This window comes from Trachurus japonicus, chromosome 1, assembly GCF_045865225.1.
Source record: "Trachurus japonicus isolate A0001 chromosome 1, Traja_1.0".
NCBI lineage: Eukaryota > Metazoa > Chordata > Actinopteri > Carangiformes > Carangidae > Trachurus > Trachurus japonicus.
The window spans coordinates 25,957,221-26,101,399 of record NC_140907.1 but is presented as its reverse complement, the minus strand read 5'-3'; the positions used below and the strand labels follow the sequence as shown (position 1 = coordinate 26,101,399).

General features: G+C 40.3%; 6 protein-coding genes across 23 annotated transcripts; 5 read left to right on the top strand and 1 right to left on the bottom strand.

Moving 5' to 3' along the window:
- The first annotated feature begins 85,898 nt into the window (after positions 1–85,898).
- Positions 85,899–95,450, top strand: frg1 (FSHD region gene 1). Its single transcript, XM_085782654.1, has 9 exons — positions 85,899–86,052; positions 87,077–87,144; positions 87,548–87,670; positions 90,875–90,932; positions 91,304–91,418; positions 92,644–92,748; positions 92,957–93,048; positions 94,716–94,826; positions 95,284–95,450. Exons 1-9 carry the CDS (start codon positions 85,994–85,996, stop codon positions 95,318–95,320), a joined length of 768 nt encoding a protein of 255 aa, XP_085638780.1. The 5' UTR covers positions 85,899–85,993; the 3' UTR covers positions 95,321–95,450.
- Positions 95,451–96,737: 1,287 nt separating this feature from the next.
- Positions 96,738–102,673, top strand: asah1b (N-acylsphingosine amidohydrolase (acid ceramidase) 1b). Its single transcript, XM_085782639.1, has 14 exons — positions 96,738–96,841; positions 97,023–97,069; positions 98,905–98,995; positions 99,091–99,177; positions 99,269–99,347; positions 99,431–99,505; positions 99,611–99,656; positions 99,758–99,902; positions 100,028–100,082; positions 100,162–100,243; positions 100,712–100,843; positions 101,543–101,666; positions 101,842–101,898; positions 102,005–102,673. The coding sequence occupies exons 1-14, from the start codon at positions 96,773–96,775 to the stop codon at positions 102,092–102,094; spliced, it is 1,179 nt and encodes a 392-aa protein (XP_085638765.1). The 5' UTR covers positions 96,738–96,772; the 3' UTR covers positions 102,095–102,673.
- A 358-nt stretch (positions 102,674–103,031) lies between these two features.
- pcm1 (pericentriolar material 1) lies at positions 103,032–124,038 on the bottom strand. 16 transcript variants are annotated; one of them, XM_085782666.1, is made up of 40 exons: positions 123,830–124,038; positions 122,343–122,457; positions 121,834–122,082; positions 120,623–120,949; positions 118,499–118,669; positions 117,762–117,881; positions 117,341–117,527; positions 116,932–117,041; positions 116,378–116,651; positions 116,144–116,294; positions 115,687–115,902; positions 115,310–115,476; positions 114,399–114,622; positions 114,032–114,174; positions 113,799–113,928; positions 113,434–113,604; positions 113,150–113,331; positions 112,774–112,983; positions 112,411–112,681; positions 112,163–112,308; positions 111,817–112,064; positions 111,190–111,370; positions 110,788–111,098; positions 110,523–110,684; positions 110,208–110,264; positions 109,860–110,032; positions 108,961–109,092; positions 108,172–108,301; positions 107,555–107,722; positions 107,334–107,431; positions 106,817–106,951; positions 106,512–106,715; positions 106,330–106,389; positions 106,090–106,240; positions 105,584–105,732; positions 105,341–105,404; positions 105,039–105,244; positions 104,198–104,290; positions 103,940–104,063; positions 103,032–103,765 (listed from the first exon to the last, which is right to left on the bottom strand). In XM_085782666.1, the coding sequence occupies exons 2-40, from the start codon at positions 122,436–122,438 to the stop codon at positions 103,740–103,742; spliced, it is 6,417 nt and encodes a 2,138-aa protein (XP_085638792.1). In that variant the 5' UTR covers positions 122,439–122,457; positions 123,830–124,038; the 3' UTR covers positions 103,032–103,739. The 16 variants fall into 16 exon arrangements, with proteins under 16 accessions (XP_085638792.1, XP_085638835.1, XP_085638885.1 ...); XM_085782709.1 differs by having other exon boundaries at positions 113,150–113,328; XM_085782759.1 differs by having other exon boundaries at positions 114,399–114,541.
- Positions 124,010–126,941, top strand: sart1 (spliceosome associated factor 1, recruiter of U4/U6.U5 tri-snRNP). The gene is made up of 2 exons (XM_085782823.1): positions 124,010–124,152; positions 124,454–126,941. Exon 2 carries the CDS (start codon positions 124,464–124,466, stop codon positions 126,783–126,785), a length of 2,322 nt encoding a protein of 773 aa, XP_085638949.1. The 5' UTR covers positions 124,010–124,152; positions 124,454–124,463; the 3' UTR covers positions 126,786–126,941.
- A 755-nt stretch (positions 126,942–127,696) lies between these two features.
- On the top strand, positions 127,697–137,655 carry LOC146992015 (oxysterol-binding protein 1-like). Of its 3 annotated transcripts, XM_085782624.1 has the most exons (20): positions 127,697–127,823; positions 128,605–128,758; positions 129,055–129,263; positions 129,366–129,528; positions 129,937–130,048; positions 130,142–130,340; positions 130,524–130,638; positions 130,724–130,787; positions 130,912–131,079; positions 131,180–131,425; positions 131,677–131,797; positions 131,950–132,053; positions 132,181–132,276; positions 132,512–132,696; positions 132,816–133,045; positions 133,194–133,232; positions 133,424–133,471; positions 134,102–134,152; positions 134,265–134,297; positions 134,987–135,364. In XM_085782624.1, exons 1-20 carry the CDS (start codon positions 127,799–127,801, stop codon positions 135,127–135,129), a joined length of 2,505 nt encoding a protein of 834 aa, XP_085638750.1. In that variant the 5' UTR covers positions 127,697–127,798; the 3' UTR covers positions 135,130–135,364. The 3 variants fall into 3 exon arrangements, with proteins under 3 accessions (XP_085638750.1, XP_085638740.1, XP_085638731.1); XM_085782614.1 differs by lacking the exons at positions 133,424–133,471; positions 134,102–134,152; positions 134,265–134,297; positions 134,987–135,364 and adding an exon at positions 133,285–133,311 and having other exon boundaries at positions 133,194–133,252; XM_085782605.1 differs by lacking the exons at positions 133,194–133,232; positions 133,424–133,471; positions 134,102–134,152; positions 134,265–134,297 and having other exon boundaries at positions 134,987–137,655.
- A 1,591-nt stretch (positions 137,656–139,246) lies between these two features.
- On the top strand, positions 139,247–142,946 carry casp3a (caspase 3, apoptosis-related cysteine peptidase a). The gene is made up of 6 exons (XM_085782593.1): positions 139,247–139,384; positions 139,609–139,760; positions 141,749–141,877; positions 141,983–142,158; positions 142,268–142,379; positions 142,475–142,946. The coding sequence occupies exons 1-6, from the start codon at positions 139,338–139,340 to the stop codon at positions 142,702–142,704; spliced, it is 846 nt and encodes a 281-aa protein (XP_085638719.1). The 5' UTR covers positions 139,247–139,337; the 3' UTR covers positions 142,705–142,946.
- Positions 142,947–144,179: the final 1,233 nt, after the last annotated feature.

Below are 144,179 nucleotides of genomic sequence, written 5' to 3'. Positions count from 1 at the left end.
ACCAGTCTTGCAGAGGGCTTCAGCTACTGTATCATTGCATTTATATTTCAAGAAGTTGTCAGAAGCTTCAGGGCAGAGTGGATGCTACACTGACTCGGTATCGGAAAGTGTGATATGGACCCACCAGACCAGAGTTAGGCAGTTAGCGTATAAAGCACCTTTATCATCATGGTGACATAATCGCATAGTTAAGGTTGTGGATCATCAGGTTTAAGGAGACTATAATCAATTAATTCCAGTTTTAGTTTACCCAACCTGTCGGGGTAACAAGGGAAATGGACCCAAATGCAGACACCAAAACAAAATGGGTAACATGAAACAAAAATAATTCATTTGACGCACAGGGAAAAAGAACTTGCAGGGAAAACCAGGCAGGAACACAGACGAACCAACAAAGGACAATGGGAAAACACTGAGGTTATATACACACAAGAGGAAGAAACGAGACACAGGAAGACAAGACAGGGAATTTTTACAATAAAACAGGAAACAAGACACACAGACCATGACTCAACTACTCACAACACCTTACTTTTAATGCAGATAAACACTCTAGCCACCTGACTTCCTCCGGTCATAACCACTACAGCCACTAGAGGTCACCTAAGAGATAAAGTGTAGTAAGCTGTTTGCGTAAATGACCCAAAGTATTCTTACAGGACAGTGTCCCCAGTAGTCATGTGAGACATATCAAAATGTTCTGTAAGTTTAGCTCGTGAAGGAAGAAACTGCATCCTTACCCTCCACTACACCCCTGACCGTGTGTTTATAGAGTGAGCTACAGCTGGGGGGACAATTACTCTGCAGTTCATGTTAGCACATTTCACAATTGGCTCCACATTTCTGTGCTTAAATCATCACTCACACATTGTCTTGATAATTCCCTTCATCGCCAAGAGCATCTGACCTCTGACATTACAGCTCTCATGGCTTAATCATAGGAGACATTAAGCACTTCTGTCTGTTCAGAAGGTTAATATTGCCATTAGGAAGCCATTATTCACCAGCAAGAACCTGAGCTCATACCAGTCTGCACAGAAACACACCAAATCCGTCTCCCCTGCTCTGGGAAGATAATTAGGATGAAAAAGGTTGAGGGTGGGATGTCACTGGTCGAAATTCATCACTGAGCCACATACAAACTGTGGGCTCCATTAACCATGTCAACTGTGAGTCATTCAAGATTGTGTGTTTGTGTTTCATAGAGGGAGAGAAAATGAGTGGCCTGCAGTTTAAGGATGCAGAACGTTCAAGGTACACTGCCTTTTGTTATTGCACTTAATGAGCTAAAGTGCTGGAAATCCCTTAACCATTCAACTAAAAACAGAATAAAAAGACATAAAGAGCTATGTAAGCAGATTTTTATTTGCTGTTGATACATGCAAAATGATGTTATACAGTTAATTAAACAGGTTCAAGTGAATCAAAACAGTAAAGCTTAGGGCTGAAAGAAGCTCCAATTCTTTGTGGAGTTGAGGGGAAATGAGTCAGAAGATAAATCTCTGTGGGTTCTCTCAGTGTGCCGCGTTATCTGACTCATCTTTAATATAGAAATATTGAATAGTGCAGATTTAAATTTTCATTTTCAGCACAACCTTTGGCTTCCAAATGGGCCTGTTCGGGGTTTTGCTATCATGCAGTGCGTAAGAAATCATCATTAAAAAGTGACATTTTTATATTATTGTCATTATAATCTACAACAGATTATCTGCCACATAAACCAGTATGATATGTTTGCTTTAAGTGCACCAAGTCAGCACCAAATATGTAGCTTTACTATTTAAAATAAATAGTCTTCATCTGCAGCAATAATAGCCAGCTTTAATTGAGTTTGCATTATCCAGCAAGGAAAGATGATGTTTTAAAAGAAGACAATACATTACAATTATACCCATATTGCATAGTTCTTTCCAAGAAACCTCCTAGGAAATAATTAGGAATTTACAGATCCATGAAAAAAAAAACTTTACCCTTGATACTTCCCTGAGTGCTGGCAGAATAATAACCTTATAATCCTAATAACTTTTTAATAACACAGGTTTCTTATCTAATGAATTTATGCGGTTTTTATATCAGCAGTATGATATTCAATGGGCTGTAATTGACCTGTGCAGGTGAGACTGACCATCTTCCTTTTCTTCTGATGGTCAGGAGACTTGCTCTGTTTCACACAGGATGAATATTTGAAAACATATCCCATGCAAATTTCCAAGGAGCAGATGTCTCTTGTTAGCGTTTATCTTAGCACATTGTCCTTATAACAAATCCCATCTGAATAGGTACTCAATCTGCTCAACTGCTGGCTCTGGGCTCGTGGCCACACGACTGCTGTATGCATCATTGTCAGTGTTTACACTCCGCTGTCAGCTAACAGCTCGGAAACAGCTGATGTCATACACACTGTGTGAGGTCATTTACAGCATCCCGACACTCACAGGTGTTTTTAGTCATACAACAAATACAAGTCAAGGAAGGAAAAGATAAAAATTTGTCTGGTGCAAATTGCAGATAAAGCTGCAATGTTATTCAGGTTAACGACTATGTTTGAGATGTTTCAAACTCATTGCCGATATTATTCATCTTGCACAAAATCCTAGGTAAATAAGATGATGCAAGGACGATTTATTTTCATACACAGTTCGTTCAAAACAAAATTAGTCAGCCACATGAAATCACACAGACAACAGTGCTTCTTTTGAAGAATGGTAACATTGACTGTCTGAGTTGGACTTTAAAGGATTTTTTATTTCATACTTGCTTTACTCATTGTTTTATTATGATCAAACTGGTATTCAATTTTGGCATCAAACTTTGAGAAAGTCATTCATCTTCTTTTACAGGTACGTGGTAGTCAGATGTAACATTACCTTCTCTGTTTTTAACTTTCAAAAATCAATACTAAAATAGTCTTACATACAAGTGAAGTACACATAGACCATAAGATCACCTTTCTTATGTGGGACTTGAAAGAGGGTAAAATAACAGTTGAAGAAGAAAAAGTTTAGGGTTTCTGGATGACTTGCCTGTATTTGTTACAGGGCAATTTGGCCAAGCAAAGGTCAAAATACAGGATAAAGAATGGGGACATAATCTTCTCTCACAGCTAGTGAACTACTCAATAAGAACGGGTGAGACTCAATTTTTGCCATATATTTTTTTATTAACTAGCTTGAGGGTATTTACAGAAAATCATAATCAATCAAGTTGTTTGACTTTTAGAACTATCAGCATCATTTCAACTACTGCAGTTTCCATGTATAACAACGTGGCAGCAGGACAAACACGTCTTATTGGTCAGGGCAAAACAAAGTAAAAATTGGCAATTTAGTCCTATTTTGTCCAGTCAATGCATAAATTAATGTAAGAATATGAAGTTTTTCTGCAGTGTCTCAAACTGTTAGTCTGACCCGGGTTGCCAGACACCTAATGAGTTAAACTCCACTGACTCCACTGGAAGTAATTTTGATGAATGGTTTCTTCTGTGCTCAGCGTGTGCTAAAACATGACCTCATTTAGAAGGAGGCGTTTTCATCCCCACAGGTTAAACTTCCCCATCTGACAAAATAAAGACACCGTTTAGATTTACTATTACGACTCTCCAGTAGATTCACTTCTGCTGAAACAAATAAAAAAGAGCTCATGTAGCCGCATTGACTGGCTTTATGTGTCACACCTCCAAAATGAGAGGGATAAATCATCAAATCATCTCTAATTTGATGTTAAAATCTCTCTCTCTGTACTGGATTCAACACATGTTTTATTCCTTTATTTGCAGTCGTGTATATTGTTTGTCATCTGGTGTGTTGGGTTATTATATTCACATTGTGCCAGTAAACAAAGGGGGAAATAAACTAAAAGCAGGAGCTGATCATTATAGACACACAGGTGAGTTTCATCCTCAGCTTTGCAATTTCGCACAGCATAGAATTCAATTTCAAGAAATATTAGAGATGGATTTGTTTGAATATGGAAGAAAATATCAATATCAATGGTTTTATCAGCAGTGCATTACATTACTCTGTATACATGCAGTCAGTCAACTTTTCCTCTCATAAACAGTTCATATAGGCTGCTGTACATCATGACGTAATTGGGTGCAATCTAAGGGATGACCACAAATCAAAACCCAGTGTTCTCAATCACACGGGCAGAAAAAAAAAAAGATTAAATATTCTCCATAGATAAAGAAAAACTGGCTGGGTTCAACATGTTTCTCCCTCATAGATCTTGAGCACAACCAGTCTTTGTACTCAGACCTTACACCACGATCCACAGGCTCCATGATGAAATGACTTCTCTGCTTTATGTGATGGTAACAGACAGAACACCACAAACACTGAGTGGCTCCTTCTTCAAAAGTCCACCAGCAACCACTGGAAGCCCTGAGGTGGCTACTCTCGGGAGGCTTTTTGCTGTTGTGGCCGATGTGTGAAGCTCTCCCACTTCAAGAGTAATCATACTGTACACAGTCACTGCATCATCTACCGACATTGCAGTGGTGTATCATTTGATGGTCCTTACTGGTAATGGGCCCTCAAAAATTCTTTTCATGACAGAGAAAAGGGTTAAAACAAACTGCCTTGGTTCACCAAAAACACTAAGTACGGTAATCCAATACTTATGTAAATTAGAGTTCAGATATGATGCGGAAACATGTTAACATTTCCCCATCTGCAGCTGTTTCTGCTGTTATCAGCGTAAAACATTGATTTTGTGTTTTTCTTCCTCTCCTTTCAGCTAGAGGAGTCCCCCAACGTAGCTTGTAATAAATAAATATCAACATATCCTACAAACAAGTGCATGCAGCGCATAAAGACGAGACTTCATAGTTTGCTCCGGGGGGATGGGAGAACTCGCACACTGGCCATGTCTGCTCGTGTCAGCCTTCGAGTGAGAGCTGGTTCCTCCAGTTCCATTACCACCCCGGCGTCTCCATTCTCACTCCCTCTGACAGGCAGGAATGAAAGCTTTGGCACTCCGCGCTGCAGGAGCAAGAAGGGAAAGAGAGTACTGCTCTGTGGTGGTGGGGGAGAGTGACAGCGGGCCGCTCAGAGCCCTGCAGGGGATGTGGAGCTGGGAGTAAGAAGTGTGTGTGTGTGTGTGTGTGTGAAAGGGAGAGAGAGAGAGAGGAAGAGACACTGAGATAGTAGGAGGAATGAGAGAGAATATGCCAGTAGCATTGATGCACCATCTTTACATCTGGGCTGTTATGCCATTGAGTGAATGGAGCAATTGTTGTATTCTTGCTCCTGCATGTTTAGGAATAGTGGTGGAAAATAGTAGAGGAAAGAAAGAAATTATAATATGTTATATATTATAAAAAGTCATTTTGTCACTCTAATTTTTTGTGCGTAATTAGTCAATATACCACTGTTGCTTGAACTTGGATCATGAGCTTCATTTACTGCACAAGCTATGTCTGGTGTCCTACGTGCAGCTTAGTCTATATTGAATTAATCTACACCTCATAATTTATGTAGTGATGCTCAGTGTCACCTCAGGAATTTAAAGTGGCATTTATGTTGCATGGTCTGACAAAAATGGAGAATGTGTAGAAGTGGATGGCTGTCTAGTGTCTCTGACCTCACAACAACCTCACACTCACTCACCTCTACTACCTACGGGCAAACTAAAGTCACCAATGAAGCTACTGTTGATGACTTTGGACTGTCTGAGCTATGCTATGATTGGTCAATGCGTTTTTAAAAGTTAAAATTATATCGCTGACAGCTGGCGCACAGCGTTTTTATTGCATTTTTGCGTTTACATGTGGTCAGAGGTTTTTTTTAAACATGCTGATGTGGATGTGAATTTTTTTTGGAAACGAGAAGAAGAGGGAAAAACTCTGTTTGCAAAAATACTAGGCCTAAGCCTGTGTTGTTGGTGGAGCTGTCACTGTGCGCAGCAACACAAGAAGCTCATCGACTGTTGATTTTGCAAATAAAGAGGTCGGCTCAAGCATTGTCTGTGCTCTCTGCTGGTAGAAACTGTGCCACATACCATCATTTCCACACATAGATACTGTAGGGAGTGAGCTTTTCAAAAACACTGGGCTTCATACAAGAGCATTTCCTTCATGAGGTTTGCATCTGGCCAAACAGCCGTGGTCCTATGGGGGAGAAACTATTGGCAGCTATGAGCGTGTCTTGGCAGCAGCAAGAATAACAACAATGGCATCTTCTAAATAAGTTAGCATGGATGGTACTTCATCATCACTTACATCAGAACTTGAGTATTTCCTCTTTCATTTACTTCAGTGGACGACATGTTATCACTCCAGTCTTGTCTGGCTTTGGTAAAAGTTTGATTTACACATTGACTCTTCTGATAGTGAATCGGATCAAATCCAGTCAGCCCTCTGAGGTGGTTGTGTGTGACAAAACATCACACACATCAAGTTATTTTCCTGGATGAAGGGTAAAAGCAGCTCTTCATGAGGAGAGGCACAAGCATGGCCTCCAACCTGACATTGTGTTCAAAGACCCCCTAGATTTTGAGGAATATTAATATTTGTTAAAACCGTTTTGCTAACATTATCAATTCATTGTCATTGCCAATCAAGCTGTTGCCGCCATCTAAAATGAGACCAAAAGAATAAAGCTTTAAAAAAAAAATTTTTTTAAACACACACACACACATAGATAACTTCCCTCTAACCTCTGGGAACAACAGCAGTGTGACTGCAGTGAATAATCTGAACACATGGTATCTTTGGTGGGTGAATTAGAAACAGACTTCGCTTCACTGGAGGCAAAAATGGATAAAGTCAAGAACACTTTTGCTGATACTGCAATCCTTTGAAACAAAGGAAGAGACGACTAGCCACTACAAGGAACCGCCTTTAACTACATTTAGTACCAATACTGATGAGCTTGAAGCTGGAAATGGATCTGGAAGGAAGTAACCAGAGCCACATCGACAGAGGAATCAGTTCAGTTTTGTGGTCTCGAGTCAGCTTTCATCTGCAGGCTGATGGTTGAAGCTTTGGTGCAGAGGTCTTCCCAGGTCACGTTGCTGGTGGAGTTCGACTAAACTGAGAGCAGAGACAAGGCCTTAACTCCACTGTTAATGAACTATAGTGATGTTTTTCCAACTCTGCACACATATACAGTGAATAGGCTGGAGTTTGTTGAGGAGCCTATCAAGAACAAAGATTTGCAAACAAGATAACTGAGGCTTCCATTGAGTTAAACTTGTAATTGAAGCAATATCGCTTGATTTACAAAACCCTTAAATAATGTTAGTTACTGACCTGGAGGAATAACATTATGTCTGCAAAATATGCAGATTATGAATAAAACAAAGTCGTACTTAAAGCTGTCATTGAGTAATGTGTGAAGCGGTCAAAGGACTGCTCACAGTGAGATATTAGACTGGAGAATATTGCAGCCCACAGTGGGTGACATTACGCTGCATGGTGAAAAAGAAGATGAAACTGAATCTGCATAAAAAGCCCAAGGCGGCGAGAGGAGTGAGAGAATCTTTTTTTACAACCTCTGCTGAAATGTAAAAGTTGCTTTGCCGAAATGTGACAATTAACCAAAAAATCTTACCACAGTTAACTGTCAAACTATGGTTATGATATGATAAAGAGAATATTGATATTTAAGTTAATTTTATTTGTTTTTTTTGTTTGTTTGTTTTGTTTTTTTTTTGGGGGGGGGGGGGTTCCATGGCTCATTGGGAACGATCTCTATCACATGTGAAAGTTCAGAGAAAAGTTTTCAATGTTAGAAAGTGTTTTCTACTACAACAACTGTATTGTGCTGCATAAGAGTGTTCATACTGTACAAGTGGTTCTCGCTTGAGGGTCACTGTTGGTTGCTTACATTGCATTTTGTATTGGTAGAATAATCTCCACTAAAGCATCCTACAGAGGAAGGATTACTTCTTTATATGTCAGTATGTAAACAGAGACAAACAGAAACCCCACACATTCAGTTTCAAAGGCAGTATTTATTATACATCACTGATACTGTATACTTCCATATCTGACCTCTAAACCCCACTGCACTTCAATCTGTGGGCTCACTGCAAATTGAATATAAAAATGCTCCTATAGCAGCCTCTGCATTTCCTTTTGTGGCAAGGTGAAGAGGGCCCGGGCGGAGATTGAACCCACACCTCCCGGGTCAGAGTCATGCGCACTTGCCAGTCACCCAAAGGAACATCCCTTTGGCCAAGTAGCCAGGGCGCATGATCAATTGGAGGCATAGTGACAGGAACCTCAACTGTCATACTTTAAAGGACAATTCTTTAAAGGACAATTCAAATTCAACTCGGGGCTGTATTTTCCTAACATTTTAGGTCTAAATGAAGGAATCTGAAGATTTTCAGTTTAATTGCTCATGTTTTGCGGTAGTTGTGTCTGCCCTCGCGCGAGACCCAACTTGACGTGCTCGGTTTGTTTACGTGCAGTCGGAAGCTCCCGTTTGTGTCATGAACACAGGAATATCAACTCTTGACTTGCTTGCTACGTACTGTAAACACACCGAGCATGTCAACTTGGGTCTCGCGCAAGACATTGAATTAGATCTAGTTTTACAAACATGTCAGCTTGCTTGAAGTAAATAAACTTCTCGGTGCATGTTTGAGTAGCCATCCGACGCTGTCTGTGGAAAGAAAAATTGCGGCTTTGAGGGATGTAAACAGCCTAAGCAGCGGAACTTGCATCCGCTCCCATTCATCGCTGCCGTGGCGATGCGGGGACATGGGGGGTAGCTTAAAGGTTAAAGGACAATTCCGGGCAAATTCAACTCAGGGCGGAGTTGAATTTGCCCGGAATTGTCCTTTAACCTTTAAGCTACCTGTAAGTTGGTCCTCTGAGAAAGAGTTAAACTAAAATCAAAATGATGTCATCACAATGTCCAACATATAAGACAGTGCGTCTCACTTTCTCAATAAGCCGCCTTGATATAGAGAATACCAGGTTTATGAAAGTATTTAATATTTGTACGAATCAGATCATAGTCAATACTTCAACTTTGGGGGGAAAAAAAGAAGATGAAAATAGTAGTGGTATGGGGCCACTTGCTCAGGTAAGTAGCCACTACAGTAAAATGTGGCTTGATACAGGTAGCAGTTTCTATGAAATACTAAAAATATCTTGGGTATGCTCTTGGAAATGTGGAGGTTAGGTATTCAAGATGGTCTTGAAGTAGAAAAGTTGAACTGATAACTAATTTTCTAATTTCTTCTAATAGCTACAAGTTATATCTTTTGACAGTGCCGTGAGCAGAGAGATTTCTCCTGCTATTTCATCTTGTCTGCTGCAGTCATGATGATTCAGTAATAGCACGGCCGTTTAGCAGACTTTACAAAAATGTCATAAAAATATTTTTTGAACGAGGAACAACACAATTTCATCATTTCACCACAGGTTGTCACATTTTGTAATATATTTACCAAAGCTGTTGTTCCCCACTAAAATAAGACCAAAAGAATGAAGGTAAAAAATAAAAAAAAGTTCATAACTTCCTTTTAACCTCTGTGAACAACAGCAGCATGACTGAACTGAATAATCTACCGAACACATGGTATCTTTTGGTGGGTGAATTAAAAACAGACTTCGCTTCACTGGAGGCAAAAATGGATAAAGTCAAGAACACTTTTGCTGATACTGCAACCCTTTGAAACAAAGGAAGAGGCAACTAGCCACTACAAGTAACTGCCTTTAACTACATTGAGTACCAATACGGCCAAACCTGAAGCTGGAAATGGAACTAAAAGGAGGAGGCCACGGCCACATCGATGGAGGAATCGGTTCAGTTTTGTGGAGTCAGTCTTCAGTCAGCTTTCATCTGCAGGCTGATGGTTGAAGAAGCTTTGGTGCAGAGATTGTTCCAGGTCACTTTGCTGGTGGAGTTCAATGAAGGTGAGCCTTGGATTCACATCAGTTTTCCTCCATTGTTAGTGACAAAGATGGAAACAGACACAGTTAGCAAGGAATGACATATAGTATCAAAGAACAAACATCTACAAATAAGATAACTGCAGCTTAATGAAGTTGAACTTTAAAAAAAAAAAAAAAAAAAACCTTAATTAAGTGGAGGAACAGTTTGCATAACAACAAAAAAAGCCATTTAGTAATAATATCTTCAATTCTGCTGCCAACAGGTTGCCAGATGTAGCCTGTTGTTATACAGTATATCCTTTGGATGTTTGCACCACATATTCCTAGCAGCTGCATTTTAAATGTAGGTACTGATGAGGAACATGGAAGTATGAACGAGATGTCTGGTTGTTGAAAGGAAGTCTAATTAACTAGTGAGCAAAGGTAAAGCAAAGGTTAAAGAGTAGATGAAGCCCCCAACAGAGATCACTGCCATCATTTGAAAACATCTAAGAGTCATTCTTCAAGCAGAGTTTATTCCCAGGGTTTGTGTTACAGAACTGCGAGCAGCACCAGTCACCAGAGGAGTAGCATACACATACAATGACTTGTTTTCAGCTCACATCAATCTCACTGTGTTAGAGAAAGGTTATCTGTCCCCTGTTGAGCATTGAGAGTGACGGGTGATAGACTGTACTGTCTGCGAGCCTCTGCTCAGGCCTGGAGATGCCAACATGTGGTCAAGTGCGTCAACCTGTTTCCATCACCGCGATAATCAATGGTGTCAGAGATGTCTTTGGTATCCCCTCTGCTCTCTGCTGGCATACAGTCTCCTTGACAACCATACTGTTATGTGACCGGCAGCAAGACTCGACCGGTGGTTCACATTATCTGCCAGCTGCAGCAACATAGAAGAGGTCATGGCAATACACCTGCGAGCTGCAACCTGGTACTTCTTCAATATGTCGGTCAAGAACACATTATCTCCGGCTCTGAGTCAAAACAGCAGTAATCTGTCAAAGTAATGGCATTCCATAATCACTCAGTTGCTTATGAGTGAACTCCCTCTCCACGTTCATTCACAATGCATTGCCTGTTTTCTGAATCTTGACCGAGCTGACGGCTCAAATTTATCCCTACAACATGTTGATGAATTGTGTTTAACTTCAGAACAGTTGAAATACACCTTGGACACTCCTCTATTGATTTATGATGCTCTGTGCACTCTGAGAGGTTTTTTTTTTGTGATGAAGTGCTATAATTTACCTTTTGTTGTACCCACTTTGCCCAGCCCGCCTCATTTACTCCTACTTTAGTCAGTGAATTTCCTGCTTAGAGTTGAAATGACTTTAAACAAGCCCCAGGGAGTGGATATGTGTCATCCTGTTGCTGAGATTAGTTCATGACCAGAAGTGTGATTGTGATTTTTGATATGTTCTGCCTAGAAATTGGAAAAAAAGTTCATCTAAAACTGTAACTACGTTTACATGCAGTCAATATTCCAGTTTCTGCAACATTCAGAATAACCCGTTTACATGTGTGAGCAAACAGGGTTATTACTGTATACATGATCATTGTAATCCACTGGGATATCCCGATCAAAACAGCAGCATACGGACAACGTCTCTACGCATGGACAACGCAATGCACATCATTTCCGCTTCTTCCTCCTGTATCCAAAAACAACAAAAACGTATCTTTTCACTCACCGTCTTGTAGATCTTTGTGTCTCGGTACTTGGAAGATGTTCATGTCTTTCACCACACCTATGAAGTGATTTGTTTCCTCCTCGCTCCAAAGGTGTGGTGTTATCTTGTGTTTCACCATGTTTACAACAAGTAGTTCCTGTACTCAAAATAGTACTCAAAAACGAATAAAGCATGCACAGAACACAAATTAATGTTCCTTTCGATGGGGATATCCCAATAGACGTATACATGACCAAATATTTCGGTTAGAAAAGGAGTAACCCAGGGGTCATTTTCAGGTTTTTTAATGTCTGTAAATTGAATAGAAATCCATTCTCTTTTTGGAGAATAGAATTGAACAAATATCAAACTCACAGTGTTGTTCAGACAGCAGCTTCTAAGTCAGGCGTCATCCTCTGAGGGCCACGCATGTGATCAAAAACGGCTCCCGCACACTGTCTTAACTTGCATAGTCGTTTTAATGAAAGAACGAGCACAATGTTTCGGTCTCTTGGACCTTCGTCAGGTTATGTTACCATGCATATATAAAAAAAAATGTGTCAATCCATAAAGGTGTTGAGATGTTTTACAGGTTAAGTGAAAATTAGCATCCGTGCAATGTTATGTCAATTAATCCAAGAGATATTTCATTTGACAAACTTGTCAATCTTGTGGTGGCACTACCAAAAAAAAATGAAAATCTCTAAGACTGAGAACCATAAATTACTGTATATATCCGTGCAATGTTTTATGGAAATTCATTCAACAGCTGTATATAGCACAAGTCTGGACAAGAAACAGCAGACAGACCAACCATATACCAATATGACCATCCATGGCTTGCAGCATGGCTAAGAAAAACAACAAAATGTGGCCCCCATTGACCACTACTATGCCAATGTTTTTCTGTTTGTTTTTTTAGCAGCAGGTTTTCCCTTTATATTCCTGACAAAAGTACCAGTACCACCAAGGGACCGAAACTTGACTTAAACATAGTGTAATTGTGCTATTTAGGGCAACAAATGAAAACAGTTTCTGTGAACATTTCCATCTGTTGTCTGTCAAAACATATGGGCTCATTACGAGAGAGAATTCAGTGTTTGGGAAGATTAATATATCATATATTTTAATTAGAGAGCTGACTGAGAATGCCATATGCTCACGGTTTTCTAACATTACAGGGGTGGATCTGGTAATATCCACCTGTGACGCACACGCCCGCATGCTTGAATTGCAAATAAATGCTGTCCTGACCTTTGTGCATTACACATGCTTTTATTTTGTAAAGAAATACTTGTCAATAGTAAATAGAAATCCTGCCATGACTCTTCAAAAAATGATCTAAGAGGATCAAACTGTACTTTCTTTTTTTCACATTTATGACTCCTGTTCTTCAGGGCACATTCCTTTTGAAATGAACTATTCATCCATGCAGAAAGGATTTACCGAATCCACTAGCAAACAACAATTGGACAACATTGTGTGTGGTGACAACATGTGACAGCATTTTATTGAAGCAACTGTAGCTCAGTGAACTTGAAAGATTAAAATAAGGATGATGTACTGTCCTGTCCATAGAGACATGTTGAGTTTGGTGGTGTTCATTTCCAATAAATGCAGAATTAATGTAATTGAATGTGTTGTCAGAAAACAGCAAACAGAAAAAGCTTACAGTAAGCCTGCAACTTTGTTCAAACGACTGAAATGATGATGGAGCATCTAAAGCAATGTCTGTATAGTTGTCTCACCTTCTCATGGGCACACAGCTGAGGTTATGACAGCAAAAATATTGCATTTACTGAAATGAAATAATTGAGTCATAATAGTGTAGTACTTGTAGTAATAGTACTTGACAACACACATGACTAATGGTATTATTGTCCTTGTAAAAGCTATAAGGTTTTGTAAAGGGTTCTGATACAGTCATGATAACAATAATATACATGCTTAATGTTATTCACAGTTTAAGGCTTACACACAAAATCACTTGTTTAAATCTGAGTTAAAATATGTACAGAGGACCTTTGTTGTCACTGAGTTCAGTTTCAGCTTCGGTTTCATACAAGAAAAGAGCAGCAGTGAAGATCTGTTATTGTGTTCACGCGTCCTCTCTGCTAATGTGAACTTCTTCGCTACACGACATCACCCGACTTCTTCCTTTGCTCCCATTATGATCACTGCAGCCGCTAGAGGTCACTTAACAATAAAACATAACTATGGGCCGTAAGAAGCGACTTTTACACAGAAGACCCACAGGGGCCTTTTTTTTTTACAGGACAGTCGAACATTTATTGGCAGCAGGATGGTGTGTGTGTGTGTGTGTGTGTGTGTGTGTGTGTGTGTGTGTGTGTGTGTGTGTGTGTGTGTGTGTGTGGTGGGGGGTGGGGGGGTAAAGCCAGGACAAATAACAGTGGTGATACTCACTGTAATGAAGGAACATGTCACCTCGGGTGATGCTGTAGCTCAGTGATGATGCGTTTTGTTTTGCTTTTTGGACAGCAGCGAGAGATGACACAGAGTATACCTATGATATCAGGTTTTGGCTAAACACTGCATCTATTGTTGGTTTCGCTCTCCTGGAATTTTTGACAAGGAGAAAAGCTGATGTGTGTTGTGTGTATTGTATGTTATTGGTGAGATCATATCGGTATTTCTTCTTCTAGCCATTCAAATTAGATTTGTTTGTCAGCTGATTTACCCCGAAACATCTGTGCTTTTCAAGGACAGACAATGACTCACTCACTTACAATCCATGTGTCCATCATTAGAAAGCTACAGTATGTTAGTTAGAACGAGTCTTCGTTCCTCCATGTGCCAACTTAGAACTGTTACTAAATTTTGCTCAGCTGTGTTTATTTTGTTGATTTTTATTTTATTTTTCCTGTTTGTCTCCAATCTCACTCAGGATTCCTCTCACAAATACTGTTATCAACATTTTTCACGATGACTTCTCTCGGAGAAGGCACAGATAAGGCTTCAATATTCCTCCTGTTCGTTAATCAGACCAGAGCAGCCTCTCCTCCCTCTCATAGCCCACGGAGGAAGAGAGAGGGGGCGTCAGAGGCAATAGCATCTGTAGTTTGCTTTACTGCGGTGTTGCTAATTAGTTAATCCTGATGGCTGCCATTAATCTGCTACTGGCATCATTTACAGTTGGCATGCTGCATTGCTCCAGAGCTGGGCAGTGAATGTGGGCTGCACTGCACATCCTACACTCTAAATGCAAATTTCCCAGAGGGAAGATATGCAGGAGCCACTATAACACTGATCATATTTGTGTGGTGCTTTGGTTTGGCTGTTTGGCCGCGAGGTGTTATCCTATTTTCCCTTTTACGGTCATGCTGTTTTAAGATGTGGTCAGACAGTATTGGGACAGTGACACATTTTTCATTGTTTTGGCTCCCGCACTTTGTTCATATTAAACAGTGACCATTAGTTAAAAGTGCTGACTGCATCCACATAAAATGAACAATGCAGGAATCCCGATGCTTTTTTATGTGCTGCAGAGGAGAGAGAATTGTAGGGAAAGGGAGAGTAAATGAACAAGTTAACACAAACTTAAAGGCATCTCATATTAAATATTCAGTGTCTGGTTGTTTACAGTTAGTGACTTCTGGATGTTTATGACCCCCAGACATCAGCAGATATTTGTGCTTTGTCCCAGTTTCATCCTGTGCATGAACTCATAGTGACTCATAGTAAAATTAGAAGACATGGCTATGTTGCAGGAAAGAGAGGAGTTTATTTACCATCTATCAAACAGTATTCAAATTTCACAAGGAGAAATGTGAATATGTCTATCTATCATTTTGTATCCTGCAGTTTATTTTCACTTTGTGGTTGAAAATCAATTCTTGACCTTTGAAACCACAGAACCTGATTTATCCATGGGCCTCACTGGTGCAACATCCTCTGTGGAAATTGCCACAGAAAACATGGCAGTGCTTTTGCAGATCAATCGGTTATTAATAACAAGAAAAATCAGAAGAAGCTGTTGGGGTGACAAGCTGTAGTTGTAGTTTCTTTACCAAGCCTTGTACCGTCGACATTGTTGTTTGTTCAGAGTCTGCTGCTGACCTTACTTCACCCCTTGACATACTGTAGTAACCCCCTCCGTTCACGTCCTTAATTGCATCTTGCAGACAGTATAGTAATTTTCGAGGAAGCATTCAGAACACACTCTGAAGGAATGTAGATCATGCAGAGTGTCAACAATGTGCACAGCACTCAACATTTCATCACAGTTGTTAGGAATGTAAAGCATTCTCGCATACAACTGAGGAGGGACAGTTTGTGTCAGAGTTTAAGTCATAGTATTGAAGGGTTTTAGACGATAAATCACTTTGTTGAACATCTGGGTTTCAGCAATAAGTTAAATGATGTCCAGTGACTTACATCCAGGCAGACCATCAGGCTGTTTGACTCTTAAACCCCTCTCTGGTTGTCTCACCTTTATATTTTGGATCAATATCCCATTGCATTTTCCTAAAAGTGAAGGTATCACATATAAAATGTGCTACATCTTTCACCTGAAATGGAAACTGTCTGCAGTTTTATCATCTTTGTCATTGTTTCATTACAAATGCATGGAGCCATTGAGTTGAGCCAAAACAGTAAAAAAAAAAAAATATTAGAACAGTGTAAAACTGCCAGACAAAATGTGCTTTGTGGATCTGTCATCCCTCTGCGATATTCTGATGTAATGATAAGACTACAGCAAACAGTTCCTATGAAATATTCCCAAAACATACAGCCAGACTTTGGCTTGGCGTTGACAATACGGTACCAGCTGGTGTAGACACAGTGTCTGTGCGGCGCGGACCTTGTCAGCACTGATGACAGTTAGGGTTGACAAGTTCCCAGAATCTGCCTAAAAGTTTCACAGCATCTGTGACTTCCTCTGTCTGTGGGGAATTTGTCATGGGGGATCGCTGTAGTGGCAGCATTAACAGACAACACTGCCCCTGACCCCCACCCCTTCCCAATGACGCCATAAGCTTCTTTTGATGCAAATATTCACTGAGCACATGAAGAAAATCCATTTTCTCTCAGACAGACCCCATACTGACACTTGGAAAACTAGAGAGACTCACTCTTCCCAGGAGAGGCTCCGTTCAGGAGGGAGAGGAGACAGACATGACCTTCTTCCTCGGCTCTGCTTTGCTGCAGCCTGAGGATCCTGTCAACGTAATCTAGACAAAGACACTGGTAGCTGCAAACCAACTTTATATATTTTTTCGTCACCTCACTGAAGAACATGGGAGGTTCAGTTGAAATTATACTGAAAGCAGATTGTGGTTGCTCCTAAAAAAAAAAAAAAAAACCTTGTAATCCTAAATCCTTCTGAAGACTGATCTGTAAATGGTGACTGCAGCTGTCAGGTTGATGAACTACCTTCAGAAATCACGCTGCAAAGTCTCTGCTGATATTATGGAGCATCTGGGATATGACTCAGACATGAAAATAGAAAGCACTTGTGGGATCTCAGAAGAATAATAGTTGTGACAGCTGTTATTTGTTTTGGCAAAAGTTTTGTGCCTGTATACTCACAACAACAGCTCAGGTGATAAGAAAAAAACTACTTCTACAAAGAGTAAATTTAAAATCTAATTTACAAGATGAACCTTGAAATGACATAGCTAAAAACTTTGTTACTCAGAATTTGATGAGAGCACGCCTAAGTACGAAGCATCTTTCTGTCTATAGATAATGCAATCATGATCTGAAAGACAGCAGCTGTGTTACTTCCCACATTTAAGACAAATTTCAAAGGGATAGTTTGGTCTTTTGAAGTGGGTTTGTATGAGTTAGTCGTGCAATGTCATTTTCCTTCAGTTCAGCCCCTGAACTCCTGTATTCTACACACCAGTGCACCTACTGTATAGAGCGTGCTGTAATATTATGAATATGGTACAGCCACAGGTCAGCTGAGTGAATCAGAAAGTGGCCTAATACATGGTGTTATTATTAAACCATTGCAAAAAATTAGGTTCTAACAGGTTGAGCATCAATGGGGGGTACTGCACATAGATCGGATGTTTTCGTCTGCCACCATTGTTCATCACTGCAGTGTTTCTTGTTCAGGGCCGTTTGGAGGCTGCAGTGAGTCACTATTAAAAGTGGCAAGACAGACTACCGCTAGCTGATTAGCATGCTAATGGATAATTTCACATCATCAGCATCTCTGCCTCAGCCAAGTGTAACCTTTTCATGATGTGTGAATTATAATTATCATTATTGTTGTTGTTGTTGTTATCATTATTATTTGCTTCTATTATTGGCTTTTCTTTTCTAACCCAGAGCAGCCTGGTGAATGATTTGGTTATTTTTTTTACAACCAGCATCACAAGATAAAGAACTACGCAAACTAAACCTGCTCATGCAGCAGTTTGAATGCATGTCGCTCCCGTAAGGCTTTTAAATTCTAGTTAATAAAATGACAGAAGTTCTCCAAGTCTCCTCCTGCTCTGTGCAGATAAGACGGCAATAGCGACACTAATTAATAAATCTGCTCAGTCTATTTAGACCTCTCTAACTAGTAGCCTAATTCCATATTGTTACTGTGGAGATCTGCTGTGGGTAAATTAAACACAATTAGCTTTATTCTTCCTGTGGGAGCTTTTCCACATATAACCTCAGCCATTATGCAAGATGCACAATGTGATTGTGTGGGTGAGAATAAGAGCACCAGACAGAGCAGAATTATTTATTAACTCCTGAGGATGTGCCAGGTGAACATCCCACTGTGGTCCCACTCACACATCCTTCTGATTATAAGTTTATCGAGTTTGTGTGTTGTACCCACAGCGGGACAGCTTAAGCAAGTCTATCTCCGTCAAATCATGATAAACATGAGGCCGCCACCACCAGTCCTCACTGACTTAAAAGGAAAAAGGAGAAAAATCAATGCAATAAATAAACCAATAGGATCATTTTTAAAGAGCAAAGCTAAAGTTGCCTGACAGTCTGTGATCACATGGCAGCAGGGAAGTCCTTCTTTCATTGTTTTTTTTGTTGTTTTTTTTTGCTCAAGGGCAACATGCATAAAACTCTTTCTTTCTTTCTTTCTTTCTTTCTTTCTTTCTTTCTTTCTTTCTTTCTTTCTTTCTTTCTTTCTTTCTTTCTTTCTTTCTTTCTTCACACTACTCATCACACAAAAAACAGATATACAAAGAGCGGCATGTACATTGACATGCTGACCTCACATGTCAGAGCTTCATTTCAGACTACAATATACATATTCATTCATTTGTTTGCATATCCATTATTCTGCCTGTCATATCACTTACTAAATCGGTGAATGAAAATATGAATATCACCAATATCATTGCTGGTGGTGTCCTAGTCATCATCATTATGAAAAATTAGAAATGTAATAACGGGTATAGATTCAAAGATAAAGACATTAACACAGGAAAATAAAAGAATAAATACAAACAAAAGGAATGAAAAAACTGATCACCACACCTGTTTATGAAAAGAAAAAAGGTTATCATTAAATTTTAATATTTATGTACGGTCTCTAAGGTATAAAGAAAATATATACCTTAGTGGGACTGAAGCCAGTAATTAAATTTCTAACTTGTCTGATGAATAATGTAATTCATGCAATACAGTGTATGGCACTCACCAAATAAAAACACATGCATATTGAATTTCACACATACTGTAAATTTTCTTCCTGACACACAATACCCGCAAAATACATATGCCAGAATAAAAGCACAACTTCAGAGGTAATATAGTTCTTTTCTCTGCCATCAGCCTGGATGTCAACAGATGATGAGACGACTTTCTGCCCGGGATGTCTCATCAGCTGTTGAATCCATGCATTGTATCAGTTCTTTCTTGTATGGCCTTTAAAAACAATTTAAAACTTTGGCTAATGTCATCAGTAACGTCAAATGCCTGACAACTGTTTTTGCTGTTGCCTAGTGACAGTGACTCTTTTTTCCAGTGCAGGTTTGGTGTCTGAGTGAATGAACGTTGGTGGCAATGATGCTCGCTCTAATTAAACATATAAGTGGTTATTAAGTTAATTGTAATTGCAACCATGTTTCATTTTGCAGCACTTATATTTATCACTTGCCTTATAGAACAAATGCATTTGACCTTTAGTTTATTAGAAATGTTTGTCATGACAGTTGAGATGTAATACTGTACAGAGAGACTGTGTTTTTTTTTGTAAATGATCTCTGTCATAATTAAAGCAGATATCAGTGGCACGGCCGTTTCGGCTAATGCTGTGTTCAAGGCAGGCTTTTGAAACCGTAAGTTACAGCTTCAAGTCACAACTACGACTTGGTAGCGTTCCAGGTAACCCGTAGCTCGTGTTTTTACCGTCCTGTTGTCTGTGAAAGTTCCCTATAACGGCCACTCGTAACTTCCGACCCGTGAACTCGTACCAGATCGAACTGGTATGACTTCACAGGAAGGAAAAACACAAAGTACGAGTTTCCTTGAACGCACCATGAGTTAGCAGCCCCCGCCCTTGTCAGGCATCAATTGGTCCTCGTGCTACGTCACCACATTCACGCGCATCCCTTGGCTGCACACACAGCCCTTCATGCCGTTCTCTCCCCTCATTGGATAACACTTGTATCCCACAAGGAAAATTTTCTCCTCGGGTTACAGCAGAGCAGAGTGACGGAGAGACTCGTGTTTAGGCTGAAATACTTCATGTAAGTGATTGCTGACGGAAAATAGGACTATTTAGGACTTATATTAACAAAAACATTCCACTGATATCTGCTTTAAGTGTATGGAACTGCATACATACATGTGTTCTGGAAAGCACTGACAAACAGCTCTTTATATTGGGGGTATTTCATTTACTCATTGCCACAAACTACAAACATTTTGAGTTATTATGGTACAATGCAATAAAGAAACAAATTAGGTCTCTAACTTTCCCTATTTCCTTGGTTTTTTTTTTAGATCCAACCATTGTGTAAACTATGTGAAGCTTCAAAACTAATGTTTATTCACACACAAAGAAATTATTTTCTCTTTCTTTTTCTCATGGTAAGTGCTCACAGTTCATAAAAAAAACACTACTGGATGCCCTTGAGCCTCATCAGCAGTACCTTTGATTGCTTCACTGGTCTGAGAACATGAGGATCACACAAATTAAATTCATCCATGTGGTACGACAAAGGCTGACACCATTTCATTTCAGTGGGCCGCTAATGCCACCTTTCAGAACCCGTGCTCCATTTCAGAGCGTCATCGATGCTCAGGGGGACGGAAAGTCACCTCCACCTCAGGTAGTAAGCAACACCTTGAAAATGTAATTAGCCATCAAGACTGAATGGGAAATTACTTGTGAGAACAATGCTGTCAGCTGTGTTGCAGAAGTGGGAATCCTGAAAGTGTGGCACTCATTAATTTCTAATGGCGCAAAAACATTTCTAGAAAAGGCCAAAAGGTAGAAACTGTTTGTTGAAAAATATGACCTACTGTATCCAACAATGTTTCCTAAAGGATTAGTTTATGTACAACAAAAGGGCAACATAAGACCTATTTTTATATCATAGAAGCATTATAGTGTGGGAATTTGACATCAGACCTGTTTTGGATGGATCCCTACATGATCAGGGAACTAAAATCATTTGGTTTAGAAGGAAAGATTGTGGATTCGGTCCCACACCAAATACATTTCCTTTGCTTACAGTTTTGGGCATTACCCAACTTACCTAAGTTATAGTTTATAAAGAAATACAAGAGAAAATCAACTAGCCTGTAGCCCAACACCAACTGCAACATTAAAATGCATAGTTAAAATCACTTTGGACTTTAACACAACTGATCGTGGATTTAAATGTATATTTTACTTCTTTGTCTAAACCTGATCCCTACATTACCCACAATGCAACACAACCACTAACAATTTGGTCACATATTTGTGTGTGTGTGTGTGTGTGTGTGTGTGTGTAGCAGCTGATGTGGACTGAAGCCTCCGGTCTCGGAGCAGGCATCAGAGGTCTAGAAATCTGACCTCTTTCGAACTGGACTCCTCCACATTTTTTTTCTTTTTTTGATGTGACTGACGCTGCATCAATCGATTTATCAGGCGTCACACAGCTCCCTGTGGAGCCACAAAAACCTCTACTCAACTTTTTCCACATATGAAGAAGTACTCCCCGAAACCTGCAAGAGGTGATGTATAAGGTCTGTGAGGTTTCACCTGAGGTCACAGGACTTTTTCCTAAGCAGTTTCATTTTGTATTATTACTAGTATTACTGTACTTCTTCCACCAACAGTTTTATCACTTCAAGAATAAAAAGGTCGTCCAATTTCCATTAAGGAGTAGTTAACCCTCAGTTTCTGGACCTCCACAGTTATCTCCCGAAATTTGAGCTTTATGCATTGGTCTTATGATATGACACGTTGATATTCCATTATGAGTCATGATATAATTTAAGGCCTCCTCTGTTTCCAACTTAATGTCCAGAGCACAGTACTGTATCATTGAAAGACAGTGTGTTATTGTAAAACCTACCTCCAATTCAATCAGAAACAATCTTATCATAGTCAATACCAATACCATGTCTTCTAAATCCAGCCTGTCATCTCCATCACCCACGACTACTTCAAAATGCTCCTTAAAGTTTGCACTCCTGAATGTCAGATCTCTTGTCAATAAGACTTTCATCATTAATGATTTCATAACCTCTCACAGGCTTAATTGCATACTTCTCACCGAAACATGGCTTGATGTAACGGGTAACAAGGAGCTGATTGAAGCATCTCCTCCTAACTTCTCATCTCTGCATTGTTCCAGGGAAAATATGAAAGGTGGTGGTGTGGCTGCTATATTCTCTGATCACTTATCAAGCAAAAATGTCTCCTTTGGTAGCTACTCTACATTTGAGTATTTAGCTTTTGTTTTAAAATCTGCATATCCCTGCCTAATACTCACAGTTTATCGTCCACCAAGGCTTAGAAATTGTTTTGTAGAGGAATTTGCTGAATTACTATCTAAGATCTCTGTTGAATATGACTCTGTCCTTATCTCCGGCGATTTCAACATTCATATTGATAATAGCACAGATAATTTTGCTGAACAGTTTACTGACATGTTATCATCCTTTGACTTAACACAGCATGTAACTGGTCCTACTCACAGTCATGGTCACACTCTTGACCTAGTCATTTCTAAAGGCCTCGATGTAACCTTAAAGTCCATCCTAGATGTTGGGATATCAGACCACTTCTGTATCTTCTTTGATATGTCACTGATCACCAAACGCGAACCTAGATTGAAATTAACTAAAAGGCGCTCGTTTCGTGCAGACACATCCAACAAGTTTATCCTAGGATATACTAACAGGTCACAGTCTGTTGTTAATGTTAACTGTGACCATGACTCGTCATCATTGTCTCTATGTGACAGCTTAGTCAATGATTTTAACCGGTCTGTGACACAAATTTTAGATGATATCGCGCCACTAAAAATAAAGACAATTCTAGGTAGGTTGAAAGCACCATGGAGGAATATGGATAGTGTGAGAGCACTAAAAAGAGCCTGCCGTAAGTCTGAACGTAAGTGGCGCAAAACAAAACTACAAGACGACTATATTAATTACAAAGATCTGCTCAGCACATATAACACAGAAATTAGAAGATCCAGACAGCACTATTTTTCTCAGATTATAACTGAAAATCATAATAATTCCAAGTTTCTGTTTAGTACAGTTGATAAACTGGTCAATCCTCCCAGACCTATACCTCCTGAGTTTCACTCCCCAGAAAAATGCAATGAGTTTGCTGCTCATTTTAATCTCAAAGTTTCCAATATCAGAAACAACATTGTGGCCTCGTGCGCTGGAGCAGCTCACCACTTTGTCGCTCCACAGTGTCATACTGCCGTCACTTTGTCCAACTTCAGCCCTATCCTAAGCCATGAACTTCAAAAAGTGATACAGCAGCTAAGCTCTGCAACTTGTTCTCTTGATGCTATGCCCACCAAGTTTTTCAAAGATGTTTTTAACTGCCTGGTGGATGATGTGCTTGAAATTGTTAATACCTCACTGCTCACTGGACTTTTCCCCACTATTCTCAAACATGCTATTACAGTTTTTCTCAATTGCTAAAACACTAAACCCTGTTGTCTGAACCAAATTCTCAGTTGCCTGAACCCACTGATTGAATCAGTCACTCTTTTGGCAAAACCATCAGCACTTTTCACCTGTTTAGACACATCTTACCGACACATTTTCATTGTGATGCACCTGTGTTGCAAAATGCTGAGCACAGGTGGCAAAAGTCAAACACAAGTAAAGCACAAGTTTCACCGGTTGAACACAACAACTCAAAATTGATAACACTTGTGTCCAATGATGTGAGGGCACATATACTGTAAGCCAGTTCAGGATGAAGTCCTGTGGCCTGACCCAGTACAGAGAAATGATGCTGTGGCTGAGTTGTGCACTTCTCATTTCTATATTTTTGTACTTTATTTTACGTAGGCTTACTGTATACAAGTTCTAAATGCACAAGATTTCTGTTTGTCTTTGTACTGTACAAGTGCTACGTGTAAATGCACAAGATTTCTGTTTTTTGTACTCCTTTTTTTTTTACTATGTACAAGTGCTAAATGCACAGGTTTTTTGTTTTGCAAGAGGAGAAGATGAGAGGCGACAGGGTGAAGAAAGAAAGGATGAGGGAGGGAGGGAGGGAGGGATGAACTGGGCAGAAAAAAAGAAGGAGGGAAAAGGGGATGAAATGGATATGGAGAGGTAAGGAGGAGGGTGAAAGAAAGGGAAGGAGAAAAGTGCTACAGTGTAAATGCACAGGTTTTTTGTTTTGCAACATGCATTTAGCCTACAGTGAACGATAAACATTTATTTCTACAGCTTCATGTGCTGAGCGTTGTGTTTTCTATTTTTCTATGTAGTGTTTAGTGGCTGCTCAGTAGTGTTTTTAATTTTGATTGACTCGGGGCACGATTTGGCAACAAAGTTCAGTTTTGGGCACAGATTGAACTGTTTTGAGGTGAAAGTTTGGTTTTGCAAGAAGAGTCTGAGGTTTTGTGAATGTAGCTTGAAAATTGGGGTTTGTGTTCACAGTTTAGAGAAAATGAGAGAAGCTTTCGAGAAATGTGTCTTAGCAATCGAGAAAAACTGTATTACTCCATTGTTAAAGAAGACCAATCTAGATCCATCTGTTATTGATAATTATAGGCCCATTTCTAATCTTCCATTCCTGGGGAAAATTCTCGAAAAAGCAGTCTATCAGCAATTACATGTACATCTGTCAGAAAATAACCTATTTGACATGTATCAGTCTGGTTTTAGAGTCAACCATAGTACAGAAACGGCCCTTACCCGAGTAGTTAACGATCTTAAAATCAACTCTGACAGCCATAAAGTTTCAGTCCTAGTCCTTCTCGATCTCAGTGCCGCTTTCGACACGGTTGATCATGGTATCCTGCTTCAGCGCCTTGAGCACTGTGTAGGCCTTAAAGGCACTGTTCTAAGCTGGCTTTCCTCCTACCTTACTCATAGATCCTACTCTGTTTCTATTGCTGACTTCAAATCAGACAAAGTTAGCATTTCTTATGGTGTTCCCCAAGGGTCTATTCTTGGCCCACTCCTGTTCAATTTGTATATGCTCCCACTTGGTTACTTAATCCGTAAACTCAACATTTCATATCATTCCTATGCTGACGACACACAACTATACATATCTGTTTCTGCTGACCACCTGAGCCCAGTAAATGATCTCATTCAGTGTATTAAAGATGTTAGACAGTGGATGGCTGAAAACTTCCTACAATTGAACGATGAAAAAACTGAAATTCTTGTAGTAGGTCCGAAGACTCTGAGGCACCATATCTGTTCCTTATTAATTCCATGTCCTGTGAAACCTAGTGAGCATGTAAGAAACCTAGGTGTGATTCTCGATGCTGATCTCAACTTTCATAAGCATGTCTCTTTCATTTCTAAGACTGCTTTCTACCATCTTAGGAACATATCTAAAGTTAGACCCATTTTATCCTTATCTGATTCTGAAAAGTTGGTTCACGCTTTTATTTCAAGTAGGTTAGACTACTGCAACGCACTTTTACCTGGACTAACAAAACAAGCACTTTATAAACTGCAGCTTATCCAGAATGCTGCAGCCAGAGTTTTAACAAGAACCAAAAGATGTGAACACATCACTCCGATTTTAGCATCTCTTCACTGGCTTCCAGTGAAGCAAAGAATTGATTTTAAAATTCTACTTATTGTTTTTAAAGCTCTGAACGGTGCAGCTCCTCCCTACATCTCTGACATGCTCACTGAGTACACACCAGACAGATCCCTGAGATCATCAAGTAAAGGTCTACTCACTATTCCAAGAATACACTCAAACTCAGCTCATGGTGCCTTCAGTCATTATGGTCCTACTCTTTGGAACTCCCTACCTCACGAACTCAGGTCTGCTACAACAGTATCTTCTTTTAAAAGCAGACTAAAAACATTTCTTTTTTCACAAGCTTTTAGTTTTTAATTGTTGTTTTTCTTTAATTTGCAATATTTCCCTCTTTCCTAACAAGTTTCTTAGTTTTTAAATTGTTTTTAATCTGCAACACTTTCTTCTTATTGTTTTCTTATTGTGTTTTTTCTATACGTATTTTACGAGCTGTAATGTTGTTCTATTTTTGTGAAAGCACATTGAGTTTGCGCTTGTCGCATGAAATGTGCTATATAAATAAAATTGTTGTTGTTGTTGTATTTGTATGATACTGGACTGCAGTTCTGTTTTTTTCGCTCCACACGCACTCTATCCTGAGCTTAGTTTTCTCCTCACTGCTTCCACCCTCTGCGTTATCAATGGGACGCAGCTGAAGTAAAGACCACGTCTTCCACATAATTCTGAGGCAATCCCCACTGGCAGCGATAAGCTTAGGGAGCAGATGTAGTTCATGAGCTAACTTTTTTGCATTCACCTCACTGGAGGATGCCTAACAGGATATGTCTTAGCGAAGCTTATCTCCAGTCATTTCTACAGCAGTTATGATGCATGCAGTAAACACTTTTCTCAACACTTTACTTAATGCTTTATCACATGTGAGTGAGCCAAAGCCTGGCTCCTGAGTTTGCATTGCAAATAATCAGAGTTTGAGACGGAAAGTCACCTCCACCTCAGGTAGTAAGCAACACCTTGAAAATGTAATTAGCCATCAAGGCTGAATGTGAAATTGCCCGTGAGAACTCTGCTGTCACATCTTTGAAAAGGTGGAGCCTAAAAAGCTCAATGTTGTTGGTGACAACACAGTTTAATACTAATGTTGCATGAAAACTGCAAATGGCTGAGACCTCGGGAAAGACAGATCATTTCCATTATGATTTGATGGCTCCATTCTGGTATAAGTATCACTGTAGGTGTTGGAGATATAAAGTAATTTATATGAAGTGGTCAAGAAGAGCTATACTGTCACTTAAGTGGCAGAAAGTATACATCAGGGACCATAATGACCATAATGGCAGACTAGGAGCAATTGTACCATATTCATATATTGAATGAAAGGCATTAGACAGTAATTTGTTTTTGTTTATTTGCTTTTTACAAAGTTTTATTCACTTCTCCGTGAGGAGACCATTTGGTGTCCATTTTCCCAGAAGCCTTGTGTAACGAAGTTTCAATGCTCTTTACTGGACAATAAAAATGGACTTAATGTATAATCTAATTGCAGACGAGACTCCGCTGTGGTCATGATCGTACCCATCACAGTGCTTTAGCTTTCAGACTGGTGCATCGGTGTTATGTACCTGTATGTATGTAAACATGATTATTCCTTCCAGTCATTGAGTCATCCTGAGGCTCATGACTATACCCACTGGCCGCCAGGTTTTGTTAAGTTTGAATGGAGTGACTTGCTGCAAAATTTGCTCATATTTTCCAGAACATCTCGTCCAAGGCTCCACCTGTGCTCCATTTCCTTAAGCACTCGCCATCATAAAGAACATGCATTAAGTCGACTGTCCTGTTTAAGAAGTCCATGGCTAAGAGGGTGTTTTTATTATTGGAATTATTCAAATTAGCCCTGAAGATTTTTGTTTTCCACTTGGCACACTGTATTGATTTCATTACTCACTCATCCTTTCAAAGTCAATAAACCTCAAACACTTGTGTACAGTATCACAGTATAATCATATAAATGTGGCTGATGGTGACTTGTTTGGCCTAAATTATTAAATAAGTCTTCTTAATTGAGTTGTAATAAAGGTCAGACTATTTGTTTCATATGAGGGTTTTTTTCATCTGCTCCTTCTGAATTCTGATGTGAGGGAGTTTACTAATTAGCACAACAGATTGTAAAATACAGAGCACATTTTGGCATTTACTGCATAATCATATCATTAGCTCACCTATCTTAGTGGTGTGGCTCTTGGTGCCACAATGTCACTTGGCTTTTTAATTTTACTTTGGTCTATGGCTACATGCCTACAATATTAATGATGCTCCAGTAGGCGTCTGCACAGTGTGTTTTTACCTCTTCTCATTTAATGATTGTGACGATGTGATTTATTCTCGACAGATAAAGTGTATATCTTCTCAAAACTTTATTGACCAATCTCTTTCAAACATATCACTGTGAGAATTAAATCACAATTAACTTTTATAATAGGAATAAAAAGAAGAATGTGTCTTAAAACGCCAACTTTATAGGCAACAGTGCATATATTTAATATATATTTAAAAAATTATACCTGTTTGAGAATTGTTATCAGCATTAGCATTGTGCTCAAGCATGGCTATAGACTCATGATCTTGTTCAACCGTGTTTTTCAAGATACGTTTTTTATTTCATACAGGTTAAAGTTATTATAACCAATTCAGCTGCAGAGTGGTGTGATTCTCACACAGCGCAGAGCAGAGGTATGTTGGCATCAGTGAAAAGCAACATGAAGCAGAGGGAAAAGAGGAAGTGTTGTGTGCAGAATGAGCTACAGGTGTAAATCATTTACAGTATTCTCCTTTCACAAAAGCTGCTATGATTTCACATCCTATGAATCCCCCATGTGTATCTCTCCATCCTGATCCCACTCTGTGTATCATGCCTTGGAGCAATTTTACTTGTAATGAAAGATCAGCACTTGCATTCAAGGAGTAGTCCCTGACAGAGGGGTGTGTATGGTTTCATGCTACCGTATTACCATTTTTATTATTATTTATGTGTGTTTTGTTTTACCCCTCTGTATCCATTATGCATTATTTAATTTTCCTCGGTGTATGAGAGCTGCGTTATGAAGTGGATCCATTGCTGAGCGTGCACCACTTTTGTCCCTGGACATATGATTGAATGCAACATGAGCACTTAAAGGACAATTCCGGTCGAATTCAACACGGGGGTGTATTTTCATATCATTTTAGGTCTAAAAGAATGAATCTGAAGATTTTCAGTTTAATCGCTCCTGTTTTGCGGTAGCTGCGTCTGTCCCTGCATCGCCACGCCAGCAATGAATGGGAGTGGATGTAAGTTCCGCTGTTTAGGCTGTTTACATCCCTCAAAGCCGCAATTTTTTTCCACAGACAGCGTCAGATGGCTACTCAAACATGCACCGAGAAGTTTATTTACTTCAAGCAAGTCGACATGTTTGTAAAAGTCGATCTAATTCAAAGTCTCCCGGAGTCTCGCGCGAGCCCGAAGTTGCAGTGCTGGTGTATTCAGGCGCAGTAGGAGCTACCGCTTGTGTCATAAACACAGTAACATCAACTCTTTACTTGCTTGAAGTGTACATTTTTTTCCACAGACAGCGTCAGGTGGATACTCAAACATGCGCCGAGAAGTTTTTTTTACTTGAAGCAAGTCAAGAGTTGATATTCCTGTGTTTATGACACAACGGTAGCTTTTCCTACTGCTCCTGAACACACCGCGCACGGCAACTGGGTCTCGCGCGAGACTCCGGGAGACTTTGAATTAGATCGACTTTTACAAACATGTCGGCTTGCTTGAAGTAAATAAACTTCTCGGTGCATGTTTGAGTAGCCATCTGACGCTGTCTGTGGAAAAAAATTGCGGCTTTGAGGGCTGGAAACAGCCTAAACAGCGGAACTTACATCCACTCCCATTCATTGCTGCCGTGGCGATGCAGGGACAGACGCAGCTACCGCAAAACAGGAGCGATTAAACTGAAAATCTTCAGATTCATTCTTTTAGACCTAAAATGATATGAAAATACACCCCCGTGTTGAATTCGACCGGAATTGTCCTTTAAAAGCAAGTGGACAACAACGTATACAAGAGAAAGGATGCGAAATTAAAAATGTAACATTCAGGAAGCATGAAATCTGTGCTACCGATGGCTACAGTAGCCTACAATATGTGTGGCTACAGGCAGAGCGCCTGTATGGAAATCACCCACCCCCACAAAGCCACAGACTAATGTAAACGGAGAAGCATGTGCAGAGTTAAAGACTGAAGCAGCCCCAGAGTCTGCACTGAGGTGAAGCCTATTTAAGGAGCAGACAGCCTGACTCCTGCAGGAACCACACAGACAAAATGACAGAGTAACACACAGGAGAAGAGAGAAAGGCTCACACTACAAGAGGAGGAGGAGGAGGAGAGCAGCTGGACAACAGGAATCTCCTACTTGTATCATTTTTGTGAACACCGGTAATTACAGGTGTGTGTGTGTATGTGTGTGTGTGTATGTGTGTGCATGTGTGTGAGTCTGACCTGTGGATGTGTGTATGTGTATGTGTATGTGTATGCGTGTGTGTGTTTGTGTTCTTACCAATCTGTGGTCATCCCCACAGTAGACTGGAGATCCAAAAGGCCTGGCGCTGTGCTAAGACCACACCAGTGACGTGTGGTCAGTGACGGAGCGGACCGGAGTGGGCCCCATGCAGGCATGCGTGGTAATATTAGTGTTGTATGGTGCTGATACTAGTGCATGAGTATTTTCAGTATAGAACCACCACGTTTTAACGTTTAAAAGGATGTAGTTTTGAAAGAAAGCTTTTGTCCCTGACTGCTGCAGGCTGTGGAGGTCAGAGCAGTTTCATTATGCAGTTATATGCACTTAGATTATCAATGGAGGCTGTAGCTGACACTTTAAATCTAAATTGGTGCTCATAAGAAATTGGAGAACCACTTCTACTGAAGGAAATTAGATTAAACAAATTAATCAGTCTTGCAATCAGATGTAGTAAGCCCTCCACTACTCAGGGATCTGTGTCTCCACTTTGAAAGAACACACAGGGCCATGATTTGGCAATGGATGAGACTATTTATAGCTAAATGCCTATAGGCAACTGAATTAATGGGGCGTTATTAATGAACTCATAACAAAGAGGTCAGAACTGAATATATGAATGAAGTTGATCTTCGAAGGACAAAATGATTTGATCACATAGTTTGGCAGAAGAAATGAAGTGTGCACGTCAGAGTTGACGGAGCACCAAAGGGTCAATCTATTTCTGTAGGACTTAAAATTAAAGGGATAGTTCAACATTTTGGCAAATTGGCCCATTGCCATAATCCATAGTCATAGCAGTAGGTTCGTTTCCTTCATTTTATCGGTGCAAGCTATTTTTAGAACGGCGGAGCAGAACTACAAGCTGCTTAGGGCTACGCTACGGAGGCTAGTGGGATTTCTTGGTTTCCCTCATCAAACTCATCAAATACACAATCCAACAACTCCAAAACGCTCTTGTGGACAAGTTGTGACCTGCACATTCACCACGCTATGAGATAATAACGGAACGTTACGAGAGATCACAACTTGTCCACAAGAGCGTTTTGGAGTTGTTGGATTGTGTATTTGATGAGTTTGATGAGGGAAACCAAAATGTTGAACTATCCCTTTACAGTAAGCGCACGAAGCACTGACATCAGATCCTACTGCAAACGGCATGAGGTAAAATATCAGCTCTCTTTTGCAGCTGAGTCCCTTTTTGTTGGGCCCAAAGTGGTTCAGTTGCTTGGACTCGGGGCTCCTTTCAGAGAGGCGACACTCCCCAGGATGTTGCCGAGCAACGGGGGTCAGATGGTGGGATGCTCAGTTGACAACCTCACTCCAGGGTGGACGGAGAACAGCTTTGAGGCTGATGAGGATCTTTTGTGAGCAGACAGGAGTTGGTGGCTACAGGCTACAGCCGTCGTTGACTTCTTGGTCAGGGGAGCTTGTTGAATAAAAAACATTCACTTTCCTTCACTAGACTTGTTGATCAGGGTTTGAAGTCATTTTGTTGGCCAGCAAATCTTTCAAAATAACATTGATTCAAGACTTACCGAAGGGCAAAAGAATACAAAGTAGCTCATTCAGCTTGCTGTTGAGTTAGAAACTGAGATTTGTTCCAGTTGAATATCACCATGTGCACAAAGAAAAAGTTTCCAAGGATACCAGTGTAGATGAAGTATAATGTGAATGGAGAAGAGTAGGTAAAAACTAATTGTAAAAAGAAAGTGGAACTGCAAAAAGGAAGATAGTTATAGTGTACTAAAGTGTTGAAAAAACAAAATGTGAAAACTTCATCTCAGAATACAGTCAATTCAAACATCAATTTGTCTCCTGGAGGATTTCAGGAGAAGGAGGGGTGTCAGCACAACAAGACATTACATTACCGTAAATACAATTTTTGTTCCTTTATTGTGTTTTATTGATTCATTTATTAATTTGTTGTCAGAGCAATAGAAATATTTGGTCCACAGAAGAATTTGTGTTGGTCCATGTGTGTGTGTATGAGACTAGAGGTGGGAGAACTAGAGGGAAGGCTAGAGTGTGTGTCTGTGTGTGTGTGTGTGTGTGTGAGAGAGAGAGAGGGTGGAAAAACTGGGGTGAAGGCTAGAGAGCGTGAGTCACAGTTCACATAGAGTTTAAACCAAAATAAAATGTGTGTGTGTGTGTGTGTGTGTGTGTGTGTGTGTGTGTGTGTGTGTGTGTGTGTGTGTGTGTGTGTGTGTGTGTGTGTGTGTGTGTGTGTGTGTTTGAGAGAGAGACAGAAGGACAATAAGACAATACATTTAGTCAGTGGGGACAGTTTGACTGATGTTATCTTCTTCAGGCACAAGAAGAGTTTATCTGTCCAGCACTGTTCATAAATCTCAAAGAAGCTAAATATTAGAGTAAGACTGTGTCTTTTGACCACTTGTCTGGGCCGATCCAGTCATCCCGGCCTCTGGCTAAACACAATGCTGATGAGAGCAGTGAAACTGAACAAAAACAATTAGGTTGTCGTCCACAACAACTAAACAATGAGCTGAAAAAACAATGCTGTAAGGCTCCACAGAGCTGAGCGGAGCTGCAGAGCGATGGTCCATGGGTTCATCACTATAAATGTCCCTTTTCACAAGTAGTCATGTGATAAATTATTGATTATGGTTGTGAATTAGTGTCCAGGAAATGCATTATGCATGTGCTTTAAACGGCATCCTCATTACCATTTTCTCACATCTGTTTTCATAGCCACATAACATAACTGATGGAAAAGGTTCAGTTTTCTCTGCTGTGATTTAATTTTATTTTACTTTACAGAATTGCATGTTTCACACATGTTTTTTCATACTGTAGCTATATTCAGTCCATAATTGAAACCTGACAGACAAATAGTCATCCCACTGCTGCCTTTGGTTTGTTTTGAGCCGTTGGATTAAAAACATTTACGCTGACAACTCTAACAGTATGTGACAGCTAAAAAGCTTTAAATGGATTTCATTTTGACAAAAGAACAAAAGACCTGTATTATAATATTGCCCATCATAACAGGAATGTAGATTGTTACGGACAACTGGCATGTGAGGGATAAAGCAGTGTTTACATGTCATCTGTCAGACAGAGACACTGCAGATTTAGAGAAAGCACAAATACAGACAGGAGTTCTTCATTTTTCAGGCTTTAATCTTGTGATATCATACCAAAAATAGTTTTTTTTTCTCTCAATTTAAAGGAGAATGTGGGGAAAACAGAGAACAATGAGAATTGTGTTGAATTTAGAAATACTCCGACACTGTATTTGCACTTTTTTGTAAATTAAAACTTGACAACTCTGCTTAGAGAGACCAGAGCTGATAAAAGCAGAGGTGAAACTCCCAGAAGTTGAGTGAGGAAACACTTTATTTATGCCACGTGGATCCAGAGGTGTACTGATGTGTTTACTCTATTTTCACCATGTATCAAATAATCACATGATACAGTTCTGTTAAAAAGAACATCACACAAGAGACAAACATGTACTGTAACTTGAAACCTCAACAGCATCGTATTTGGATGTTTTGTTGTGCTAAGTGTTTTGACAGTGTTGTGAATAACAATAACCTTTTTCCTCTATATCATTTAATTACAAACAATTATATTTGATGTTTCATTAGCACATTTCAAAGTATAGCTTTAATTTTTGAAATTTTAAGTAATAAAGATGAAGCTAGTGAGGGGGAAGTAGTGGTTAATTTGATCTAATTTGTATTTAATTTCATTTTAGTCAATCTAAATTCGTGAAGAATGATCCATTTTAAATGGGATATTGGTGTAAATGTAAATGTAAATGTACTTTATTTATACAGCCCTTTACAACAATCCTTTCGGAGTACCAAAGTGCTTTACATAGTGTAATAATAAAAAGAAAGAAGCAGAAATAAAACAATTTGAAAACAATAAAAACAGTGAGAGCAATAAAATACAGTCAAATAAGTTAAAATAAAATAAAATGAGATAAAAGTGCCATCGTGCTACTGGGTATTAAAAGCCATCCTAAATAAATAGGTGGGGAACATAACAAAATACAGCATCACATACAGCAGTAAAAATATATATATATATATATAAGGAAATAACACCTTTTGGGCCAATGCAGGTGAACCTGTTGCTCAGGTGTGCACCAGATGAGCACACTCACACTGCCAGGAAACTATTTTGTGGTGGAATGTCAGCTCCAGTATTTTCTATGGTTTAGCTGTGGAGCTGACACACCTTGCTGCTGTGAGTGAAGTGAAACCCCTTCAGGCAGCAGTATGAATTCACCATCACCCTGCACAGTGATTCACGGTCTTTTCCCAATGTTGGTGGCTTACACATGACACTGTAACAGTTTGTATTTGAACATTCAGGGCTGAACTCCCACAGGTTGGGAAGATGAACTGTACTGTAAGTAAAGACGGATCTGTGACTTCATCGCCCTCTTCTTCATACCTGATGTGACTACTCAACTGAACTGTCACTCACTTTTGCAAAAATATAACCTTAAAAGGAACTTGGGGCAGGATTTGTGGAAAAAATACACATACATTTGAAGTTTTTTTTTACTGCTAATGGGTGATGAAGCGTTCAAAACCTAAAAGAATGAGCCCACCCACGTATCTCTTCATTGCCTTGAACAGGCTGTGTGTGCTGCATAATGCGTTGCGATTCGTGGTCCGAATTTCCCACGCAGTCACGTTTGTTTGCGTGATTTTTTCCTCCAAATATACCTAAAGTCAGAAATGCTCAATTTTGTTCTTTGATGGCGGTTGACTGTAGTGTATTGTTATTGTGCAGTCTTTTCTGAAGTGGCTACAACTAGATAAGCTAGTGGTCAAAGCAAATGATCTCTCGAGGCACGGTCTTATTTGGTGTGGTGGTGTAAGACCATAGATTAAATTTACGCCGGAATACCCCTTTAAGAAGGAGATTAGCTGTAGAGACCAAAACTGTTGCATTTTAACATGGGAGTCTATGGGGACTGACTCACAGACTCAAGTGATCACTGAAAGAGGTGCAGTAATTGGCACTGCTCTGTTGGTTTGAGCAGAGACATGAAAAAGATGTTGATGATTGTATTTATTGTTGAAGGTTTGACAGTTTTCTTTCTCTTATTACTCTGTGGCCGTCCTGTGCTGTCCACTCTTCTCACTAACAGCAGGTTTTCATTTATTCAGGTTATGAATTAACTGTGTTTGCGCTATAAATTATAGAGCCGATTTTCACCAGTAAGAGAGATGTTGGTGGTTCGTCCACTCTGTTTCTCCTCCCAGTCATTAGTGACACAGTGACCCTTTAGCTGCCGGCCCTCTAACCATTAAAAGCTTCTGCGGTCTCACTCCAGCTTCTCTGTGGATTACTGCGCACGGCAGTGAATTATGCAGGAGCATGAAGCCACTGTGTTTGGCTACGACGAGAGCTCGCACCCCCACCTCTCGGTAAAGTATTATAGATAGCTGTGGAAATGAATGCAGGGACATGGAGCTACACTGAGAAAAGCCATGCTCACAAACACACTTTGAGGCCCCTGTAAGAACTAAGCTCTAATAATTTCTGCATTCATTCCTCTCAGCTGAAATAAAAACCATTTCCTCTCCCTCAGTCTCTACATTAATTTGCATTCTTCCCTTTGAAGACTTTTGCTGCGGCTCATTGTGGCTCCTAATGGAGCTCTGTAATTAAGACAGAGGAATCGGTGTGCCTATTGACACACTTTGTGTTATCTTTGTTGTTCAGATAAGTGCCCAATACAGTGGATCTAAAAAACCCATTTGTTTATTCTCGGTCCTGCCTGTGTTGCACGAAATTGCAGAATCATGCATGGGTCAAACAATCAATTTTTCAGTGTGATATAAGGGCAAGGTGGACAGGTTATTAAAGATAGATATTGAATGAATAAATCTGCACCATGTCTTTATTTTCATCACCAAATAAAAAAAGAGGAGGCACCATAATGAGAGGAGAAAATGGTTTTGTAATTCCTGCAAGGCCTGGGAATCCATCAAATAACTTTTCCCCAGTGAATCAGCCTCTGCCTGAGGTCCCTGTGCTGCTGCTGCTGCTGCTGTTGCTGCTACCAGAACAAAACACCTATTTACCACACACACAGACACACACACACACACACACAAACTCAATAAAGCAGAATCACATCTACATGTCAAAGACCAGACGCTGCAACATGCTATCATACCGAATACAGGCAGTGATTAACGTAAGTCCATCCACAGTGAAACTAACTTTCACTGTCACCTTTGACGACTCTTCCAAACTTTTTTTTATTTTCACTTTAGTCGAGAAAAATGAAGATTGCCACAGTTAATATTACAGCAGGAAATACTTCCTCAACGTTGAATTAAGAAAAAATCCGAGGGATGTTTGCATCACTTAACTCTCAAAGTCTCTGTAATTTTCTCCTGCAATTTACTTTTTCAAACACTTTTTTTTCCCAGCCTAAACACAAATGAGCCAGCTAACTGCTGTGACGCTGCAGGGCACAGGCTGTCAATCATCTGTAGCGGCAAACAGCAGCTGAAATGATGACACTGACTCAGCGACACGCTCAGTGGATTCATATATGGATTATTAGTCTGTCACCAGAGCTGGACCTTCATTTTTTTTGTTATCATTATTTTTTTGGCATGTGTGCAGCTGGTGGGCAGGGGATATGAACATCAGTCATTTGTGTGTGTGTGGGAAGGATCATTTCTCTTACTTCAGCATCAAAAATTAAATAATATAAAGTAATACTTGTTTTCTTTTTTTTCTTTTAGTGAAAATGTAAAATTAGCAAGTAAATTAAAGTATTGCAAAAGTGTTGAGTATAATGTCTTAATGCTGAAGTTTAGTTAGTTTGGCTTTGCTCTGGCCTCTGCTCCTCCTCGGAGCCTGCAGCTGCTCTCTGCTGCGATGTGTCCGGTTAAGACTGATGTTAGTGGGCTGACTGTTCTCCCTGCAGGCACAGAAGCACAGATGTAGCAGCCGTGTTACTCCGAAGCAGGTCCTCCTCTGTTGCCTGCTTAATATTAGACTATGAGGCCGTGGCGTCTCGGGGGTTCGGCACTACTGGAGGAGAGCTGCTGTTTAGTTGAGGATGTAATGGGAATGAGATCAGAGGACGTCTTGACATCTTTATTCTTCTCTGGGTGGAAATGGATGTAGCACATTAAAATTTGATGTCTATGCTGGCATGTTTGCAGAGAGTAAGCAGCAGAGGCTTCGCTTTATGATGCTTTCAGACACTGAGCTCTGCTGCATCTACTGCCCACCGATATTGTTGCTGTTCTGTATTTTCAATGGGGCTGCTGCTGCTGCTGCTGCTGCTGCGGATACTGGATGCATCTGATGATCCTGTGATCCTAACAACAACTTTTCCAGTGTTGATGCCACAGATCATTTGCCAACAGGCACAAAAAGATTTTGAATAACAGGTACAACTTTTTTTGAACATACAGGGTAACATTGTGCTAATACAGTAAAATAGTACTGACCAGTTCCAATTTATAGTAGCCTAAATGTAGGCAGTGTGGGGAAAAAAAGAAGACAGAGAAGAAACAAATTACTATTTTAGAGGAAAGGAGGTCATTGAAAGTATTTTTGTATATATTAGGCAGTATAGGAAAGATGGTGTTAACATCCCTGTTCATATTGTGTACAGTAATTGAGGATGAAAATAGGGAGAGCAAAGGGAAATTGCAGTCATGTAGAGACAAAGGAAGAGACTGCGGTGGGTGGGTGGTGTTGTGGTCAAGACCACCTAACCCCAAGATGGAGTCAAGACCAAGAGCAGACCAAGACCAAGACAAGACCAAGGCTTTGAGGGGGTCAAGAACAAGGGGGTTAGGGTTAGGTTGGATCGATTCAAAATGTAGTTAATTACAAGACAAGACCACAACACTAGTGGATGGGTCTTAAAATACAGGGATGATACAGGAGAGCACTGCTTGCCTAAATCCTAAATTACTAATATATAATATAAGTTCAGTAGTTAACCTAATCCCAATCGAGTCATGATCATTACTGTTCCTTGTAACCTTGACAACCAAGGTCCAGTACACTTGATGCCATAGGGGCGCCATTTCAGGAGACCTACCTGTTACTTCATCAGATTCTGGCAGAGTCAGTAACTACCAAGATGGCGATGGTGGAGAAGGCCGCCCGAAAGTCAAACCAGTTCTTCAGGAACCTTTGGGTGATCACCAAGGCCACATCCATCCTGTTTGACAGTCTATGGCCACATCAGAGATATTTTATATATTTACATATGTCATCTTTTGTGCACATTTGTAATGCTGTTGGTTGAGTTTGTGTGATATAAACAATAAGAAACTTTTCATGCACAAAGTGTAATTTCGAGTCCTTGGAGGTTGAGTTTTAACTTGGTCTGTGGTAAAAAAAAAAAAAAAAAAAAGAAAGAAGAAGACTTTATTGTAAACCTCTCTCCCTTTGTTATAAACTTGTACGTGGTGTCACAGCCTCTGGTCACAGCTCTACATTTTACACTGCTTGGACTCTGGCTGGCTGCCATCTGGTGTGAGCTTTATGACATCCCTTCCTCATCTCAACTACCAAGCAAAGATGATTGCTGTCTCTTCTTTTTTTGGCAAAACTATAAAGTTATAGGGAACAGGAGAAAATACAGCTCCTGGCCCAGTTGTCTCTGACTGACGGTGTGGCTGCTCATTCTGCTCGTGTTGTGTGAAGCAGTGTACTGTATTAAATTATGCCAGGAGAGATTATAATCCAAGTCTCTGTTCACCAGTGAACAACAGCCAGTCAGTGTAAACATGCGTAAGCAGCAGACAGCACAAAGAATTTGGTTGAAATGAGCAGAGAAACTTTGCCAGGGCTAAATCCCCACAGAGTGCAGCAGAAAGAGAAATCCTGCTGCCAAACATTTGTTGTGTCTGTGATCACTTGGACTAACTCCTTGCAGAATGCAGTCCTCTTTTTTTCAAAACAGCTGCTAAAAAAAAAGACTGTGAAAAAAAAGTAGGTCTTTGCCATCATTCCAGGGCTTCATTCAAAGTGGGAGTTGCATTACGCATCCAAAGTGACAGAGGGCTAATGGTGTAAATAGTAGCAGCATTAACCTGTGATTATGCTGCTAATCTTAGCCAACTGAGCACTGCAAGTAAGTTTAAGAAGTTTGTAGACAGACTGCAGCTGAGTATTAGGTTGCGCTTTGAAGACTTGACAAGCTTCATGAAAACATCACTATCAATAATATATGTATGATTTAGCTCCTTCAGGGTACTAGGAAATGTGTGATGAACTTCCTTGGCCAGGTTTCAATATGAGGGATTATGCTGAAACATTAGGCAATTAAATAATTAGTACATTGATTAACCATTTTCATTAATTGAATGATTAATTGTTTTTGTCAGAGATGATTTTCTTTCTTATCTCATCATTATTATTGTAGATTTAAAGAAATACCATTTAAGGATGCGTCCTGATGAATGAGGCAGCTAGTTACCTTAGCACAGCATTGAAACTGGAAACATCTGCCCTACAGTGACATGCTAAGTGCTTGTAGAGAACAAGCAATATAAATACTAAACAGTTAATAATACAATAATTGACAGAGGCTTTGCAGTGCATTTACAATATGTGGTACAGTCCACTGAACTGCCACGGCTCCAGTGGCTTCACACCAACCTTTTTCTCTTCCAGTGAAGAGAAAATCTGAGAGAGCGCCGTTAATGCTCCAAGGGTGAAAGTACTTCTGAGCAAGCTGTTTAGCTGTCATGGACTGGCACACACAGCTGAGCACAAAGAGTGGGCACAGATTAGGGCCTTGGCAGGGCACAACCTATGTCTTGTCAAATTGGCCAAGAGTGCTGATACAGCATACTCCAGTGAGTTCAGTAAGACTGCAACCTTACCCACTCACTCACTGAGGTTTTGGATTTAACACTTTTAACTTCTCATCTTGAGTTGAATAGACTCATTTAAAGGGTTGCTTATTATGTGCTTCAAATGCAAAGGTTATGATCCGATCTACAGTGCAATCTCTAAGTATCTGGAATGACACAAAGAATATAAGGTTAAAGACTGACAGATTTAATATAAAAGACTTCAAATCCAAGTCTTGTACTTGTTCAAAGATTGAAGGCACTGCATGAAAGTGCTTGTGAAACACCCCCCAAAACACTCATAAAGCTGAAAGTCTGCACTTTAACATCATTATTGTTTCAAATCCAATGTGTTGAAGTGAAAGAGTCAAAAAACATGAAAATGTGCAGCTGTCCAAGTGCTCCCAGACTGCACTGTAGGGGTTAATAATGTATGAAATGTAATTCTTACTTTTTTCTCTTGATTTCCTACAATTGCAATATCTGGCTTCAGCGCAGGTGTAGACGTGGACATCTCCTAATGGTTTTTCTTTTTCTCTGTTTGTGGAGCCACTGCGCTAAATTCAACCAATTTTCCCTCAGTAAATAGCATAAGACAGATGGAGTGCTTTCATCCAGTCAGCAAATCATGTTGGGCAAGATTGATGTTCTCTCGCTTTCTTTCTCTGACGCACACACACAGAGGACACACAGTCCCTCTTTCAGCTCTCTCGGATCGTGTTGCATGCATGCGTGTGTGCGTATGTGTGTGTGTGCGCGCTCATGTGGTCAGCAGAAGACACTCACTACACAATGAGAGCTCGCCCACTCCAGTCAGTCCTCGTCCTCCAATCTAATCATCACATCATTTGAACACAAAAACAAATATTGACGATCCAATAAAACGTATTCTGTCACAAACACTGTTATTACATATTGCTATCTATTATCGCAATTGGCACATTTAAAGAAAATAACTCATTGTGGATTGAAAATTGAAATATCAATGCATAATTATATGTCCTAGTAGAATAAAATAGAAATGAAAAAATAAATACCAGATTTCAGATAAAGAAATCCTAAGGTTCATGGTGGGTCAGGGTGGGCGGGGCTTATAAGGCTGAAGGTGGTGACTGTTTTTGTTATGACATCACAAAGTTACAGAAGTTCTGACAGTGGTTTTCAAGGCTAAGTTACTTAACAGAGACTGTGAGTATTTTTCCATAGATTGAGCTCAATACAATAAGAACCTAGACCTGATTTATGGTCAATAAACAACATGGAAATCTCGCTTTACATAATATGGGACCTTCAAAATAAATAAATAAACTACACCGCTGTTGGCTGGCTGGAGGAGCGAATGCTGTCCTCTTCTCTAGTGTCTTTGTTTTAAAATTAGAACAACTGTTTGTTGATTTCCTAAGATCCTGCACTATTCCTTTTCACTATTGTTGCAGGTACTATAAGTAATTGGTGTAAAATCCTTTTTGTTCCATTGTCTTTGGGTGACAGCTTGTCGATGATCCCCCAGGCTTCCTCCTTTTAGCTGCAGGCATCTATGATCCTCCACACTCGTCTTCAACAACACGGGTTTGGCAGTGAATTCTGTTCAGGTCAAAAAATTCTTCCGCTGTCAGCTGTGCACCAGCAGTAGCTACTGTTCTGGTGAATATAAGACAGTACCGGTCCACAGAGACTTTTACACAAAACACTGGAACATCACAAGAAAAAGGCGAAGCCGGAGAAAAAGAGAAACGGTTTTACAGTGTGACAAGAGTCTACATAAAGCATGACTGCCGTTCCTTCCTTTGATCCAAACAGGGCTCAGAATGTGGATTATTAAATAGGAGGATTTGTTGTCAGTTTCAACACAGTGCCTGCCCTGTGAAACCACCAATAATATTAGTGTTGCATTGTCTCCAACAGCTCAATCCAGACAATTAAAGCAGCTTTTTTCTACCCGTGCAGCAGTCTCACGCAATAAAGATTATACGGCATCACCAGATGGCAGAGAACTTATGTTAAACAGGACTCAAGGTCATGGCTTAGGGTAAATATGTGTAAATATTTGCAGTGGTATTATTAATATCAATAAGGATTTACTAGGAAAGTGCAGGTCATATATTCAAAACACAATGACATCAGTCACTTAATGTGATTTCAGACCTACTACAAGTGGAGCGAGTGACCCCCGCAGGTCGTCACAATCCACAGTTCACAGCAGCAACGTCTCGCTGTTTGTTGTTATATCATTAGGAAATCACTAACTTCCCGATGTAAACAAACACAGATGAAAAAGTCACAAGAATTCTACAAGTTCCGATGGAGAAAAAAAAAAAAAGGCTGATTCTTTCCCTGAGGGAGACAATTAGCAGAAGCACAATCCTCCATTTCATCTCGGAAGAATCTCCACTTAATCTCAACAGTCTTTACCACCAGTGCCTCTGCTGTGGTTTAATTCACATTCTGAGCAGTGCAGATCTATTGCTGGCTGGCTTTCTTGTGAAAACTTCAATATGGATCTGGGGGTTTTTTTGACTGACTGACTGACTGACTTTGTACTTTGGAAGGTCGCCTACAGGTTGAGACCGACAGTGTTTAGAGAAGAAAACCCTACTTAACTTAAATCCGTTATTACACCGTCCTATTCTCAAGAAAAAAATCCCTGTGTTAGTTTTAACTTGGGGGCATTTTTAAGTTTGACAGTTAAAACACTAAAGCACTGTGAGAGCAAAATGCAGATTTTTACACTGTTTTCCTAATGTGTCAAGGATAGAAGGAAGGAAAGCTTTCACACGTCGTCCTCACCAACATACGGATGGAAAGCAAAGAGCCTCAGGAGTGCATGGCTTTAAAAGGTACACTCCCCTCCAGTAACTCCAAAAATCCCCAGATTTCCTCCCACTTTACTGTTTATATATTTGAGTTCTGAGCTGCGTTTTGGGGCCGATACAACAAAAACAGAAAGTGTATCAGTACTAGACAAGTGGATTATGAGGTCAGCCTTGATAACCCCCATATAATCCTATGCAGCATCAACACCAACACTTGGATCTACAATTTTAGATGACCCACAGAGGCTGTGCATAGAACTGGGTCTTGATTTAGGCTAATCTTTGGGCAGACGACCCAATACTTCTTTGATCTGAGACTCTGAGGAGAAAGACTGCCAATAGTCAGCGGCAACTCTTGCCAACACAACACGGCATAAACCCCTAAATTTGAAAACAAAGTAGTGTGAAACAGTGCGAATGATACTGGTGTCACGATGGGAAAAGGACCAGCGCTCAATTCCCCCTAGTTTAGAAGAAACAGATAAAGCCAGTGAAAAGGCTTTGTGTCAGGCTCTATTAATCCGTGGCTGCGCTTAAGAGCTAGCTGTTAAATCATCTGTGAGTGTGCAGTAAGGTGGCTTTGTGCTGATGTTGCACCTCCCTCCACAGATGGGAATACAGCACCACAAGTGAAGCAGCAGAAACTCTGCTGATTTTTTATGCTCCAACTTCAGCAGCAGAAGTCTCAGCAGTAATTTCCCCTCTCAGTCTCCTGAATGAAAACAGAGCAGGTACAAGCTCAGTTCTGTTTGAAAGTTGTGCTGTGTAAACATGCAAGCTGCACTTTTCAAGACAGGAAAGACAGAATCCACTTGTCAAGAGTTATAGAAATGGGCTCAACGGGTGAATCTGATGACGTTTTTGAAGGTTCCTAGCCTGACAAGCCAGACTATATCATTAAAATGTATAGTCTGGCAACGACCGGTAGACCTCGGCTCAATCCAGGGAGTGAGATGAAGGCTGTCTTTCAAACTGCGTCTGCACACAATAGGGTAGCGCTACGACTAATCAGAGCAAAGAGCAGGATGACGTAGATTAAAGCAGAAGTAAGCGATCCGGTCGTTTTGGCTAATGCTGCGTTCCAGGTAGGCTTTTGAAACCGTAAGTTACGGCTTCAAGTCACGACTTACGACTTTGTAGCGTTCCAGGCAACCCACTCGTGTTTTTCCAACCTGTTTTACCTGTGAAAGTGCACTATAACGGGCACTCGTAACTTCCGACCCGTGAAGTCGTACCAGATCGAACTGGTACCACTTCACAGGTCGGAAAATCACGAGTTACGGGTTGCCTTGAACGCACCATAACGTCTTGTCAGCCGACGGAGTTAGCAGTCCCCGCCCTCGTCATGGATCTATTGGTCCTCGTCCCTACGTCACCACATTCACGCGCATCCCTTGGCTGCACACAGCCCTTCATGCTGTTCTCTCTCCTCATTGGATAAAACTTGTAGGATACGAGAAAAGTTTTCTCCTCGGCTCAGAGCAGAGCAGAGGGACTGACAGACCCGTGTTTCGGTCCAAACACTCTATGTAAGTGATTGCTGTCGGAAGATATAACTATTTAAGACTTATATTAACACAAAAATATTGCTTACTTCTGCTTTAAACTTTTCCCATATCCCGTCGGCAAAACACCGAATACATCCTTCTTCTAAATGAATGACTTCAGTGCAGTTTCTTGCTAAACTTTTAAAGAAAATGACAAGTTTAATTCTTTCAAAGTTGATGCCAACGCCGACTCAAACAATTCCTTTGCCAAAGCCATCTTGTCATGTTTTTCACCGTCGCAAGTATGTCGTCATCGTGCCAAGCCTGCCCAACGATTCTCTAAACAGATAGAGCGCTGTGGAGCAAATATATTTGCTGCCGCTAGGGTGCGTCTAGATTTCTAGGCAAGAAGGTTCCAACATTTGGTCCAGACTCAAATAGCTCAACAATTGCTGGATGGATTGCCATGGGATTTTTGTACAGACAGTCATGATTCTCTAGTTATGTTTCCTGATGACTAATTCCTTTCATTCCAACACCATGTCTCAATGACTAATTGTTTCTACATACAATTACTGACAATTACACTCCCCACTTACAGGATCCCTGTTTTTATCTGACTAGCACCATCATCAGGTCAAAATCTTCATCAGTTCTGGTTCTGGTTCTTTGGTTCATGACCAAATATCCCATCAGCCTCTGCTGTATATGGTTTATAGCCAGTGCTAAACACATGCTATGCACATGCTAAAAATAGTGGTGGCATGTTCTGCTAACAGTCAACATCACTGTTGTGAAACTTAACACTTGCCAGTGATGATGCAAAATTATCAGTAAATCACTCAATTGATCCCCAAGGGGAAAGTGGTTCACAGTCATTACAGTTACTCCCTCAAGAATGGAAAATAAGGATATGAATGAAAAAACAAATATTAAAATAAAAACATAACATAAATATGTTTTTATACTATGATATACGTATTATACGTATTATGCAGTAGGAAATTAGATGATTTCATTGATGTACAGACAGCAGCTGAACAACAGCTCAGTATTTCACTGGTTGACCTGTTCCTTCATTATGATTAAAAAGTGCACTGTAATTTATTGTGAGTTAATCCTACATGCACCTTCTTAAATACTCATGAGCATGCCAAATGAAATGCAATTTAAATAAATAAATCGGAAATAAATAAACTAACAATAACAGCCTGCAGCTTAAATTAGTAAGGTGGTCCACTGTTTCATTTGAGAAATGTTTGTTTAAAAACAACAGTATTTACAAGTGGTTATTGGTCTTCCATGCAGCTTGATAACAATAATTATATTAACTAGGTGTGGACTTGAAATTCAAATGCATTATATACAGTATGTGTTGTTACTGTGAGTACAAGTTGAATATCTTGTCAGGATTTTGTCTTGACTCCTATTCTGAGTGTCAAAAAGTAAAATGCCTGAGCTGCCCTCACATAAATTACTCCTCTCAGGCTTCTACCTCGTAATGGCTACTGCACAGTGTGATTCTAAAGAGAGGAAAGTGCCTCCAGGCCCAACAAAGATCCTTAATGCAAATATGAAGAGACTTCTATTTGAATTCACACCACCCGTGTCCTTCAGCAGAGATTTCACGTTGCATTCATTTGGAACAAAATTAATGTATTTAAAAATCAATACAAAATTCTCTCAGAGGTGCCTAGTCTGGCCTATGAATCTATAAATATGTAATTTGGAGGGGAAACTGCTCACAAATTAAGACATAAATGAGTTATATTACCCTGCGTGTGCCAAGCTTGAGAAAAGGATCTGTCCATGTTTATCTGTCAGTAAAAAGACAATTCATGTCTCTATTTAAAACCCAGTGAATTGCTATGAATAATTCATGGCTTCAACAATGAAATACTGGACCAAGTGACAATATGCTGATTTTCTGTGGCAGTTATCATCTCACAGGACTTTACAGTAGGCATGGCTGAGCAAATGAAAATATAATTCTATTAAACATAATACATGAATTCATTTCACATAAATAGGCTGTGTGTCACCCTTATCAAAATAAAAGTCAATGCAGACCTGTCATATGCACGTGCACATACAATAGAAAGTGGCTGCACACGAGCGGATAATAGAGTCTCGCACCATGCTCAGCTATCTGTCTTTTTTCTGACATTATGAAGATGCAATGAGGAATATTTTCCCTCAGCAGGGGCCTTGTAAGTAACTACATGAATATGACCTGGGCTCTTTGTATTTGCCCTACACAAACTGCCATAAATAGGGTGGAGGAAATGATAGATGCATCAGTTAGTATGACACAACAGCTCAACAGCACCACAAACTGCAGCTTCCAAAATGCCCGTCATGCTATCGAAAACAGTTTCAACAAAAATTGACCTAACGTCTAATACTGGATCTTTTTTTTCCCTTCCAAAAGCTACCGGGGATGTTCTGCTTCAGTTTCAGCTAAAGATGAAAGACAGCGTAACTCATCCTGGTTATTATCCAGCCACATCCCTGCCTGAGTTGATGAAGTCAGACAACTCAGACACGGCCCGTGTGCTGTTAGCATCCTGGTCTCGGCCCTCTGGGAAAATCTCAGCAGCCAACGGCGGATCACCTCTGCACTCACTCAATACTTATTAAATATTCACAAGATGGTGCGTATTAAATGAAACTAGCATGTCTTACATACCATGAATCAAAGCCTCTGTTGTTGCTGGAGACAATAGAGATGCTACTTGAAGAAAATCTTAATAGTACATGAAAGCATGTGATGTCCGTGAAGTGCCTTCAGGTTACTGCAGGGCATAGACATGCTCCTCATTCATAGTAATGATCAAATGATTGTGTTTAACCATGTACAAACCAATTGCATGTGTCACCCAGCACTCTACAGTTTGATCCGTGAGTTTATCACTCACTCAGAGCTCACAGTTTGTGGCCATGCGCTGCAAAGCAGGGGCTTAGAAAGTGGAAGACATGGCAGCCTGGCAAGGTCAGATTTCATTTAATATACATGCTGCCAGTACTGTGGCCACACTTAGAAATAAGGATGGCACAGCAGAGAGAGGAACTTCAGGCTCGTTTTGATGGTGGGATAAAATAGACCACACTTGTCAGCCAGGCAAGGGTTTTAAATTATGGCCACTGATGCTACAGTCTAAAGCCCCAGTGAACAGAGCAAAAGCTCCATGACGGACTAACTCCATGATATTCAGATATGTTCAGTTTAAGGTTTGGAGTTGTCACACTGATGCCAATGTGATCACACAGCACAATGTGCCAGTACCTTAGACTTGGTTCCAGACCTCTGAGTCACTGCACACATCTCTTTCTCTGCAAGAGATTTACAGATAAAACAATCTTAAAACAGCACATTTTGATGATTCAGCAAAAAACTTTAGAACAGTTATAGTTAAATACTTTTTGCAACAGTCTATGACGTCTTTATCAAATGACTAAAAGTATTTGATCAACTGCTCATTATCTAAGTTTGCTCCCCCACAAAGAAATGGACTGTCTATAGTTATTACGGTAAAAAAAAATATCAATAAAAATCCATAAATAATATCATAAAGGTTATACATTAATGTACATTTGATCAAGTAAAATAAGGGCAAAAAATAAGCAGGGGAGGGATTCCCTCACTGTATGAACAGAATGTGCATCTTTTTCAGTTCTGATTAACCCACTGTTTTAAGTTCAAAGTATCTTAATTGTCCATTAGGGAAACTGATTTGCAGCCAGGATATAGGCTGAATAAACACACTTACAAGGTCACACACACATCACTTAAAGACATTACAGATAGTATGACGTGATGGCGAGAGTAAGTTCACTCACCAAGGTCAAAGTGCAAAAGTCAAATTAGCAGTCTGTGCAAATAATCGCTCCAAATCAGTAAAATACTGTCTCCCATTTAACAACAGTAGCTGCAGGAAGAAAGAAGAAAAACCTGTATCTCTTGGGAACTCTTAACTGACAACTTGAGGGTAACAGTTCAGACTGACTGCAGATGGTGGTCTTGTCACTCCAGAAGGGAGCTTTTCGGACCACCTGCCTGTTGGTCTGTACGCAGGGCTGGACTCCTCCCCAAGATCCTATTGTTTACTTTGATGCGGCTGCTGAGCCTGTTATTGTTGGTGTATGGCCAGATTACCACACCAAGCAACAATGCAACATTAAAATTGATTCAGTAAAACTTATGAAAAGGCCATCATCATACTATCATCATCTCACACCTGTTCACCTACTAAATCTCAGTATAGGACCAAGAGGAGTCTTTGTAAAGCTGGTGGTGATGTCTTTAGTTTTAGACACATTTACTGTAAGTGGAGAGAGGACTCATCACACCAGGATACAAAATCCTACAGCACAGGACCATGATTTTGGCCTACACTGCCTGCCTGTAGCAGCAGAAAGACAAAGTCAGCGAGTAGTCGGAGAACATAATGAAGCATGTAGCAGCTAAAAGGGCCTGAAATTTCCCTCAGGAGTTGGTTGGAAAGAAAAACAGAAGAAAAAGGAGAGTGAATATTGGATTTACACTGATCACATGGCCCCCGAAACTCAACTGCAAAAGTATGGATAGGAAGTTGTTGTTGAACTTCATAAACTGATAAATCAGAGCTGTGCATGTTTGCATCTCGTATTACTGCCTGCAAGAATCCGAAAAGGGAAAAAAAATCAATTGTTACTCAACTTTAAGTGAACTGCACCCATAGGAGCAGAGCGGCTTCTGTGATGCTGAGGTCACAGATACGTCTTTCCATCTCCCAGCTATAATTTGGCACAAAAAAAAAATCACATCTCTCAAAAGTACAAACACACAAACACAAACTTTTAGGCTATAGTGTGCCAAAAGTAAGGTGCACAGTACCAATGATAGAAAGCAAGTTTTACTAGATACCAAAAAATTAACACAAAGTGTGGTAGAGTGTGAGCTCAAGAAACACATAATAAAAACAAAATATATCACTCAATCTGAGGAGCGTGTCTTTGTAATTATACAGCAGACTGACAGTGCTGTCATGGCCTAAAAGGGATGATAATTTTCTAATCATGCACAGTTGAGGAAAAGCACTTTATATCAATGTCACTGGATGGCAAGCAACATTTTCTTGTAAGGAACCTAAAAAAATGTTTGGAAGAATGTGTCATAATTACAATTTAAAGATGTTTTAAAACTCTGAACAATTAAACCAATGTTATTTTCATTTAAGAAGTTTGTGAAAGTGTTGTGCTGATAGTGTGTGGCAGCCGTGCTCATCATGTCCTAATAGTATGGCGGCCTCTCATTCAGCCCTGTGATTGCTCAGATTACTGTGATATGAACACAACCCTGTGGGTCAAACTGAATAAGCAGGAAGTGACATGTCTCACAGGACGAGGTGGACTTCCACAGTTACTGCTCTACAGAGAAAAACAGCAATAACAAACCCAGAGATGAACCTCCGTGATTTAGGAGGAGGAAACAGCGGCCAGTCCCCTATACCGATAATTCAAGTTTAATCTGAGCGCCGCAGACGAGTGAGCTGTGCACCACTGCAGATTTACTCCCAGTAGTCTAATGTTATCAATCCACAGCAAACAAACACACACACACACACACACACACACAAGGCTCTGCAATGGCTATAACTTGAATTACACTGATTGCAAAAGAAGTTATCCTTGATAAGAAAAGAATTGCAACAAAATTGTGTTTACATGCTGGGAGCTGATACAAGGAACTATCTCCTTCTATAAGGAGCACGATACGAATCACATTCAGCCACCAGTGTGCTTGAAAGACATTTTTCCGAGTCCTAGAAACTGGAGAATGGCAGCATTCACACACACACAGAAAAGATGAGGTAATTGTTACCATGGTGACACTGATTAAACTTGCAGACTGAGATACGAGTCCAACCGCATTTAGATAAATATATGACACGATGACAGAGATAACGCAGACAGGCCGCAGACAAGATCGGTTTTTGAAGAAGTTTAGAAGTTTTGTTATCATTTGTGTGGCGCACATGAGCCAGTGTAGTAGTTTTCCTTGATTACAGACGGAAAAGTCTGTCCTCACCAAACAGCTACAGAACTGGCCCACCAACATTTATGTTATCCTGAAAGCAACGCCATGCTCATGTGATTAATGACTTTTCTTTCTACAAAAATAACATGAGCATTGGTTGTTTATTGAAAAGACATACAGTTAGCAAATTAAAGGGAAACCCCTGAATAATACCAGACAAGACCCAGACAAGAAAAGGCAATGAGAACATTATTTAAAGACTTCAAGATTTGAACACCTTCATCGAAACACCAAATAAGGAAATATGTGTTAAAAGACTGAGTTCCCACTTTAATTTGTACATCATTCACAGTGGAAATATCCCAACAATCTTTGGGTATGGGGAAACAAAGTACTTGAATTCAACACCAGAGAGAGCAGGTGACGTCCCACCTACTGACAGTCACCATTGCTTTCTTTTAGCCATGACATCGATGCAGTGTTAAGATATTTTTGTTTGAAAAGGGCAAAAGCACAGAAACCGTCCATCCATCCATCCTTCAATATTTCTCAAAGGTTTGATGAAAAGAATAAAATGTAAACAACATGTACAGGTCTGAATGGTCTAACTGGTTTATAAATAAGCTATAACATAGTTTGACGCAGACTTATTATTTGGCAAGATCGACTTAAAGCTTAGTACTAATGCCTTGCCTTTTTTGAAAGAAAAAATCAGCTCCTGCAATTTGGATATAGTACATCCCCATATTGTGATTTTGATTAGCTATATTTCACATGATCGTGCACCCTACTTGCTTAGTAAAAGTCATTCCTACTGACTGAAGGTTATATAATCCTGTTGAATGTTTTTAACTTATTTCTGTTAACACTCGGTTGTATGTATGTCATGGTGCCCATTTAAGATACAGACCTAAATGAAGAGGTGTTTGCAACAGCCTTTAAATGTCACCATCCTGTCAGAACGCAGACACTAAACCTTCAACCATCATGTCTTAATTGGTAGATGTTTAAACTCTTTAGCGCCGATATTAGTGTGTTTGCCCTTGGGTAATGTCAACTGTTTCGTCAACAGCAGCTGATATACCTTGAGTTATGCCCTGTTGTGCTGATATGTCACATTTGGCAAGATGAATGATCATGGCAATATATTCATCCTCACTGTAGCAATCCATCAGATGTCAGCATTGTCAGGAGAGAAAAGCCGGCTGCATGGGTTGCAGCTCTGCTTCCTCAGCCCTTTGAAGAAAATTTGAAAAAGAAAAAAAAAAGAACAAACAGCATATGGATCACACATCAAGGGGAGTTAGGAGTTAGGTGAGTTTATTCAATATGATGCAAATAAGACGTAAACAACATAAGACAACTGAATAATTTCAACTTCTAGTGAATTTAATCAAGCAGAACTTTAATCTGCTGATCCTCCACAGCGGAGACATGGGAGCCAATTCAATAAACAGAAAACTAAGCTGCTCCTGTCATGACAAGGAATTATCAAACTCATCACACAGTTAATGAGCAGATGTATCATTGCTCATAACCTACACACATGAACATTTGTTTAAATCATGTCTCTTTGTGTCTTCACTGGAAGACTATAAAGGCACAAAATTCAATCAGCCATGTTGTGGAAACTCCATCGAGCCACTTGAGCTTCTGCTGGTACTACTCTGGGCGTTTCGCTTTTATTACTATTTATTCCTGAAAATTGGCTGCAGGCAGTGTAAAGTGGTTGGGAGAGTGCTGAAACAATCACTGAAGGCCATATTTTCTCAGCTTAAAAGAAAAGAGTGGGAGGTAACGCGGCCTTTTACTGGAATCAAACACCAGGCTTCAGAGTGGAGCCGCTGTTCTCAGCCTTTAGTAAGAAGTTGCAGGCAGGCTGAACACGACAGTGGAAGGAAACTCGTGTATGGTGTTTGGAAAATTGTGGAGACATTTGCTTCTAAAAAAAAAAAAAAAGGAACAAGACCTGCGAGCAGGTGTAAACAGGTCAGGGTAAGCCAAGCCACCCACCCCAGTCAATCTTACAGCTGTTGTTTTGCTATTCAAGTCGAAGCTATAGGAGAAACACAGAAAACTGAGTCTGACAGAGCCTTATCAGAGCTGAGAACTAAAGTTGCATGTTAACTGAGCTTATATTGCCAATGATATGCAATCTTTTCCCTTTCAACCGCTGACTACATGAAGTTTTTCCATTATAAGTTATTCATTTTTTGGAGAAATGCAAATCCATTCATTGTCCTTTGAGGTTGAGAAGCATGTTTTGCATTTATAGCGATGGAGTTTTGGTTGCATTGGGCAAACAGTTATTACAATTAGATGAATAACCAGAACAGATAGCAGCTCCAGCTAGGTTTTCTAATATATCAGTCTGAAGAGAGGTTGTTCTTTTCGTACCTTTACATGTTTGGACGGATTCTTCCGTCTTCTTCAGAAGCGTCACTAGGTGTTGGCGTGACGTGTCTAATCAGCTGATGTTACTTAGGCAAATTTGACAGGCCGACCACACCTACTGCTGTCAGCGTCCTCCTTCAGGACGGTGCTCCAGGTGTGTGGCAGCATATATGCCTCTTTGTCCTGGTTCATCATCTGGTGGGCCTGTTTCCTTATTTAATTCGCCTCCATGATCCACCGTCTGATATTTTGTATAAGAAAACCTATTGAAAATTGACAGAGTTCCATTGAACTAGACAGCAGCTCTGTAAGACCTGGTGATTTATTACTAAAATCCTTAAAATTCACGAATTGATCTATTCGTCCTCCATGAAAATCCTGGTGGGAAAACACTTCAGCCCAGCTGGGATTGGGAACCATGCTGTCTTGCATCTGCAGCCTCCTCCGGCTCCTCAGACACCTAAAAAACTTTTAGCGTGAGAAGCAGTTGTGTTGTAATGAGTGTAATAAGTTCAATGAGTGCTCTGAATTTTTCTATTTACGGCAAAATGCTCCAGAGGGCTCTGAATGATACCATTTTCACAGTATTATAACGGCATTATTTCAAGTCACCCACTGTCGATGAATGTTTCAACGAGGAGTTTGTGATAATTGCCATTTCACACATTAAGTCTGAAAAACGTCCTTTTTGTTTGTTTGTGGCACTCATTTATTTCTGAAAGTGATGCACATGTTTGAAAGAGAAATTATCCATTCCATTCACATTACAACACTATCAGCTGCATTTCATTACTGAGTTTAGTCCACTGAGCTCCCCACTGAACATCAGAGACGGATTTCAACAAAAGGCTGATAATTGGAAAATACATTCTGTCTTTCTTTTTTTTAATGGGCAGGGATGAACCTCCATGAATTTGAACTCATGGTATTTAAATAAAATACCTTCTTTTTTCTTCCTTATTATAGGTTGAATGCCTAATAATTAATGTCTAATCTACACACAGGTGCCCAATTCTGTGGGGAAAAAAACAATATAAAGCATCATAGTAAGGGGTTATTGAACAGCCCTAATGGTTTCTCTCTGTGCTGAATTGTGGAGATGTTACTAATGGACAATACTTTGATGCTTCCCATCACTCAGCTCTCTGATTTATCACCATAGACACCCATCATTGTGACTTGTAGCAGATGGTGGCCTTCCCTATAAATCAGACGAGATCAATGCTGCAGTCCATGAACCTATAAAGGGGTATTTCAGAAATTACCATAGAATTTGTCATCATTCATTTTCCTATAAGACTTTTCACTTTTGATACACATTCCCAGGATCTTTACAGGAACAGACTGCAACTCAACACACTGATACAAATGAAACAGTTCAGAAATTTGATCAGAAGTCTGACTGACTAAGAGTGTAACTTGCAAGTGAGCATTTAAGTTGTCATCTTATTGTCCACTTGATTGCATGTCATTTTGCATAATATAACAGCATTGAGATACAAACTCTGATTGTTGTTTGTAAGAATTAGGGCTGTCAATGTTACATGTAAGACAATAACTTTCTGTTATATTGGCCTTTCGCACGAGCGATAGTTAAACCATCTCTTTTATGAACAAATTAAAATCCAATTCTTATTATTAACCATCTATATCTGGATGACAAAGGCCCATTAGACCAGAGGGTTCGGAGCCACTGTTGTAAGTGAGCTCTGTCAGTACCACTGTGCAGCTTAATGCTGGAGTTCGCTTGGGTGTTCCTGAGCTGCAGTCCCTTTAACAGGGGCTTTGCCTTCACTCATCACCTTTAAAGTCACCACTGTTGTTCCAGATCCTTGTTGATGAGTCTTGGAGACACCACGCCACCCTCACTCCAGTCAGTTCTGCCTCATTAAAGACAGTTGTTTCATTAGTGAAGGACCTCGTCCGTGGCTCGTTCAGTTAGTTTTCTCTTCAAATTCTTCCCATAGCTTTTCTTCTTTTCTGATGACTTTGATCAAGTTTTATAGGTCTGAAATTAAGAATCTGGTCTTCTTGTCATTTAAGCATTTATGTCTTTCAATTGTGAATAAAGCCCAATCTGATATCCATGTCTCTTTTCCCAGCTCACATGTTGCTGTTGCGTATAGGTACAAGAGTTTTTGTATAAGAGTGAGAATAAGAATGAAATAAGAATAAGATCTTACCCCACAAAGAGCCCCATGTAGTTCAGGAAATTACATTTAAAACATGAATCAAAAAATCTTCAGATATTTGAATTTAAAAAAGTAACAACACATTCAGTGTAAGATAATAGAGGAAATCTTTAAAGAAAGGAGAGTGAAAAAAACAGTTCAAATGAGAGGAAAAACTCCAGTAAAACCAGGAAAGGTTCCTAGATAAAAGTGGGAGATCTGAAAGAAGTCATCGACTCTGTCAACCTGATTTCCTCAGGCAGATCGCTGCAGAGCCTCGGGGCCTTGACTGCAAACGGCAGCTGTAGTCGCTGTCATAATGGGCCACCAGTCGAGCTTCAGTGCTCCTTGGCACAAATTCTACAAGTCTCTGGAAGTTTAATGGAGGAAAGAACATCACTCATTCCCAAGATATTCACTCATCTGGCAATTTGATGCTGATGGTGGAGAGCACTGTCTAACATGTCACTACAGAGTGACACAGTGGAGGAGGATGTATTGTGACATTTTACTTTAGTAAAACCAGCAAAAGCTCAACATAGAAATACTCTGCAGTGGAAATATATTCTTATTAGCATTACACTTTGATAATTGCACAGATATACATACATAATGGTACATTTACCTTAATACATTTATTATTTTGTTTTTCCTGATGCATTATTATGTTAGCTGCATTGTAAACCTGCCCATCACAATATAACAGACATATTTATGTGTTAAAGCCCTTTACTTATACCTGAACCTCTGGTTGTCACTGTGAAGCTGATTTTACACTGTTGGATATTCTTATCTTTTACTATGGGCCGGATTTACTAAGATCCCAGATAGCGGGCGCTATATTGTTTGCGCCCCCTAAAATATTGCGTGTTTGGTTAGTGCACGCAAAACAGGTGATCTACTAAGAGTAACCCGCTAAATGAAAACACGTGCTAACCGCAATATGTAAATGAGGGTTTTGCGCATGGTAATCGTTTCCACCATGGAGAGTGCGGACAGAGAGCTGGATGGACGAAGGGACAGAATGACATTTGATCCGATGCATACAATGACAGCATGTGTGTTCATCTCTCTCACGCTCTGTTTAGACAAATAAACACAAATCGCTACAGGGCCCAACTCGTCATATAGTGACGAACAGGCAGCAGCTGCAGCTGTGTGTGTGTGTGTGTGTGTGAGTGTGTGTGTGTGTGTGTGTGTGTGTGTGTGTGTGTGTGTGTGTGTGTGTGCCGCCCATGATCGAGTGGATTAATAGAGAGCTCAGGTGGGACACACGGATCTAAACGCTCTGACCACTGACCAGAGGGATCAAAGACGGGTGAAGGCAGCGGTGACGTCTCTCAGTCCGGGACGGAGCTGAGCAGCCAGGTACTGGAGAGGAGAGGAGAGGAGAGGAGAGGAGAGGAGGAGAGAGGAGAGGAGAGGAGAGGAGGAGAGGAAAGGAGAGGAGCGCACTGCAGGACAGACGTGTCCCGTGCTTAACGGCGCGTAAAAGACTTTTAACACGGCTGAAAAACTGTTAGAGAATGACCCAGACGTGAGGAAATGCAGAGATGTAAGATCACGGGGCTCTGACAGGTATCAAACCAATAAACGCATACGTTTTGGCAAAGTTGTATCAGTTAGTACATGGATTTCAGATGGTAAATAAAGACGCAAAAACAGCCACCGCAATCTCTTCCTGGTTTGGTAAATCACATTGCCCTCGCTAAATAAATCGATTACTCCTCCCAGTATTTTGCACGTTCTGGCTGAAACGCCCATATTTACATATTCATCAAGGCAAACACGCTAAATGGATCACACGTGCTATTTTGCCCATTTGAGAGACGCAATCCTCGGTGCGTCCGGTTAGTAGATCAGGTTCCACGTGTGTTCCGCGCGTGCAATCATGTTTGCACACGTTTTAATACACGCAAACCTTTAGTAAATCCGGCCCTTAGTGTAATGTCTAGAAGAAAAAAATCACAGCTGTCAAATAAATGTGTAGTAAAAGCAAACAGTATGTTCCCCAGGAGTGTAGTTCAACATCATTTAAAAGGTAAAGCATCAAGTGGAAATACTCAAGCCAAGATAAGTACCTCAATTTATGGCACATTACTAGAGTAAATGTAAATATATGTTTATTTAGTTTTCACCAGTGCCCATTTATGCTTGAGATCTGGTAACCATGAAGCCCACAGCAAACATTTCACTTTGTTTCACACATTTCAAAAAAGTAACTCCTCTTCTCCTGACAAGAGTCAACTTCCATCAGGGATGAGGAAGTTTAGATCTTGTCCTCTTACAATCTTCCCCCTAAAAAATAAGCCTTTTTAATGCTGTTTTGCATGTTTTTAATTTAGAGACTACATTACAGTAACTCTGGGTCTCTACTGTAAAGTCTTCAGCTGTTTCCTTTAGTTCGTCACCAGCCTTTGTCTGTAAGTTTTTGCAGACAGGTGTGATTTCAAACCATGAGCTGGATTTTTCACATTTCTGCAGCATAATGCCCACATCATACGACCTGTCAGACTTCAGCGCCAGCCGCCAGACAGGACACAGACAGATAAATGAGCACTAAAACCTGTCTGCCACCTACAGAGGATGTCTCAAGCCTTTCTAAAGCACACGGAACAAGGGCAAGGTAAAGATGATCGACAAACTTTTAAGAAACAAAAATCATTCTTGGTGGAAAAAAAAGGCTCAGGAGTGGAGTGTTATATAAGAATATACATGAACTTGGTGGAATGTGGGAAATATATGACAGGGTATTAGTTTAAAACTTCTTAAATCCCATGGCAGGCAGCTCAGTGAGCACTCTATCAGGAGGCTTACTTCACAAAATGTCAGGCTTACTTTCTTCCAAAGTGCAGTTGATCACGTCACAGCTCAGACTGTAAAACAGCAACGTGTCACCGTACTTTGGAGAATAGTTGTTCATGCAAAATGCCTTTTGGAATAATGTGCTTCTTTACTTATTTTGGGGAAAAACGGATACACACAGGTTTTTGACGTGGGTGTAACATGAGACAAGTGAGCACTGGTCATCCAGCAGTGCCAAGTTTACCATCAAAGCAAATAATGAGCTCATGAAGCTGATGAATACAGTTTGATTATAGTCTATGGAAATTCAGAAAGAATGAGGTGGTGTTTATGTTGTGCATTTGCTACTGAAGCAATGAATAATTACACAACTGATGCTCTCACCTTTGGTCTCTGGGAACTCTACTTTTTTTTTTTTCCAGGTTAGCAGATGGTTTCCTCTCAATGTGATGGGTTGTATCGTAAAAGTCACCTCATCCTGACAATAAAGTTGTTTTAGGGAGTTTGTCCTTTTCCAAAGATAGGCTGTACAGATGGTGAATCTCTTTGAAACAGTTTTGGGGTATGTGATATTGAAATGAAACTGACGTGACTTGTTTTCTAAAGATTTTTTTCAGGTAAGTTTTCAATAACCAAATAAACATATATGTTCTGGCATGATTAAATTCAAAGCCTGCTTGGTTAAACTGAAGGCATGCACTGTCAGTAAACACATACTTTAATTTAGGCAAAAAGTCAACTTTGCCTTAGAAACAAGACATACACAGTGAGAAAAGCTCTGCTCTCAATACAGTCATCCAGGACTCTATCCATCCTGACAGCTTAGCCTCTTTTTAAGCTTTCAGTACTCCTTACTTCCTCCTCAGTGAAGGCAGCATTTGATAAATCTGAAAGTATTTTAGAGATCAGTGAATCTTTTCTTCAGTTAAAACGATATAAATGAGGAACGAGTGAAATTCTGCTAAAGGGACCCTTTACTGTGCAAGAGCGTCTTTACAACCGTATTGTGAATCTGCAGTTAATAACTCTGGGTTTGGTAAGGACAATATATTTTGTTCCTGCTCCTTTTTGCAAAAAAAAACTGTCACATTGTGCATGGGTGGCATTTAATACACTGTATGTAACTTCTACTGCTAGGAGTGTGAGGTGAAAAACCTCTCTCCACTTATCTCCTTCATCAAAGAAAAGAAATCTTAGCCCAACGGGTGAATTCAGGTGAAAGTGTTCTTTAATCTCAGTTGTGTGTGCTCTGAAAAACAGTTTACACACAAGTTCTCATGTCAAATGTGCAAAGGGTTCTGACAAGACCTCTTCTCTTATGGCCCTCAGTCAACAACTAAACAGACAGTTACCCAGTGTGCCCTGTTGGACCTTTCACCGGAACATAGTTTGTGCAAACATTTCTCAAAAAAGATGTCGTTTAACATTTCAGCTTCAACAGTTGATGCAACTCACCAAGGACAGCGTCCTCACCAAGTCATCCTGCTTCCTCCTGTGTCAAATTGGTAGCACAAATCTTAAACAACAGGTCAGACAGTGAACTTCACACAAAGGCATAAAACATTCACTTCATCATAATATCAGATTTTCTCTCTCTATCAAAACAAATAACAAAATATGGCAACAAGGGTGTCAGGTAAGGCTTGGAGGCTAAATAAAATATATGCAAAAAGTGTAGTCATTTTTAGGCAAATTTACATAATAAAGCCTTTAGTGCATTGGTTCCCAGCCTTTTTTGGCTCGTGACCCCATTTTGACATCACAAATTTCTGGCAACCCCCGATCACGTGCAGTCATGTGATTGCGGCTGTCAATCAAGATGCGTCAGTTCAGATGTTTTTATAACTGCATTTTATTTTTATTTTTTTTTTAAGTCTATTTTTTTGGCTTTTATGCCTTTATTTGATAGCCATAGTAGAGATTGACAGGAAAGGGGGAGGCAGAGAGAGGGGGAATGACATGCAGGAAAGGTCCGCCCGAAGCGGGACCCGAACCGGGGACGCCTGCGCCGAGGACCGCAGCCTCCACACGGGCCGGCCGCCCCACCCACTGCGCCACGCACCGCCCAACTGCATTTTATTTTAACTGGATTTATATTCAAGAAAGTGAAGAATACTGTTGCTTAAGATTGTTTGTGGTGTTTTTAATCATAATTTTAAAAAGAATAATAATTAGTTTAAAAATATTTTTATCAGTAATTTTTTTTAGCAATTACTAGACATTTCAGGTGACCCCATTTGAATTCCAGGTGACCCCATGTGGGGTCCCGACCCCAAGGTTGAAAAACACTGCTTTAGTGTGTCCTTCCCTGCAGCAAAGTCAGAGAAGCAATGCTGCCTGGAGACAGCAATAAGCAGCATTTGTGAACTTGAGCAAAATCATGGTTTATGAATATCACAATCTACTCAGAATAGGTCATGCTCTCTGGTATCAATTTTCATCCACCAATTTTTTTTGGCATATTAAATATTTTTTAATGTAAACCGCATAATGAGGTGTGAATAAAATACTGACTTTTCTTCTGTCTCTACAGCAGCTGAAAGTTTGCCGCAGTAATCGGCACATGAAATAACAGTTGTGGCTGTGTCATCTAAAGATATCAGGGTCTAACTGGTGGATGGCAGTTTTCAGCAGTCGCTCTGTCCCCACAGTTCAGTTAGCCACCCGTTCTGTTTGGCTCATTTCCTCATATCAGTGAAATGTCTCCTATATTAGCCAATGATCCTCGTTGGACCAGAAGAACAGAGAAACCAAATGTGATATCTCCCCAAAAGCTGATTTAATTTGGAGCAACACATATTCCCTCTTGGCAGTTCTGTACTTCCCATACAAGCACATCAGATTTCACTCCGGAGAAATGTCTGTGGCAGGATCTCGACTGTTTCTTCCATTACAAAGAAGCGTGCCAGTGCAGAGAGCAATGGATTTAAAGGGAAGAGAAAGCACTGGTTTGACAGGCCATGACGAACCTTTTCTCAACCTTTAGTGCCTTTTGCTGTCAGTTCACTTGCACTCAAAATTGAATATTGGCTCAAAACAAGGAGGCAGTTTGGGACACAGGCATTGTGGTTTTCCTAATTCCAACTTTGATTATGCTCAGCAATGAAAACCAAAACACTGTAGGCTATACTCCACACATGTGCACCTCCATCATGCTCCATTTACTGTGTTTTATGTAATTAGTGTTGATTCACAACAACAGAGACTTGAAGCACAAATCATTTCTCCTGACATTAGAAGAAAAGCAAGACTTACACCAAATAGAAAATACTGTAAGTACTCAACTTGTCTCTTTATTACTAGTCAATTGTGACGGATTATGCTTTCTATTATCATAATGAGGATATGTTGTCTGAACTTGTGGTGACTACAGCACCATTAAACTATTTTATATACAGTATAAATGTTTAGACACTCACAGGACTTGGTTAATGTTACAGCTTGTGGTCTGGTTAATGGCAGACAATGCTCTGATGCTCTGACTTTATGTTTATGTACATTTAACTAAAACAGTGCGTAAATTTACCAAACCACTAAGCCAGCTATAACCACAAAGAGGGCCCTGGAAGCAAGTCCCGGTTGCTGCTGAGTTAGTCCAGTTCCCCACCCCCAGAAAATAAACCTTGTGGTGACAACACTACTGGGGAGTAGCTCTTAAATCATCTAAAAACTACATTGTATGTGAATATGAACCAGTCAGTGATATGGTTTACATTAAATTTGATGTTACAGTTCAGTTGTGTAAAAGTGTAATTTCTAAACAACAGATGTGAAGTTGCACACTGTGGAAAGTGGTTTGCATCCTCCGGTGATGCAACACTGCAACAAACCTGCGCAAGGTTCATGTCATCAAATTGTACTAAATGGACACTGAATGCTGACAAAACTAATATCAGGAATGTCTGGCAGACGTCTCGGGCATTTTTCTATTATACCACATGTTGGTGTAGTTGTGTGTTGAATTTGAAGATTTCAGTCAAATCAAGTGTTTTTCTAGTGCTGACACAGTGTTCTGCTTCTCCACTGAGTTGCTCTTATTTGACAGATAATTATTTTTCTGCAGCACCACTTGTTTTTCCATCCCACTTGAAAATAATTTAGATTTTTAGCCTCATAGAGTGCCTTAGGAAAAAATGAGGGGAAAATGTGTTCAAATTTAGTACAAGGTTAAAAAGCCAAAGACATTCTTAGGACGAAGTTTTCATATTGTCTCTGGAAGTAATTGCAATTCCAGTCTCCTGTTAACGGGGAAATATGGAACATTTAACTGCCTATAAAATAAATCTCCCCTAAGAAAAGCTCCACATTTTTCCATCCCTTGGTGACTGGTATTGGACATCAAAGCAAAATCCAATTAAGAACTGTTGGGTGAATTAAATACCACCGCTTCCCTTCTTCTGCCCCTGTCCCTTAATTCATACCTCTTCAGGCCTGTTTTTGAAGGGGCTCTCTTGTACTAACTATACTTAACTTACTGCTTAGCTTAAGCTGAACACCATGCTAAAGTCTTCTGAGTTGTTTTTTCAGTGTGTCTCACTTTGGAGGGACTTGGGGAATCACTTGAAGCTGTTTGCAAAAATTGGAACCAGCTGGTGGAAGAATGGTTAATCATTTGATATCTTAAAGACACATGCATATTCAACATTAGACATTAGATATCATGAGTGGGGTCAAGGTCCTGGAGCACATACCCCAACCTTTGGGAACTATTCCAAGGAAACATTTCTAGCAGAGAAATACTGAATTCCTCATATGGCTGCCACTTTTTGTTTTACATCTGAATACCACCAATCATAGTGCAAATTATAGCCTACATTGACAACTGGGGGTAGGGGTGATTTTTTTCTATGGGGTGAAAGGTAACCCAATACAGGGTACATGCTTCAGTGAATTGAAGTGAATTACAGTACGCTATTATGCTATTGCTTGTTTAACTAAAGCTGTCAGATAATTTAGGGGAGAAAGTACAATATTTCTCTCAGAAGCATAAGTATCATAAACTGGAAATAGGCTACTCAAATCAAGTATGAGCACCAAATTATATTTGAGTACTGGGAGTAATAGCCTTAATCACTTCCAAGTGCTGCTGACTTAGCCTAATTGTTGTACAACAACTATTCTTGATGACTTTTTACCAACATTTGTCTATCATATGATATTTTTTATTGAAGACCAAACGTAACCCTAACCCTAACCAAAATTGGAAATCAAAGGAGAATCAACATAAGACTAATATAAAGCTAGAGGTTAGCTATCTTGTGAGCTAAACTGTAATAGAAGTTAGAAATGTACTCAAATGTAACTTGGAGCTTAAGTTTTTATTGGGGACGAAATTCCTAACCAAAAGTGTAATTTAAAGGGTGCAAAATCAACATTAGTTAGCTCAAGTGTAACTCAAGGATAAAACTGTGTCCCAACCCAGGGGCTGGATCCTTTGGAGGATGCGGCCTACGCGGTCTATGGAGGTGAGGGCTTCAGAGGCATAGTCACAGTCGCGCTGTCAACTATTGGTAAATTGGACGGTCCAGCCATCAAAGCATATCCTGATTGTGTCATGATGTCCTAACATTAAACATTTGAAAGTGGCAGCTTTTTAAAACTTCCAATGGCTTGCTCCCCGCCTCGGTCTATGCAGCCATGTAGCTGGTCTCAGAGCGGAGCTACCATGGCTACAGTGCGGCGCCGCCTCAATATTCTAGTAGCTAGCATGCTAGTTGGCTAATAAAAACCAGCACGCAAAAAAACTTGGGATACCGGAGGCCAAGAGGATAGGTGCAACTAACCCAAACCCCTAACCCTAAATTCCTTTTAATTTGAAAAGGAATTCAATTCAAATTAAAAGGAATTGTCGGAAAGGCATTTGATAGAAAATTAAGTGTTGCCATTTAGACAATTAGAGGCTTACAGTATGTCGGAATGGCGGTTGCCCCCCGTCCACTTCAGGGGATAAATGAGAGATATGTTCTAACAAGAAGAAGGCTGTAGTTCAGTGGTCGCTACAACCCTGGACATGGAGGCTGTCTCTGGGTGGAAATATTAATTTATATTACAAAACGATCCATGGAACATTTAGAGATTGGACAAATCTTTTTGCTTCATCATATAAAAGAGATCATGAAGATGTGATTAGGGTGCACACACCCTGTCATTCGCCTCTGTTGTCTGCCCTTGGTATCTAGTTAGTACTCTGATACTCTACTCTAAAAGTTTTACAGCCTTTGTAATAGAAGACAGTGACATTATCAAAGCTTTAATTTCACCATAAGGAGCCTCCATTTCCAGCTCATCTCTCCCAGTTTAATGGTAGTGAAGAGACAAGTTGACAAAGAGGTTTTTTTTTTTTTTTGTAAATGCAGAACAGCTGCTCAAAAATGTAAAACCTTATCCCTCTCATCTATATTTTAGGCAATAATTTGTCTATCATTACCACAGCTGGTTACTGTCACTCATGTCTTAGATTTTTTTTTCTTCTAATTTTTAAGACATCTTGTTCAATCCAACACCTCATCTGACAGAAAGTGTATGAGTAGTTCCTTTACTTTCAAAGATCTCCAAACGAAATATGATCTTGAGTTTCCATTGAGCAGTATGGATTGATTCATATGGTGTTTTCTGTCGTTTTGGCTGAGCTTTTTATATAAATCTACAAATCCAACTGCAGCATAGCATATACTGTATATGTTACCTGTGTCTTTATGTATGAGATATGTGGCTGTACATAATTAATCAGTTTTCATATCAACTCCACCACCGCTGGAGCATCTGGCTTAACATTGTGTTTTCAGTGAAAGAAGAGCAGAGGATTCTTGCAGTCATTTTTGTGCAAGCAGTGAGTTCCCATTCTGACAGGTCCGCATGACTCTCCCGGGAATCTCATGAATATATTTAGGGCTATTAAACCTTTTTTAAAAAGCTATTTTGCATGCATAAGGCCTAATCATTACAATGCAAATGAGACCGGTGGGATGGTAAATAAGGTGTGAATGAGAAAATGGATAAGGAAAACCACTTGGATGCATATCAGTGGGAGCAGCAATATTATTTTGGATGCCCAAAAATTACAGACAATTCTTATTTGTGGTTTCATTATTTAGAAATCTGCATACATATATTTATGTATGGTCCTTATCACAACACATAATGATTTTCCATAATACAACTTACCTGTCATACCTGTCAAACTAAACACCGCTGTCTGTCCTTTGCAAGGTGATTTGCATTTGTTATTAGCTCTATTTGAGTTTGTCACTTTGATATATTCCAGTGGTTTCATTCACAAAATCAGCGACTGTTGAAATGAGTAGTGTGCTATTAGACAACCGAGGTGACATTTTTCACTGTGGCAGCCTGTGATATGGATCTGCAGGGAGGGAAGACAGGTCTGTGAAGCGACACCTGAACTTGTCATCCTTATAATTCACCAGGGGTCACACCACCTACACACTCAAACAAAGATGGGGAGCTGTGAACAAATCTTGCCATCCATCAGATTTTACAAACAAGGCTCACATGTGTGTGTGGAGGAACTGTGGAAATGCACACAGTCATTAAAATGATATGTGCTGTTTTATACACATTATTATATATTTAGCATTATATAGGCTAATAAATTAGAATGATAAACCAATAAAGCCCACAAGTAGACATTGTGTAAAATATGTCGACAATAAGACGTGAAGGGCTTTGTTGCAGTCTGATTTAGTTATTTCAGGCACACACTCAAATACAGACAGGTTTGGACACCACTGAGGTCACTAAGGTCATTGTCTTGTTTCTTGTCTTTTTTTTTTACTGAGCACCAGGTGGTTTTACAAAATTAGAGCGGTGTGAAACCTCTCACATGAGGGGCATTTTATTGTACTATACATTTCATGGCTGATCCCAGTACATTGATATTAAACCAATTTAATTAAGAATAGCTCAGTTGAACAAACCCAATGGAAATTAGGCAATGTACACTTAATCCTATCTGCATGACACCATACAGTGAATAGATAAAAGTTAGTAACCAGCTGAATATAGTTATCACAGTTGGCATCTTAAAAAGGCCCCTTGTTGCCTTGAGGTGTTCGTGGAGATAAAAAACAGAGCTACATGAGAGTTGATATTAGACTTACAGCTTGTTGCACTGCACTGATACACAATGTTGCAGGCACATTTCAAAGGGAGGATTTAAACCTTCATCATATAGCTCAATATTTCAAGATCAAGATTTTAAACCAAGCTGTGTGAGAAGGCTTTGAAACAACATTTAGACCTTCATGTTGGGAAATAAAATGGAGAGAATATGTAACTGAATAGTTAATGGAATAATGAAATATTAAAAATCCAAATCCCTTTTAAAAATAAATATTTTTGAGATGTGGATATGGACGCATGACCTTAGTATATCTGAAATCCTAGCTACAGCCCTGAATCCAGTCTTGGCCAATGGGCTCTATGCACAGCTCCACTACTTCCTGAATTTAAGGCAGCTCCTTTATTTCCTGTCTTACATTATTGGATAAACTGATTAATCCAGGTGTGTCTGAGTAGTCACAATGGTCAGACACACCTGGATTAATCAGTTTGTCCAATAATGTAAGACAGGAAATAAAGGAGCAGCATTAAGTTCAGGAAGTAGTGGAGCTGTGCATAAAGCCCATACAGTAGTTACAAGTCTTGCAATAAAGCAACATGTTTAAATGGTAGGAGCTAAATACAGTACAAACAACTAATGAGGGTTGATTAGTTCTTTGTTACAGTCATTGTGTTCAGGAGGGAGAAACTGCATTGCCTAGCGAGTATCCATAAAAGGAAGCTATACCGATAAATATGTGATACATCATGTGTCAGTGTGGGAACAGATTCTGGTGATAAATCAAGGTGGCAAGTGCTCTCTGCTCCATGTGCCCAGGACACCATTATTTAACACTCTTGTGCATAACATCAAGCCAATGATCTTGCCCTTTTTTTTTTATGAACACCTATTTTAATTAAGAGAAATACTGCTGTGTGCAGATTAGCCACTTCCCCGGCTCTAACCTCTTCTATCAATCTTAACTCTCCACATTGGGAGTCATAACACAGTGCTTTGGTCCATTTGTTTTGATCATATTGTAAATGCAATCATCTCTCTGCACTAAGACGTGTTTGACTTTAATATACGAGCAGCATTGAGATGCTTGCTCTGTCAGGTCTTTTTTTTCTGGCATGAGAAACGGCTAACAGTCGCGTGTGTGATAAATATATTGTTCTGCTGTCCCATTTAATAAGCCACAACTCATCCAGTTGTTTTCTCTCTCACTCAAACTGAGTTAATAGTACTGAGTAGCAAGGTGTTAACAAGACACCCACAATGTACCTGCAACTTGTGCAGAAGTGTCCATACGCTATAGTCCTATAGTTGAATCATATAAATGAAATGTCCACCGCTTTGTGCAATATCAGTATCCCATAACTGAGGTTACATCACAAAAGGAACCAGGAGTTGTACGTGTATTCATATTCATACATCAAAAACATCAACATCAAAAATCTGGTTGCATGAAAAAGGGAGCCAGGAGGTTTGTATACATATTCATACCGAGAACTGGAGCGAGATAGAAACAGCCTCAAGTGAATCTTTGGAGAGGGACCTATTGAAAAATACAAAGAAAACTATGTTCAAAAGATATTTACAGAATATTCATGCGAGGAAGCATGAAAACATATTTCCATCCACAAGTTTATAATTTAGTGCCTTAATGTTTGGAGAGTTTAGATCCATCCATCTGTACTGATTTAAATCTGTGAAACAAAGGGGAAAATGGGAGAAAAAAACGTATTTTAAAGGCTTAAGAACAGATACTTAGCATGAAATGAAAAGGAGAAACCCAAAACCTTAGTAATAACCTGCACAACAATGTTTAGTCCTGTAGATCAAACTGTGATGGTGGGTGTTCGTGTGACAGTCTGGATACTAACATTCATGTTAACCTTAACTTTCTCTTTCAAATAATAACCTGTATTATTATCTGGTTGACTGAAGAAAAGGGGAATTTGTTGTTTGGTTCCTGCTCATTGTTCAAGTTAGAATATACAGGAGAACACCACAGCGGGTTTTCTGTACGTGAGCCCAACACTACCTAAAATAATTAATGGTATAGGGATATAACGATGGGAACATCTCAGTCAATATTGTATTTGATGGTGGTGCAAATTCTTATCATAGTTGGACTGAAAGACTTTCTCTGACACTGAATCTGAGGTATTTTTTTGGGGGGGGGGGTGCTGAGGCCTGAAGGTCCATGGCCCTGGAGCAGTTGTTGACATTGCTCAGTTGGTGATCTAGCTTTTGATGTTACCACCTGCACATTTCTCCTTGAAGGCAACAACCCCAGAGGGCCCCCCCTGCAGAAATAAGTTTTTAGAAGAAATATTAGATATATAAATATATAATATATAATATAAATAGACTGAGCAGATTACATTTTAATGGAAAGAAACAATCATCACTCTGCATGAGAATAAACTCTGCTCATTGTGTTCTCGCTTTTCTTTGCACCTTATATACTCCTTTATAACTCATTTCCTGCAGATGGGCTGAATAATTTTTATTTAATCATCCATCCAATCTACAAAGCACAAGCAGATGGACTGAGTGATCAAGTAATGAACCATGATAGATGTTTTTCTTTTTTCTTTTCCTTTTTTTTATCGTGTTATCCAGTTGGTTTCTGCACCTTTCTGGCAGGCTGGTTGATTTCCCTCATTGTGCGCTGTGCTTGTTATTCTGTATTAACGTCATGTTTTGGGGGGGGAGGGGACAAAAAACAGAGACATATATTCACACATACCCACATTTATGACCCACTACAGGCAGTGATTGCCTCTGTCACCTTCACGCTCTTCCCTCTCCCACACTCAGAGACGACTCCTCGTCTTCCTCCTACAGCTCTGGCCCTCTTTAGCATCTCTTCACACCCATATGAGCAAAAGTCCTGAGATGATTTGGCCCCATCAAAGAGTTAGAATTATTCACTCTGCGCCTGTGGGATTGTTCTGCATACCAGATTCACAGCGTGATTGAATTTTCCACCTACACACTCGCCTCCTCTCTAATGTCACTCACACCATACTAAAGCAACACTGTCATACTCTGTTAGCCAGCTCAGTGTTCCCCCATTGTCGTTTTCTCCTCTGTCTGGAGCAGAGGTTTGAGAGAAAGAAGAAGAGAAAAAAAAATCTACCAAATATTCCTCTGATTTTCAGCCAGCAGTGAAGAAAGCAGCAAAGCAGGGTTTTGTTTTGTTGACAGAAATACTGAGTGGCCTTTCTCTGCAGGGAGTCGACTGTCATAGCATTTTGATACAGGTACAGCCGCATTACCAAGCACCATAGCAAACTGCTATAGCAATCATCAATTATGTTGCATCTCTCAACAGCACCAGAGGCTTATTCACTCTCCTGGGAACACTCAATATGAAGTGCTTGTTCAGTTGTGTTGTTCCCTAATGGCTGTACCTGCAACACATAGTTTTCTCTCTTTGACTGTAGAGTGTACTGAAGTGTGTGTTTATGTCTCTGTGTAGGTGGGAGTAATTTGGCACAAACTCTGTGTTTCACTAAAGGATAGATAGCGTATATAACAAAACAGTACGCCCCTGGTCAGCACTGAATAATAGGTAATTATAATAGTATAGGTGATGCACATGCACTTGTTTTTCAGCCTGAGAAGTATGAAGATATTTAATTTGGGGGGGAAAAAGAGATGTTTGACTAACTTAACTATTAATAAAAGGTTCATATTTAATTACCTACAAAAATGAGTGCATTATGAGTTCTTTTGTTTTCATTTTTCCAGCTTTTTTGGGGGGTGACAGTGTATAAGGCTATTATTTTCAGCAGTTCATTGGAGGGTTTTGTTCCTCTACCTCCTGCTTTGAAATGCTTTTCCTGGCAGATCTTAACCAAATCTGTGTTGCTTTTTAAGCCTTTTTTAGCATATTGTTTTGGTTTTTACAGTCCAAATTTACTAAGTGGTTCAGTATCAGCACCTCTGATAAATTATGTTATTTACATTTATCAGAATCATACTGCAGACTTGAGCAAGCAATGCAAAGAGCTTCGTAAAACATAAAAGTTAGCAGAAAAGACCAAAAATAGAAAAATCACAAGGCAGGGATGAAAATAAGGAAGACCATCAGATAAAGTGAGATTATTTTGGATAGTGGGAATATATAACATGTGTCAAAGCACAACAACAAATAAATAGATAAATAAATAAAGGGACTGTGACGGCAAAAGGTGAAGGTTATACTGCTCCTTCGTGTGGGGAGGAAACAACTGAGGTGGTTTTGGGGGCATCTGATGAAGGTGTCTCCAGGACACTTCCTTTGAGAGGCTTCGCCGACATGTTCAACCCGTGTTCACCTGGGAGAAGACCTCGGGGCAGGCTCACAACACAGTGGAGGGATTACATTTCCCACCAGGCATGTGAACACGTCCTAGAGGAGCAGGATGATGTGGTTGGAGAGAATGACGTCTTGGGCTACCTTACTTAGCTTTTCTGCTACTGAAACCCGACATGTAAACACAGACAAGCAGCTTAGAGTGGATGGAAGTTAAGTGTATGTCATCTTCGTTCATTGTTTTTGCCCTCTGGTGGCCAAATTCGTATCAACACATAAGCCAATGGGGAAAAAGAAATCTGTCTGCAGGAATGTTAGCCTTTTTGTATAAAGTTATTATGAAGAAATTAAATCAAAAGAGCTTAATCCAAGTGGAAATTGTGTTTATCTATTCAGAGTGTTTTGGATAAGACAGAGCTTCTGTGGCTCAGATGTATTTTACAATACTCCACTGAGATTGGTTTGAATGCGGAGCTACCTGTCGAGAAGGGGCACGGTGACCTCAGTCTGTGACCTGACTGGGGGCTGTTTGGCTTTGCACCTGCATGTTCATCACATCTTCAAATGGAAAGTGCTGCACTGTCTCGTGTTGATAAAGCACTGGCACGACTTTAACTGGCTCTTTGAGGAATAATACCAAGCGATGGAGAGGGCAGGGGAAATATTTCATGCACACATGAGAGCACATGCACTTACTCTTTCGGTTACTTATGTAAAACTTTTTCTTTTCTTCTCTTCCTCCTCTTTGACTCTGTGCCACTCGCCCCCACTCTGTCTTAAACCATTTTTCTCTAGTGCTTTACTACAAACACATTTATAGTTTATCTCTGTCCTCTTTACTTACTCTCACCGTCACCATTCCCCCTCCCCTGCTCCTCTTTCCTCCCTCTCTCATCTCTCATCTGTGTCTGTCTAATGCCTTGCCAATCACAGCAGCACCATCAGCATACTGAGAGGGTTCAAGAGAGACGAGAGGGAGACAAGACAAGACTGATCCGGTGAGACACAGAAGACACAGGCAGTCAGAGGACATCTGGAGCCTGGTTGTTAATTCATTCACAGATGATAAGGGAGGCATTTTGTTCTTGCTAATGGGTGAAAGAGGTGGAGACAAACAATAAATGGATTTGCTAAAACACATTTAGAGTGACTGAGGGAATCTTCCTTAGCTGTCTGAGACATTTGATCCTAAGATTGAGTTTAAAAATCAGTAAGTGACTGAGGTGAGTCAGACAGTGTGCAGGCTGTCTGACTGACTGAGCTATGACTCTTAAAGAAATGGTTCAACAATTCAAGGAAATGCACTTTGTCAATTGGCGGCATTTATGCTGTACTTTCAGACAATTTTCCCTCTCTTGCACCCATTCATACAGTACACACCAATGGCAGAAGGCTCCCAGGCAAGGCAGCAACTACCCTAACCATCAGGAGTCATTTTGGGGTTTGTGCTCAAGGACACTTTGACATGTGGACAAGAGGAGCTGGTGATCGAACCTCAATCCATGCATTTAGCAGACAACCCACTCCACCCAATTAGCCTTATCTGCCTTATTTGCTTTCTTTCCACATGGAAATTCTGGAGCAAGAGCAAGGAGATGCTTGGCCTATCGTGAGGACTGGCAGCAGGGAAACAGCGACCCTGGGCTCTGCCCCAAACTCCACCTGCCAGCACCGCGATTAGCATGGTGTATCTCATCTGTTTAATCTGTCCACAAACAGTCATGTAAGAAAAAAAAACTGTTTTTTAGGGTTATGTGCTATAACTATTTCTCTGTTGGAGCAGTGACATCCCAGATAGTTGTGTTATCATATCGCAGCCTGGTTGCCAGGCAACCAGCAGAGACTCAATAAAGAGGTAATCAGAAGTTGAAAATGCAGTGGCTTTAGACAGCAGCCCTATTCACACCCCTTCATCCCTTTTTGCACATTCTATTGTGTTGTGTCTGAAATTTTGAATAGATAACTCTATTTATAATATATAATTGACCCTTAATAAAAAATAACAACCTGTATTAAAACATACAAAGGTATAAAGACAATTTCAGACCATTTCCATTTGATTAAGGAAAAAAACTGGATAAATAAACTCCAACAAATCTGCATATCAGGACAAAAACCAAGCCACGAAGTCCAAGGAACTCAAAAAACATTTCTAAAGGTTTGAGAACTCAGTGACCTCAGGTCTAGTGGGCTGCCCAGCCAAACTGAGTAACCGGGCAAAAAGGGGCCTTTGTCAGGAGGTAATCACAAACCCAATGGCCGCTCTAGTCGTCTGCAGAGATGGGAGAACATGCTGGAAGGACAATCATCTCAGCAGTGCTCCAGACCTTTTCTTTTTTTTTTTAGAGTGGCTATACCACAGCTCTGTTGGACTTTGCTAGAATGGTACATAAATGACTGTACAACACAAGAAAATGCACGAAAAAGGGAAGATGGCAGACACTTTTTTTAAGCATGTTGTTGGCCACAAAATCTTTTCATCATGTCCTAAATTCACAACTTACTGTACCAAAGGAGCAGGCTAACTATTTCCGTCTGTAGCAGCCTTCAGGCTAAACATATAGCAACACCTTGATATATTATGCTCATTCCCTAAAGTCTAAAAGTCAAATGAGATGCCAGCTAGAGCCAGCAGATGATCAGCTAGAAGCTAGAAATGGTTTAGAATCAGGTCAACCCTTTAGTTTCTAGTCTTTAAATGCTAAGTTAGGTTAACCTGCTGCTGGATGTAGCCTAAAGCTTCTTTTTTTGTTACAAATTGAATTATTCCTTTAAGTTAGACTCCCTGCCTTACAGCTGAATTCACCTCTTATACTTTTAAAGTCTAACCATGGGTCTCAGTGGTGACTCCTCACTCCTACTTTAGGTCTGATATAATTTTTTTTTTTTAATGTGTTTTAAAATCTCTTATGCTGCAAAAACATCTCCATACGGTCTGTTTCATTTACATGCAAGTTGTAGCTACCCCTCTGCATAGTGAAACATTCCCTTTTAAATGCAGCAGACTTGAAGTTGTAAAGTGTGAGAAACTGTAAAGAATGAGTAACCAACCTGTGGCCCGTGTCACGCTGTCTCGCCTCAGCGGATGCTAATGGAAAATATGCCCTGCATCATAATCACCAGTGACCCTCATGCTAGGACTTGATTGGCTCCTCCGTTGGCCCCCCTGGGTGTTCTCTGAGCAAGGTCCTGACCGGCCACTGGTCCGGACCTGATGAGAATATTCATGACTGTGTATGTTTGAAAGCTGAGAGGCTTACATTGATTTGCCTACAATAACGCAGGGTGCTGCTGCCAGGGGTGGAAACCGGGATGAAGTGAAGATATCTGATGAATAGGACAGGGAGTTCAACTTGTCTGTGGTCTAGCCTGTCCATAAATAAATTCCCATAAATCACTGTATGTTTATATATGTATTTATGAAAGCATTACTTCATGTTGAATATCAGTCATGATCATATTTTAAACATGCTGGTTATTTATCTCTCTTTGGGTAAACATTATAGCGAGCCACATTATTCACATTTTCTGCAGTTAAATACAGCTCAGCCGTTATGAAATTCCCACAACCATTACATTGTTGCACAGCGATGAATACAAATGCACTGTGTCCGGTACCCATGGAGATGCTGTGAACCATGATAGGAATTGAACATCCAAAGTACATTTGGTCTTGCAAAGCACTCTGAGTTCACAACAGAATAACAGGGTCATTTCTGTGCTGCAGCATTACGTGGTATGTATTGACAAGGGTTAAAAACTATATAAGTAGCAATTAATATTTCATAATAATGGATTAAATCAATATGTGCAATATGAAAGACATTACTTGCAGTGACACACCCACAGGGAATTGAGGGCAACCAACACACACCCGAGGTGCATTGACCTGCATGATCCATGTCAGGATGCAGCACGCACTGCACCACAGCAGTGATACACATCAACTCCCCGGAGAGACAACTGTTTTATCACCATTTGTCCACTAATCGGCGCACGCCAGATATCAGTGTTTAGACAACCTGAGGGGATGACATGCTTCGTGCAATTTAAATATGCTCTTGTCAGTGTTTTCATATTAACAATAAATCAAATGACTGTGATGTGAAAAGCATCGCTCATGGTGACAAACCCACAGGCCTCCCTCAGGTATGATTGATTAACCGATTGGTTGGATTGATCGACTGTTATGCGCCACAGTGGAAAAATGCATACAATCCACATAAAGCCATTAAAAACATACATGTGCAAATGAGCAGGTAGAAGCACATAGCTTAAATAAATAAACGTTGGAGAAGAAAACTAAAAGATAAAACATAAGAGACAAGTATAAAAGTGTGAGCAGTGGTTGGCATCTTTCAGCTCATCCACAGGTTTGGTTTAGTTTCAGCACTGCCAGCAGTAGAAGTAATAGGCACCTTTCATATAAACCAACTGCACAGCAGGTGCCCAGCCCTAATCAGCTGACAGACTAGGTTAGCGATTGCAGTGTGAACATGGAGTTTTTCAGGAGCTGGAAGCCAAAGCAGAGCAATATTATTGTTTGACTGGTACATGTCCATTCTGTGTCATACACCAGTTGAACCACAGGTTGAATACTACACAGGTACAATTAACAAGCTGACAGTATGTTAGCCTGTTCCTTTGCCCACAAATAAATGCAGCTTTAAATCAAAGGGGGAATTTGAATTGTATAAAGGCTACTGACAAATGAATCTGTCACTTCTCAGAGATTATTCTGTCAGTCCAGCTGCAAAGAGCTCATTATCTCCAGGCTATATTACCCATTTACAGCAGTTATCAACCTTCGTATAGTTTTAAATCTATATGAACGCACTAAAGTGAGAAGTATGTGTCTAAACAGTTATCTTAAGCATTAAGTGGCTTATTTTTCAGCATTTTCTTTGATTGACAGCGTCAGATTTGTTAAGACAGGGTATTTATGTACGTCAAAGATCCAATTTTTCGCTCACACTGACTGTAATAAACAAAATATGGCTGACATTCTCACACGCCATTACCTGCTAGTGACATCTGCTGCAGGTACGACGTGTGCTTTGCAGGTTACTCATTAGCACATCATCATGATGATGAAATTAAAGAGAAAGAAGTGATGACAAAAAAGTTGCCCTTGTGTAACTGAGTGAGATCTATGACTTTCACAAGCCCCTGGTTTCACTTTCCACAGAATGAACTAGATGTGCTTGAATGTGCCACACATTCCCAGAGGCCACCAGGCTTTCCTCGAGCAAGTGTTGCAAGAAAACATCCAGTGCAAGATCTCAAGGAGCTGGTTTTTCACACTTAAATTGAAATTATCATTATAATTTGTATTTTCTTTCCCATATACTCATGTAAATTGTGTTTCAGATGTATTAAAATCTGGCTGGGTGTCACTATGGGGTACAAGCAATGTTTCGCTCACTCAATTTTCTCGACGCCTCAAATGCAAATGAGTGCATTTGATCTAGTGGCTGTTGTTCAGACAACACTGGAGAGGCAAGGAGATTGGCTACTGAGGTTGATAATTAAAAAAGGGAGGCTCTTTCCTCTGATTCCCACATTCATAAGCAACAGAACAAATTTCTCCTAGCAAGAAATTATCTGAGCTGGCACACAAACAGATGAGTAATGTCTGGTAGTTAAAAGCAAAAGCAACCAGGCGTCGGTTTAGTGTGTGTCTCAGAACAAGATGGTGGCTTTCTGCAAGCCTCCATTACAAGGCTTTACTAATCCAAACATGCAAATCTGTGTCTAAAAAGCGTCTTTTGTGCATAATCCTAACACAATTTCTATGGGATTAGGATGGGGCAAGAAGAAAAAGACTGGTTGCCAATACAGTATCAGTAAGTCAGTTCTGTATTTGAAAAGATATAGAGAAACATACTGTAGTCGACTTAAATTCATTTGATCTCTTTAATGGCATGTGATGTTGATATAAGAGTAGAAATATGTGGTGGAGGAACACACTTACCAGTTTTCCAAATGTTATTTTTGCAGTTCAAGTGTGCCAAACTAGCTCCAACTTAGAACAAATAGTCATATTGTATTTTCCCAATGATTTGGATGATTATCATGGAGAATCCTTTGCTTGCATGGAAAATGTTCAAGAAGAGTTTTAAGTTTAAAAAAGAATCTGCAAGGGATTCTGCATTGATTTTCCACTTGAACTGTGTCAGTAGAGCTTATTATTTTCTAACTGACTGCGAGGAAGAACATGACATTGCCAGCTCCCATCAATACTCACGCTCCTCTTTAACAAACATGCAGTAGCCTTGATTTAACTAGTGTGTTCACCAGACATCATTTATGTTTGGAGCTTAAGTATGTACAGAAAGGTACTGCCTTGGAGAGTTTTTATATATATAAAGCACTCTTCATAAATAAAACCAACTCAAGGTATCTATGAAGTGCAACAACAAACAGCGCAGCCAACAAGCCAATTTCCCTTGTACGTCACTCATACCCTTCTCGTTCTCATTTGTCAGCGTTTTATCAGAAACATTCAGCTCAATAAAACTGCACATGCTGATGCACCTGTAAACCTGAACTATATCCCCATTACATTTTATTGTCTAAAACATACTGCAAATGTATAAACAAAAGGCCGAATGTGCTTCAAAGTAAAAAACAAAGTTCCATATTCACTGTCATTGATGAATTTATTTAATAACAGTGTCACTTTTATAGAGAGATGTACGCTGGCAACAGCACCCCGAGTCTCTCTGTGCTCAAAACTGTGTGTGTTTGAGTGATTCATTGCGAAAATAATAATTTGCTGCATAGAGAGCAGTGTAGATTATGTGTGTGTGCGTGCATGCGTGTGTTGTAGATGGCCGTTTCCACCACAGTATGAACAGACCCGTTGCAATATGTCGGGGAGAATACCTTGCAGAGAGCGCAGCAGACAACAGTTCATAATTGCATGATTACCATATGCTTGTGAGGCTCTGGGTTCAAACCTGGTTCAGATCCAGCTGGTGATTCATGTCCCACCTCATTCCATCTCCTCCTGTACACACTACACTGCATAATAATCACAGGTGTCTTTAATTGAGGAGACAGGGTGTCTTTAAGGCTTACAAATGATATAGAATGGCTGATGATGAAAAATATTTTCTTCTCTGCACTGGTCATTTTTTGGAGCAGATTCAAAAGCCGCTGATGGATTCTCACCAATTTGCAGCAGGTGATGTCAAATTGAGTAACTCCTTTCTGTTAAGAAAGACGAGAGGAAAACAAGAGGCCATCTGTGCCGGCGGAGCTTTTTTTTTTTTTTTGAAGGAAATGAAAACAGGCTTACAAATCTCACTTTGTACAGATGTATGTGTGTGTGTATGAGTGCATCCCATGTATTTGCTAACTGGCGATGATTCGCCAATAAAAGCCCACAGAGACGTGCAGACACTGAAAGATTAACACCGTGTCAGTGTCATATGATTCAAATTTCCCTGCATTATAAATGTAAGGATGAGTTTAAAAATACACAAGACTGTGAATTATTCAGCCACTGCCATCACATTCAGAGAGGCTTTTTGACTTGATGCTGCACAGCCACAGCGAGTACAGTGGCAAAACGACTGAGGAGACCATCAGAGAGGTTAGATACCGGTGGTGAAGCATTTGATGTGAAACAGCATTTTAGATTATGCTTAAGTGCTACAAAAACCCCCTCAGCTAAATTTAATTCAAAACAGAGAAAGGTGCAATTAGTTTATTAAGGGCAGTGGAATAATTAGGGGGTGAGAATACACCACCCATGGAGTGTGCAAATAAGGCCGTTTATTTGTGCTCCAGCTCTGCTAAACTCACTCTCGTGTTCTACGCTGTCAAAATCACAACTTAAAATAGCAGCAAGTGACTCTTGGAACATGCCGATGAAGAATATTCAGCTTTAGAAATGGATAAATGTGATTTTAGTTTTTGACTTTCATCAGAAAGAACTACATTCTAAAGGCAAAATAAAAACCTCACAGCTGAATGTCTACTCTATTCATCTGAATTATACATATATGCATGACTCAAAAATATCTAATCTTGATTCATTATAGGATCCTGCCTAAAATTCACATAGGCAAACTGTGATCAGTGGGGAGCGTCTCATGCTGGGCTTTGGGTGGCTTGTGTGGGATGCACAGGGCCGTGTGTGAATACTGCCACCTTGTGAAGATGTGCAGAACTACGTGACTCGATGACTCATTCATGCAGCCCGAGCTGCCTTCCTCGGCCCTGCTGCAGAGGGACCCGGGCTGGATAATAAATTAGTCTCTTTTAACATTCACAGCTGATGGAAGGCAATCTGAAGATCTGTGAAGATGGGCTTGAAAAGACTGTTTAGATGGTGTGCAACGAGAGGAGGGAAGACAGGAGAGAGCGGGGGAGTGACAGAAGGGGTGAAGCAGGGATTTTGGGATGCTCTGAGGCAAGAACAAGAGTGCGTAAGCCAACAGAGCAGAGCCACAGACGCTAACCACTCAGAGCAAATACCACAGCCGTTGTCAATGGGACATGAGAGCAAAAAGAGAGACAGAGAGAAAGACGAAGAGGGGGGGGGAGTCATCATCTTAAACTTGGAAAATACATGCTTGCAACAGTCCTGCAATCTAGCTGTAAAGAGAGTTTTTGCAGGAAAAAAATAAGAAGTTTCAGTGGCTCACAAAATAACAGGTTTCAGAGAGTTTATAATTAGACAGAAGCCAGTATCCTTTTTATAAAACCTGGCACTCAGCGTGGTCCTCAAGGGCAGCGGGCTGTAAAAGGCTGTAAAAGTTTTCAACATCTTTTATTTCCTCTATAACCTCGATGAGTAACATATGTTTGAAAGAGGTCATTGATAGCATGATGGTTTGTGTTTATTGCACAATTATCATGAGCCCAGACAGCACGCAACTGTGTATGTTTCTCATTATGACACGATCTGATCGCACACTCGCTGTATTTATCTTTGAACGTGATATTCTTACTTTATTTGCAGCTGGTAAACATGATTTTTGATTATTTTTTGCTGTGACTCAGCCATGCCAAGAAGTCAACATCTACATTTGAAATTACAGCATGCCAACAGCAAATTGCAGTATATTAGTCATGTAACATCCAGAACACAGAGATCTGGTACAAAGCGGAAGCATTAAAAAAAATCCAGCAAGAGCGAGGAGAGGGTAAAGTGGGAACTGTTACCTTGAACATAGTGCTGAAAGGAAGTGTCACAGGTGTTTATCCACTCTCTGAACTCCTCTCTTCCATAACCTGCAGCTAAATTGCCATAAGACCTCTAAATGACTGTAGACTGTAGTCAATTTCCAGACCCAGAGCTCCATGAAGTCAAGTAATACTGCAGTCCAGTCCACCATGAAAGGTATTAAGGCAGGCACTCTATTCATCCAAGGATAAATAGCTCTCCTTGCACTTCTTAAGTTAATCTTTTTAATTGTGTGTCTTTTGTTAATAAATGTTTTTTGCAGCCTTCATTTAATAATACATGAGTAAATATGCGTGTTGGGCACTTTCTCATACAAAGAGACTTTGTTTTCCCCCCTCCGTTCAATCACAGGCCGGGATGCATTATTCCATCACATAATTACTTTGTGACAAAGTCATTTTACTAAAGTGAAGCCTGAAGTCATTGTAGAAACTGTCATTATATTAACTAAAAAGAAATGCTATTATGTGATGATAAATAAGATTGAATAACTGTCATTCATAACACTTTTACATGGACCTTTATAAAACTGATTTCCTTTACATCTTGTCAACAGCAGAAATATCATACGTTACAGAAAAGTAAGAGGCTTAAACAGGCCATACATTTAAATTCTCCACCTGTCCAACGTCTCCGTCTCCTCCACAGTGTCACTCTCAGGACATTACATCATTACACCGTTTTTAACTAGGAAGCCCCCGGGGCAGGGAGCTTATACTTGATCCATCTTCATCAGTCTCCCTGCTCTCAGATGTCATCCACATCATAAACCCCGGCAGCTTGTACACACACACACCATGAAAGCCGAGGAAACACATCGTGACGGAGCGGTGACATTGACAAAGCGAGAGAGCGGCCATAGTGCAATGTAACAGCACGCTGGCACTTATGAAAACACCTGCTCCACACTGTCAGCAACTTAACCTTCTATCACCTAAATCCCCAGAGGAGAATTGCACGTGACAGATGTGGGACGGGAGGGGTCACGGGGGTGGGGGTGACAGGGGTGAGGTGAAGTGTGTGGGGTGACAGAAGTGACTTCATAACTTAAAGTTTTCTGGACAGGGAAAAACAGCTGCAAGAGACACAGGAAGGAACAACAAACAAGTCTGTGAGGGAACTTATTAGAAGAGGTGTGAGAATGGTGTTGAAACCAGACACTCAATTAGCTTGTATATAACAACATGTAGTAGGCTACTGATAGAAACGCATATACAGAAGAATAATTGTGTACCTTGTTTGTGATGCTAATTAAAGCCACTGAGTTCTTGTCAGACTACATGATGTTACCTAAAGAGCAAATCTTATAATTTCATGCATTAAACAGGTAGTTCAGGGTTTTTTTTTTAACGTAGGGTTGTGATGCATGAGGCCACAGGACAAGAACATGTTAAAATGTTTCATGTTTTCAGCGGTTGTTCTTACTGTATAAAACAGCACTTCTTCCTCTTGTACTAATAGTTTTTCCACCACTAATCCATGTGCACCCACTGATTGCACCGCACTATGCAGCTTACCTGATTCACTGAACTATAAACAAGAGAAACATACAATCCTTCACAAAAATGTCTGCTTATTTTATGTTATTATCATTTATTATCAGTTTCTAGTTATATTGATATGTATTGATAGTGACCTGAAGTGCAATAATTAGGATTTTTTTTTTGTCAAAATCTATTATGTCAGCTTGGAGATTACTTTGGCTATTTCACCTCAACTGGAAAGAGTTAATTTGCCATCTACAAAGTTGTGGGTTTTGTACAGTATATAAAAGGATGATAAATGTGTTTTTCACAGTTGAAAGGCAGCTAATGGAGCAGACAGACTTGTTAGACAAAAGGCACTTTAACAAGGACATGAAAGACACAAAGGACATAGGAGTGTTGCTGAATTAACTCATCTTTCACCAGATGACAGATCTACCATTTCGACTGTGAGCGGTGCCACAGTCGGTCTTATATCATGCTACACATTGTGGGAAGGATTTTCAGTCTCTCTATCACATTTTTCTTTGTGATGGCAAAATAAAACTGCTAATGGTGTATTTACAAAGTGATTGATATGACGGTTTGTATGAAATACAGCTCATTCGAGGTCTCAGTTTCTCATTTGAGGTAAAAAAAAATATTTTTTTGCTTGGAAATAGATTCAGGGTTTCAATTTTTATGGCCCTTTAAGCTCAAAGCAATATGATCCTTGGATCTTTGTTATAAAATAGGAGGTCATTTGGTTGGTGTCACCCTTCTTTCTTCTCTGGAGAAAGGTCCGGTGAGCGAGACTAGTGTCACCCTTGCTGATTGTTTGTACCTGCTTCAGAAACAAGTTCAACTTTCCATGTTGTGAAATACTGTATGTCTTTGGCTGGAGTGTATCCATCTCCAGATCAACACCTGTGTTATCTTTTAGCAAAGCTTTTTAATCCAACTGGCAGACACAGCGTCCTTCTGGGAACGTGTCCAGACCATCCATCCATTTCTAAACAATTTAATAACAGTTAGCCTACATCTGAAAACCTGAGGAGTAATTATAAAACGTTTCATTACCCTTATCATAATTAATCTAATAAAATTATGGGAAAATATTATGGACTACAATGTAAAGTAGACTTTTTTAGCACCATTGTTTGACAACAACAGTCATTTTTATGAGTCTCTTATGACCAGTGGCTAATTCAGTAGCAGCAAAGTCTGGTAGTTCTGAGCTTTTATTCAACTTTTGCTTTATCTTTGTTACATTTTTGTATGTTTTTGTCGTATTTTAGATTGATACTCCTGTTCAGGATAGAAGCTTTTCATTAAAAACAGAGCAAGTCTGGAGGATGCCACCCAGTTCCAGCTGAGATGAAAAGGTGTTTTCGTGAAGGCTTGGAGGTGCAGATGTACTGTACATCTTCTGCCGTCAGCCATCATGGGAAATATCAACTCTCTGCCCAACACAAGTGATGAACAGGAGATATTGGTGAAGACTACTCAGACAGCAGGCTATACCTTTTATATATCATAACAATACTTGTGTCTACATACTACTGCTGAAGTTCTCCATGAAGTAGTTGCTAGGATACAGACTAAACATCCTGAGGCACTTTCAATAATATCTGGAGACTTCAATCATGTTTCCCTGATGGATTCACTGGGGGATGTGGTGGAGAGATGCACACTGAAGAGGATGGAGGCCATTCTGATAAAGTCAGATTATCCACTTCATAACACCTTGATGGACCAAAAAAAAAAAAAGAACAACGGTGGTGGTCGACTCCTCTCTGTTCACTGCAAGACGGAAAGATATAGAAGATCGTTTGTATCTAACAGCCATCAGGCTTATTTTGCAAATGGTAGATGAGCTGCCAGACAAATAAAGTAATTCTTATCATATCATATTGTAATGGTCGCTAATATACCAAACACCTGTGCAACACCTGTGCCAATAACTAAACTCACACAGAAACTAACATTCAAAAAGCAAATAAAAAATATCTTGGAATTTCATTCAATATACACATGCACACACACATAACCACAAAGGGTTTTATGTAGGGTCGTAGGTTTTGTTGTTATTGTCATTTTCATTTGTTTTACCCTTTTATTTTATTTTATAACCACTGTACATTGGAGTATCTTGCATACGTTCTTTGATGTAGATGACAATCCGATTGTGCAGATTTAATGTTAAGTTTTTGTTGACTTGTCTTGTCTTTTTCGTGTTGTGATTGTAGATGTATGTTTAAATGTACTGGTCTTAAATGTGGACCCCAGGAAGACTAGCGGTGCTCTAGAGCAAAGCTAATGGGGATCCTAACAAATAAAACAATAAAACAGCAACTGATAGTTCAGCAGCTTGCTAACACAAAATGTTACCATTGTCCATTTGCTACATTGACTCGCTGCTGTTTGGCAGTCACATTAAATGAAAAACCACCATAAAAGCCACACCAGTCCAATTTCCTCACTTGCAAACCAGCAGCAGCAGGAGACAGCTGATTTGCATTAGCAGGATCATAATACAACACTGATATGGTTGCATTACAGTGAACGGTAAACAGTGAGGCTAATCACACTGAGATAACATTCTCAAATAAGTAACGATAGATTTAATGTACGCATCATTTCCTGTGAATCCCTCCTCCATGGAAGCAATTTGAATCCAATGATGGAAAGAGCAGACTCTGCCACATGTGATTAAACCTCATATATAGAAATGTAATTACAGAATATAGATACAGAGGGTGGCTGATACTGAGAAAGGGGGTTGGACATATCAAAACTGATGCGCAAATCACCCGTATATAATTTATTAACACTTAATTACACCATTAGTCACAAAACTGTCTGTGAGGCGTTCTACATTGTAGAAGGTCGCATCCATTTATATTAACAGCCTTAAGTGGGTTGCTGCTATAGTACCTGCGTCCTTTTTGCTGTCACTTTCATACAGAGGGCCTGATGTCTCATGTACTGTGTGTGTGTAACCATTTTGCTTGACGCTGTCTTCCTTCAGCTCCTTTTTAAGAAGTCAGGGGGCTTAGCCACTCAGCTCTCTCTCTCTCTCTGCACGTTATGACTGTTTAATCCCATCAACAACAGGGATTGCTGTCAAAGCATCACTGAATTTTTCCAAATGACAAGAGTACAAATACAGTTTAGTGGAAAAAGTGTTGATTCATGGCTTCTCAAAATCCCAGGCTGACTTACTGAAAGCCTCTTCTGACCACACTGTTCTTCCAAACTCAAACTTTTTCTTCTTGTCTCGTCAAGCACAGCAACACTATAGGGCTCCGGCTCTCGCTTGGGTGCTATTACTGTAACTCTTTCCCTGTATCAGTTAAGACGTGTTTTGTCCTGGAGTTGTTTTGGTGAGTCTGCAGTCTTGATCCGTTTTTCTTTAGTCTGACTCTCGACTTTCCTTTCTGTTACATGATAGAGTTCTTAATGGCTGAGTTTTACTGCAGTCGGCAGATAACACAAGGCACTGTCTCATTTATTTTACGTCTTGACTCTGTCCACAAATGATTTATTACCTCCTGTCACAGGTTCCTGATTGGGCCATTCCTGTTTAATGAGGCAACATTAGCATAAACAGTTATATGAGGACACCAGTCTTGAGGTCACCCCCTCCTGCCTACCTTTACCAGTTGATTGGTGTGACTATTTTTGCATTTGAGAGGAGGATCTAAGGATGTGTGTGTGAAGAAGACACAAATGCCACACCTTCAGTCCATGACGTGATGAAGGAAATGACTTGTATGATAAATCATCTGCTATCATTAATTCCTAAATGACAGCAGTGATTGTACTCTTGCATTAACTTGACTGTGTTGTATGGAAAATTCAAAAATCACTTATTAGGACGAAATGCATGTGTGAGTGTGTCTGATAAAGACTGGGTACTTATCCTATCTGCTTTTACTATTCAATATTCGCTACTTCCGATCCACTGGTCACAGGTCACGTTCATATATCCTCACCAAATTTATTCAACCCCAGCTAAGAAGCAGGTTGAGTAGTAATTCACATCATGGACTGAGGAGAACTAAAAAGTTTTAAGCATGCAGTTTCATGTGTGCCCTAAACTCCAGCCAGTGTTGAATAATATCATCAAATGTTGAAAAGCCATATACAGAGTCAATTTTGAGTTTAGAAATAGATCGGTCAGTGTTTTGCATTTGTGTGCGGCAATTTATTATTACATACTGGCTGACTGAAGCTTATACATATGCAAGTAGCTGATATAGACCCACATACAGTGTTATCTGATTTATTGGTTTGGTTCTATATTCCACACACATTTTGCAGTAGAGGCTACAATACAACCGGTCCTGATAAGAGCTACAAGAGAGGTGTTCACTGAATCTCTATCCATTAAGACTAGATGACAGTGTTATTGCATCATTGAATGTGCTCATTCTAATGAGGTGGACACGTGGAAACACACCAGCTGTAAATGGGAATATTGTCACAAACAGTTTTGATCATTACCATTATGCAACCTCTGTCAAGCAATTGAAAATCCTTCCCAAATAGCTATGGTTGGCCTTTCCCCCCCCTATAAGATTATTGATTGTTGTATTGTATTTAAGTGTGCAGGTATTAATGGTTGGAGGTTGGCTAGTCGGTGTAATGTTGTTCTGGTGAGATGTGATAAACATTTTTGGTACTTTACTGTTCATTTGGTATCCAGTATTTTACTTATGCAGATACTACAGATCCTGCTGAGTTAATTCATCATTACTCTGTAAACTTTATTTTACTGACTTCTCTTAGTATCTGCCAAGTAGGCTAAGTTCCTACTTTAAGTGTGCTGTTAATATTTCTTTACTTTTTGCTTAACACTTTTTTCTTGCAATGGTGTAGGCTATACTGAATATTGTTGTATGCTATAATTTAAGTAGGAAATCTGATACCTCCTCTAGCTACTTCTGCTTTTATATTTTGAATATAGGGGGTTATATTAGTTTTTTTTTTTTTTGTTTTTTTTTACCATATTCGTGATGTGATATAGAGTACTGTGACATAAATAAGAATAAATAATACCTGATTGACATTCTCATTTTAGGCAGCGTACACCAGTAATGTGTAGGTTTAACGCGGACGCGGAGACTGGGAATGTCCCTGTGCAGCCGCCGTACTTGTCCTGCACTCAGTGGAGTGTTTGGTGTTTACAGTCCGTGGTAACTCCTCGTGTTAGCGAAGAAATGGCTGAATATTCACACGTTAAATCAACCAAACTGGTTTTAAAAGGTCAAAACAAAGGGTAAGTTGTTCTCGGACCTAGCAGCTTTATTCGCTACCGCCTGCAGCACCATTAACGATTAACGAAGTGGATTTCTGCTACCTATGCTAACTTCATTGCTAACTACATTAGCAGAGACTAAACCTACGATGCTACACACATTGTATTTACTATTGATTTAGCCACTCGCCCAGTTTAATCTGTACACAAAGTAATAACACAGTGATGATTAAAAGATAGTCGCAGACCTTTGAGCTCAATTGGCTGTTTGAGACTAGACTTTCATTGGCTGCTAATGCTAATGCTAACTTATGAACCAACCTTTGGGGTTTGTTTTTGGACAAGCAGAGTTGATTTTATTGTGCTGAATTAAAAACATGCTGCACAGCCACTGAGTTAAAACCATTTATAAAGATCATATTTGAATCTACTGAAGACTTGACCCTCAGAACAACATAAAACATGGTGTTTACATTCGTTTGAGTTCATTAAGAGTTAATATAACTGTAGATGAAGAAAAAACATTTGTTCATAAGACAGATGAGACCAGCCCATTATGAGGTCCATGAATCTATTCAGAGAAATAACTTCCAAGACGGCTTGTAAAAACGACAGTGTGCATGTGTGTTTGTACACAGAAGGCTCAATCGTTATGAAACATTAAAACTGATAAAGTGCCTTCACTTCTTTAAGCTTATGATATGATGAAAAAATAGTGAATTGTACTTTTAATCCATGTTCACCGACTTGTTTTAGGTATTTTGGATTTTGCATATTCACCCATTATCAAAATAAATACAGAAATTGTTGTTATGAGCCATTTTGATTTAACTAAAAAAAAATCTCAGTCTGAAATGAGCAGCTACATGTTGTTACACCAAATTAAAAGTGACTCAGTGAGAAAAACTAACTTCCTCTAACGAATTATCCAGCTCTTGAATCTGATCATTTGGTTAATTTTTTTACAAGATCCACCAGTTTGATTAAACATTTAATGAAATCATATATTTTCCTATGTTTTAACATGAAAGCATTTATTTTATAGGAAAAAGAAGAAGAACAAGGATAAGAAGAGAAAAGCTGCTGATGGAGAAGAAAAACCTGATGTTGTTGGTATGTGTATCTAATGTAGTTCAGCAATGTAAATGGATGCAACCAACAAGAAAAGTTAACTAATAAGTAGACTTATTAGTTGTTATTTGTGTTGATGTGGATGTAAAAAGTGAAAATAAGTTGAATGAAACCTTTTGGACAGTTGTCAGTTGTTGTCTAGGGATAGTTTTGTATGACCTCGACAAATAATCTTCCCTAAAATACAGTTCCACAAAGATAAACATGGCTTCAGCTGAATAAGCCTCCTCCTGAACTCTCATCACATATTTTATATCAGTGCACTCAAGTTCAGAAATTGGCTTCTGAGTGGAGATTGCACCTTAATGTTTCTGTGTGCTATGAAGCAAACACAGACGTCATGTGCTATTACACCTTTTGACACAGATCTTTCTGCGCTCACCAGGTGGGTGGTGGTCCATCAGCCGCTTTGGGGAAATCAGCGGAACAGTTGCCATAGAGATGCAGAACAACTCTTACATCCACGCTCTGGATACGGGACTCTTCACACTCGGTGCACCTCACAAAGGTAAGGAGACACAACTGACGTGACTTCAGGATCTGACCGTTATTTTCCAGTGCAGTCAGCTCCTCGTTCAGCCTCCGTTTACTCAGCACATGCAGTTTTTGTCAACACAGAAGAAAATGTCTGTATCGAAGGAGAATATCTGACCTAAACTATTGTGCCTTAATCATTTGATTTGATTTGAATCAATTATGAACAAAAAACTTTGATCATCAATGACAAAACAAACATTTAAATGGGAATTACTGTTTTGTTTTTTTCTAGCATAAAATACGGTCATTTACTCACCCGGATAACTTGGGTGGCATTACAACTCGTTCCGACGAAATTAGATCCAGCCGAGAGCCGCGTATATCCGTATAATGCGAGTACACAGGGCAGCGCAATGCAGCCTCTAAATAACATATTATCTGCCGCTAAACGCGTTAATTTCACCAATATTTTGTTATGATTCTAAGTCCGGGGTTAGCTGTTATCAACATTCGGGGTCTGTAGGTTAACCTACTAACCTCTGACCTGGATGATATCATCTCTGAGCGGCGCGGCTTGTTGCTACTGCTAATACTATGGTCCGTTTCTGCGTGTTTCCAACTTGTCGTAACAAAATGAGCAGCTGGACGAAGTTCAGCTTCCACAGGCTTCCTCTCTGCAACCTGGACTCACTAAAGCTCTGGCTAGTTGCGCTAAAAATGGACCCGAATGCTGAAGCAGAATGATTATTATTAGAATGAGCCGGGCAGCGCTCGGAGATGACGGCAATTCCCCTTTAACAACAAAACAATATTCGATAAGGAGTAGGTAGAATTACTTTTTTATTTTATTTTTTTACTTTAATACATACGTTTGTGTTGGTTGGGGATTTCTTCAACTTCTATCAAATACCTGAGGTTGTTTATTTGCGTTTTTTGTTGATTCTCAAATTCAAGCTTCAAACTGCCTTCAGATAATTGAATTGTCCTAAGAGTAATTTACAGCTCTCCACTTCTTTATCTTTGCATTTCTTGTACAGGGCTGACCACTTCATCAAAGTGTTAAAATCTCATTATGGCACATTGCATTTTTTTTTGTAAAGGTAAAATGTGTCACAACATGTTGTTTATGAAGTAGTCTGGTACTACAGCAATGACCGAGCCCATGTAGTTGTTTGTTCTCCAGACACAAACAAATATGCTTGTTTGGTCGAATGTGATGGAACATAGAGCAATCCTCTGATTATTCTGATTATCATAATGATCGCGCAGGGGCAATTATGCATTGTTATTGCGCATCACTTTCCAGTGGGATCACATCGTGATTATCTGATCATCTTGACATTTAAATGAAATTATGTTGTCCAATTAATGATTTCAAACAAAACCTAATTAAAAAGGAACAAAGTTGCATGTGAGTTTTTTTATTTTTAAATGTGAGAAATCTAATAAAACAAGTTATTTGAATCATCGCCTCAGGCGGTGGGAAATAAAAAGGTGAATTTTTCAGCGTTTTTGACATGTTATTGGCAAAAGCAATTAATCAGCAACGTACTTGGCAGATTAATTAAAAATGAAAATAGTAATTAGTTGCTTCCATGGAGAGCTGTGTGCAAGTGTGTGATTTCATTCATTTTGTCTGCATTTAAAACGAATATGAAAACTCTACAGCCTTATCCCACAGTCGCACAAACCTGAAGAACTTCAAACTCAAAATTTTGAGGTTACGTTTACTGTAGGCTCCAGGCGTTTGGGGATGAAGGGGGTTTTGCCTTCAGTCCACAAAGCAGTAAGTATTTAAGTAGTAAATCCAGACACCAGACTGAAAAGGCTAAACAAGGGTTGAGTTGAGGGGAAGGACAGAGCTAACTCAAGAGTTTTCACTCACTTCTGCCTTCAGGCACTTCTGAGGGAGCGGTGCTCATCGCAACAGTCTGCCTGGACTAACAATTAATTCAACCCATGTTTTGTGAGAACCAGTGAAAATGGTTGGGAGATTTAAACATCGCTATTCCCTTAGTGGGGCCCTCATCCTCTGCATGCACTTGAGCTCATTTCTAGGAGATGAAAGAAGATGCAAGCAAGCAGTATAAAAAGAGAGATTAGAGCTTTCCCCCTCCTTACTGGATTTTCTGCACCGATGGCACACTGTGGATGATACAGCCTTTTTAGCAAGCTCCAAAAATATTCACATTCACCTCTAGGTCGAAGGGAACATGCTGATGTTCTTTCAGACAACTCAGGGGGTCACAGTTTGACATATTCCAAAGATAATCAGCCTTTTGAAAAAGCAGCGTCTGTCACATTTCGCCTCTGCTTTCTAAATGCTTTCCCCCATTAATGTCTCACAGTCTGTGCTCTTCCTTGACCAGATGCCTGTGTGACTTAATACAAATTTCACAAAGCTTTTGATTTATGGTAAAGGTCAGGAAGTGGCCTAATCATACGCAGGTCACAGTTTTATTAAATTATGAGGAGCCTAGGTTTCCTCTGTAAAAATCTGAGCATTTAAATGCAACACAACAGCTGCCTCTGTATCATCTGTGCTGGTGAACTGCACTCAGTTCTGCAAAGAACTACTTAGCCAGAGGGTTTGAATCATTGATTTTAAAGAATGCATAAGTAAATCATGTAACAGGATTGTTGAGATAAGCAGTTATGCACATTTTAATAATCATACATGATTTTTACACAGTAATTAATTAAACCTTACATTATTCTTTATCCTAGGCAAAATCAATGATCAGACTGTAGCTACAGGTAAAAGAAATCAGAGAAAGTTTTAATTCAGCTATTGGCTCATTTTAAAATGTTTTACCTGGTCGACGGAGGCCCAGTTATTCATTCTTCTACCTTTTATTTATACAGTGTGGTCCAGGGTGAGCAGTTCACTCTCTTTTGCATGATTGCACTGTGCACACAAGTTGATAAAACTCCAACATTTGTTAAAGCTAAATTTAATATTAAAGTTACAAACTGCAAATAAAGAATAAAATTAAAGTTAATATTGGGCTTAAAAAGGGAGAATGTAACCACTGTTAAATAATCATAATAGAACATACCGTATGTATACAAATACCAATGTGGTATAAAGCCAGTATCACATAAGTCTGAAATAAACGATAAGGGTTTAAACAAATCAGAAAAACGCAACAAAGAAATAACACTGTATTTGCTGACTTGTTATACTAGCACCCATAAAATGTTTAAAAGGCAAACCTTGTTTTATGTGTTTCAGATGATGAAGGACCGGATCCTCCAGAGCAGTTTACTGCCATCAAGGTCTCAGACTCACGGTGAGTAAAAGACAAAGTGCGCATTGTATTTGCATCCACTGATAATCCTTCACCCACAGATTTATTACCTCACTTGTGCATTTTGTTTGACAGATGTGTTTATATTATCTAGGAGTACAAAAGTAATTTACGCTTTGATGGGCAAACCCTCCGTGAAGAGGCGCCGCCGGTTGTAGAGCAATTTCTTATGTGCTATTTTCAGGTGCTGGTTTCACCTCTGCTGTCATGAAGAAAAACATTCTGGAGGAAAAGCTAACCATGTTTTGAACAGTAGATTGGCCCTCCTTGCGTTGTCTCCTTTTGAAGCATTTCAAAGACAGTGTCAGCGAAGAATTTCATTTTGTCTTTTTTTTTTTTTTTTGCTGTTGCAGAGTCGCCTTGAAGTCTGGATATGGCAAGTACTTGGGGATCAACTCTGATGGTTTGGTAATGGGGCGCTCAGATGCTATCGGCGCCAGGGAACAATGGGAACCAGTATTTGAGGAGGTGAGTAAATCTATAAATGCTTCTTTCTCTTATTTTGACCCTGCGAATCTGTGTAGGCAACCAATTGAAATCGTGTGTGCAGAAGCCTCTTGAATTCGGGACTCGGGAGTTAATGTTGTGAATGTTGTCCCATTTCCAATGCCATGTGATTATTTCCCTCCAGCTTTTACAACAAGAACCACTGCAAATCTAAATGAGACAATGATATCCATGCAAACCACCAAAGGCAACATAAAATAACAGCTATTTTACAGTTTTGTCTGTAATTGTCTGATCACAGTGACAGCTCAATAGACTCATTGGCATTGCGTTTCCATTTCCCTTCACTGTGTGGCTTTGTCAGTCTTGCGAGATATTTTGATTTACATTTGTTTTGAAACCGGCGCAGAGCAGTTTTTTTTACTCATTAAATTGTGTTTTAATGTGCCAAGTTTCATTAGAGGTTTTACTTTATAGAAACAGAAGAGTAATGGCCCCAAGTACTTTGACAAATTTAAGGTGTTTTACAGTTGTCAGCAGCTCTTAGTATACAAATTACCATCACATTAAAAAGATTTCATTAAGATAAACAAATAATAAGACAAAGCTGTTGTGTGAATCTAGTTTGTTGCAGATTTTCATGCAAATAATGTCACTGGTTCCAGCTTCTCGTATGTGACAAGTTTAATGCTTTTGTTTGTCATAATAATGTCACACTAAACGTAAGCTTTTGGGTTTTGGTTATGACGCATCTATAAATGTAGGGTTGCAACTGAATATTTTGTTTAGCTGTTAATTTGCCAATTATTTTCTCAGTCATCAATATGTATTTTTGTCTGTTAAATGTTATTGCATAAAAAGCACCATACATATTCAAGCCAAGGGTTTATTCCCATGAATGCCTGTATGAATAGTGATTAGCGTTTGAAATAAAAACACATTTACCGCTGTTCTCTGCCTTTCACGCCTCAGCTCATGGCTGATTGGAGTTCAGCCCATGAGAGATAACACTTAGCTGTAGTCATAAACAATTAATTCATTATGCAGAATGCATCTACCTTGTCACTGTAGCACATAGCTCACCTTGATGCTTTGTTGAACCTATAAACAACCTGCCCGGCACAACCTTGAGACTCTTTTACATCAAATACCAGGCAACCCTTCATGCCTGTCACAACAACCAATCCCAGTGCAATTCTATCTAATCTACTGCCTTCCCCTCTGTTTTCTCTCTGTTCTGCCTCAGGGCAAAATGGCTCTCCTGGCAGCAAATAGCTGTTTCATCTCCTACAGTGACAGTGGGGACATCGTGGCCAAGAGCAAGACAGCAGGGGATGGCGAGATGGTGAAGGTGATGTGTAAACTGTGTTTCTCCACAAGGTTGCATTTTAATCCTTTTTTTTTGTTTGGTTTTAAGCATGCAGTCTCTGTGAGGACCTGACTCTTGAGATGGAAGAGGGAAAATGTTTGACCTCACTTTGGGGGGGGGTCAAGGTAATGATATTTAATCCACAACTTGTTTTTCTGTTTCCCCCTCCTCTGTTCTAAATGATAAACAGATCAGATCGAGTGCTGATCGGGAGGTCAAGCACAAAGATGACATTGCAGATGAGGACAGGGGCAACGTGAAGTCCTGCGAGGTCAATTACGTGTACGTAGCCTCCGCCGTGTATCGTTTAAGTGTTGAATAATTGCACAAACAGCCTAATTAAAGACTAATGAGGGAAACCCGTGTTGGATTCTCTCAGAATATAACTTTCAAATGAACTGCTGGTCTCTGCTTGGTTCGCTACAGCTTTTTGCATTTAATGAGCAATTTAAGATTAGAAGTCCATCCATCCGACCATCCTTCCACTTTCTGCCATTTATCCAGAGTCGGGTGAAGGTTAAGTTATTTCACCCAAGTACTTGCAAATTAGGGCACTAATGTATTTGTTAGATACACAAATTGACCAGAGTGCACTAGCCCCTAAGTATTAACTTTGCTAAATCTCCATAGTGAGGAGGATGAAATATTAGAAACGGCTGTATAACTAACTGGGTGTCCATGAGTGTGCACAAGATGAATATGAGAGGCTTAAATATTTTCAACAGGACAGGAAAACAGAAAAAAAAAAAACATTTTTCCTTCACAACATTAGTTCAATCTCTCAGACTTATTCATGTGTGATCTCATCAAAAGATGCAAAACCACAAAACGAAGTAAGATAATTTTAAATATCAATACAAAAGCTGACAGGCAACCAAGGTAGGGACTTTAAAATGTGTATATATAGATAATCACACTCATGTTTCACAACAGTTTGACATTTTACAGTCAAGCAGTATACCTCACAGAACCATCTGACAACTTTACTTTATTCTCACTGAGGGGAAAAAACTGTGATTTCCTACCCATTGTCCTCGCATGGTATCACTCCACACTCTAACCATACCAAGATAACATGCCTGGATGTGAATTCACGCCTTCAAGCTACCACCTCATCAGACCGGCACCTTTAAGACAGAATTGATGGTCTGCTGTTAGAGCGGGATGAGAAAGCAGGCAACACCACATTTTAGCTTCCGATGCTGCTGAGTGTTTTATATACGACCCGTCTAAGGCCTATTAAGTTCCGGGCAATATGTCTGCAGCTGTTTTTCTGTCTGGCGTGCTTTGGCTTGGTGTTCCCACTCTATTATTTGTTGTAGATGAATGCTGGGGAAATGGACACGTCATGTTGACATGTTGATAATGGCTGCCCTTGAGCGCGTCTTGATGTAGTGTTTAGCATCTGAAATGTCTTCGGGGATGGATGCAGCTTGTGAATCGTAAAACACAGGCAGAGCGAAGAAAAACTAAATATCAAAGATGTTTCTGACAAGATGCCTCAGTGGTTTACAGCACTGTTGTGCAAGGTGTTTAAATAAAGTGTTCAGATAGTTTACATAGAGATGACATCATTTTAAAGCTGTTTCATATATAAGGGAAATGCTAATGGGGGAGGATGAAGTCTCCACATCACCTTGATGTACTGATTCCTCTATTCTCCAGAAAACCCGCTTGTCTTAGAGGACTATTTAAATAATGGCCTATCGCCTATTAGCTGCAACTGTCAACATTTAAACACTCTGCTTTTGTGTGTTCCTGAGCTCATTATCAGGGTTTTTTTTGTGTGTAGCTGCTTAGAAACAAGGTGTCAGTTCTCAGAAAGAAGTCAGGAAAATGTATGTAATTATGTGTCTGTGTTGAGGTGTGTGTGCCTGTGGCATTGAGTCATTTATGCCATTGCACAACCTTCTGTGATTGTCTAATTAATGTTGCCGTGTAAATTACAGGAAGAAGTTTCAGAGTTTTCAGGATCGGCGGCTGAGAGTTAACGAGGACGACCCCAACACGTTAAAGAGAGCCAGAACGGATGGAAAGTTTCATGAAACCTTACTTGACAGGTATGAAAATAATTTACCATTCCTCTTTTTTAAATATTAATTTCTCTAAATGTTTAAACTGCTCATATAATGTGAAAGTAAGGACCATTTTTAAGTCCTATTCACAGATTTTTTTTTGTGTGTTCATTGAACAAGAAGATTGTCTTGGTACTTTACTTATGCTTTGTGATTTGCAAATAAAATTATATTGTGGTTATTTTTTGTCAGATATTGAAACAGTCATGTTCCTTCTTCAGTCTTGAGAAGTTCAGGTTCACACTATCACATCTCAAACATGAACTGCTCAAGTGTGTCAACAGAACATATTTACTGTATGTTGAAACAGTCCAGTGACCAGACCAGTGGTTTATGGTAGATGTGATGTCACAGTTGTTTGATTTTGTGTATAAATATTGATAAGAAAATATTGCATTGACTGCATTATGTGAATGTAAGATGTCATCTGTTTTCATTACAGGAGAAGCAAAATGAAAGCAGACAGGTACTGCAAATGAAGACTGGACTTTGTAGATTGCTGTCATGTGTTGTAAATGCCATCACTTCACAGATTTGACCTTTTTTATCTGATATTAGATGTACTTTTAGTTTCTTTTTATGTTTTAATAAACATTTTATGGTGAAATCTGATTGGCTGGTTTGTTTTTATTGTATGTAGCCATTTGGATTCAACTACTTATCTCTAAATCATTTCACTTTGCAGTGGGTCTGTTCTTTGTTACTATTTCTGTACCTTGTTTTTGGAGTGACCCTGTGAAGGTCAATGAATTGTTCTATAATCTGGATTAGAACTAAGTAGGCAATACTTTTCAAATCAACAACTACCAATATTGACCTTTGACTAATCTTTCCTTAAAGGCCACAATGTATTATTTATCTATGCTGTGACTAATCAGTTTCAAAGTACGTGGTGCAATATTTATCACAAGTTAATATCATGAGGATAAATGTCAGCTGTACAGAAAAATACATAATTGACACAAGTCAGACTGTGGAAAATGTATTTTACCCTTCTCATCTCTCACTGTTTACTGTGTCGTCAAAGGCATGTGGACATACACAGATATGCAGTTGTTCTACATAATACATACTGTACATTTATATTATTATTACTGATGCATCAATATGTAAAAAGCAGTTTTATTTTATTTAGAAACCTTTAACTACAGTGTACGATGTACAGTAGGGAAGTTTCATCACTACCAGTGGCGAAAACATTTCAGATTATGATTACAGGATCTACCACACCTTATTTTGATTTAACAAGTGGAAAGAAGAAAAGTGTGTGTTTTACTGATGGAAATAAAATGGAATATTGAAACTATACAGTCATTTTTATTTAACTGTTATAAAGGTAACATGAACTAGAAGTATATCAAAATGTGTTGCATGAAAAATTATAATTTTCAAAGTAACCACAGCTGTCTCTGGTATTAGTATAGCATAGGTAGCTACTACTTCCCACCATTGCGTGCTATATAAGAGATTATTAAACCAAATGTAAAGTCACTTAGTCAACCAAAACAAAAACATACAAACACTCCCTAAATGGCAACAACAGCTGATGACAAGGAGAAGTAAATGCAATCACCTGTGTGTGACTGGTCACGTTATTATTTATTTTCACTTCCGCATGGAAACAACCACTGGAAATCTGTTTCGCGGGGGTGTTGCTATCACTTTGTCACCTATTGTGTTCGCGGAGGTCGTTTTAATGACAAACAAAAGATTTAAGTTTATTAACATATACATTTTATCGTTAACGTATCTAATTATTTTCTTTTATATTTGTGCAGAAGTTGATTTATTTACTTTATGACAACTTCCGGTCCCCCCCTCTTCCCCCTTATAGTGAAGTCAGCTCAGTGTCACGGGGGTAAACTTCATGTAACAAACCGACGGAGGAAGAGACGGACAGACAAACAGTTGGGGTGAAATTTTACCTGAAAATGGGTCACCACGTTTTCCTCATTTTAACAGCTTTATTCGCTGTCACATCGGCACAGTTTATACCACCGGTAAGCGACGTTTGTGCCCAGTCATTGTGCAGCAGTTTATCATAATGTGAAGACAAACACTGAGCGTGTTGTCAGTGCTGCTTCATTGTGAGCAGCTTTGATGTGTTTACTCTGAAGTTACACACACACACACACACACACAACACTTTAATTTCCTGCTTTATTTCTCATTAATGCACAGTATACAGAAGACTGCCGGACAGACATGTATCCACCAAACGGCCCCACGTAAGTAAAATTGTTGTCAAAATAGCTGATAAATCATAACCATGTCATGTAACTTCAATGCTTCTCAACTGAGCTCTGCTGCCTTCACTTGCTCCTCGTTAAATGTAACACTCAAATGCTCCAGTTTGTGCCTGCTGTGTTTGGTTAGCATTGAAGGAAGCATTACTCTACTCATGCAGAGACATTTTGCTTTGGTAACATTAACACAGTGTAGTCTGTTACAAGTAAATGCATCCTTAGTTGCTAAAGTAAGTAAACAAGTAAACAAAGTGTACTTCAAGTATTTGCTCATACATGAGGTCCATCTGAGAAAAGTTCATATTACAAATAATAACATCTTGTTTTGAGCTATAATAATGCATCACAGTTTAAGTGTTAAATGGATTATTTATCTAAATTTGAAAAACCTTATCGGGAGTTATCCAATAAATGGGTTAAGTGTGTTAATATGATCTTTAATGTTCATCTGTTGGATCTTATTAAACATTTGTGGATGGATGTTTTCGCAAGAACTGCAGTTAATGATATTATCAGTTTCTCATTTGGTCTAAAACAAAAAAGTTCAATGTGACATTTTCAGAAACCGAAAATATATTGGCAGTTATTTTGATCATCATTTAAAGCAGAAGTAAGCGATCCGGTCGTTTTGGCTATATCTTCTTGTCAGCCAATGGAGTTAGCAGCCCCTGCCCACGTCATGGATCTATTGGTCCTCGTCCCTATGTCACCACATTCATGTGCATCCCTTGGCTGCACACACATGCCGTTCTCTCTCCTCATTGGATAAAGGTTGTAGGATACAAGGAAGTATACAAGAAGTTTTCTCCTCGGCTTACAGCAGAGCAGAGTGACTGACAGACCAAACACTCTATGTAAGTGATTGCTGTCGGAAGATATAACTATTTAAGACTTATATTAACACAAATATTCCGCTTACTTCTGCTTTAAGTTATTTATCAAGCACAAACAACAGTATTCACAGGATAAAGCTACTCAAATGTGGGAATGTGGGGACAGTCTTTTTATTTTATATTTGAAACGGTTCATCAACAGATTAAGTGCAATTGCTGTGTCTTATAAACAACATATAAGTAATAGAAAGCCTGCATTACTAAATTGGGGCAAGGAATTGAAATGGGTGAGTGTCAAGCAGGGAGAAGTTAAAAAAAAAGAAGATATTTTGCTGCTGCCTGGATTTAATGCTGCTTTCCGGTATTTTCATGTCATAAGTTACAGCGGGTGAGCAGCACATTTGGTTTTTGTTTTCATATTATCATCTGACATTGGCCAGGGTATTCAGGCATACCTAGTTCTCATGTGTTGTCAATAAAAAATATTGTCTGAGAGTCTCTCTGTATAATGCATAAATATCCTGTTTTAATTTTTTTCATAGAGGAAATAGCCTTCACTTCATTACACTACTGGTCATGCTTATCTCTCTAACAACACTTGAAGGCACCGCACCTTTTAAATTAGTTGAAGGTCGATAATTGGTAGTTATTTACCTTGCAGGTGTTACCTCCTCAATTCTATATGAAATTGTAGTTAATAAATGTCACCGAATCATTCCAATCATTTCTGTAATTAAAGACTCCAATTATTAGAATTGTTGGGAATTAATTAATCGCCTAATTGTTATATGCACCAAATCAGTGATTTACAACTTAATGAATGAATCATGGTGCTTGGCTTCAGCTGCTCCAGGTGCATTCAATTTAAAGTTTTATCAGAACAGAAGAATACATATCTCATCTTACCAGTGACGCAAATCAATCAATCAATCAATGGGATGTCGTCCATTAGCATCATTATGACAGCTTTGTGTTCCTCTTCAGGTTCAGAGGAGCCGTCAGCTGGTACACGGTGGACCTGGACTTACCACCCAGCAAGAGATGGACGGCTCTTATCACTGACAAAAAAACTGAAGTAAGGAGCAGCCAACTACTTCAAAGTACAATGACATGTTCCAAGTGTCACAAAAAAATCTCACCTTTTTGTACTCACGATGTTTTTCTTTCAAGCTGGTCAACATGATCCAGGCCATCAAAGACTTGGCTGATGCCTTTGTGCCCAGTGGAAGGCTGATAGAGCTGGTTGACATTACACTGGTGAGTGCCATCTCCCCTTTGAAATTTATCATATTTTTTTTATTCTCATGAAAGCTTTTATGATTGGACTATGGTTTCTAATTTTCTGCAGCCTTTGATGGCGGACACGCTTCCAAATCCTTTCAGTGATGAAATCAAAGGAATTGCCACAGTTTCAGGGATTCCTCTGGGTAGGAAAACACAAATGTTATCAACTCTCTATTTACCAACTCTATCTATATATTTATAATTTTTTTTTACTTCTGTAATTTAGGTGAAGTTGTCTTGTTCAACATCTTCTATGAGGTGTTTACTGTGTGCACATCCATTGTTGCAGAAGACAGTAAAGGTGAGTCATCGTCCAGAATCATGTTGATCAATTAATGTAAAATGATCCTCCAACAGTCCTGAATTTATTTTATTTATATTTTTTCCCCACTTTGTGCTCTTACAGGTAACCTCTACCACGGTAGAAATCTGGATTTTGGTTTATTTATGGGGTAAGAATATCATTTTCTAGCTTGATTATTTTGACTAAGATGTGGTAAAAAAAAACAAGAAAACATAACATCTCATGAGGTGAAGCTGTTTCTCTTCACAGCTGGGATGTGAAAAACAAGTCATGGATCATTAGTGAGATGCTGAAGCCTCTGGTGGTCAACCTGGACTTCAAGAAAAACAACCAGACCGTCTTCAAGTCTACAAACTTTGCAGGATATGTTGGCATGCTGACTGGCATCAAGCCTGTGAGTCATTTAGCATCAAGACGCATAAAACATTATTGAACATCACATGACGGCTGTGGAGCTGTGTATACTTCTTCCAGACTTCTAAATGAAGGAAATATTAAACGTCTTGTTTTTCTCCTTAGAAACTTTTCACTCTGACCATGAATGAACGCTTCAGCCTCGATGGAGGATACATCGGTGAGTGAAACAGTTTTGCTTGGCATTGGAGAGATGATCTACGATGTGATAAATTAATAAACGATCTGTCAATATGCAGGAATCCTGGAGTGGATCCTGGGGAAGAGAGATGGGATGTGGATGAGTTTTCTCACTCGCTCTGTACTGGAAAATGCTAGAAGGTATTGTTATTGTTACTGTGGAGGTTTGACCATACACACGTGTTGCATGTTGAAGTTTGGTGGCAGTAATTTGATGTTAAATGTTGAGGGCACAGGGCACATTCAGCATCCTGAAAAAAAACACTGAAACCCATTTCCAAAGCAAGTTTATTTGTGGAGCTTTTCAACATAAGAAATTAAAGGGAATAAAATAAAATGGAAAATGAAATAACAATGCAATGTAAAAAGAAAGACAAACAAATTAGGAAAGGTTCAGTGAAAAGGAAGATAAAATAATAAATTGGCTAAACTAAAATGCTCAGAATACAAATACAGTGCAGAACAAATTTAATAATTTCAATAAACAGCAGCAGCAAAGCTTTAAGTGCTGATCTAAGAGAACAAGTTGGACTCTAGGGACTCTAATTCGTTGAAGACATGTGGTGCATAAAAACTGAAAAATGTGTCTTCTTCTCTCTTTACTATTAGTTATGAGGAGGCCAAAACTCGCCTGGCTCAAACGAAGCTGCTCGCTCCAGCCTACTTCATCCTGGGAGGAAACGAGACGGGCCAGGGCTGCATCATCACCCGGTCCAGACTGCTCAGTATTGATTTGTTGGAGTAAGTACTGGAGCTTATTACTGGACCTTAAGAGCATGGTTTTGGATAAAGAGCTGAGTCTGTAAAAGCTTTGTAAAAAAATCTCTGTGCTCAATCATCAAGCATCAAGACTGATTTACAAACAGTCCGACAATATAATCTGCTGAACTGAACCACAATAAAAATATAATAGAGGCGGTGGCTCAAAAGTCACAGTGATTCAGCTTTGCCTCATGTTTGTCTTGTGAAACACCGTTTGCTCTACCAGGAACTGATGACTGTTGTGGTTTCTGATCACCTGATTTATCTCCACTTCACAAATCAGCTGTGTTGTGCAGCTGCGTGTCAGATGTCGAGGGTTTTTATTATTTTAAAGCAGAAGTAAGCGATCCGGTCGTTTTGGCTAACTTCCTGTCAGCCGATGGAGTTAGCAGTCCCCGCCCTCGTCCCTACATCACCACATTCACGCGCATCCCTTGGCTGCACACACAGAGAGGACCGCCCCTTTATGCCGTTCTCTCTCTCCTCATTGGATAAAGGTTGTAGGATACAAGGAAAGTTTTCTCCTCGGCTTGCAGCAGAGCAAAGTGACTGACAGACCCGTGTTTCGGACCAAACAATCTACTGTATATAAGTGATTGCCGTCGGAAGATATAACTATTTAAAACTTATATTAACACAAACATTCCGCTTACTTCTGCTTTAATTATCGAATTTCAGGATCGACCTGAAGCTGGGCCGGTGGTACGTCCTGGAGACGAACTACGACCACTGGGAGGAGCCCCTGTTCCTGGACGATCGGCGAACTCCCGGCAAGAAGTGCATGAACCAGACCACACAGACGGTGAGTCCTCCTGTGATCGCACCCACCTCCTCTACAGAACTGGACTTTTCTGTGTCTGATTAGAGGAGTGAATGTTTGCAGATGTGAAGGTATTTCAGTCATGTGGTTTTAGGTCTGAAGTACAAGTTACATTCCTGTTGTATCAAAGACACCTTTGCTCTGTGTGTTTGTTTAGAACATCTCTCTTACGACCATGTACGACGTGCTTTCAACCAAACCCGTGCTGAACAAGGTGAGTCTTTTCATCACATGACTTACTTACTGTATATTCCAAGTTAGTTTGATAATTTTAGTCAATCATAAATAACAACTGTTTTCTCATTGCCCCCTTTTTTCAGTTGACCACATACACAACACTGATGCAAGTGTCCGAGGGCAAACTGGAGTCCTACATCCGTGACTGTCCCAACCCCTGCATGCCCTGGTGATCCTCTCTGCACTGAATGATGAAGATGAGCTCAGCTGATTTTGGGACGAAACGTTAAATTGTCCCCGTGTTTGCACTGCTACTAATCCTCAGAACCAAAGTTTGTCTCCCTGATGTCATTTTGACATTTGTCTTCCCTTTTTCACTCACTTCAGGAAAACCTACTGACTCTTTTTTTTCTGTTATGGACGGGAAATTTGTACGAAAAGTGGATCAAACTTGTAAATGTCGTTACCATTCTTTTCTAAAATCTTGTTGTTGTGGATCTCAACAAGGGCCTAGGGACCCCCATGAGATAAAAAACAGGTGATTCAATTAATGCAAAATGAGTGTACGTACATGTTTCTAAAGCATCTTTAATGCGACCCAGTCTCACCATTTTGTGCCTGCACACTGTTAGACAGCTATTTGTTCTCCTTTCCTAATCAGGGTTTTCAGACAGCTCCAAAGGTTACAGCTTCTGTTTCGCACTATGCCTACTGACCACTGAACAGAATACTGATAAATGTACCTCAACGTTGACCACTATCCTTTTTTTTTTTTTTTTTAAAGATGGTTATTAAAAAGATTCACACATTGAGCAATTCTATTTGCAGTTTCTTCAACATAAAATTCATGAATTTGTTTATAATTAAGATTCAGTGGTGGATGAGGCTAATTGAACATCAACTATATGCAAAGCAACTGAAATGCAACCACCCAGCTCCACATCTTCTACTAAATAGTTATTTAATTAAATGGAAAATAACATGATTTATGCACCACGTAAGCACATTATTACTCCAAAATAATAAAGCTTTTGACTAGATGTAGACACATGGTCCATAAATGACTGGAAGATACAGTTAGTGATACATCAATACTGAGATTAGTATTCATGAACTACACATTGAATAGTAGCTAGAGGACTCCTGAGGATGAGGAAGAGGCCAAACAAGTTGAAAGTTCCAGCATTTTATTAATTAAAACTTATTACTGTAGTTAACATTTTAATTACATGGAAATCAATGGAGACTAACCATTAACAGAACAAAATAGCATATAAAGATGTGTCTGAAGGGATAAAAGTTAGGTCTGAGCTTTGAGCTCTGATATAAAGGAAAAAGTCTTCAAGCCGGAGAAACAATTAGCTGAAGTCAGCCAGGCTACAGCTGAACTCCCATCCTACTGTAATCTCTTTATAATTAGCAATCAGGTGCAGAAAAGACAAGCTGTACAACAGTAAGGCAGGGCAAAGACAAGTAAGACATTTAAAAATAACAAAACAAAAACAATCACAACTGATGTCAAACTGATCCCAGAACCAAGGAAGAGACTAAGGCAGATCTGAACATAAGTTTCAGTACTAAAGATTCAAACAGAGGCTTAACCGTCAAAAAATCAGCAGCATAGAGATAACCCCACCCCAGATTAACACTAAATCACATTAAACCTTCACAAATAAAATTAATCAAAGTGTTATGTGTAGAGATTAAATTTATCTGTTTATGTGTGTGTTTGTGTGTTGACTAATGTGACCAATATTTGAGCTGTAGCTCCTGTTAAACTAGCAGATTAAGAATCAACAATCATACATCCAGAACAGATTGAGGGTGAAAAGCATAGTGTTGCTAAAAACAGTAGATTTCGAGACATTGGTACAATTCTTATACACTCTGGTCACCAGCAGCGTCTGAAAAAGACAGAAGAAAAACAGGAGCAGAATATCAGTTTATAGATGTTTTTGCTCGGACTTGTGTGGATGCGTACATGGTAACAGGAGACTGTGGCTTGGCTTTTTCTGAGGTTGTTTGGCAACGACGCAAACAAACCTTTAATCCTAACTGACAAAGACTGTAATCCATACCTGGTTCCTTCAGTGCCTGTGCACTTCCCACCAGCCCAGTCAGCGATTCAGTGTTCCCGTTGAAGATCTCTACAGACAGGTTGTTATTCTGCTGCTCCTCCACTATTCTCTTCTGAAGCTCCTCCTAACATCACAGCACACAGGATATCCATTTGATTTGATGTCTTTGCACTAGGATTTTTTCTTTTAATCACTTTTTAAAAGCTTAAAAAAACAAACAGGTATGCATTTATGTTCCTTTGGTTCGATGTTACATACCTCACACATGACTGTGAGCTGCAACGGCAAGTCATCCACCTTCACAAAGTCTTCCTCATCAGACTTTTGACTCGTGTTACCTGACCCCACCTCCTGCATTGAGATCAATACAAAACAGCAACAGCTCAAGATTAGACATTTCATTTCACAGTTAAAGCCCCTACAAAGAACTTTAAACTGCATTGTGCAAAAGTCTCTCGTTTCTGCTGATGTCTCTCTGTGACCTACAACAGTGAATGAGGCCATAAGCTATTTCTAAATAGTGTAACCGGGAGGCAGTGGTCAGGTCAGGTCAGTCCACAAACGAAACGATTTACGGCACTCACTCAGACGGGCGCAGTCGGGATGAAGAGGATTTTTTATCAACTTAAAATGTGCATATTACTGTCACTACACAAACGGTGCGCAACTTCTTGCAGCACCAGACTCCTGCAGACTGCCGTGTCGTGCCACACAGCTGCATGCCATGCTCGGTGGGCTGCCATGAGACGAGTCAGCCTGCTCCGCTGTCCTGCTAGAGGCTGTTCTAAAGTATTTTAAATACTTTTCCAAAGTAATTTAACTAAAACAGCTTCTTGTGCCTTGTTTTTTCGCCATGGCAAATCAAATTATATATTATTTCAAGCGCCTTTATGACAATACGTGCGAGAGCTCATGGGGAATGCAGTCTTCATTCCGGCAAAACACTACCGCTTTTGTCCACAGGGGTCGCCAAAATCAACACAAAATGAAAGTTCCTTGTAGGGGCTTTAAGTAAAACACAAAGAGAAAAATCTAATTAGAGGATGAAAACAAATATCCTGGCATTCGATTACACTACAGTCCTCTCACTGGGACTTACATCAACATTGATCATGACAGGTGAGTCTGTGTCAGGGCTGCTAGTGGTGTTTGGTTCCTTGGGAGCGTCCTGATCGTGAGAAACTATAGTGTTTTCCTCCGAAGCAGCGGCTGCCTCAACTTTACTCTCCTCCTCGGGGCTCTGGCACAGCTCTGTGGTGTGTTCACTTGTCATGGAATTTGCAGGCTCAACTTGCTTGTTGGTTTCTGCAAGACAAAGATTTTACATCAGCAATGACATGGTCTGAAAATACAAGATGTCTACCACACAAGTCCCGGTCTCAAATATTATTAGGACCTCACCATCGTTATTCTCTGAACTCCTCTGTTGAGTTTCTGTCTCCTGGTTTTCACTGGCTGCTGTCGCCTAGAACATGACAAAATTACGCAGGTGAGATTTTGACAACAGTGATAAGATAATAACAAAATAATAAACCATATCCTGATACACAGGATGCAGCTCAGAGGTCTTTGATAAATATAAATGTGAACAGAGAAATCAATGGCTGGTTGTGTAAAAACTCTGTAACGAACTGTGGCTCTGACCTCCTGCTCCACATGTCCATCAGCAGAGGCCTGCAAGGAGGTTTGGACGTCAACCGGTCCGGCCTCAAACTCGTCCACCTCCTCCTCATCATTCTCATCCTCCCCACTGCCGTAGTTCGTCAGGGCCTGAGTCTCTGCTTTGGACAGACCTGCACAAAAAAACATAGCATTCATGTATTTCAACAGCATGTATGAAACAGACAAAAAAGCATTACACGTGGATAGACATAATTTGTCTTTTGTGTGTGTCCGTTATAGGATGTTTGCTATTTGAGTGAAAGAGACTATTTTCAAATAAGGTTTCAAAGTGAGAAGGTAAACAGGTTGTCAGTATGAAACTGTAACTGTAACTTAAAGAGGGCCTAGATACAGTACAAGTGCGCAAATTAGGTTTTATTTTAATGAGAAAAACACAGAATTCAGTGACTTTCTGTGATTACTCATACACTGTCCTCCCTTTTTGGGCAGTTTTATCTATTGGTCGTTTAAAAATAACTTTTCCTTACTGATTGACATAGGCATTCCCTGCCCAAGTCCTTCATCCTCATCTTCCTCCTCAGCCTCTGAAGCTTCAGTGCTCCTGGTGTTCTTCATCTCTGTCTGCAGGTAAAGATCCTGGAGTGTTGAATCACCTTCTTGCACAGCCTCCTCTTGTTCCTGGGGCAAATAAAAAGACATAATTGTGACACTGATAACTGATGAACTAAGTACTGACAACTCCGTTATCAGTATTAGAATAAACTAACCTTGACTTCATCCGAGTAGGTTGGAGAAACTGATTTATCACCAGCAGACACTGTATTTTCCTATAAGGAGGAATTAATTGAAACCAGAGTTAAATTAGATTAAAGTCAACCTGTTTGTTGAGTGTCAATTCTTTAATCACTCAATCGTTTGGAGTGGAAATTGACAAAAAAAAGAGGCTAACCTTGAGACCGGGCTTTGCTTTACTGGGTTGATCTGCCCTCTTCTTATTTTTGTGTTTGGCTGCCAAAGCGACGCTGCTGTTGTTGTCCAAATCCTGCATGAGCCTGAAGAAAGCTAATTCATTGAAGAGGATTTCTGAGATCTCCACCAGAAGGTCCTCCCCACAGTCCTTCAGAGTGCGGCCAACAAATTTAACGAGAGAGTCCTGGTGAGAGAAACAAAGCGTGAAATGTGAGAGACTGTTTTCTTATTTGATCTGCTTTAACACATATGGTCACCGTTTGGGGAATCTGGCACTGGAGGTACCTGCAGGATGCCTCCCAGCTGTCTGTGGAAAAAGCGGACAAACTCCTTGCTTTCATCATTTTGTTGGGTCAGAGTGAGGACCATGCGCCGCACAGATGTCAACAGCTGGAGGGAGCACACCTCATCCATGTTCTCCTGAATAAAGACAACATATGACTGTTTAATAACTCTTCCCATTAAAGGTCCAGTGTGTAATATTTGTCAAGGTTTATTGGCAAAATCTGAATATACTACCAATGAATATATTTGTATAAGTGTATAATCGCTATAAAATAGGACCTTTAAAGGCACTGCACTCAGTATTGAAGGTAAATCTCATTAGCGCACAGGTTGGGAACCCCAGCCATTCAATCTCAAATAACAAATATTAATTTCAAAGTCTGTAAATGATCTAGATTCGATTTTAGACCTTTAAACTTCACGAGCACATCACTTTAATTCAGTAGTTTATTTTGAGAACCCCATATTTTTCAACTCCAGTACACTCTACTGCAGCTCCCTGTGATGGATGGCGTACCTTCAGGAAGGGAATGACTTCTGTCATGATGGCTTTGATCTGACGATCCAGCTGCTGTGTGTCAATCTGAGGACACCGCATGTCGTTAGCCGCACCTCCTGTTCACACACAAGCATTTTCTTCTTCAGAAATTCGGCAACATTTAACAGCACAGAGAGGCAATGGTTCTATTGCTACATGTTGCACATGTTGCAATCAGGCGAGGTCATGTGACTGTGTACCTTCCGCTTGTTCAGCAGGGTTAGCAGAGGGATGTTCAGCGTGAGAGACATCAGAGCCGCCTGCACCTGCAGTGCTGGCATTGCAGGGGTTAAATTCTGCTTTAAGCTTCATGCGCTCATATTCCCTAATCCTGGCCAGAGCTTTGTCTAAATGAATCACCGTGTTGCCTATCAGAGCAGCAAAGAAAGGAGAGCAAGGAGAGATAGATATGGGATATGAAAATTTCAAAAATCAATGCAGCAAGAGAAAAGAGAAGACAGTAATGGATATTAATGCTTCTGCCACCGGGTTTACACAAGAGGATCAAGCAAAGTAGGGCAGACCTCACTGCTCTTAATCTTTGATACCAAAGTTCCTCAAAGCTGAGGGTCCACTTTCCCACTGTCATACAATCCCTCCCGTGAAAACTATTCTTTCATTTGGCCCTACAGTATTGATCCTGAGGTGTAAAGTGGTTGGTTTTCCAAGACAAGCCCTGGGAAACCCTGCAGGAAGAAAGAAACATCAATTTGCTACAGTTAAAGGCAATAAGCAAAGCAATTCAGGCGAATCCCTGGGATGTGGGAAAAGATATGTATAGAAAAATCTAAATCGAAAGCTCGAGCAAAACTTATACCCAGGTCGTCGTTAGCAAATGGTTCCAGGTTGGAGGAGGTTGACATGGTGCTGTCATTATCCACAGATTCTGCATCGTCCCTCTTCTTCATCGTGTCCTGTGTGAGCCTCAAGTTCTTCTCCACCACCTCCTGGAAAAAAATATGAGCAATGTTTTGAGCATCCTGTGCTTCTCTCAAATGTCAGATCCACTTTATTAGCAGCCTAACACCTACTTAGTGAGTTCACAGAGAAAAAGGAGATTTTAGCACATACTATAAACAACAGCTATTTTAGCTTCTCTGGCCATTCTCCAAACATGGTAAATTAGACATCTCATCCATCATTCTTGAACAAAGGCATTATTAGACAGACAAAAGACCTGACTTCCAATTAGCAGAACTCTAGGGACCTTGGCCCAGAACAAAGAGCACATGTCTGATCTGGAAAAGGAGACATGGAGCGATGAGGGTCATTTTTTTTTTTTTTTTTTTTTTAACAGACAGGCTTCTGAAGTCTTGCTGTCAGGTTAGATTCAAAGACAATGAAGATGGGGTGAGGGAACATTAAAACCATGGAATAAAGAGAGACATGGAAGGATGACAAAAAGACAAAGCAGCAAAGGATGAAAGGAGACAAGGCTGAGAAACTAATCCAAAATGTATTAGGATGTAGACGAGGAAGCAAGTTAAAACAGAGTAGTGAAAGGATGTCTGTAAAGTTTGACAGAGAGACTTCAGAGCAGGCAAAAGCTTCGACACAAAGACATGAGAGAAGACAACTGCCTGGGAAGCAATAATGTGTCTCTTACTGCATCGCTGGTAGCCAGACTCTCGCTGGGTGTCAGCTCCGACTGAGAACCTGCAGTCCACACCACAGGACCGAGATGAGGCATCTGGTCCTCCGCTGCGCTTTTCTCTGCCAGGTGCCTGGTCACTATATCCTGAAAGAAACCACAGGGGAGAGCCCACTGTTAGCATGTACTGAAGTTGTCAGGGAAACATTCATTCACAGCCAAGGCCAGGGTTGGATCATAGGAGATGTGATTCTGTTATCAAATAAGATTACACCACATATTATCAACACATTTTGGATGAATTCAAGCATTTAAACTACACAATTATGACATAAATTTGTTCTATCATACTTTAAATAGTGCAATTCATTACAATATAACTAGAATATATTTACACAAAACGGCTGTACAAAGTAGAATGAAGTGTCTTTTTTTGTCATGTGATTCCTCTCCGTTTTCATTTCCTCCTTAACTTTATCTATGGGCTTTCCAATATGTTCCCCTCAACAGTTCAAGGCCATCAACCTTTAATCTACAGTGGTCTATTACACCAAATGTGACCTCATGACCATCCATTTCAAAAAGCCTCTTTTCACTGCCGCTAATTGTCGCTCATTTTCAGCACAGAGAGCAGACACTTGAACCAGAGGCACTCAAGCATGACCAAGGTTAAAAATGATCAACGCATCCCTATGGAGACAGTATGAGAGATCAAAATATTATCTGTGACAGTGACCAGATATGCTGCAACAAGCAACTGCTCGGACCTGGAATCCCATCAATAACTTGACCAAAATCCTCTTTAGGGACAGAGCAAAGAGTGAATCAGAGGACCAGACACCTTGTAATACTAGATTCAAACAATGTTGTTTTTCAAACATTAGCAGTAAACAGTTAAATGTGCCTTGGTTTACCTGGAGGGAATAGAGCGCCCTCTGTCGTAAGTAGTCTGTGTTGAGCAGCTGCAGCTCATGGAAGAGCTCGATGAGAAAGTGAGGTCGGGACTCGTTCTGGGATATCAAGGTAGCCACCTCAGAGTAGATGGTCTCCCTCAGCGCCTCGAACAGAGAGAAGTCGCTGCTTGCATCTACGGTTTCGAGATGAATAAACAGGCATTTGCATTATCTCATCCATGGATGAAAACAGTGGTCTGCCCTAAGACTAAGAAGCTTTGGTTTAGGTTAAGACATCAACAGCCCATGCATGCGATGTTTAGGTGACATAAAAACCAAATGATGCTTGGATTTGCATTATGAGTTTACCTGGTGCTTCTGTGCATGCAATTCTGTTAGAGAGGAAGGGTGTTCTCCAAGCATAGGCTGTGAGTAAGATAAATTAAAGTGACAAAAAATAATAATTTAACCCATAATTAAAATTAAACATGTAGTCAAGACAAATGTGCAAAGAAATGTAAATTAAAATTATAACAAATGATAAGATGTTTTAATTGCATAAAACATTCTGACGTAAAATAAGCCCAATGGAGATATTAAATGTAAACAAAGGGAAATTAAACACACAGACACAAGGGGAGTGAGGGTGGGTGAAACGTTCACTACAGGTAGTTTGAACCATACCAGAGGAGAGGTCATTCCTTTTATTCCCAAGCTTTGTCTTGCTGTCTAGTTTCTCTTGAGTCAGCTTGTCCAGCAGACTCTGGTTCTGATCCTTGTGACGAGACGGGGGTGCCCTCTCCTGGGCAAAGTCTGCAGTGCTGCTAACACTATCACTCTCATGGCCTGATGAACACATACAAATTTAAGAAAAGTGAGAAAAAAGTGAGATTTACCTAATTAAGGATATGGATACAGAACAGAGGGAAATCCAACTTTATTTTGATACCTTCACTGTTCTTGTTGTGCCCTTTGCCCCTCTTGCGGCGACTCTTAGAATTGGGAGTCTTGCTTCGGGAGGCTAGGTTGGCCTGTGCTGAGGCCTTACGTCCAGCCTTGAAAGTCTTTGTAATGGTGGTGGGGTCAACGGCGTTAGGCATGCTGCTGAAACTTTCCTGTGACGCCTGATCAAAGTCTTGAGATCTGGAATGGTGGTTGAGGAAAGTGGGAGAGGAAGGGGGCGAATCCTGTGGCTGAGCTTTAGACGGGTGACGCTGGACGGTGTTGTTTGCATAGGGGGTGTTAAGCCAGCTGGCTGCTCTAAAAGGGTCAAGTGGAAAGAAAAATATATGAACAACAATGTTGGAGATACATATGCAAATGTATTTTTAAGCAAAAATGATGGACATACTCTCTTTCTGTTGTCGTGTTCAGCGGAGAGCGCTGCAGTGGAGGAGGGAAACTCATGTACTCTGTTTTGATGGAGGCGTTTGGGTCTAATTGCTGCTTCTGATGGTCAGGCGCACCATGACCTGCTGTACTCTGAGGGAACTCACCCATGGCAGGAGGGAACAGTGGATACAAGTTAAAGCCTGCAGAGTGAATGGAAAAGACTTAATTAGCTTAAGCTAGTGGGTTAATGATCCAAAAAGGCAATTAAATCATGCTGGTAGGACTTCCAGCCTTTCACAACTGAGTCACTTTAAAATACATCTATTACTTCAAACTCAACAAATTAAGAAGTACTACTGATATCAATAAGAGATCACTGAATAAAAAGTCCATGAACTAAAAGGAAGGTTTTCTTTGTTTCTTTCTGTTCAATTTGTTGAACATCCTGATCTCTGTACTGCAAAAAGGCACTGCCAAGACTTTCACAAATATGATGACCCATTTATGGTCATGCTTTGTGAATTTAGACTAGCTACAAAGTTTTTGTGCTCTGTATTATACCCAAAAACTATCTTTAGCTGGAATGGGAAAAAAATAGATTTGTGTTACAATTCAGTTCAAGAGCTGATAAATATGCGGGTCATACTGGGAGGGAATGGGGATAAGGCGGCCGTTGACATGTTGTTGGTTGAAGGGTGCATGGTAGAGGAGAAAGGGAGGAAGACGCCAGGAGAGGCTGAGGGTCCAGAGCTGGATTCCTGCGAGGAGCCCTGCTTCTGTGTCTGCCAACATGCTGTTGAAGAGGAAGGCTGCTGCTGCTGCTGCTGTTGCTGTTGTTGTTGTTGCTGTTGATGTTGTTGCTGGCGCAGGAGGTCGCTCAGGACCTGCTTTAGTCTGAAGGAAATATATGATAGAATGTAGAAAATGTGAACAGCTGTGCCACTTGATACAAATAAAGTGGCATAATTAAATATATATACTGTTGCCTTCACCTTTGCACATTGTTTTGCTGCCAAGCCAGCAGGGTGTAACACTGGTTCAGTTGGTGCATGACCAGGTGGACCTGTGGTGATGACAGGTTGTTGGGTAACATGCTGTACTGACCAGTCAGCATGGTTTGCAACATGTATGACAGCGTCTGTGGGAGAAGGTGAGAAACAGCAGAAATAATATTTATTAGTGTCTCTTTTGTTTTAAAAGAGAAAATCTTATAAAAATCAAATGTAACTCAACAACCAACCTGCTGGTCCTGCAGAAGTGTCTGGCACATGCTGGTGCTGAAGTCCAGCTGTCTCTGCAGCTGGCTGACCTGCTCCTGCCAGTGGCTTGAGCCCTCAGCGAAGGAAAGCTCTGAAGCCCAGCGCAGGTTTTCTTGCCGTCGCGTACCGCCATGCTGGCTTGCTGATTGGTTCAAACCTCTGGACTGCTGCTGCTGTTGCTGCTTGGCCTTAGTCTTGTTATGAAGATGCCCACTGCCCTCTCCTGAGAAGGCTGGTGGAGGCTTCAGGTTGCTGAAGACACAAAAAGGTGAGCACATAATTTGAAGTACATTTTAGAGATATGGTATTATGACCCAGTTGCTTCTGCCTCCACTTTGCCTCACCTTCCTTGATTGTTTCTATTAGTGAAAGAGCACTGGTTCCTGCTTGAAGAATAGATGTGGATGTCGTCGTCGCTGCTGCTCTCTGCACATTCTTCCTGCTCTTCTTCCTCCTCTCCGCCCATCTCTGAGTGGTATTCATCATCGTCGTCGTCCTCATCATCATCATTGTCGTCAAGGTGGCAAGGTGTGGAACCCCAGGTAGCCATTGTCCTGGTGACAAATGTTTAAAATGATACAAAATGTAATAACTTCCGCTACCAGTTGGATGAAGTGAGGAAGGCACTGCTAAAATATGTAAATGACTAAAAACCCAAACAATGTATAACTCAGACATTCATGACACAGGCTTCTGAAGCAAACATAGATTATCTCCTACCGTTCATCTCTACTGATAGGTTGTGAGGGTGTAGCAAGGCCGTCTTGGTCACCGGTCCGGCGAGGAGAGTCACTAAGACCACTACGCCTTTGGTGTTCAGCCATCAAGGACTCCAAGTGCTTTCTGCGTTGGCGTAGCTCTTCTCGGAGGATTTGGTGGCGGCGCATCTCCGTCCAAAGCTGCTGGCAACACAAGAACAGAGAGCGGCAGTTTACAAATCCGTACTACTCTGGACATACAGATCACACCGGGGAAAATAAACTAATGGTGGCAGTGGTTCTTACCTCATTGTCGGTGACTGAAGACGTAGCTGCTTCTGGAGGAGTGGGTTTGAGTGCAACCGAGTTGGGTTTGGGTCCAGCTGATGAAGAGGCCTGGATAGTGGCTGGAGTGGAAACTGTAACTGGGACCTTTTTCAGCAAACCCTGCTGACTCGCTGGGCTAGACACAGACGACTAGAACGGAGATAGAAGAGAATATAAGACTTATATTATATATAATATATATATATATATATATATATATTCTTACAGTGGGCAAAGAGTCTGAGCCGAACTCCTAAAGCGATGAGTGATTCCACTTCATCTGAAATCCTAGTTGAGATTTTTGGCATATAATTGGCGGAAGACAACTAGTGTGTGTATAATACCTGCAGGTCAGGGCAAGCCCACTGGAGGTCCTGGATTTTGCCTTGGATTTCAATGAGTCTCTGACGCTCTTCATGGAGCTGCTTCAACTCCTGTTTCTGCTGAAGCAACTTCTCCTCATACAACTTCTCCCTGCGTCCAGGGTAGTGTTGAAAGACAAGAAAAGTAAGTAAGTAATCAAAATAATATTTCGAAACAACCGTCACTGGAGCTCGGGGGCTTTCGTATGCCGTACCTGGCCTTGCTGGAGAGAGTGAGGTCTCTGGGGCTCTGTTTGGGTCCAGCCCCAGGTGTCCTAGCTGCAGCAGCTCTGGTGTTGTTTGGCTGTTGGTGTAAAGCTTCGTCTTCATTCGCTGTTGTACCATCTGTGTCATCGCTCTAGAAAGAGTCAAAAGCACATAGTAAAATACTGCAAAGACAAGGAATTACACTCCAGAAAAAAAGTCTGATATTCTTTATGTTGCACAAGAGGCAACATGTCAGTTTTAATGCTTACATTACATTTTTCAGACCCACAGAGGGGCATTATCAACCTTTGACCTTTTCTTTGCTAATCAAGAACACCTACAGTGTCTTAAATATTATTCAGTCATCTGTCTCACCTGAACCATGGCCATCAGTTCCTGCAGCTGCCTCATTTTCTGCTTCGCTGAATGGACCCCCTGGGGAAGTCCTCCATCGTTCCCCATGCTGCTCCTCCGGCTGGACCCCGACGCCTCGCTGTCCACTGCCACAGCATGTGCCCCTGCATCATTGTCAAGACAGTCCTCATCTTCATCCTCATCCTTCACTTGGTTGTAGGGCGTGTCCCTGTTGTACTGGCACTCTAAGCATTTTAATATACAGCAATCATAAGGTAATGTACCATTTTACAGTACGAGACATCATAGTGATGACATCATGAGACAACAGTGTTGGGCACGTCACTTTTAAAAAGTAATTAATTAGTTATAGTTACTTTCCCCAAAAAGTAGCCAAGATACTAACTGAATTACTACATTATAAAAGTAACTTAATCTCAGGAAAAGTAACTATTGCGTTATTTTTTTAATAAAATGCTCAAATATGTCATAATTACTTGGACTCGCCCCCCTAACACCCTAACCTCTCGTTTGTCTGGAACTAACCAACTCACTCAGTATTCCTCCTCACTGCACTGTGTTGCCTGTGCGGAGGAATACTGAGTGAGTTGGCTTTTTTCCGACTAGTTGATGGACTGAAGAAATGTGTATATAACGTACACATTAACAGGTGTATTATTTTGTGATGGGACTTCTTGAGTCAAGTAACGGCGAGTAACGATGCATGTATTGTCAGTAACGCCGTTATAACAGGGAAACAGTAACTTTTTGGATTACTCGTTACTGAAAAAAGTTGTGCCATTTGTAACACCGTTATTTTATAACGTCGTTGTTCCTACCATTGCCTCTGAATAGTCTATGCTGCCATATACTCTACAGTATATGTTGATGTGAAGTTTAACAGTGGTCTGTCTGTGTCTGTATGAGAGTACCTATGGCTGAGGGGATGTTGAGGCTGCGGAGGTTGGCCGCTGACCGGTTGTTGATCTCACACTCAGTGTTGAGTCTGCCGTCCCGGTTGTTGGTGCCACCACTCCTGACACTGCGCCCGTTGGTCAGGCTGTTCAAGTCTGTCCAGTTGCCGCTGCGCTGCGGGTTTCTAAACGTATAATGGGTAGTCTGTTATGGATACAGAGCTATTTGCTGTCAATGACAACAAAACTTTCCTCTCTTTTTTTCTCCGTTGGCAGCCTTTCTGTGTAATTTAGCTATTTAAACAGAAGCTGTTGAATCTGCTCAAAATGATTATACCTCTGATAGAAATCCAATTGGAGATAAGCACCCTCATTTTTTAAATTTAACTACCCACCTGATGTTAGTTACAGGCTGGCGGTTTTCCTGCTCAGAGTCAAACATGGCCTCAAACATAGAGCCGTCCTCTGTCTCATCTTCCTCATCCTCCTCTTCATCATCGTCCTCTTTCACATTCTCATTGACCGCATCCACCATCATATCAGAAGTCTGCTCATAGTACTGAACCAACTCCCTCAGCTCATTCAAACGCTTGTGGACCTCCTTTAGCTTCCTGTAGGCAGTAGAAAAGAACAAATATTATACATAGAAGCATCCACATACAGAGGGCAGGCTGAGTGTCATGTTCAAAAACACTTTAGCAGAGGCTGAAACGTGTAAACAGGAGGCTATATAACAGGTTTTGTGGGTACGAGGTTAAATTACATTACCCTGTGTTCCACTCTACAGCACCCAGCTGCTGATATTTGACCTACCTATTTAACAGCCTGGAGCTGTGTGTGTTTTGTGCATACCTGAGCTTGTCTGTGGAGTTGGAGCTGTCCTGGTGTTGTGCAAGTGAATGATGAAAGGAAGTCGATGCCGAGGCCCCATTAGAGCACAGAGCAGATGGACATTCTGAAGACCCCCCCATACTCAGACTGCACTGTGTTGACAGGCCACGACCTGGAGGGAACCACATGCAGTTCATCAACAATTTATAAGGAAAGACGCCACAGAATGATGAGAGCTGCTTCTGCAATACTTACATGAGCTATTATTAAGAGTCTGGTCTCTGAGTGAATGCAGCTCCCGTAAGATTTTGTCCATGGTTTGCTTTTTGTCTTGGAGTTCTTGGAGTTTGGTGAGTTTAGCACTGGCGGCTGTTGCTCCGGTGTCTAGCCCGGTGTGTGGGCCAGAGGCGGAGTGGAGGAGCGGCCTGTGTTGAGGTGGGCCAAGAGCCTGGGGAGTCCTCGACCAGCACACCTCTCTGGAGAGGGAAAGACTCTCTGCCTGACGACGGTTGTCTGGCACTGCTTTAGTCTACAGGACAAAGGTAGCGCAAAGCTTGAACTCTTCATCAAATGAAACAGTTAACACATACATCCTGATAAAATAAAGATCTTTTAAAACATTGATGTTCGATTGTTATGGGAAAGGTAGACTGTGGCTGTTCATGCCGGCATCACTTTAGCAAAGTGAATATCCTCACATGCTGAAACTGAATTGTCACTGCCATCAATAGATCATAAAGTGGCATGGCTCTTTCATTTACTGTATCATTTATGGAGAATATGGTGGCCCAGTTGAGAGTCTACTGTACCTGAGAGTCATGTAGCTGGTTGTGGAACCGCTGTATCAAATCATTCAACTCGTCGTTCAGCTCCGATGTGATGCTCAAGCCTGAAATGCTGCCTGTGGTTTCTGTGACAACTAATGACAACAAAACAAGTCATAGGAATTAAACAGAGAACAATATTTATTCATGCTTATCCTTAAATGTAACTTGAAGTGGTAGGTGCATAGATGACAATGAAATGAAAAATCCAATATAATCAGCTATGCCAGTTACAAGTTCATCAAAGAGATTCCTAATGTCACTGATGGAGGTCTACACGAACAGAAAATGTTCTACCCAAGGTGTGAATGACCTTCCTAAACTCCACAGTCCACACACAACTGTTAGTCTGGACTTAGCTGGGATCACATCTGTGACTATGTGTATATCTCACCGGTGTCTTCGATCACAGCAAGTGCCTGTTCTGCGCTGTGCTGCATGGCCATTAGAGCTTCCTGCTGGCCCTGCAGGGCCCTGAGCTGCTCCTGCTGCTCCAGCATCTTCTTCAACAGCTCGTGCTGTTTACGCAGATTCTCCAACTCTTCCTTCTGGTCAGCACGTACAACTTCTGGCCTGCCGCCCTACAAAATTCACACCCACATACCATTACACACACAGAACCTACAAACCTGACAACAGCAAAAGTGCATTGCTACTCAGCAGAAATGGTAGAAGAGAGGAGGGACTTATTGCTTGGGTTTTATTCCCTAATTTGAGAATTTAAAGACAACACCAACTGATACTAATAAGCAACACACATTAATATACAAAAGGGATCGATTTTTTGGCAAACATCCCACCAAAAATGTACACACCATTGCATTTGAGGCATCTGAAGAGCGAACCTCAATGTTAAGAGAAGTGCTCTCTGCCAGTGAACCTGAGCCCACTGCAGAGTCCAGGGTCCCCACATCGTCCTCGTCATTCTCCCGCGCCTATTGAAATAGTAGAACAGCCAGTCAGCCACTGACTCAAAGATAGCCATACAGTAAATGATGCAACAAAAATTGTCTCTCTGTTAACTGCTTGCCATAATAAAAGAGTAAAAAGATAGAAACTGAAAGTCATAACAAAAAAGACAGATCCAGATGCCTACATGCATCAGCTGCTGAACTGTGTAGGAATCTAGGGACGACAATCTTCCAGTGAATTTACGTCTGATGAATAAGAACTAGGATATATTTCAGAATAAAATATACATTGACAATTTATTTCCGAAACAAAGCTTCAATTGAGGAACAATCTGAAAACTATCTCAGAGTAAGTAATGGTATCATCCTATGTCCCAATTTTTCAATCACATGAAACATGACTCCACTGTTGAAGTATTTCAGGCCAGAGAGAAAGACAGCCATTAAAAATATATGTGTGGCAGGCTTCCAGTATGCAAAACAGGTTCCACCTCAGCAATGAATCAGCTAAGAAACATATTTTGCACATGACAAAGCTTTTTTTTGTTAAATGTGCTGTGAGAGCATGGGAAAAGCAGAAAAGTAGATCTTATCATAAAAGATATGAAGCCTGAGGCTGGAGAAACATTTCACACACTTACCAGCATTTTCTGCAGGAACCGTAAATAAGACTTCTCCTGCTCCCTGAGGTGGTCAATGAGATGAGAAAGACGCTCCACATTGGCCGGCACATCGTTCTTCTCCACCAGGTCATCCCGCATGGAGCTGGCCTTGCTGATGTACTCCCGGATCTGTATCAGTTTGCTCACCACCTGAGACCATACACAGAGAGAGGGGGGGAGTGGTGTATGGGTGTGGGTTTCGGACGCGTAAATGAGGAGAAGACAAGAGAAAGACGTAAGGAAAGGTGAGCGAGCATCTGTAGCAACAGCTCAGTCTGGGCTGAACGAGGGCAGAAAAGGGGGTTGGGCACAAAACTCACTGGGCACCAAGGGTGGCATATTTATAAATTGCCCTAAATACAGCCTAGTTTCAGCTGCGCTAACTCTCCCTCACTTTCATCCTAGTTCTGATTTCACAGTAGTGTCTGAGTGCAGTGATACAAAGAGGCCATATGAACACGAAAGAACTATACTCATTTCAATTAAAGGGACAACAAGGAGTTTCTAATCGGTTATAAAAAAGTCTCACGTTAAAGCAGAAGTAAGTGATATATTTGTGTTAATATAAGTCTTAAATAGTTATATCTTCCGACAGCAATCACTTACATAGAGTGTTTGGACTGAAACACGGGTCTGTCAGTCCCTCTGCTCTGCTCTGAGCTGAAGAGAAAACATTTATCGTATCCTACAGTTTTTATCCAATGAGGAGAGAGAACGGCATGCAGGGCTGTGTGTGCAGCCAAGGGACGCCGTGAATGTGGCGACGTAGCGACGAGGACTGTTATGGTGCGTTCAAGGAAACTCGTATTTTTCCGACCGTGAAGTGGTACCAGTTCGATCTGGTACAAGTTCACCGGTCGGAAGTTACGAGTGGCCGTTATAGTGACTTTCACCTGTAAAACAGGTCGGAAAAACACGAGTGGGTTGCTTGAAACGCTACAAAGTCGTAAGTTGTGACTTGAAGCTGTAATTTACGATTTCAAAAGCCTGCCTGGAACGCAGCATTAGCGAAAACGACCGGACCACTTACTTCTGCTTTAATGTGGATGAATCTCCGCTACCCACACTTGTTAATGGGCCCATTTTCGATAAATATATCATTCTGTCTCTATCGTTATTTTGTTACTATTAGTGGTGGTGGAGATGCTGGTCGAGCCGACCAGCGTTTCTTTACTTTCAGTTTCGCAACGAGTCATGAGAATAACGTAGCTGAATCGCCGTTTATGGTCGGAACTACGACGGTATGTGAACCTCTTTGAACCTCTGACTTTAATTATTGATGAATGAAAACATGAGTCCGTCTTGCGCCGGTCAAAAGAATTTTACGGTGCGCGCGGAGGCTCATAAATGTAGTGTGAAAACGCTTCGCTTTTCCAAAACTCCTCGTTGTCCCTTTAAATGTGAAATTATTGTCTTTCTGATAATTATGGTTAAATCAATGGTTACCATCAACAATATTTTAGTGCATCTTTGTGCAGAAGTACCATAATATTATTAAGGGTTTGTCAATGTTACAGGTCGATGTCAATTACGTTTTGTTCCGAAGCACTCTAACCTTCCATGAAAGCTGTGTATACTCTCCAGGAATGCTTCACATTTCTAGGCCCCTGAACAAGCCATCATTTTCTATGCTCTCAGAAACTGATCAGGGCACATAGGAGACAGAGTTAGCATTATAACTTAAAACTTTATTTATAGCTAAAATCTGCTGCATTGGTCTTTCATAATAGTTGTATTCTGCAGTATTGTCTATTAGATAAAAAACCTAATAAGTGATTAATCTTATTTATGGCAATGTTGTCTGACTAAGTGTTGGTGGTCCAACACTTTAGTTCAGACTGAAATATCTCAGAAAACAACGGGATGGATGAAACTGGACTACATTCAAATTGCCTTGAGGGTAAGTTGAAATTAATTCAGTGATCCTCTGAGTTTTCCTGTAACACCATCATCAGGTCCAAGTTTTACCTTATCCAAAGTTTTTACTTGATGTTTTTGCATATTCATTTGGCTTATTCTGTTTTGACTTGTTCCGTTTCACTCAGTTCTCCTGGCTACAAGGCATCAAGACTAAACTCTAGCAACAAGAACACCAAACAATACCTGGCTGCTGTCTATTCTCTGCTCTTCTCTCCCGTATCCTCTGTGCACCAAGGGCCCTCTCTCGGCGCTACCATGGCTGAGCCTTGGAGATTCCTTGGATGGAATCACAGGGGTTAACGTATCTCTGAATCCCGGGCCCTGCTTCTTGGTTTCCTTGGTGATAGCCGGGGTGGCTGGGGCAGAGGAGGAGGGCGGGAGCAACTCCTTGCTTTTGTTAGTATTTACATGCAGAGGTAGAAAGTTGTAGGGCTTCTTGTTCTCTCCAGCTAACTGGCGTTGGTTGTTGGCAGCTGTGACACGCCCCTGGGAGTCACTGCCGATGCTCCTCTGAGTAGGAAAAGAAGATACAAGTCAGACAAATCACCACTCAAGATTGTCATTCTGCTTTAAAAACTGAAATGGGTTCAGTATTGTGTACTTTTTTTTCTGTCCAAATCATGCTTGTTATCACAGTAATTACAATGACAATGCATGCACTAATAAAATAAAAACTCACACTGGCTTTGTCCACTTGTATTAAATTTTGACACATTTTAATTCTTCTATTTTGCTTCTTAATTCCAAGTTTACACTTTCTTCTCAGTGTCTACTATTTTTGTTCAGTGCTCTGCCACTCTGCCACCCTCAATGCAGCAATAGAACAAGGTCAGCCCAACAACTCCATACTAAACTATGAAAAATATTCTGCTATCACTTCCTCTATTGGCTGCTAGAGAAGAACAGCGGGACATTGGCATTTAATCACTGAGAAAGGAGCAGAACTTTTTTGTGATAAAAATCTTTTTATTTTGTGTCCTTAAGATTCTCCAAAAAAAATTAAAAAAATTTTGATTTGAAACTTGATATGTGAAAGGAGTGGGAATCTGCAGCTGGCAGAAATGAGCATGACTGTACTTTGTTGCTTGTTGAGTACAGTACATGTGTCCTTGAACACATGCTGGTTAAACACATTGTATCTGTTCAGATCAAGGCTTCTTCATTGTAACAGCATTGTGTTAGTGCACAATAGCTTGTTTGTCAACAGCTGCTATTTATTTCTCACAACAAATCGGTCACAACACAGTTGACCTATCACAGTCAGTACCTCACTCAAGCCACTTTATGTTATAAAATAAAACAAATAAATGAACCTCTTTCTATGACTCAGATACAAAATAAAAATGCATACCACAATGGGGGGGGGGGGACTTTGAGATGCAGCAGCTTTTTACCTCATCTAGGTCTGTGAAATTGATCCTCTGACGCAACTTGTCTAATTCAGCTTGATCTGGGACAGACATCTGGGTGGTATATTTGATGTGAGGAAAGGAATGAGGAGTGCGTGCTCTCCTGCGACCAGCCCCAGGGGTGGACTCTGGTGAAATATCATTAGTCAGGCGGCTCTCCACAACCGCAGCTGACAGTTTCTTCTTGTTCTTCTCTGATGATCGGTTGGCTTTCTTCTGCTGTACACCCCAGTCCTGATCAAGAAAGAAAATAGATTTACACTGTCATCATGCTTGTTTACTTGCCGGGACACGTCAAATATCATAACAGCAAATTCATAGCCACAAGACACTGAGATACATTTTACCGAGCACGCTTGAATTACAACATTTTGGTCAGATTAGCTGTATAATAGAAGCACACAATGTTGAGTCCCTCCAGTGTGATATTATGTGAAAAATGAAACTGCCCAGTCATGTTTATGTAGTTTCTATCAATGCTGACCACCCCTTACCATGTTGTTGAGTCTATCATCCAGGCTGCCATTTGATACAGCCCAGTTGTGCAGCTCTTCTGAACTGTCATCAAAAGGAGTGCCACCAGTTGCCATATCACCCACTCACAGATTTCTGAAATTCACAACAAAATGTATTATGGGCACCTCAGAAAACAACATAGCAAGTTCTACATGAAAACCATTCAATCAAATAGACATTTTCTCAGCTGGTAATAGCTTGTGGAAGATAAATCATACTGTTTACTATCCAAAGAATAACAAAAACAAAACAAAACACCAAATAAGATAAAGTGGCAGGAGTTAAAAGAGAATTTCAGGCAGTTTTACAGCATCTTCAGGTGACATTATTAACTATTGACTGTCATTCTCACTCTTACTGTACGTTAAGCCGATGGTGGTACCAACAAAACAGCAACAGATTTGATGAAGCTAACCACATGAAATTTGTAACAAAGCTAACAGCAGTTAGCTATTATCAGCGACGACACAAACTCACCATGTGTTACAGAACGATATATAACGTTAAAAATACTGCTAAAGCTAATGCTAGAAAATCCAAATACATTTTATGAAGCCAGGGTAGGTTAACTGATACAGTAAAGACAAGAGTTACATGGAAGCACCAAATGCGTCATTCCTTACCAACAGCAGATAAGTTTAGCTAACGTTTACTCTCCGATTATCAAATAGTCTTGGGGAGAAAAAAGCTGTCATTTATGTCGATCGGGTGACGTTACCAAGTAGCCTTTTCGACCTGCCCGTTAGCTGCCGTTGGGTTTTGTGTGTATCTGTGGCCCGCTCAGATTCCCGGGGAAAAACAATGAGACATTCCCTCCACCACGCAGCGGGATCCTGCAAGCTTTCTGTCACTGCTGCTTCCCAGAGGGACACACACACACACACACACACGGGTTATCGTTGCTGAAAGTCCAGCGACAACCGAAAGAAGACGCGGAGCTACAGCTCAAGCATACCCTTTAATACGTTCTCGATTTTAGAACTTTACTAGCTCATCATCAACTGTGACCTAGTTCCGTTCCACAATCGCCATGGCAACACGCGATAACCCCGATCTGCATCAGCTAACTCTCTGAATACCACCACTTTAACGACCTATCAATAGACCACCACGTCGAGTGTGATTTAAATCTATCGAAAAATAAACAAATTGCATGCTTATGAGTCGCCTATACAAAGCTCGCTGGGGTTAACTGGCTAGTGCTATCTGGCTTTGCTAAATGCTGCTCAACATTGAGCTAACTTTAAATGCCTCGGGTAAAAAGTTGAAGCAAACACGCACCTCAGCTGTTAGTTATGCGAGTGAGCTAGGGTTTTTTTTTATACAAATTATCAGGGCTAACCATAGACTGGGGCTAACTAACCAACGGTGACATTGGTCATCTATCGAGAAACGCAGCAGGTACATAGATAAAATACTGGCTCTTTAGTCATATTTTAACTATGCGCTAGCCAAGTTAGCTTACATTTCAAGGCGGAGGACGTTGTTGTTACCATTCGGAATGGAACTGGAGGTGATGCTGTTGCCTAGCAGCCGACACGGCGTAGTAACGGTTCCACAGAATCTGTCAGAATCTGGTTAAAAGCCATTCGATAAATGATAACGTCTTATCGGTTCCACTTATGCAGCAGCCAACTCATGGATGTGGTCTTGGCCTGTTATGAACACTCCCATTCAACAGGGGGCAGTACACATTAACTTGGTGCTATTGTTCGACCCACAGGAAGAGGAAGGAAGGAAACAGTAATATTGACGATCGCTGTTCGTCGAAGCATCGAGCTTGTGCACGTAAGTGTTGAGTGAAAGGTGAAAATGGACTGATGAAAACTGTCAAACAGTGTTTTAATACAAAACCCTAACTCGTCCTCGGTCAACATTGAAGTTTGAATGCAAGTTTAATTTTTTTGGTCCTCGCTGAATTACTTTTGTCGTCGGTTAGCCATTTAGCCTCCGAAGCTAACGTGGGCTAGTTAGCGAAGGGAAGCTAGCGGTGTGTTTTGTTGTTGTTTTTCTCATTAATTTCAGTAAACGCAGATATATTTAAACGCTGCCAAGACTAACTGGGATTTTTCTTTTGTTGTGTGAACAGAGATAAGATAATGGGGTCGTCTAAGAAACACAAGGAAAAGAGTCGCGACAAGGACACGGAAGAGCGCCGTCGCGAACATAAGAAACATCGCCACAAGGATCGAGACGCTTCGGATCGGGATGGGACTCGTGACAAAGATAAACGAAAGCGGTCCAGGTCGAGGGAAAGAAGCGGACGGGACAGCCGCGGCAAAGGTGAGAAGAGCACCGGTGAGCCACGAGTGAAAAAGGAGAAAGTTGATCCTGCATATGAGGAGAGCAGCGCAGACATTGCACCCCAGTCTGCAAGTGGAGATGCATCTCTCAGCATCGAGGAAACCAATAAACTCAGGGCAAAACTGGGTCTGAAGCCTCTGGAATTAAATGAGAACAAGAAGGAGCTCGGGACCAAAGAGGATCCACTAGTGGCTGCAACCATCAACCCTGTTCTCATCAAGCAGCAGAAAGAGATGAGAGAGAAGCTTGCCGCAGCGAAAGAGAAACGCATGCTGAACCAGAAACTGGGGAAAGTCAAGACCCTAGCCGAAGATGACTGGCTAGATGACACGGCTGCTTGGGTGGAGAAAAGCAGAAAAGCGGCGAAAGAGAAAGAACTGGCAGAGAAAAGAGCCAAACTTCTGGAGGAGATGGATGAGGAGTTCGGTGTGAGCAGTCTGGTGGAGGAGGAGTTCAGACAGACCAAAAATGAGTCCTACACATCTCGAGATCTTAAGGGACTCAAAGTGCAGCACAAAGTGGACTCCTTCTCAGAAGGTCAGACTGTCATCCTGACCCTACAAGACAAAGGCGTTCTTGAGGAGGAAGAAGATGTGCTTGTAAATGTGGGCATGGTGGACAAGGAAAAAGCTGAGAAGAACGTTGAGTTGAAAAAGAAAAAGCCAGAATACAAGCCCTACGAGGAGGAGGAGAGTGTGGATGACATGGTTACATTTAAATCCCGCTCTGTTCTTTCGAAGTATGATGAGGAAATTGATGGAGAAAAGAAAAAGAGCTTCCGGTTGAGCACAGGTGGCTTTGCTGACGGGGAGCGAGAGCGGGAGCTCCAGGCAATGAAAGACGCTCTACGAAATCAGGCCCAGTCCTTGGAAATGCCTGCTCTCAGCATCGCCTCAGAATATTACACTCCTCAAGAAATGGTCGGCTTTAAAAAGACAAAACGGCGCGTGAAGAAGCTCAGGAAGAAGGAGAAGCCGGCTGCTGATGAACTCGCCATTGATGACACTCGCAGTACTGATTTTGGCTCCAGGACACGTGGCCGTGGCCGCAAAGAGGTGAATGACAATGAGGAGGAAATAAAGGAGGAGGAGGGGGAGGAGACCAGACTGCCACACGACATCCCGGAGATGTCTGATGACATCAGGACGGCAGAGATGGACATAAGCGATGACGAAGACTTCACGCCTCCTGAGGCAACTGTAATCGAGGAGGACGAGGCAGAGCAGGAGCTGCAGAAACAACTGGAGAAGCAGAGGAAGCTGAGGCAAAAGCAGCTTCTTAAAGACTCTGGTGAGAAAGTGGCAGCGCAGATTAAAGTGCTTGATGATGAAGAGAATGACAATGATCCTGAAACGAGGAACAACATTGTTTTCAACGCCACCTCAGAGTTTTGCAGAACCCTGGGTGATATTCCAACTTACGGACTTTCAGGCAACAGGGAGGACCAAGAAGACATAATGGACTTTGAACAGGAGGAAGAGAAAGACGAAGCTGGAGGTTCAGACTCCGACATGGATGAGAATGTCGGATGGAGCACAGTGAACTTGGATGAAGAGCAAAAACAGCCTGACTTCTCCACAGCCTCAGCCACCATTTTGGATGAAGAGCCCATTGTCAACTCAGGCCTTGCTGCTGCCTTGCTGCTGTGCAAAAACAAAGGTCTTTTGGACACCCAAATGCAGAAGGTAGCCCGTGTCAAAGCAATAAAGGGTGCCCTGCCCAACGACAACTACTGCATTGAGGACAAGATGGGCTTTGATGACAAGTACAGTCGCAGAGAAGAATACAGAGGCTTCACACAAGATTTCAAGGAGAAGGATGGATACAGGCCTGATGTTAAGATTGAGTATGTGGATGAATCTGGGCGGAAACTCACTCCAAAGGAAGCATTCAGGCAGCTTTCACACCGATTTCATGGGAAAGGGTCTGGAAAGATGAAGACGGAGAGGAGGATGAAAAAGCTGGAGGAGGAGGCACTGCTGAAGAAGATGAGCAGCAGTGACACTCCCCTGGGGACTGTTGCCTTGCTTCAAGAGAAACAGAAGTCTCAGAAAACACCATACATTGTGCTTAGTGGGAGTGGGAAAAGCATGAACGCAAACACCATCACTAAATAAGTAAATGGGGAAGAGTTAATTATCCTTAGTACATACACATTTATACACAGGTTGTTTTAAGTAAATGCTATAATGTCACCCTGCCCTAGTCAATGCAAGTGTTGTTGTTGTTGTTCTAGTGAAATTGTTGAATAAAATGATTAGAAATAAGAAAAATGTTTTTTTCTCTGTGTGTTTCAAATTTTCAAGGTGGATGGTAAATTCAGAAGGTTTTCAATAATTTTTAAATGAGAGATCAGATTTGTTCATCTGATATGAGCAGGGTCAATTTGCATTTGTTCAGTATCATGACAAGATGTTGTCATTTTGTGGTTTGGGCAAAGACATGGTTAGTGCTAAAGAACAAGAAGAGCAAATTAGGTACAATGCATCTGGATTATCATTCAGCATCTTTTAATTTAATCTCTAATCAACACAGTTCATGGGGCACATTAAATCAAAACAGAATAAATGAGAAGGAAAAGTAGACAGAAATGTTCAATTAATGTTTACATTTGTACTGTCCAAAAATAAAGTGCAATCTTTATCCAATAGAGGGCAGCCTTGTAACAGTTCATCAGAGAGACATGTTCCTGGTGGATAATTATTTGCACAATGTCTATCTTATCGTTTCTCAAATTCACTTGTTATTTAATTTCATAATAAGATACAGACTTCACTTTAATTTGAAATGGTGTAGATATTATATAACTTGCACTTAGCAGTTGTAACTGTGCCAAAACAATACATTATAAGAGTTGTTCACACTGTCAAGCAACATTTATTTTGTGTGACTGTTGATAGATTATTGTCATATACATTATTATTCTTATATATTCTTCATAATATATATTTTATTTATATTACCATTAAACACACATTTTAAAATGTCGCCTTGAAGCGGAACTAAAGTCGGGGGTCAAGGAGCTGACCGGTCGCTGTTTTCGTTGCACAACCTGTAGCAAAGTAGTTAGCAACGCAAAGCTAACGCTAGCAAGCTACCGTCGCTTCATCCGACAAGAGATGCTCAGCTGATGGCTGAAGACTTTCACGGAGAAGGTGGGTGTGAGCAAAACAAACAAAATTCAAGGACATCTTAATGCCTGCTGTCGGTTAAGACAAAGAAACGCCGAGGGAGTTTCACTGTTGAAAATTATAATTTGCTTCTTCGTCTCCGACGTGTCAGCTTGTTTGACAGCTTCCTGTTGTTTAGCTAGCAGCAGCAAGCTTAGTGACGGACGCTGTTTTAAGTAGCTTTGATGTTTGGAAATGGCCTCTTGCTTCCCGAAGTATCTCGTTATACCCGGGCTGTGTTTACCAAATATATCCAGCAGGTTAACATGGCTTACGGTATAATCAGATGTTTTTTTGTTTTGTTCCAAATTTGATATTTGTCGTAAAGGCACAATGATAAGATAGCTAGACAGTGAGCTATGTCACCTCCACAGTCCAGGCTGAAAACTATGACAGCGACCTATACCAGAAACCAGCTGCTCATTATTGATCACAGATCCATAATTGCCAGCATTAATAGCTGAAGCATTAGTAACCATATGTCAAAGGATAGCCACCCACCAGTTATTCATATCACATTTATAATAAATGAATTCGACTAATGTTACCAAGCACCAAGAGTTTAGATTATGTTTTTTATGTGAGGAATGTTTACTTGCATGACATGATGAACCTGTGAATTTAGACTAAAGCTTTCAGCATGACAAGTAAGTTTCCTTTGTGAAATGTCTGTAGCAACCAGCGGACCAGTTGTGGTGCACACACCCCTTGTGTAAACTTTACACTGAGTAGCATGTCCAATAGATGGTTCTTTCTCTTTCCTCAGGCCCTAACCTGGCTGTTGTGATGTCAGAGCCAAAGTCCCCAACTCCAACCCCTGGAGACACATACAAGGGTTGGCTCTTCAAATGGACCAACTACATAAAGGGTTACCAGAGACGATGGTTTGTCCTCAGCAATGGGCTCTTGTCATATTACAGGTAAGTTGCATCTACATTATATGTTGTTACAGGATTTTCCAGGACCCGACCTGAGGCTAAAGTGGTGCTTAGCGGGGGGGAGGGGGCGTGTCACATCGAGTTTGTCAACCCTGATTATGAGTATTGAAAGTAACATAACATATAATGATAATCTAACAATACATTCTGATCTTAGGAAGCAGCCTTTCCCCCGAGGGTTAAACAAGCAGTCTCATGAAAATGAAATTGTGTCATAATGCGTCTTAGTTCAAAAACCTGTCATTTACATCACTGTGCTTCATTCTGTTTGTCCTCAGAACCCAGGCAGAGATGGGTCACACGTGCAGAGGCACCATCAACTTGGCCACAGCCAATATTGCTGTGGAGGACTCCTGTAATTTTGTAATTTCCAATGGCGGAGCACAGACGTACCACCTGAAGGCCAGCTCAGAGGTAGAGCGCCAGCGGTGGATCACTGCGCTGGAGCTCGCAAAGGCAAAGGCCGTCCATATGCAGGCCGAATCTGGTGAGAGGGAGGACATGTCCTGTTAGACCTTATAAAGCAATGTGTGCAAAGGTCTTGTGACATTCATTTTGGTCAAACTGTCTCCCCTGTTCTCTTCTTCAGATGATTCAGGTGACGAATGCCCCACAGCTCCCCCCACCACAGGGCAGAGTGGAAGCTGCCGCAACTCAGAAGTCCAGTCCACGCTACGCACACTGAACAGTAAGGTGGAGGACCTCACCACCTGCAATGATCTCATTGTCAAGCATGGGTCTGCCCTTCAAAGGTATCAGTTGTCTAAGCAGTTTGACAGCAAGTCAGACCTAGTATTGTTTGTCTTCTGTGGTCCAATCACAAGAGAGAAGTACAGAGGGGTTAAGCAAATCAATGCAATGTGAATTTGAAATCGTAAAATACTTTATTTATTGTGTGAGGCTGTGTTGGGACTGATTAGACTGTGGCACAGGAGTACATGTTACTTCAATGTGGCCAGGAAACATTTGCCAAAAGAACTAGGCCACATACCTGAATTTGAGCTGACAACTTCTGAGTGCATCACCCAAGACACATGTTAATACTACATGATGATGATAATGCTACAGAGAAACAATATTTTTCAAGGAAAAGAAGGATGGAGGTTAATTATTTGTTTGTCTTCTCTGTTCTCTGATGTATTTATTTACTCTACAAACAGGTCTTTGTCAGAACTGGAGGCGATTCGTGTCGGAGGGGAAATGGGAGAAAAGATCAGACAAGTTACGGAGAGGGCCACACTGTTTAGAATCACCTCTAATGCCATGATCAATGTAAGTTACCACGGTGTAAATCACAGAGAAACATGCTTTTCTGCTGCTGACTGTTTCACTGACATGTGCTCATGTGTTTGCACACTCCCCAAGGCATGTAGGGACTTCCTCTCGCTGGCCCAGAACCACAGTAAGCGCTGGCAGAAGTCTTTACAGACTGAAAGAGACCAGAGGATACGGCTGGAGGAGACTCTAGAGCAGCTGGCCAAACAGCACAACCACCTGGAAAGAGCTTTCAGAGGAGCTACAGTTCTCCCCTCTTCATTCAGCAATCCTGCCTTAGGCAACAAAGGTAAGTCACTCCATCATGACACATACTAACTAGTGTTGCTCAAATATGGTACAAATCATTTTGTTCTTGTTTCATAATGTAAGAAGCCAAAATTATATTTGAAAATAAAATTAGATTGATCGCCCGAGAGGCCAGATGAGACTTTTCTGTCATTCATTCTTTCACTGCATTTCTCCACTTTAGGTAATGTTTCAGGAAAGGGTGATGCCAGTGATGAAGATGATGACAATGAGTTCTTTGATGCTATGGAAGACCCAGCAGAGTTCATTACTGTCCCTGCTGACCCCAAGTATCACAGGTAATTAACTCATATTTCTGTTATTTTCTTTCCCTGTGTTATTGTGTAGTCTTATTTTCTGATCTCTTATTTCTCTGTCCTACAGAAGATCTGGCAGCAACGTTAGTGGATTCAGCTGTGAGACTGGAATGGACGATCAGTCTGTAAATGTGTGTTAAATTAGTTTTTTTTTACAATCAAGCTCTGTCTGTATCTTGTATTTTGTCTTCTTTGCTTGCCAACACGCCAAAGTCAGCTGAACTGAATGTGTGTGTTTCACTTCTCTTCCTTCAGTTTGATGAACTGTCCTTGGCGTCCAATTCAGAGTCTCCTCAGCCTCTTGAGCTCGAGCCAGTTAGACAAAGACGAACTCGTATCCCTGACAAACCCAACTATTACCTCAATCTGTGGAGCATCATGAAAAACTGTATTGGAAAGGAGCTCTCAAAGATACCAATGCCTGTAAGGAACCTGTACACTTGATAGCATCTAAGTGTTTTTTTGTTGTGTTTTTTTCATTGAGAATATTCAGACTTGTTCTCTGTTGCTTTGCACCCTCCAGGTGAATTTCAACGAGCCCCTCTCAATGCTGCAACGTCTGTCAGAAGACCTGGAGTACTACGAGCTGCTGGATAAGGCTGCTAAATGCCAGAGTTCTCTGGAGCAGATGTGTTATGTCGCTGCTTTCACAGTCTCTTCCTACTCCACCACTGTCCACCGCACAGGAAAACCCTTCAATCCTCTGCTTGGAGAAACTTTTGAGCTGGATCGCCTCAAAGATTGTGGCTACCGCTCCCTGTGTGAACAGGTATGTTGGAAAAACATCCTAACTAAGTGTGAAACATAGTTAACAAGCAGCTTTTCACAGTCATTTAGACTAAACTACTTATTCAGTTCCATTCACAGGATCACATTCAGGTTTAACCAGTTCTATAAAACAAACACACATGTGTTTATATAACCATGTTTATTTTCTTGATTTGGTTCCAACCATCACATGACTATAATGATTATATCTCCACTCTGTACTCTCTCTTCACTTCATGCTCTTTTTCCCAGGTGAGTCACCACCCTCCTGCTGCAGCTCACCACGCTCTCTCTGAAAAAGGCTGGACCCTCAGACAGGAAATTACACTCGCCAGCAAGTTCAGAGGAAAATACCTCTCTATCATGCCCTTGGGTGAGTGGATGTGTGTGTGTGTTCAGTCAGTTCACACTTGTGTCTTCTCTGGAGTCTCTAATTTATAAGCCAGAACAAAATATGTAGACATGTGCAAATTATCTTTTTGCCAAGCAGGATAGTTTTTAACATCAATCTCTCTCTCTCACCAGGTTCTATCCAGTGTCTATTTGATAAGAGCAACAATCACTACTCTTGGAAAAAAGTTACTACAACAGTACACAACATCATTGTGGGAAAACTATGGATCGATCAGGTAACTCTTGAAGCTGATGAATAGGGGATACCTGGATGATCATTAATATCAATGATGAGCAGAAAATCAACCAGTGCATCCTCCCCACTGATGAAGAGTTGATTAAACTTGTGTTTTCTCCTTCCAGTCAGGGGAGATTGATGTGGTGAACCACAGGACAGGAGATCGCTGCCACCTCAAGTTCGCTCCATACAGCTACTTCTCCAGAGACGTACCAAGAAAGGTACAAAGAAAGGCTTTTGTGTTTTGTTTTTTTATGGCAAAGCATTTACTGTACGTAGTCTGGATATTTTATAGTCAAATTTTTCGTGTGGAAGCAAATTTTTCCCTTTTTTTTTCCTATAACTGGATTGGGCTCTTTTATATACTATGTAGCTGTTAATTCTGTGAACTCTTGTACAATCTTCTGTCATATTTGTGATCACATTTTTCACTGAAAGCTGTGATTTTTCTCACAGGTCACGGGAGTAGTCACAGATAAGGACGGAAAGGCCCATTACGTGCTGTCGGGAACATGGGATGAGAAGATGGAGTTTTCCCGCATCATGCAGAGCAGTAAAGGGGAAAATGGCACTGAAGGCAAACAGAGGACGGTCTATCAGACCCTAAAAGCCAAAGAAATCTGGAGAAAGAACCCTTTGCCGTAAGTTGTCAGTTAATAAAATCTCAGTAAATAAATTTAAACTTTGCTTTAAAACAAATGGGGTTGTAGAGATATAGTTAGTTGTGTTTCTCTGATCATTTTTGCTCACCACTTTCCAGAGAGGGAGCAGAGAACATGTACTTCTTCTCCTCGTTGGCCTTGACACTTAACGAAGCCGAGGATGGCGTGGCGCCAACAGACAGCCGAAGACGCCCCGACCAGCGATTAATGGAGGACGGCCGCTGGGACGAGGCGAACGCAGAGAAACAGAGACTGGAGGAAAAACAGCGCACGACCCGTCGAGAGAGGGAGAGAGAAGCTGTTAAAGCAGCCAGCTCGCCTGAGGAAGGTAGGAGAAGAAAACAGAGGCAGCGACAGATATGGAGTTTATCTATTTGTCCTGTGTTTCAGTCCAATGTTTTTCTGTCCATTCATCTTTTGTCCACTCTTGTCTGTCTTCGTATACTTTGCCTGCTTGTCTCTATCTCAACCCTAAGCTGTCACTGAGGATTCAATGAATGACTCACCCTTGAAAAGCAAGTACTCGTCTTTTCGTCTTTACTAGTCTCTTCCCAGCCCTAGTTCTACACTTTCTTTTGACCCTAGAATCAAAAGCACACATACATGTTTCTGTGTGTATTATGAAGGTGCCTTATGTCTTCTACATCATCTTGATAACAGCCCATTCACATTTTACTGTCCCTTCATCCATGTCTGTTCCATTTAGCTGATGCACAGGAGACTGGCACAGAAGCAAGTGAGGTGTCTGATGAAAGCAAGTATCACTTCACAGTAAAACAACGTGTACCTTTAAAGTTGCTCTGGTGGCATTTTAACAAAGCATCGAGTAAAAAGAAATTACCTCAGCACATCCACAGGAGGTGAATGGGCGTGATATTTGTGAGGAAACAATCTGTTCTTTGATATTTTCTGTTCGCCGCTAGTCACATTTTGGCAGTAGCCATTTTCAACCGGTCATGTTTATGAGCTGACAGAGATCAGAAGCTCAGTTTACAACACTAAATTTTTATGGTTGTTTTGAAACATTAGTATAATTCCCTTGAACAAACAAACCAGCACAGAGTAGGTGTTGCACAGTAAGCCTGATTAAATAAGAAACTCCCTTAGTCTCATGGCAAAATATGCATCATGGAAGGTGACTAATGTGCGGCAGGCTGGTCGGTTTAAACAAAGGTTAAAAAAAACCTTCAACTGAAGAAGTAGAAGACACTTTTTGTTTCCCAAAGCAAAGACAATGATAGGAAATGTCTGTTAATGATGAGCTGACACAGTCGATAGTCCGCGAGATGCCACAAACAGCAATTTTGAAATGTACACACAAAAAAAGAACTTGGTGTGGATTTGGGTCTCTGAGTTGTGGATTTACATTTACTTCTTTTGTGCTGCTGTTGCTCAGCTGACACAGAGGACTCAACCCCTCACACACCTGTTGCATGCAAGTAGCACCTTTACATTTTCACTCACTATTCCTCTTTGTATCATTCATTTTCATTTCATACCCATTCTCTCATTTATCTCCTGCACCATCCTTCATTCTTCTTTTTCAGCCCCTTATGGACCATCGCTCTTCCCTTATTTAAGCAAGTATTCTGGTCATGATGTGATATACGGTGCAATTATTCCAGATCTTTCTAGTAATTTAGTAGAATTCAGATTTTTTTTTGAATAAAAGTTTATCTTCCGTCATTTCCTCTTTACATCTTTTGCAACTTGCTCTGTCATAGTGGAAGGCAAGGAGGGTCCTTATGGAGCTCCAATCAAAAGCAAGTAACACCAGTCATGCCCTCCGTCCCTCCATCCCCTTGTTATTGTTATTATTTTGTCATTAATGTGTGTAATGGAGACTTGTTGGAGACTAGTTTAGCTTTAGCCAGCTGTAGAATTAGCTGTAGTGTATTTTGGAGTAGTATTTTGTGAGTCATTGATCAGTCTGCTTTGGTCCTGGGTGCAGGTGCGTTAGGTGTGAGACTTGTTCTCTCCACATGAAAGAGAACTTAATTGGTGTTTTCTTCCGGTGCAAATCAATATTACGCCTCCTGTGTTTGGTTTGTATAAGGTGCATCTGAAGACCAAGACATCTGTAACACTTAATACGGTTATTTCTTAGTACCTGAGAGCACCACCTCAGGTACTAAGAAGGTACCACTTCTGAGAGCATATCGGCTTAATTTTAGCATGATATACTTATCCTGATGCAGTGACTTCCTAACCCTCACCTGAGGTTCCTCTAAAGCTTCTCCAGTTAAAGATTTTCTTTCTTTTCCTCCAGGTTCCCACTTGGACAACCACCAAGCACTATGGTTCGAGAAGATAGACGACGCTGCGTCTGGGGAGACCTTGCATGTCTACAAGGGGGGTTACTGGGAGGCGAAGGACCAAGGCTCCTGGGACATGTGCCCTGACATCTTCTGACCACAGCCCGGTTCCCTCAGCGCTGTACAAATGAGAAGATGGCAACCTTAAAATAGCTAACATGGGGAAATCAAGCCTGACATCAACCTGTCGTCAATGTCCGTAGCTTCCACCCTCTACTCCAGCAGAAATTTGCTCAGGATCAAGGGCATGTGGATTCCACACTCAATGTAGATACAGTGACATTGTAGTAACATGGCATCTGGTTAGTGTTCAGAAACCCCTCTCACTGCCTCTCAAACACTTCATCTTTTATCTTGGATTTGGTCTGCTGCTCGTTCTCAGTCCAGGGCCTTTGGTACCGAGTTGCATCTAGCAACAATTATTCTGGTCAAGCTTTGGAAGCACTACCTAAGAAGATTTGCTTGAGCAGAGTGATCCACTACCTAACATGAAATTTACAACTTCGTTGTGCATTCCCTATTTATTATTACTTTGCATATATTATTACAAATTCCCTAACATGGCACCACAAGTTTAAATCCTACCCAACATGTTCAACAGATCACAGGATAAAATATTCACACGGAAACACAAGTGAGTTATTTCAACAATTATATACCGGTATATTATTTCAACAAATACTCTAAATAATGACAGATAAAGAGTTTGCCTTTGAATTTATGGTGAATTGCGGTGCTACTTTATTTACTGAAGTCTACATATTAGCCTTTTTTTCCCCATTTTTGCTCTAAACTCAACTGAGAATCTGTTTGTGATTTGTTTCCCCTCTGATAACTGTGAAATACACAGCAGTGATAAAGAGTAACTCTAATTTTTCCAGATGAACTTTGGCTTAATCAGCTGATGAATCCCTAATTGTGAGACTTAAATATCTGCACACTCCATCCGGTTTAAAAGCTTCTTTTTTTTCTCCCCTTTTTAACTCAACATTTCCTTTTTATTTCATTTTTGTTGTGGAATAATTTCACTGTTTTTGCATATTAATTTTATGATTTCACATCTTAGCATATTGAATTCTATATAAACTGAAGCATTGGTACCAAACAAATAACAAAAATATGACATGAAAATATTAAATGGCAGTCTTGGGAGCAGAGGAATCGGGGTGGGACCTGTCATTTTGTTTGTAATGTTGTTTTCATTTAAGAGTTCATTTATTGTCTGATATATTTTACATTTACACTTACACTTACGTGAAAGTGAAACTTATATTTTCATACCTACATTTTTAGCTCATGTTATTACTCAACCATTTCAATTCTGCTTTTTAAAGTAGATGCTAAGGCGGCTCACTATTTGAACACTTGTGATTTAAATGAAAAGCAGCAGGACTGTGCTCCAAGCTGGATTGCTACTGGCTTGATGATAAACTAAGTGTTTTTGTCTTCCTGGTTTCCTTCAAACTTACAGACCATAGCTTTAATAATGATTAGGATATTTTAGTCTCTGTGTGTTCTGAGTGTAGATTTTTAACAGACAGCAATAAGAATGCCTCAGTGTGCAAAAACACGTGGCACAGAATGAAATACGAGGACAGTGTGACACAAGAATGCTGAAACTGCAAAAAAAAAAAAAAAAAAACCTGAATCCTGTCTTCGTATTCATCTCTGTTGTTGTTTGTTACTTGAGTGTAAGGACTGTATGGTTGCTGAAAGTCTAAATTTCATTTTATATTCAAGTGTACTTAAAAGGAGGACACTGAAAATGAAGATCACAAAATGTAATGTTGCAAATATTTCTGTGTAAATATATGAAATAGTAACGTAATTGTGATAATAACTGGTTATGTTGATAGAGAATCTAAAGGCGGTGATGCACTTTTTTTTTTTTCCTTCTTTGTCATTTTTATTTACTTAGATCTTGATACATTTTCACTGTCTGAGCTGAGTGTACCCTATTACCAGAAGTCACCCTTTCCCACCTAGCTTTATATTTTAAATTATATTAATTTGTTTTTGACCATAACTGTTTCTTCCTACTTTCAACTTTTGCTTTATACATTATTTAAATATATATCTTGATACTACATTACATCTCTACTATCACAGAGTGAGTTTACAGCTTTCTTTATGTCCTCTCTCTTCTCTTTTTTTAATCAGTATAATGTTTTTTAACCATTGGTCTTAATTATGTAGCCCCCTCACCCATCATTACATCTGTGTTTTTAACCTTTTTCTCAAGTTTCTACTTTTTTTTTTTTTGATTGCATTTGAGTGTTTCCAGCTGTGAATTTCTTTTCCCTGCCAAAAAAGAGACTGAAGTTGTTATTGCACTTTAGTACAGTACATCAGTGATTTGATTTGCTTAACTTGATTTGACTGAGAAAAAGGTCGACTTTAATGAAGCTACTGAAGAATTTGTCACTTTGTAAGTTTGTTTTGAAAACTTTTCCTAAACCATGTTCAGTAATTGCAAACATATGTACATACGTAAATATATACATATGTGTTGACTGACAGTCTGAGCACACGTTTCACCTTTTCTGTCCCATCATTTCAGGTTTTTTAGCAGGATTGTGTTAGAAGTTGACAATATTAAAAGTCTGTATGGAGATGAAATGCATTTATTTGGTTGTGTTTTTGTCTTTTCAACAATGTACCACAATACAGTTTATACTAGTTCAGACTTATAAAGCAAGCTTTTAGTCTATACTGCTCGAAGTTGTATAGTACGTGGGAGGGTTTAACAACTTTACATACTTACTGTACTACCAACTTTACACAAACAGGTTTGAAAAATGTCCATAGGGTAATCATGGCGCCAAACAGCATTCTCTGAGCTCACGCCATGCTTTTTTTCCCCCATTCATTCAAGCAAACCTACAGTATGCATTTCACAGTTCCTTATGCAACAGTGTGTAATTAGTATTTTAATCCTGTAGCTTGTTGACATGCAGGTTGTCCGCATGTAGTGACTGCTTTTGGTTAACGTTTTTGTCACAGTCAACTAGAGCTTTGTGATTTAAAATTATAGACTCTGGGATGGATGAGATACAGAAGATTTTATTTAGGAGGTAAACCAATTGCATATGGGATATTGAGATAAAACTGTGAAAATCATATTATGTGGAAATTAAGATCTCTTGACACAACCACTCTTGTGACTACAGCAGCTGGGGATTGGGTGGCCATTTTTTTCCAGGAAATTTAGGGGGTTTAATACCACAGTCATACTGAAACTCAAGTGTGTGGACTTTGACCATGGATGTATTATATTATCTTTATTTATTATTTATTATCTTGTTTTATAATAGATCCATGACTTTGACCCACCCCCACCACCCACCCCTCTTGAGGACAGTGCGTTAACTGTGACACACAGGCTGTCGACCAAGGCTGTGAGATGAGTTGACTGGAGAAAACTCTCAATAAAGGGGCTGTACAGACAGACAGTCCCTGTTTTGTTGGATAGTTACTTATGCAACAGTGTGTAAGTATTTTAATCCTGTAGCTTGCAGGTCGTCTGCATGTAGTGACTGCTTTTGTTTTCTAGCTACCAGATCTTTGTAAATGCTTTTGTCACAGTCAACTAGAGCTTTGTGATTTAAAATTATAGACTCTGGGATGGATGAGATACAGAAGATTTTATTTAGGAGGTAAACCAATTGCATAATGGGACATTGAGATAAAATTGTGAAAATCAGATTATGTGGAAATTAAGATCTCTTGTGACTACAACAGCTGGGGACTGGGTGGCCGTTTTTTTTTTTCCAAGGAAATTTAGGGGGGTTAATACCACAGTCATTATGATACTGAAACTCAAATGTGTGGACTTTGACTCCCACCACCTCACCCCTTCTTTAGGACAGTGCGTTAGAGGCTGTCAACCAAGGCTGTGGTGAGATGAGTTGACTGGAGACACGTTTATGTTTAGTTTAGTTAACTAATTATATACATTTACAAAATATAAATAATCTATCTGTGGAGACGTTTAATCCACAATATCTGTTTAAAAAATGAATGAATAAGCAAAGCAATGGGTGTCAGTGGCGTGAGTGTGTGTGCCTTTAGTTTGCACTGTGGCCGCCTCTCCTCCTGCGGTGCGCGTGGGCGTTTAAAACGAACGCATCCCTTCGTGACGTCATCATCTTTGTTTACTGCCTTCACACAGGAGCTGCTAGCTTGAGCACTTACTCACTGCCTCAGTGGTTACAACAACACGTCTGCACAAGTTGTCCGGGGGAAGGCTGCTGCTGCTTGTCTCTCTTCAATTAAAGGTTAAATATCTGACTGTAAAAGAAAAACATGTCGGCCAACGGAGAAGACGCCGTAGACGCACGAAGGGAAAAAGGGTGAGTAGTAAAGCTGCCATACATAATTTAGCCCCGGGTTAGCTTGTGTTGTTGTCGGCGGGGGTAGCTTAGTGATAACGAAACTGCTTTGTCACTCAGTAATTACTATTTCTGCCGCCATTTGTTGACTAGTATCTGCAGCCCAGTGACTCATTTCATTGTAGCGTGGTTACTTCCTGTTTGTCGTTACCCTTCGTTTGAATTCATTGTGTGTTGTCCTGCAGGTCAGATGGGCCTGCAGCTGCTGCCACGGTCGTGGACGCCAAGCCCCAGCCCCAGTCCCAGTCCCAGTCCAACAGCTTCAGATACAGCCTCGATTACCCCAGCATGGGCCAGTGCATCATCGTCAACAACAAGAATTTCGACAGTTCAACAGGTTTTTATTTATTCATTGATTTACTTTGTCGCTTTCAGTTGGTTTGGGCAGGAGCAGGACATGACACCTCACTCAAAATGAAACCGCTTTGAAGAAAAAAAAAACCACAGGCCACACTTACACCACAGATGAGTTAAACCTCCTCTCACTGTGTTTCATTTCAGTGAAACGGTTTCACATTTCACAGGAACAAGGGTTCATGAGTAATGTGTGTCTTGCAGAAATTGAAGAACAGACCATTATTATTTTTAGAAAATTAAGCACGCTTTTCTTCATCCCAGTGTCATTATAATTTAAATAGTAAACACACTTGGACTTTTAAATCTGGTCGGGATAAGTTATTATGAGAGGCAGCAGCAGGCTCTCGTGATAGGAAATGTATTGCATTTTATACCAAAGTATAATCTTAAAAGCAACATACATATGTAAAACCTTGATTAGCTTTTAGATGTTAGCTGTCACTAAAGCAGTGCTTTACATCTTGCACCTTGCAACAATGCAAATGTACCATCTAATGAAGTGAAATGAGGTGATAGGTGTACTATGGGGCTCGATTTACACTTGTTGTGGATACTATCACCTCCTGTGCTATTGAATTAGATGTTCAAGTTCAGCTCTGGGTCAGTTCCTGTTTGGCTGTAGAAAATGAGAATAAACAGGTGGTTGCAACGTAATTCTTGTGTAGTTGATAACAATATGATAGTAGAGCGTTATACAATAAGTGAAAGTCAAGTACAATCAGGAAGTGCAGCAGCCTACATGACCTGCAACCATCACGTAGATAATTTGTCTAGTTCCTCTTCAAAGTCTGCCCTTGTTGTCTACAGAGATCTGTATGTATGAGAAAGTCCATTATGACCAGGTAGATGACAGCCCACGCACATGGATACTGCTGCTGCAGCCTTGCTTTAGTGGCAGTACTCAGACAGACCACAGAAAACTCAGATATTATGTTACGAGACGAGGCCATTGAGTGTTCATAATCTTTTCATGAAGCATGGCCATGGATGCCCCCTAAAGGTCTATAGCTTCCTTTACTGAGCATATAAAAGCTTCATGTCTACAATAGTTGAGATACATTATGAAACCTTGAGTTGATCTTAGTCCTTGTCTACCCTTTATCAGAAATGAGGACATGCAATCTCGACTTGAGGACGTGTGTCTGCTTGTATTGAAAGAGCCTCTGTTATCTGCCTGAGATCTTGGACATCAGTACAAGAAAACTTAGTGTGTGGAGCATCAATGTGTGATTCTCAAACCTGTCTGGCAGGACTAACTGAATACACATGACTGCTTGATGTTCTCTGCTCGAACAAGTACTGTGCATCATATGAGTGGAGTAAACAACAACAGCAATTAAGCCAGCCAAGTTCATTTAATCTTTCCAACCAAGAAGAGGTTATTGTTGCAGCAGATTCCTGCGTGCTTAACATTCCCCCTTTCCACTGTCTCCCAGAAAATTACAGCACTTTGAGCAGGAGGTGATGCGATTTTGTGATGAATTTAGGCAGCTGGTTGTGGTCAGAGCAGGTGACCACAGCTACTGCAGCCAACATGCAATATATCTTCAATCCTCCTCCGGACAGTTTAACTAGGTGGCAAAGTACATGTACCGGCCAGACACTGTAAAACATAAGAGTGAAGAAGTCTGACTGCGAGCCAGCTAGTGGAATTCAACCATTGATGATTGTATTATTTACACCTGTTCAGGTGTTTTCACCTCTCCTGGCTGATTGGGTTGAAGATGGGCCCTGTACATAATGCACTAGCAACAGTCACTGAGGAAGGTGTCATTTTTCCCATCTTCACTGTACGGCAAATGTCAGGCAAAATTATAGTTGTCAGTTGCCTGTTTGTTTGGACATGTACTATGAGTCTACATGACGTTTTAGCACCAGTTACGAGGAAGTAAAAATGTTCCTCATTTCTATTTTTGTTTTCATTGTGTTTGGTCAATTATAATATAATATAATAATTATATTCCTCAGGCATGAATCAGCGAAATGGTACTGACGTAGATGCAGGAAACGTGATGAGAGTTTTCACCAAGCTGGGTTATAAAACGAAGATTTACAATGACCAGAAAATGCATCAGATCACTCAGCTTTTAACCGCAGGTAAGTATCCTGCCAAATGAATACAAATCACAGATATTAATGAATACTTAAATTAAAACATTGAATGCAATACTTTTTTCTGTTTCTTTCTTTTCTAATTTTCAGCTTCAAAGGATGATCACAGCAGCTCGGCCTCGTTCATCTGTGTCCTGTTGAGTCACGGAGATGAGGATGTGTTCTACGGCACCGATGGCCCACTGAGGCTGAAGGAGCTCACCTCACTTTTTCGAGGTGATCGCTGCAAGACGCTGGTGGGAAAGCCCAAACTCTTCTTCATCCAGGTATTTTAAAGGGGATTGCTTCCACTTTCACACCAGCTTCCTTTGGGCTTTGGTCATGTACTCAATCTGTAATCATTTCTTGTTTTGTTTAAATGTGCACATTGTGTAGGCTTGCAGAGGCACTGAACTGGATGGAGGCATTGAGACAGACAGTCACGATGAGGGCCCCACCAAGATCCCTGTGGAAGCGGACTTCCTCTACGCCTTCTCCACAGCTCCAGGTTCGCACTCAAACACACATGCTATTGTATATGAACTGTTGCTTTCTTTTATATTGCATCGATTGACCTTGTACTCTATGCTCATTCATCTACAGGTTACTACTCATGGAGAAACACACAGACCGGCTCCTGGTTCATCCAATCACTGTGCGACATGATCAGCAAATATGGCAAAGAATTGGAGCTCATGCACATCATGACTCGAGTGAACCACAAGGTGGCAGTAGAGTTTGAATCTGTCTCCAACACCTCATTATTTCATGCAAAGAAACAAATCCCATGCATTGTGACTATGCTGACCAAAGAGATGTATTTTTCACCTTAATATCATCTCTGTGTCAGAAGACCTCAGCTAGGAAAAGAAAGGCTTAAGGATGTTTGGGGATGTCTTGTTTGGGAATCATTTTATTTTACACATCATGACCAAATCTTCTCTCTTGACACCGGAGCGTAGCGAATTTCTTGGAAAGTAGATGCAAAATCGATCCATTCATTCAGTTTTCAAGCTCGGGATTCTAAGTGTCTTTTCTGTGTTGTTGATACACAACATTAAAATTTGTATCCCTGCAGCATGTCTTTTTTTAGACATTTAAACCAGAAAGGTTATTTTTATGACGCTGTTAAAATTTAAGTAAAAGTCTTTAAATCTGACAATCAGGAGAATCTGCAGGGGAAAAAAATGTATCTGACCTTTTTAATCCAAGCTCACAGTTTATTGCCCGTAGCCTAGATGCCTCTCTGCTGTTTACATTATACACATTTCAGGGGAAAAACCATTTTCAAGACTTTTTGATAGGAACTTTATACTGTGTCTGTTTTTAATCATGAAACCATAGTACTGCCTTCCAACATCAATGCATGTATAAGCAGTTTACTTTAAGTGTCAGGGAGATCTATTTGGTCTGTTGTGAAGGGATCATGTGTGTGACTCGGTGCCTGTTTTTCAATTTCCATTTTTTAAATATTCTTGTACCATACAATAATTCCTTTTGCACTCTCGACCGATGAGTTGTGTAGAACCTAAACAAATGCATCACTTGCACCCAGTAGGTAATGTAAGTTATCATTTTGTTTACTGTAGTCAACAGCATCCACTAAGCTATCGTCTTTTTTTGTCATTTGTCAGTCTAAGGGCTAAATCCTTGCTGTTTTTTTAACTCCTGCTGTCTTAACAGGGACTTCTTTGAATGAAGTGTAATCTGTGAATATCCTTGTATTAGTGGGGACGCAGTCTTCTCCGTAGCATGCATGAGTAAAGCCAGCCAGTCTGCACGATACTGTTATTTCAGGCACATTTTGATGAGTTATTCATACTTGAACTCAGCTGTATGTTTCATATTTAGCTGTGGTACATGTATTTTTTATGGTTTTTAAAATATGTAACAGCGAACGGGATGCCTTTTTGCTTTGCTTTGGAAGTCACAAGCTTCAATTTCTTTTCAAAATAATTTCTAATCAACTGATATGAAACTGAGTGACTTTTCTATGTGACCATCAGTAGGGCATATAATTATGATAAAGCACAAATGTGACTGTGTTTTTGTTTTTTGGCATATCACTGTTTCGTGGCAGTTGCACTCTGATTGGTGTGATGTTTTTTTTCCAGAAGATTAAAGGCCAGCTTTCACTAAACTTTGTTGTCACTGATTTTTTGCATTGTAAAGATCACCAACTGATACAATACCAAAGTTAAAGTGCTAATATGTTGTTAATGCTGTATCACATCAAGAATTTAACCTCTACGAATGCTGCAAAGGGTCTATTTGTGTAAACAGGCAGGATTACTCCGCATTTGGCATG

Excerpts from the sequence above, each read along its gene's own strand:
- pcm1 (XM_085782666.1), bottom strand. The coding sequence starts at position 122,438 with ATGGCAACTGGTGGCACTCCTTTTGATGACAGTTCAGAAGAGCTGCAC. Across the intron at positions 117,882-118,498 it reads GGTTCCTGCAGAAAATGCTG|GCGCGGGAGAATGACGAGGA; the intron begins GTAAGTGTGTGA and ends CTATTTCAATAG. Across the intron at positions 117,042-117,340 it reads TGCTGTGATCGAAGACACCG|TTGTCACAGAAACCACAGGC; the intron begins GTGAGATATACA and ends TGTTGTCATTAG.
- LOC146992015 (XM_085782624.1), top strand. The coding sequence starts at position 127,799 with ATGGCTGAAGACTTTCACGGAGAAG. Across the intron at positions 130,639-130,723 it reads GCTGACCCCAAGTATCACAG|AAGATCTGGCAGCAACGTTA; the intron begins GTAATTAACTCA and ends TCTGTCCTACAG. Across the intron at positions 133,233-133,423 it reads GAATGACTCACCCTTGAAAA|CTGATGCACAGGAGACTGGC; the intron begins GCAAGTACTCGT and ends TGTTCCATTTAG.
- sart1 (XM_085782823.1), top strand. The coding sequence starts at position 124,464 with ATGGGGTCGTCTAAGAAACACAAGGAAAAGAGTCGCGACAAGGACACG.
- frg1 (XM_085782654.1), top strand. The coding sequence starts at position 85,994 with ATGGCTGAATATTCACACGTTAAATCAACCAAACTGGTTTTAAAAGGT. Across the intron at positions 87,145-87,547 it reads AGAAAAACCTGATGTTGTTG|GTGGGTGGTGGTCCATCAGC; the intron begins GTATGTGTATCT and ends TGCGCTCACCAG. Across the intron at positions 87,671-90,874 it reads ACTCGGTGCACCTCACAAAG|ATGATGAAGGACCGGATCCT; the intron begins GTAAGGAGACAC and ends TATGTGTTTCAG.
- casp3a (XM_085782593.1), top strand. The coding sequence starts at position 139,338 with ATGTCGGCCAACGGAGAAGACGCCGTAGACGCACGAAGGGAAAAAGG. Across the intron at positions 139,761-141,748 it reads GAATTTCGACAGTTCAACAG|GCATGAATCAGCGAAATGGT; the intron begins GTTTTTATTTAT and ends TATATTCCTCAG. Across the intron at positions 142,159-142,267 it reads CCAAACTCTTCTTCATCCAG|GCTTGCAGAGGCACTGAACT; the intron begins GTATTTTAAAGG and ends CACATTGTGTAG.
- asah1b (XM_085782639.1), top strand. The coding sequence starts at position 96,773 with ATGGGTCACCACGTTTTCCTCATTTTAACAGCTTTATTCGCTGTCACA. Across the intron at positions 96,842-97,022 it reads CGGCACAGTTTATACCACCG|TATACAGAAGACTGCCGGAC; the intron begins GTAAGCGACGTT and ends ATTAATGCACAG. Across the intron at positions 101,667-101,841 it reads TGAACCAGACCACACAGACG|AACATCTCTCTTACGACCAT; the intron begins GTGAGTCCTCCT and ends GTGTTTGTTTAG.